At 39.7% G+C, this 120,816-nt stretch overlaps 1 protein-coding gene and 25 non-coding genes across 26 annotated transcripts; all 26 read left to right on the top strand.

The window, feature by feature from the left end:
• Positions 1-6,975: 6,975 nt before the first annotated feature.
• Positions 6,976-12,999, top strand: LOC118241852 (alpha-1-antitrypsin homolog). The gene is made up of 7 exons (XM_081723844.1): positions 6,976-7,187; positions 7,376-7,523; positions 10,137-10,448; positions 10,709-10,989; positions 11,129-11,218; positions 11,361-12,699; positions 12,872-12,999. Exons 1-3 carry the CDS (start codon positions 7,000-7,002, stop codon positions 10,149-10,151), a joined length of 351 nt encoding a protein of 116 aa, XP_081579970.1. The 5' UTR covers positions 6,976-6,999; the 3' UTR covers positions 10,152-10,448; positions 10,709-10,989; positions 11,129-11,218; positions 11,361-12,699; positions 12,872-12,999.
• Positions 13,000-18,477: 5,478 nt separating this feature from the next.
• Positions 18,478-18,550, top strand: trnav-aac (transfer RNA valine (anticodon AAC)). The gene has a single exon. It is a non-coding gene; the product is annotated as a tRNA-Val (tRNA).
• A 1,884-nt stretch (positions 18,551-20,434) lies between these two features.
• On the top strand, positions 20,435-20,507 carry trnav-cac (transfer RNA valine (anticodon CAC)). The gene has a single exon. It is a non-coding gene; the product is annotated as a tRNA-Val (tRNA).
• Positions 20,508-25,576: 5,069 nt separating this feature from the next.
• Positions 25,577-25,649, top strand: trnav-cac (transfer RNA valine (anticodon CAC)). The gene has a single exon. It is a non-coding gene; the product is annotated as a tRNA-Val (tRNA).
• A 2,500-nt stretch (positions 25,650-28,149) lies between these two features.
• trnav-cac (transfer RNA valine (anticodon CAC)) lies at positions 28,150-28,222 on the top strand. The gene has a single exon. It is a non-coding gene; the product is annotated as a tRNA-Val (tRNA).
• Positions 28,223-30,722: 2,500 nt separating this feature from the next.
• On the top strand, positions 30,723-30,795 carry trnav-cac (transfer RNA valine (anticodon CAC)). Its single transcript has one exon. It is a non-coding gene; the product is annotated as a tRNA-Val (tRNA).
• Positions 30,796-33,293: 2,498 nt separating this feature from the next.
• trnav-cac (transfer RNA valine (anticodon CAC)) lies at positions 33,294-33,366 on the top strand. Its single transcript has one exon. It is a non-coding gene; the product is annotated as a tRNA-Val (tRNA).
• Positions 33,367-35,865: 2,499 nt separating this feature from the next.
• trnav-cac (transfer RNA valine (anticodon CAC)) lies at positions 35,866-35,938 on the top strand. The gene has a single exon. It is a non-coding gene; the product is annotated as a tRNA-Val (tRNA).
• Positions 35,939-41,004: 5,066 nt separating this feature from the next.
• Positions 41,005-41,077, top strand: trnav-cac (transfer RNA valine (anticodon CAC)). Its single transcript has one exon. It is a non-coding gene; the product is annotated as a tRNA-Val (tRNA).
• Positions 41,078-43,573: 2,496 nt separating this feature from the next.
• Positions 43,574-43,646, top strand: trnav-cac (transfer RNA valine (anticodon CAC)). The gene has a single exon. It is a non-coding gene; the product is annotated as a tRNA-Val (tRNA).
• A 7,961-nt stretch (positions 43,647-51,607) lies between these two features.
• trnav-aac (transfer RNA valine (anticodon AAC)) lies at positions 51,608-51,680 on the top strand. The gene has a single exon. It is a non-coding gene; the product is annotated as a tRNA-Val (tRNA).
• A 2,195-nt stretch (positions 51,681-53,875) lies between these two features.
• On the top strand, positions 53,876-53,948 carry trnav-aac (transfer RNA valine (anticodon AAC)). Its single transcript has one exon. It is a non-coding gene; the product is annotated as a tRNA-Val (tRNA).
• Positions 53,949-56,141: 2,193 nt separating this feature from the next.
• Positions 56,142-56,214, top strand: trnav-aac (transfer RNA valine (anticodon AAC)). Its single transcript has one exon. It is a non-coding gene; the product is annotated as a tRNA-Val (tRNA).
• Positions 56,215-58,407: 2,193 nt separating this feature from the next.
• On the top strand, positions 58,408-58,480 carry trnav-aac (transfer RNA valine (anticodon AAC)). The gene has a single exon. It is a non-coding gene; the product is annotated as a tRNA-Val (tRNA).
• Positions 58,481-60,673: 2,193 nt separating this feature from the next.
• On the top strand, positions 60,674-60,746 carry trnav-aac (transfer RNA valine (anticodon AAC)). Its single transcript has one exon. It is a non-coding gene; the product is annotated as a tRNA-Val (tRNA).
• Positions 60,747-62,948: 2,202 nt separating this feature from the next.
• Positions 62,949-63,021, top strand: trnav-aac (transfer RNA valine (anticodon AAC)). Its single transcript has one exon. It is a non-coding gene; the product is annotated as a tRNA-Val (tRNA).
• Positions 63,022-67,182: 4,161 nt separating this feature from the next.
• On the top strand, positions 67,183-67,255 carry trnav-uac (transfer RNA valine (anticodon UAC)). Its single transcript has one exon. It is a non-coding gene; the product is annotated as a tRNA-Val (tRNA).
• Positions 67,256-72,030: 4,775 nt separating this feature from the next.
• trnav-uac (transfer RNA valine (anticodon UAC)) lies at positions 72,031-72,103 on the top strand. Its single transcript has one exon. It is a non-coding gene; the product is annotated as a tRNA-Val (tRNA).
• Positions 72,104-77,493: 5,390 nt separating this feature from the next.
• On the top strand, positions 77,494-77,566 carry trnav-aac (transfer RNA valine (anticodon AAC)). Its single transcript has one exon. It is a non-coding gene; the product is annotated as a tRNA-Val (tRNA).
• A 2,204-nt stretch (positions 77,567-79,770) lies between these two features.
• On the top strand, positions 79,771-79,843 carry trnav-aac (transfer RNA valine (anticodon AAC)). Its single transcript has one exon. It is a non-coding gene; the product is annotated as a tRNA-Val (tRNA).
• Positions 79,844-84,006: 4,163 nt separating this feature from the next.
• On the top strand, positions 84,007-84,079 carry trnav-uac (transfer RNA valine (anticodon UAC)). The gene has a single exon. It is a non-coding gene; the product is annotated as a tRNA-Val (tRNA).
• Positions 84,080-86,577: 2,498 nt separating this feature from the next.
• trnav-uac (transfer RNA valine (anticodon UAC)) lies at positions 86,578-86,650 on the top strand. Its single transcript has one exon. It is a non-coding gene; the product is annotated as a tRNA-Val (tRNA).
• A 7,669-nt stretch (positions 86,651-94,319) lies between these two features.
• Positions 94,320-94,392, top strand: trnav-aac (transfer RNA valine (anticodon AAC)). Its single transcript has one exon. It is a non-coding gene; the product is annotated as a tRNA-Val (tRNA).
• Positions 94,393-96,596: 2,204 nt separating this feature from the next.
• trnav-aac (transfer RNA valine (anticodon AAC)) lies at positions 96,597-96,669 on the top strand. Its single transcript has one exon. It is a non-coding gene; the product is annotated as a tRNA-Val (tRNA).
• Positions 96,670-98,873: 2,204 nt separating this feature from the next.
• trnav-aac (transfer RNA valine (anticodon AAC)) lies at positions 98,874-98,946 on the top strand. Its single transcript has one exon. It is a non-coding gene; the product is annotated as a tRNA-Val (tRNA).
• Positions 98,947-103,427: 4,481 nt separating this feature from the next.
• trnav-aac (transfer RNA valine (anticodon AAC)) lies at positions 103,428-103,500 on the top strand. The gene has a single exon. It is a non-coding gene; the product is annotated as a tRNA-Val (tRNA).
• The last annotated feature ends 17,316 nt before the right edge of the window (positions 103,501-120,816 follow it).

Below are 120,816 nucleotides of genomic sequence, written 5' to 3' on the forward strand. Positions count from 1 at the left end.
CACACAGGTCTGCAGTGCATGTGTATATTTGCCTTGAGTACCCCCACACACACTCATCTGTTGTACGTGTGTGTATGTCGTGTGCTGTCCTCCTCTATCCTCTTTAGTGCTGATCTGTGACTGTCTTACTGTACGTGTGATGTCCCTGCAGCAGGAGTGAGACATCACTGACTACATGAAGAACTATCTGAGTGCTCCTCAACAAAGCCTGTCATACCTACACACACTGTTTTTAGGACTGTGGCGTGAGTGAGTGAGTGAACACATGAGAACTGAAACCGAGACAAACACTTCAGCTCACACACACTTCCCTCTTCCTACTTTCACTTGTTCAAATTTGTCCTCCCTCCCTCCTTTGGTCTGTGGTATTCTGACTTGTTCAAGCATGCAGTTTGTCACCAGGCTGAATATTCAAGTTCACAGGAGCAAATAAGCACTATGAATTCATGCAAAATCTAAACAGTGAGTTTTACATTTATGTGACACTTTTATCTAAAGCAACTTATACTTATGACTGAGTACAACTTGAGCAAATGAGGGCTAAGGGTCTTGCTGAAGTGCCCAACAATGGCAACTTGGCAGTAGTGGAGACTGAACGCAGGATCTTCTGACACACACACACACACACACACAGAGTGAAGAGTCAGAGCTAGAGCGGTATGTAACACAAATATGAAAACAGTGTCAGCAGAACAGAATCTGAGGCCACATGTGTCAGGCCTCTGCTACCAGGCCAGGGTTGAGAGGTCATCACTGGCACCCCCAATGGAATGAAATAAATAAATATATTTAATACGGCCATGTGTTACTTATAAAGTAGCTACTGAGTAGATATTTGATCATCTACAGAATTAGAGAGAAAGTCACACTCACCATCAGCAGCATGGAGCACAAGAAGCAGATAAATACACACCTGCATTCTTACTGAGTTCCAAACACACTAAATACAGCTACAGCAGGACTTCTGATATACACCATACACACACTCTTCAATACAGTCTACTGAATGATCTGACAACTAGACTTACAGTGGAGAGGAAGTGTATTCAAATGAAGTTCTGACGAACTAACCTCAACACAACACACACACCAAATATAGAGATGCGGGAGGTTTTGTAAGTTGTCGTGTGGTATGTCCTCTTTCTTCTTTATCATTCCGTGATCTAGCAGATATTCTCAAATTGTCAGTGAGGACGGTCTCATTCTTAGTTAAGTGGCTCCGTCCTTTGTCATAGAGACACGATGTAGAAGCTCAGGGGGTGAGATCCAACATAACCTCCCTCACTACTGTTTGGTCAGTTCATTTCACTATGGCGCCCAAAGTACTTCAAATGATTATTAATGAAAATAGCAGGTGGAATTACAGCAGCCACAGAACTGGCTACCTGAGACGTTAAAAAAAGTGTGAACAGTTGTTTAAAGGAGCATTTAATTTCAGAGCATTATTTTTTACCCACAATGCAGTGCATGAAACATAAGTCAGGGTGAATTTTAATTGCACATTTTCAGCTTGAGTAGTGTGTTTCCATTTCAAATTTGATGGGTAATTAGTTTGCAGGAGAGATGTGTTTGCTGGTCAAAAGATGGTCTTCACTCTATAAGAATGTCGCTCCACCACTAGAGATGTGAACTCTGCTCACACCACAAATGTACTGTTGCGTTCAACTTCTGCATATCAAAAGCCTTTTCTTGGTCCATGTAATAATGCTGAGGTTAAAGGTGTGAATTATGTAAATAAAAAAAATACATTCGTCTTGTAGAAGGAAAATTTGACATTTTTCTTTCTATAAATCAGTCTTAATAAGAACTTTGTCATTTTTATAGTCCTAGTGTTGCCATATGATTTATGTAAAATTTGTAGCATGGGTCCACCTAGTGGTAAAATATTAAATTGCAGTTTTTACTGGATTGTAACTTAATTGTTGGTTTGAATTTTTTCTACATGTAAACTCATAAGAAGTCTGTTGATTCTCCTACATTCTGACTCTATTGTCTTAATTATGAGTAGGGGTGAATAAATGCAGTGACTAATCCCCCTACAAAGGCATAATGATCCATTACACTAATGAAAATTGCACTGTACTGTTACCACCAAGATTTATTTGGTTAAAGTAACATTTACTCTGTCACCACGTAATGATTACTTACTCTGATTATTTGATTATTTGTCTTAGTGCATAGATATCTGTGATATATATATATATATATATATATATATATATATATATATATATATATATATATATATATAATTAGATATAACTGTAAAATCCGCCTGATAAAAATAACTACCAGAATTATGGAATTTATCAACTTTTACAATACGTTTTCAGATCATATCTAATACTACAGCATGGATTATAAATAACACACATACTTTTATATACTCACAACCCACTTTACTAGAAACAGAAAGACGACCTGGGGCACAGGGTCTGTGAGTTTGTAGACAAAAACAAATGCATTTATTTAATGTTTTATATATGGATCCAAAGGGAATTGTAAAATAAAATTAATATCATAACTCTTAATTGGTAAACAGTACAACACCTGATCATGTCTTACATGTTACCTGACTCTTAAATATGTACAGGTATCAATTGGACTAGTGAAATTTTATTAGCACTTGAAACAAACTGATGTTATATAGACTGTCGTCTAAACATCTACAGCAAAAGACTGGACTGTCCAATTAAAGTGAAAGCTAAAATGACCTAAAATGTCTATAGACTATTAACTAAATGTCTATAATCATGGAATAAATTTTCCAAATAAAGTGAAAGCTGCACTATGTAGAATATATGTTGTCCACTATACTATCTGACAGAAAACTTGGCCTCACCAGGAGAAACAGTGTCATCTTGAGGACTCACTGTGCCCTGGGCCTACATGGCACTGTATTTCTCTTTGTTTGCTTTGTCTGACTCTTCAGACAGAAAATGACGCTTCCTCCCTTTTTCGTACATTCTTCACCTGTGAAAGAACGCATGTATCTGTATTCATTGATGTGGTGCAACTATGGAAATCAATCACAGCTCAGGCAGAAGATAATATTTCAATGCGTTATTTAACTCCACTGTGTCCACTGTTGACACAGCACAAACCTGTTCTCAATTTCCTGAACCCTTTATCCATCTGTCTGAGTTTTATAATTGCTAAACTTTGGTGTGTCTCTTGCTCTGAGAGGACAGAACACAAGAGCTGAATAACAGGAACCATATGCGTGATTACAGCTGTCAAATGTGATGGAAAGAGTGAGTTGGCTGTCGTCCAGGAAAGGAGCACTTGAGGAACAGCGGGGGGGGGGGGGGGGGGGGTCAGGGAAACCACAAGGGTGTAGAAGAACTAAAGAAAGTGTGTGTGACCATGCGCTCACTCAGAGGGCTCACTCTCCTTACAGTTACTCTGTAAGAGAGACTGAGTCCCTTATGCACAAAGGTATTATTAAGTAAAGCAAAGCACTTCTGAGAGAGTTCTGAAGTCCTCGACAGCCTGCCTGCTGCCCATAGTGCTGAAATTACAGACACAAACAGGGCCATTTAGTAAATCTTAGTTCTTTTTTTGTTGTTGAGTTTGCTGTTCAGTTTCCAGTTTTGTATGAAGGATTTACTAAAGATTGTGTGCTAAACATATATTCAGTGCTAACATTCCTCTCAAGGTATCTTTCTCAACATCTCAAAAAGTTTAAGTCAATGCTACACAATCAACACAACTCAGAGTTCTTATTCTATATGTTACATTCTACATAAAATTCACCAGGTTGCCTTTACATTATGTGATGATGTCATTAGTCTGATGTTACATTATCAGTTATGATGTGTATGATGTCATATCCTGAGTTATCATTATTTTGATTCATATGGTTCCTCTTGCTAAAAAGGACACTCTGGGAGTAACATTAGCTAATGTTACCTTAACCAAAAATCAAGAGAATGCCAGATTGATCCTTCCCCAAAAAACTGTTGAAGCTAAAATTGTCCTGGGGAAATATTCCTGTGGATTGTGGCTGTGAATTAGAAAAAAAGACAAACAGTTCACAGTGTGATTAATCTCCTTAGTACCTTCAGGAAGGAAAATAAAATTATTCCTACTTATTGCTTAGTGTCATCAAGGAATGTTTTACAATGTAAGTAGATTTTCCGACAGTTAACTAAAAGGTTAAGTGTGTGACAGGAAGTTAATGTTTATAATTTCTCTTATATTATCTTAGGGGGAAATATAAACATGCTGTGACACTGTGTGTGTGCTTCAATAAAGTAGTATTAAGGCACACCTCAAATCCACCATGTGCAGCTCAGGTGGACCTCTACCAGGCAGACCTCATCTTCACCAGGTACACCATAACTCCACCAGGCAGAATTTAACTCCACCAGGTACACATCAGCTCCATCAGGCACTCCTCAGCTCCACTGGGAGGTCTGTAATAGGTAAATTAGAGTCACATCTAACATTAGCATTCCTGCTCGAATTCTTATCATTTCATAAACATGTATCACTGAATCCTGTGGAACTGGAAAATGTACAAAACAGAAATGTCAAGAAGACAAATGTAATGACACAAGCTTCCAGTTTGTTTGCTCTTCATGTATGCTGGCTGATCATGAAGGACTTTCCACAGAAGTTGGTACCAACTCTCAGACCTCTTATTCTATCAGAGTTCACAAAACAGTTTATTCAGCTCATGTCCTGAACTTGTGCCAAACCAAATGTACTAAGTCATTAAAAAATCTCACAAGCTTAAGTCTGCTTGCCTTATCTTGTTAGAATAGCAAAAAAAGTACAAATACTCTTCAGCTAACTTTGGGATCAAATGAACACTGGACACAACATTTGAACATTTGGCTCTTTGTATGTAGGTTAGCTAAGAACATGATCATAAGAAATCTCAGTAATACTGTCATGCCAGGCACTGCAGAGACAAGCTTCATACCCTTACCAATAGAATCATGTGCTAAATAAAACATATAAGGGGTTTAATTCCATGTGAGCTGGAACTGAACTTAAAATCAAAATTCACTGCGTGCACAATGCTGTTCTCCCTTTTAGAATAAAATTAACAATATACTTCAACAGCTCCACATCTAGATTGCTTTCTTTGAGGGGCAGTAAAACATAATGGGTTGGCATATCATGCTCATGGACAGGAGCGCCGCCCGTTTCCATGGCTACCTAACCACTTCCTTGTTTTCCCACCATCCCCTCCCTCTCTCTCTCTCTCTCTCTCTCTCTCTCTCTCTCTCTCTCTCTGTTTTATTCTGTTCCCTCGTCCATTGTACTTTCTCACTGTTCTCTCGTCTACGTTGCTTTCTCTTTTCGCGTCAGGTGTTCTCACGTTGCTTCGTTTCTGTTTAGGTTTCTTTACCATTTTCATATACGATAGTGTTGTGTGCTTTTCCTTTTAGTTCTGTTACCTGTGTTTGTCTCTTATCTTTAGTCTCGCTAAAGTAGCCGGTTCTGTGTGCTCCCCTTCCTTGTTTCTTCTTCCCTCGCTTGTCTTAGTTTTATGTTTCATTGTTTTCCCGTTTGTCTTTCCTTAAATATTTATTTCCCTAATTTACGTAGTGTTCATCCTCACCCTGATTAGCCTGTTCTTCTTTTGTTTGTTCCTTGGTTTTGTCCTGTATTGTGTTCACCTGGTGTTTATTAAACTTGTTCCTTTTCACTGTTCTGTCTATAGTTTGTTTTCTCCTGTTTTTGATTCCGCTCACTCGCATGTCAGAGACGATGGTACTACGGACGTGTGTTCGCCCTCCACCTTCCACGAGTTACACACGTTTAGTCATATTTTAAAATCCAGAACTGTATTAAGGGCTTGATTAGAGGAGGGATGTGAGGAGATGCAGTAAAAAAAAATACATGTGGACAACCAACCCTTTGTAAAACATATCTCTCTTTCCACGCCATTTGGATTAATATTAATGTGATGTCATTTAAGATGTCTGACTATTGTCACTCTAACCTTATGTGTGATTGACACGCTAAGTTACGTTGGGCATAGCAGGAATTCCTCAAGTCAAACGAGGTGGATCCGTAGAGTCTCGATCTTTCTCTTTACATTGGTGACTCAGTGGAGGGTTTGGTGAGTCATGCATCTGCCTTGCATGATTCTAGAAATGCAACAAGATCTATGCACTTTATTCAAGAAGGAAAAACTATAACCAGCATTAACCAGTGAAAGATGTTTGGAGTTAATAAAACAGAAAATCTTGTCTTAATTATCTTAATATATAATTATATGTGTTTTTTCTTTGTAAAGGCAAATAAATGTTACACCATCAGGTCATGCTACAGTACTGCTGTGCATTTAAACCACATAAAGGCTCAGAGAGAGTTTGCAGCTGATCCCGATGACAAATGATGACAGCAGAGCTAATGATACAGGCTTAAATTGAAATATGAGGTAAATAACTAAAATATAAATGCATACACCTGAGACTGAAATGTGCTTTGTGGCCAAATGTGTGCTTTCAAAAAGCTTTCAAAACTTGCTGCGATGGCGAGGAATCGTTCAAGCCATGTGAAGGTTCTCAGAGAGGTCAGTGGCACTGACATACAAAGAGCTCGGAAAGTAGATCTCTGTTGGAGATAGGAGGAGCTGCAGCTGTACAAAAAGGCTTCAATCCTGAAGACAAGTTTCTGAAAGACATCCAGCATTTCTACAAAGGTGAAGCCATCAGTGTGGACTTTTCCATACCTGAAGTCGCTGTGCAAGAAATCAACAAGTTAATTGCCAAAAAGACCAAGGACATGATCACTGATATGGTCAAGAGTCTGGATGCTGCCACTGTGATGATGCTCATCAACTATATGTATTTCAAAGGTAAGAGTAGACAAGTAGAACCCACTAGAGATTAAAATAATTTTTCATGTATTTCACCTGAACTGCAGTAACCAGTCTTGGATTTCATTCTCTCAGGTAAATGGGAAGAGGCTTTTAAAGTGGAGGACACCAGCAAAGGTGACTTTAATGTGGATGAGAACACCACAGTGTCTGTGGATATGATGAACAGAAATGGTGAATATGACTTCTACTATGACCAGGGCAACTTTACGTCTGTTATCATGCTGTCATATAATGGAAATGTCTCCATGATGATCGTCCTGCCTGACCAGGGAAAAATGGAGGAGGTGGAGAAACACATCAGCAAGGATCACCTCAAGTACTGGAAGGACAAAGCCCACAAAACGTAATGTATCATGAAATTCATTATTTTCTTTTTATATAATTTCACTTATGAATGTGAAATATTACCCACAATAGAACCTTTAATCCATGACAAGGTTACCAACTTCAAAAATATTTTAAATAAATGATTTTGCTTATGCTATTCCATGTAAGAGTGCATTTGCCTATCTGATCATCTCTGTTTTCCAGCACTTTGGACTTGTTTATGCCCAAGTTCTCTGTCTCTGCCTCCTCCGGCCTTGGGGACACTCTGAAGGAAATGGGAATAGTTGATGCATTCTCAGACAGCACAGACTTCTCTGGAATCAGTAAGGGGGCCAAAGTGGCTGTTTCTAAGGTATGTGGAGAAACTTTAAGTGATACGCTGTGATTTCTAGAGTCTCACATTACGAGTGTGGAAAATAATGTTTAAAGCCATCTCATTAGATGTCTGAGGGATCTTTGGGGCAAAAACCTAATGGTTTTCTGATGTCTTTTTGTTTTGGTAAGAACACTAAAGCAATCATTCTGTTATGGGATCAATCTGTTTTGGGAAACTTGGTGGGATCTCGGCAGAGACTGCCCATCTTAAATATCTTGTTCATGGGAAAGATAACTGACCCCACTGCATAGTGTCAGACGTCTCCCCCATTGTCTAGTCAGCAGTACGATGGGAGTGCTACTGAATTATCTCTCATATCAATTAGCAACAGATATATAGTCACATCTCTGTATTATCTCAGAGCAATCAAAGGCTAAAGGTCGTGCTAGTTTAGTCAGTAACAGGCATACAGAAGGGACTTTGTTTAGCTATAAACAAACTAAAAATAAAATGCTGCTTTCAGACTTAGTCCAGTCCCCTTACACCAGATATGAGAAAAAGAAAACAGACTGTTGGATTATTTCTGACATCACAGTGATCACAGATGTACACAAACTCAGGCATCTGAATGGTAATAAAGGCTTTGAGTGAGACTTGAATGGGTTTTCATTTGATTTGACAAATCAGTCATAGCAGTTTCGAACACACAAATCAGGGAAAGTTATAATATTAGGGATGTTGGTGATATTTGTCAGTGTTTTATACACATATTACTTAAGTGGAACAATGTAATTCTTAAACAGATGTGGCAATGTGACAATACACATATTACTTAAGTGGAACAATGTAATTCTTAAACAGATGTGGCAATGTGACAAACGTACATTAAGCTCTCTGACTGACCTGTGACTAATTTATACATAAGTTCTTTCCCAATGTGGAGTTCTTTCCCAGTGTGTTGTCTTGTATGTTGATTCACTATGATGATCTGATCACAGCAGTTAGTGAAACATCCTGGCCCCTCTGAGTCTGTCAGGGTTCAAAATCATACTTATCGCCTCACTAACACTAACACTGCTTCTAAACCAGTACCTGGAGGTTCCATATTTGTAAAAATATGTATACGGTTGTGGTTTGACCATTTGAGCGGTAACTGAGTCAGAAATCAGACTTCAAAATGCTGTTCTCCAAATAAAGAATGTACAGTATATGGTAGCTAGGTCTGACAATGAGGATTTTAGAGGGGATCTAAATTTTTTTAAGCTGTTTCTTTCTAGAGACAGAATTTTAGGTGATTTTTCAAGTATATTTGATCTTGTATGATTTATTGTCTGCACTGGACCTGAAAACACACTTGACCTGTAACAGATTTCTAAACCTTATTACATATCTCTAGGATTAGGTAAAAGATAGGCATATTTAAAACCATGCATATTAAAAGTAGTATGTTTTTAAACCATTATATGATTAGATTTAAATCTTAGTAGTGGGTGTAGTGGGTGAAATCTTCCCCCTCGCTTCTGCATCCATTCTGTTAATGATTCACAAGGGATTCTGAGAAATTTCTCCTAACGCTCAATTTGGAGTGTGACTCTAAAAACCCTCTGTTTAGAGGGACCTGAAACCCTAACAGTGCACCCTAGCCCTCTATCAGATACACTACCCCTGCTCACGAGCACTGCATATGGAGGGGCAGGGCTAAGTGGTAGGGTCAAGGGGTGAAATGTGATTGGGACATAGTGAAGGTGTATGAGGCACAGGAACATGAGAAATAATGATGTTGCTGGGGGCCACAATGACTGGATTTAAACCTCTGTGCTAGCTGACCTGTTCTTAAAAAGAAACACCTGGTCTGTGTGAGCTGTTAGTCATGGTTTCAGTCCTTGTGGTTTTAACCAGCAGTTTTAAGTATTATGTGTATATGTTATGGCTACACTATAAGTAGCATATGCAGATCGTGTCCATCAGTAGATTGGCTGTGTTACATGGCTGCTTTAACATAGTTAGTTATGGCTTGTAGTCAACAAGGAGGTCTTCTCAGCCTTCAGGTGAAAGCCTCCTCTTTCTTCCCCCATAGACACCCCCACACTGAAACCACAACATGTAAGTCTGGTTAACAGAGGCACCAGGGGCCCTGTGGGCTCTGTGAAACTACACAATGAAAAAACAGACCTCAGGTGTTCTCAGGACTCACAAGACACTCAATTACTGTGGGGGACGTAGTGAAGTCTTTGTGGACTTCAGTGAAGTGCTGCTAAGAGAGTTCTGGACTGAATTCTGGAGTCAGTGTGTGTCCACAGTGGTAGTAGAGTTCTGGGTGTAGAGTTGTCAGTGTACTGGGAGGTCAGTGATGTTTCCATAGTGACAATGCTGCTGAGTTTGTGTCTTCTCTTCACTTCATCCCACTGAAGGTGAGTGTGAAATTCTTTCTTAATGCTCAGTGACATGAAACTGTACATTTATATGAAACTTTACATTTATGTGTGAGTCACTGAGTCTTCTCTTTTATCTTGTCAGAATTTGATTCATTGTTTGCTTCACAAATAATCATTGGTCACTCCTGCATTTTGTGACTTCGTTTTAAATACACAATAAAGCTTCAAAAGGATTATCCTGATTATCTTAATTTACTGTTATGTGTTTCTGCAGGCTGCACTCTGGTAAAGAGTAGAAGAACATTAAATATCCAAGCACATGTAGGAGACTCAGCACTGCTGCCCTGTTCCTGCACTGACCGACACAGCAGACTTGAGAGTTTCACCTGCTATCAATTTGAAAAGTCCAGATACACAGGGATCTCCAGTGAGAGTGAACAGTACAGAAACAGAGTTCAGCTGGGTACTGCTCACTCTCCAGGAAATCTCTCTCTACTCATGTCACACCTGACTGAAGAGGATGAGGGACACTACAGGTGTTATATTAATCGGACTGAATACACAGACATGCAACTCACTGTTAGAGGTAAAACAATTTAGATCTGTATTTTTACTGACTTAACAAAACTCATTTTACCCTAACCTGTATGTTGCTTTTTTTAAATATACATGACAAATGTCTTTGCCATCTCCTTGTAGGTCAACACTATTAACATTCTAAAGATCACCATAGAGTTGTACTTCTTAATCACATGATTGTTATGATTACATGACAGTTTATTTGAGCTATGTGTCTATAATGATCTACTTTGGTTCCTGTGTGATCCACTGACTGCACGTCCACAGCTGGACAGATGAATCTACAGGGTCATGTGAGAGAGTCTGTTCTATTGCCCTGCTCCAGGACTGGACTACACACCAAACCACACACTCTTAAATGGACCTTCAGAGACAAAGAAATCTACCCCACTGACCAGACTCAGCATTACACAGGCAGAGTTCAGTGGCTCAGTTATTCTCAGGAAATATCTCTCTACGCAAATCACAGCTGACTGAGGAGGATCAAGAAGTGTATGTATGTGTTATCAGCAGTAAGCCCTTCAGGAGCGTACTACTTGACATCACAGGTATAAGACTTTGGCAGTTTTTACTTAGTTTGCATGCTGTTTTAAGATATACAGAAATTTCTCTCTCTCTCTCTCTCTCTCTCTCTCTCTCTCTCTCTCTCTCTCTCTCTCTCTACTTTTCCTACAAACTCTACTCCAGTGACCAAAGTCCAGACTAGATCAGTACCTTTAACCACAGCATCATATCAAAGATCTATAGGGACACACAGCACAGAGACCCCAAATAAAGGTAAGAGGTCATAGTTCTGATGTGTTTAGTTAAGATGTAAAGACATTACAGGTAATTTAACTATCTTCAGTTTTAATTTAGTTCACAAGCAGTTTTGAGCTGTCCTGAGATTGTAATCAGATCTCTCTCTCTTCACCTACAGGTATAACAACTGTCACGAACTGCTCCTCTTTCCACTTGTCTTCTGTGTTTCACAATAAACATCTATTACCTTTGAGGGAGTCTGAACGTCCTGCTCCTTGCCCTGTGGCACTCGGGCCGTTACAGAATGACTGACTGCCACAGGATGCCTACTCTCTCGACGGCAAACTGACTTCCTAGAGGGAAGTGCTTAGGCACGTACCAAGCTGCTGTCGGGATCCCTGGATCTTGGGGAGAGTACTGCAACCGGCGTTTGCGGCCACTCTGAAGAAGGAGTGGAACGCCCCTTGGAATTTCTTGGGGGGGCCTGGGCTACCGAGCCAGGATCAAGGAGAGCAGAGGGGCTCCACAGGGACCGCGGTGACGGCGGTATGGTGGAGTCGGCTAGGTCCCTGGCAAGTGAAGAAAAAGCCCAAGTTCTTCCTCTTCCCGTGGACATGCCAGGAATACTGGATGGGTCTGCCCAAATCCCAGGGGATGGACTGCCTCTGGGGCGCTCCTAGGGTGGCTGGCAAAAGAAGGACCATTAAAGGGAGTAGCACATTTGGAGCCTGGACGGACGTGCACCTCTGCGTGTCCAGTGGGGCCAAGGACACGCCACCAGAGCCTGCACTGCCAGCGCGTGCTGCATTACAGCGCCTTATGTGTGTGTCTATAGGTGCATCTGTTTGTGAATATCTGTGCCTTTTGTGTGTTTATAGGTGCATCCTCATTATATGGAGCTTAGTGGACTGCCCTGAGAGAGGCATGGACTCTGCCTTTCTCCCTCCTTCTGAGAGCTCTCCCTTGTTGGCAGTTCCTAGCCTGCCTTGTGTTGGGTGGCCACCAGGCTTTGCCGTTTCACGTAGTTCGGCCCCTCTCGTGCAGTAGGAATTTACTGTAATTGTTTTGTTTGTAGCCACACCCCTGGTGTCAGCACACACCTGCAGATGGTTTAGTGTATATTATCTGTGTGTATTTAAAGCGATGTTGGTGTGCGCTGTGTTGTCGTTAAACCTAAACATACGTGTATCGTTGCTTGTTAGTGTTAATGTTCGTGTTTCATGATGTTTTATGTACTACATTTACACCGTTTGTGTGACTGCCCTTGTGTTCTGTGTTTCACAATAAACGTCTATTACTGTCGAGGGAGTCTGAACGACCTGCTCCTTGCTCTGCGCCACTCAGACCGTTACAACAACCTTTGTTTTAAAAGCTTTGTTTTAAAAGCTTTGTTTTAAACAATATGTCAATATTATATTTCCTTTTTCTTACTCATCATATCTTGTATGTAGGATGTTCTAACTGAACTGAGGGACATTTCCTGAAGGAATACTTCACACAGTGAGAATGCTGTGCAGGTTTGTTGCAAAATCCTGTAGGAAATGTATTTTGAGTTTATGTGTACAGTATCCAATCTGTAAAGACTTAGTGAGCATTACAGCATGAACCAAACTAAACCAAACCAAAGACTGTCCTGTAGTAAGAAATGCAGAATTCTCATCACAGGTCAGAAATCTTCTCTCTTTCCAGAGGTTCCAATTAAAACTACAAAATCTACTCCAGTGATCACTGGCCAGACGAGACCAGCGACTACATCCACTCAAAAGCCTACCGGCAGACACAGTGAGCACAGCACAGGGGCCCCTGCTGAAGGTAAGAATACTGTTATGTTTTCTTATTAACAAAATAAACCACATGGGCTAAAACACCAAACAAAGACACACACACACACACACACACACACACACACACACACACAGTGCATGGTACCATCAGACACAGGATGCAGTCCTCTCTCTCTCTCACTCTTTCTCTTCTCTCGCTCATGCAAACACACAAAGACACAACTGAGTTGTACATCTATCTTGTATTACTATCCTCTCCATTGATGTGTGTATTATTATTGTAATTAAATAATGTCTTTACCTACACAGATTCAAAACAGACATAAATATATAAACATGTAAAAAAAACAATTATTGGTTTGTTTACACACAGAAGTGTCCACTCATTCATTCCTGACTTACATCACCATTCCTGTTCTGCTGCTACTGTAAGAACCAGAGGAATCATTTACTATTTTTAACATTACTGACATTTTGTCGAATTGGTTAAAGAGAAAAGGGTTGTATGGCATCTATCCCACCTCAGTGTAAATCTCATTTTTTACATATTTTACAAATTTTACAAATTGTTCTCTTGTATTGTCTTTATTGCTTTGATAAGCTTAATTGCAATTTTTCAGGTAACTAAATAAGTAATTATAAATAAAGACTCATGAAAATGCATTGAGTACTCTTGTGTTTTATTACCAATACTTTTTAAGAACATAGTGATTTTACATCATCAACCTTTAAAAAGAAGTTTAATAATACATTAAGGACAGACGGTAGCTTGTAAGGCCGATAGAAGAGAGAGGTGCCATTTGTGGTCTGGGTGTTTGTCGTGGCTTTAGTTGTCATGGTTTCACACAGTGAGCAACAAAGGTCTAAGGCCTGCTGTTGGAAACATGCACTAAAGTTAGGTGAAGGCTACATGGTGTTTTCAATGGCAAATCCACACTCACTCTATAATGTGTATAAGAACAGGCATGATGTATGTCTGAGTTGATACTGATGGATGAGAGAATGGCTTATGTTAACAGTAGTGGTTCACTGAGAGAGATGTTATCACTGGTGGGATGAGTTTGGTCAGTTCTGATATAAGGGGTCTTGGCAGGATCTAAAGGACACATTTACAATGTTAGGAAAAGTTCTTCTGTTTCTCATGTCACCTCTGTCATGTCACTCCCGTCACATTATGCATGTGGCTCTTGTAAAAGGTTTCACAGATGCAGCACCTGAGAAGCGATGCTGTACAGGAGAAGAAACAGAAAGAGTTCTCAGGGCTCAGAGAACAACAAGGCACTGGCTGTGGGTTTGCACATGTCAAAACAGCTGCTGATAAATGTTAAATATAGAGGAGCTCTGACCAAGCTGATGTGAACTCGTCTCCTCTGTAATGGGGCGACACTGTGGGTGTTTCCAGTGAAGCTGTGCACAGAGTGTTCTGTAGTCAGTGGTAGTGGGTCTCAGTGAAGAGCTGTCAGTGTTTCTTACTGAGAATGCTTGTGAGATTTAATTTTCTCTCCACTTTGTTTCATTCACAAAAGGTGACTTTGCAAAAAATGTTTTTGGTCACACACACACACACACACACACACACACACACACACACACACACACACACACACACACACACACATGTTAATATATAATTAATGAGGTTCTGACTGGGTCATCACTTCTTGTTTAATCTAATTTAATGAGCAATGAGAGACTGGTGGAGAGCAAACCAACACACATGAAAGCTGTGGTTGAAAATCAGGGTCATCCCACTAAATATTGATTTTGGAATTATTATTATTATTATTATTATTATTATTTATTTTATTTTTTTTTTATTAGTGTTGTTTAAAAATTAATGTAAACTTGTTTTCTTTGCATTTTTGAGGTCTGTAAACATTGCATCGATTTTGTTATTTTGACCAGATGTTATGTTCTGCAAATGACAATATTTGTATTTAGAAATTTGGGAAAAATGTGTGAACCCCTAGCAAATCATGTTTATGGATTACCAGCGAAAGCCTGTGTGTGCTTTCTAGTCTCTGTCAGTCTAAGCAGAGAAAACACAGTGAGAGTAGGAAACAGGTTTGTGCAGGAAACAGCTCCATCCTGTGGCCACACCATGCATGTGCATTTCACAGGGACAGCAGCTGGGTTAGGGTGGGTGTATGCGCTGTGAAGTGAAGTTATAACAGAGTAACAGCAAGTCTTCTAGGACCCATGTGGCACTGGGTTTAGTTTTGTGAGACTAAAAAAAACTGCTCATGAGAGCATTAAAGAACGTAAGAGCTCTGGCCAACCTTATTTGTTCTCAGTTCCTCTCTGCTGGGTGGACATTAGGGTCTGATGTTTTATTAAGTTTCAAGTTTCAAGTTTGGTTTATTTGTCACATACATAGTCATACACAGTATAACTCGCAGTGAAATGGTTGAGAGTGCTCTGTCCAAACAGGAAAGAAAACAGGGGTGCATAGAGAAATATAGATATTCTATATATGTGAAATATATATATATGCAAAGAGAAATATATATATTCTATGTATGTACAAAATATATTAACAATGTATGTACAATATATGTATATTATGATTATATACACAATGTACAAGGTATATGGTTGTGTATATATGTACACAATGTACAGAATGTACAGACCCGTTTTGTGGAATAACATAACATATGTACAGTTGTGTTACAAGGTAATTGAATATATATATATATATATATATATATGTACAATTATACAGTTATGTTACATGGTGGTGGTGGTCCCCACAGTTTATCAGTTTCCCTGATTCAGGGCCCGAATGGCCTGTGGGAAGAAGCTCCTCTTCAGTCTCTCTATCTTGGTCTTCAGGGAAAGAAAGCGCCTCTCTGACCTCAACAGAGAGAAGAGTCTATTGTTGGGATGGGTGGGGTCCTTCACAATCCTCCTGGCCTTGGTCTGGCACCGCTTGTAGTAGATGGTCTGCAGGACAGGAAGTTCCGTGTGAGTGATGCGCTCTGCTGAACGCACTACCCTTTGGAGTGCTTGTCTGTTCTGCTTGGTGCTATTCCCAAACCAGACTGTGATGTTCCCCGTGAGGATGCTCTCAATAGTGCAGGTGTAGAAGTTCCGCAGTACCTTGGAGGGCAGTCTGAAGTCTCTTAGGCGTCTGAGGTGGTAAAGACGCTGACGAGCCTTCTTTCCCAGGGAGTTGGTATGGCGGGACCAGGACAGGTCCTGCGAGATGTGAACACCAAGGTACCTGAAACTATCTACTCTCTCCACCGTGGTTCCACTTATCCTCACAGGTTGGTAGTGCCGCTCCTGCTTCTTGCTGCAATCCACGATCAGCTCCTTTGTCTTACTGATGTTTAGGAGGAGATTATTTTCCTGGCACCAGTTTTCCAGGTGTTTAATCTCCTCCAGGTAGGCCCTCTCGTCGTTGTCCGAGATCAGACCCATGACAACGGTGTCGTCAGCAAACTTGCCAATGATGGTGGAGCTGGAAGTGGCTGTGCAGTCGTGGGTGTACAGTGAGTAGAGCAGGGGGCTTAGGACACAACCCTGAGGAGCTCCAGTGCTGAGGGTCAGGGTGGATGAGGTGCAGTTGCCCACCCGTACTGATTGTGGCCTGTCTGTTAGGAAGTTGGAGATCCAGTTGCACAGGGATGTATGCACTCCTAGATCCCCCAACTTAGTAGTGAGTAGGGAGGGGATGACAGTGTTAAATGCTGAACTGTAGTCGACAAACAGCATTTTAACATAATTTCCCCTCCCTTCGTCCAGGTGAGTCAGTGTAGTGTGGAGCAGATGTGCAATTGCATCGTCAGTGGAGCGGTTGTGGCGGTATGCAAACTGCAGTGGGTCCATGGAGGCTGGCAGTGAAGATGTGATGAAGTCTCTGACTAGCTTTTCAAAGCACTTCATCACGACTGATGTGATGGCAACAGGGCGGTAGTCATTGAGGTCAGAGGGTCGAGGTTTCTTCGGGACGGGGACGATGGTGGATCACTTGAAGCTGGACGGGACAAAAAATGATGGACTGAAGTACTGCTGAGAGAGTTCTGGCATTAGTGTGTGTCCACAATGGTAGTGAAGTTCTGGGTGTAGAGTTGTCAGTGTCTGCTGGGAGGTCAGTGGTGTTTCCATAGTGACAATGTTTCTCAGTTTGTGTATTCTCTTCATTGTACTTCATCTAATTGAAGGTGAGTGTGAAATTCTCTTTTAATGCTGAGTGACATGAAACTGTACATTTATGTTTTTTTATCTACAAATGTTATTAAAGTGAGCTGAACCATTCTAGATTTATTTGGGCAAATTAGAACCATAACTTGGCTACTCTTAACCTGCCTCCTTATCTGTCTTTGCAACCTCCAGCTGTAAGGCCCACACCCTCAGTAACTGTCTCATGTTCCTGCCTCCTGATTTCCAGCTCGATTTCCTTTAGCTTCAGATCCAGCATCTGGTCACCACCAGGAAACTGGATGACGTGAGGCTCTATGTGTGAGCCGACTACAGTGTCATCTCTGGTTTCCACCATTGACATGCCCTGTGTCAGGTTCACCACAACACCAACAGGACCACCTCGTTCTGGCAAAATTCCCTCTTGTCCTGAGCAGGCCTCCAAGACTTCCATGATTTCCCATTTTGTGGGAAACCCACACCCAAACAAAATGGCAGCCACTCCCTACCACCAGTGTGTAACTATATACGGGACAATATATATATAAGACACAAGAAACATATATTATCCAGAAATCAAACAAGGGGCAAATCCAAAGTCATAAAGTCCCCCAAACATAACCTCAAAATCTAACAAGTCAAAACCAACAACAGCACACTCTTCTCCAATGAAATCTAAGCCAAGCGCTTTGTCTCTTCCTTTTATGTTGTCCTCTGCTCACTGGAAAACCTGGTGTGGTTTGGAATAGAGGCAGAGGCAAAACCTGGAAAACAGAATGTAGAAATACAGGCAGACATAAGAGGTGTATAATTATTGATTGATATAGATGTTGAAATCTCTTGAACTCTTCCTAGAGAGTAACATTCTGTCTCTCAAAGGAAATGAAACAAGTAAACAATGGTTGGTGGGCTTGAACTTTGCATCCTAATGGGGAGAAGACAATTCAAGCCAGTTTTTCCAAATATTACAAAAGGAAGCATAAACTGTGGTGAGTGTGTTCTAATTTTGTTTCCTAACAGAGGTTATGCTAATTAGCTGAATTTCAAAAGTTAATTTCATCAATTCTATGGCAAAGAAAAAATGCTTGCAAGGCAATGTCAAGCATACAGAATTTGCGCAATAGGTTATGCTCTATATGCCAATGAGAGAACTACAGAGATAAAGTAAAACTCTTCATATTATGCCTAGTTAGCAACAGTCTGTTCCTCAAATGGTAAGAAACAAGAGAACTTTGGTGGGGTTGTGAGAATTTTCATCCTAATGATTGAGAAGTCAGACTCCTTAGCCAGATTTAAAGCTATGATTTTCAAGTGCCAAAAATGAGCAAAAGCTGGAGAGTGAGCCCAAAAAATCTGTTAACAGTGGTTTCTGTAGTGTCGTGGTCATCACATTCGCCTGACATGCGAAAGGTCCTCAGTTTGAAACTGGGCAGAAACATCCCTCTTGAAAGCACACTAGTGGGGCAATTGTTGTTTGTAAACAGTGTATGAAGTGGGTGTCTCTTTTTGCAGTTTGCCCTTTAGGTCCTGAGACTGAGACACCAAGCTCCTTGTCTAATCGCAGCATCATTTTGTCATAAATCCCGTTAACTACCAGACCTTTGGGGGGATAATTATTGAATGATATAGATGTTGAACTCTCTTGATTTTTCTCGAGTAGTGGTAAATGCATTTGCTTTCCAGGTCACAGGTCCCAGCTTATATACTGTGCAGAAGCATTTCTCATCCATTTTTGCTGTTTGAAATAGTTGGAACAAAGGGAAGCATGGGCAGGCGAGGCTAAAGAACTGCACAGGGAAAGCAACTTAAACTCACCATCATGGAACTGCAGCTGAGCTGCTTTTTAACTGTATTCAAAACGTTAAAAGAAGGCAATACTGTTCATGACTTCAAAGTACAATTGAGAGGAGTGAGGTTCTGAGGACAACTATTGGGACTGCAAAGAAAGAGATCTTTGGGTTTTATAGCCTTAAGCAGTGAAGATCTCACATGGCCCTGCTGCATAAGTTTAGAAAGCCAGAACAGAACCTACCATTTTCCAGGACCACCAGTTTGGACTGAAGTGTCGCTCGGACTAGAGGGTTCCCTGTCAGCTAAACAATATTTTTTCTGCAAGTTTGAATCAGATATTTCTGAAAAATTAGAATTGTGATCCATTTGAATTTTAGGTACATCTGCTCATTATTAGCATTTTAGGCCATCCAACATACCCACTAAATTTGCCTAAAATGGCAGCTATTTGTGAACTTGCAAATATGAAAGGTTTTGGCATAAATGATATTCATTCTTTTACTCAATAACTTGCACTCATTATCAATTTTGGGGATGAGTTGGTGAAAAGATTGTTCTGAAAGTGCAGTGATACCATACTGCATCAAGGCATTTTTGCATGGTGTCTGTAGTGAATTGGTCATCACGTTTGCATTATGTGTGAAAGGACCTTGAATTGAAGCTGAGCAGAAACATTAGCTGGTTCTTTGGTTTCTGTGTCTTCTATTTGAAGTAGACACCAGGGAATCGAATGGCCTTCTTGCAGCAGAGGGAAATGATTTTCTGAACTCCCTAGTTACTTCAATTGAGTTCTCCAAGTCCTGTACTCCAAACTCCGGCACTATAACGCATGTGAAATCCCTAACCTCTTCATCTGCAACTTGGTTCTACATTGTGCAAAATGGAAATTTCAAGATCAGAAGATTACTAGCATCTTAGTATGGACATAAAGAGTAGCTTCTCTGTTGGAAAAAAATATCCCATCACTGTCTCCATTTGCAAACCGAGAAAGTCAATATATGCAGCAGGCTTGTCCTCCGGTGATGCAAGGACTGTGCTTTAGGAGCTGTGTTTAAGGCTGATTTCAATTGTCACAGGGATGATGTAAAACTCACTGTAGCATGATGGGTGTGCTAATCCATGTATTTCAAACAAAATTAAACAAAACAGAAACTCCACGAGTGCATCTGTACTTGATCTACTAACAGAGATAAGTTATGCTACTTAGCGAATTCTTAAAAGTAAATTCTTTCTAGTCTCCTGACAATTAAAATCTATGCAAAGCAATATTAATGATGCAGAATTTGTGCACTAGGGACTGCTTTCCATGCCGATGAATAAGCCTACAGTGATCCGGTAAAGCTCTTCATATTATTCCTAGGGAGTAACATTCTGTCTCTCAAAAGCAATGAAACAAGAAAACATTGCTTGGTGGGATTGAATTTTGCGTCCTAACGGGGAGAAGACAATTCAAGCCAGTTTTTAAACTATGCCTTGCAGGCACCAAAAAGGAGGAAATGCTGGGCTGATCCTGAACGGCCAGTGCTGTAGGGTTTCTGTAGTGTAGTGGTTATCACGTTCGCCTCACACGCGAAAGGTCCCTGGCTCGATACCAGGCAGAAACACAACTCTTGGTAGATGTGTAACTGCTGTCCTTTTAATTGAATGGAGAGCCGTTCTTCACAGAGAAAAGTCAGGCTCCTTAATTAATAGCCAAGCTGATTAATTAAAACTCTTAGCATAATGGCTATTCTAATTCAAGTCTTTCAAGCATAAACTTTAGTGAGTGTGTTCTCATTTTGTTTCCTAACAGAGGTTATGCTAATTAGCTGAAATTTAAAAGTTACTTTCATCAAGTCTATGGCAAAGAACAAATCCTTGCAAGGCAATATCAAGCATACACAATTTGTGCAATAGGTTATGCTCTAAATGCCAATGAGAGAACTACAGAGATAAAGTAAAACTCTTCATATTATGCCTAGTTAGCAACAGTCTGTTTCTCGAAGGGTAGGAAACAAGAGAACTTTGGTGGGGTTGTCTGAATTTTCATCCTAATGCTTGAGAAGTCATACTGCTTAGCTAGATTTAAAGCTATGATTTTCAAGCCCCAAAAATGAGCAAAAGCTGGAGAGGCAAAGAAGCATTTTAAAGTGGTTTCTGTAGTGTAGTGCTCAGCATGTTCGCCTGACACGAGAAAGGTCCTCTGTTCCATACCTGGCAGAAACATCCCTCTTGATAGCACAGTAGTTGGGCACGTGCTTTTTGTAAGCAGTGTATCAAGTGGGAGACTCTTTGTGCGGTTTGCCCTTTAGGTCCTCAGACTGAGGCACCAAGCTCCTTGTCTAATCGCAACATCATTTTGTCATAAATCCTGTTGACTAAAAGACCTTTTTGGGGGATCATTATTGATTGATATAGATCTTGAACTCTCTTGATTTGTCTAGAGTAGTGGTCATTGCATTTGCTTTCCAGGTCACATGTCCCAGCTTCCATACTGTGCAGAAGCATTTCTCTTTCATCCATTTTTGGTGTTTACTGTATAAAATGGTTGGAACAAAGGGAAGCATGGGCAGGCGAGGCTAAAGAACTGCACAGGGAAATCAACTTAAACTCAGCATCATGGAACTGCAGCTGAGCTGCTTTTTAACTGCACTCAAAATGGTAAAAGAAGGCAATACTGTTCATGACTTCAAGGTAGAATTGAGAGGAGTGAGGTTCTGAGGACAACTATTGGGACTGCAATGAAAGAGATCTTCGGTTTTTATGGCCTTAAGCAGTGAAGAGCTCACACGGCCCTGCTACATAGGTTTAGAAAGCAAGAACAGAACCTACAATTTTCCAGGACCACCAGTTTGGACTGATGTGTAGGTCGGACTAGAGGGTTCCCTTTCAGCTAAACAGCATTTTTTTTCTGACAGTTTGAATCAGATATTTCTGAAAATTACAATTGTGAACCATTTGAATTTTAGGTACGTCTGCTCATGAAACGCATTTTAGGCCATCCGACATACCCACGAAATTTGCATAAAATGGCAGCTATTTGTGAACTTCCAAATATGAAAGGTTTTGGCATAAATGATGTTCATTCTTTCTCCTAAATAATTTGCACACATTTTCAGTTTTGGGGATGAGCTGGTGAAAAAATTGATCTGAAATTGCAGTGATACCATACTGCATCAAGGCATTTTTGCATGGTGTCTGTAGTGAATTGGTCATCACGTTTGCATTATGTGTGAAAGGACCTTGAATTGAAGCTGAGCAGAAACATTAGCTGGTTCTTTGGTTTCTGTGTCTTCTATTTGAAGTAGACACCAGGGAATCGAATGGCCTTCTTGCAGCAGAGGGAAATGATTTTCTGAACTCCCTAGTTACTTCAATTGAGTTCTCCAAGTCCTGTACTCCAAACTCCGGCACTATAACGCATGTGAAATCCGTAACCTCTTCGTCTGCAACTTGGTTCTACATTGTGCAAAATGGAAATTTCAAGATCAGAAGATTACTAGCATCTTAGTATGGACATAAAGAGTAGCTTCTCTGTTGGAAAAAAATATCCCATCACTGTCTCCATTTGCAAACCGAGAAAGTCAATATATGCAGCAGGCTTGTCCTCCGGTGATGCAAGGACTGTGCTTTAGGAGCTGTGTTTAAGGCTGATTTCAATTGTCACAGGGATGATGTAAAACTCATTGTAGCATGATGGGTGTGCTAATCCATGTATTTCAAACAAAATTAAACAAAACAGAAACTCCACGAGTGCATCTGTATTTGATCTCCTAACAGAGATAAGTTATGCTACTTAGCTAATTCTTAAAAGTAACATCCTTATAGTCTCCTGACAATTAAAATCTATGCAAAGCAATGTTAATGATGCAGAATTTGTGCACTAGGGACTGCTTTCCATGCCGATGAATAAGCCTACAGTGATCCGGTAAAGCTCTTCATATTATTCCTAGGGAGTAACATTCTGTCTCTCAAAGGCAATGAAACAAGAAAACATTGCTTGGTGGGATTGAATTTTGCGTCCTAACGGGGAGAAGACAATTCAAGCCAGTTTTTAAACTATGCCTTGCAGGCACCAAAAAGGAGGAAATGCTGGGCTGATCCTGAACGGCCAGTGCTGTAGGGTTTCTGTAATGTAGTGGTTATCACGTTCGCCTCACACGCGAAAGGTCCCTGGCTCGATACCAGGCAGAAACACAACTCTTGGTAGATGTGTAACTGCTGTCCTTTCAATTGAATGGAGAGCCGTTCTTCACAGAGAAAAGTCAGGCTCCTTAATTAATAGCCAAGCTGATTAATTAAAACTCTTAGCATAATGGCTATTCTAATTCAAGTCTTTCAAGCATAAACTTTAGTGAGTGTGTTCTCATTTTGTTTCCTAACAGAGGTTATGCTAATTAGCTGAAATTTAAAAGTTACTTTCATCAAGTCTATGGCAAAGAACAAATCCTTGCAAGGCAATATCAAGCATACACAATTTGTGCAATAGGTTATGCTCTAAATGCCAATGAGAGAACTACAGAGATAAAGTAAAACTTCATATTATGCCTAGTTAGCAACAGTCTGTTTCTTGAAGGGTAGGAAACAAGAGAACTTTGGTGGGGTTGTCTGAATTTTCATCCTAATGCTTGAGAAGTCATACTGCTTAGCTAGATTTAAAGCTATGATTTTCAAGCCCCAAAAATGAGCAAAAGCTGGAGAGGCAAAGAAGCATTTTAAAGTGGTTTCTGTAGTGTAGTGCTCAGCATGTTCGCCTGACACGAGAAAGGTCCTCTGTTCCATACCTGGCAGAAACATCCCTCTTGATAGCACAGTAGTTGGGCACGTGCTTTTTGTAAGCAGTGTATCAAGTGGGAGACTCTTTGTGCGGTTTGCCCTTTAGGTCCTCAGACTGAGGCACCAAGCTCCTTGTCTAATCGCAACATCATTTTGTCATAAATCCTGTTGACTAAAAGACCTTTTTGGGGGATCATTATTGATTGATATAGATCTTGAACTCTCTTGATTTGTCTAGAGTAGTGGTCATTGCATTTGCTTTCCAGGTCACATGTCCCAGCTTCCATACTGTGCAGAAGCATTTCTCTTTCATCCATTTTTGGTGTTTACTGTATAAAATGGTTGGAACAAAGGGAAGCATGGGCAGGCGAGGCTAAAGAACTGCACAGGGAAATCAACTTAAACTCAGCATCATGGAACTGCAGCTGAGCTGCTTTTTAACTGCACTCAAAATGGTAAAAGAAGGCAATACTGTTCATGACTTCAAGGTAGAATTGAGAGGAGTGAGGTTCTGAGGACAACTATTGGGACTGCAATGAAAGAGATCTTCGGTTTTTATGGCCTTAAGCAGTGAAGAGCTCACACGGCCCTGCTACATAGGTTTAGAAAGCAAGAACAGAACCTACAATTTTCCAGGACCACCAGTTTGGACTGATGTGTAGGTCGGACTAGAAGGTTCCCTTTCAGCTAAACAGCATTTTTTTTCTGACAGTTTGAATCAGATATTTCTGAAAATTACAATTGTGAACCATTTGAATTTTAGGTACGTCTGCTCATGAAACGCATTTTAGGCCATCCAACATACCCACGAAATTTGCATAAAATGGCAGCTATTTGTGAACTTCCAAATATGAAAGGTTTTGGCATAAATGATGTTCATTCTTTCTCCTAAATAATTTGCACACATTTTCAGTTTTGGGGATGAGCTGGTGAAAAAATTGATCTGAAATTGCAGTGATACCATACTGCATCAAGGCATTTTTGCATGGTGTCTGTAGTGAATTGGTCATCACGTTTGCATTATGTGTGAAAGGACCTTGAATTGAAGCTGAGCAGAAACATTAGCTGGTTCTTTGGTTTCTGTGTCTTCTATTTGAAGTAGACACCAGGGAATCGAATGGCCTTCTTGCAGCAGAGGGAAATGATTTTCTGAACTCCCTAGTTACTTCAATTGAGTTCTCCAAGTCCTGTACTCCAAACTCCGGCACTATAACGCATGTGAAATCCCTAACCTCTTCGTCTGCAACTTGGTTCTACATTGTGCAAAATGGAAATTTCAAGATCAGAAGATTACTAGCATCTTAGTATGGACATAAAGAGTAGCTTCTCTGTTGGAAAAAAATATCCCATCACTGTCTCCATTTGCAAACCGAGAAAGTCAATATATGCAGCAGGCTTGTCCTCCGGTGATGCAAGGACTGTGCTTTAGGAGCTGTGTTTAAGGCTGATTTCAATTGTCACAGGGATGATGTAAAACTCATTGTAGCATGATGGGTGTGCTAATCCATGTATTTCAAACAAAATTAAACAAAACAGAAACTCCACGAGTGCATCTGTATTTGATCTCCTAACAGAGATAAGTTATGCTACTTAGCTAATTCTTAAAAGTAACATCCTTATAGTCTCCTGACAATTAAAATCTATGCAAAGCAATGTTAATGATGCAGAATTTGTGCACTAGGGACTGCTTTCCATGCCGATGAATAAGCCTACAGTGATCCAGTAAAGCTCTTCATATTATTCCTAGGGAGTAACATTCTGTCTCTCAAAGGCAATGAAACAAGAAAACATTGCTTGGTGGGATTGAATTTTGCGTCCTAACGGGGAGAAGACAATTCAAGCCAGTTTTTAAACTATGCCTTGCAGGCACCAAAAAGGAGGAAATGCTGGGCTGATCCTGAACGGCTAGTGCTGTAGGGTTTCTGTAGTGTAGTGGTTATCACGTTCGCCTCACACGCGAAAGGTCCCTGGCTCGATACCAGGCAGAAACACAACTCTTGGTAGATGTGTAACTGCTGTCCTTTTAATTGAATGGAGTGTCGTTCTTCACAGAGAAAAGTCAGGCTCCTTAATTAATAGCCAAGCTGATTAATTAAAACTCTTAGCATAATGGCTATTCTAATTCAAGTCTTTCAAGCATAAACTTTAGTGAGTGTGTTCTCATTTTGTTTCCTAACAGAGGTTATGCTAATTAGCTGAAATTTAAAAGTTACTTTCATCAAGTCTATGGCAAAGAACAAATCCTTGCAAGGCAATATCAAGCATACACAATTTGTGCAATAGGTTATGCTCTAAATGCCAATGAGAGAACTACAGAGATAAAGTAAAACTCTTCATATTATGCCTAGTTAGCAACAGTCTGTTTCTCGAAGGGTAGGAAACAAGAGAACTTTGGTGGGGTTGTCTGAATTTTCATCCTAATGCTTGAGAAGTCATACTGCTTAGCTAGATTTAAAGCTATGATTTTCAAGCCCCAAAAATGAGCAAAAGCTGGAGAGGCAAAGAAGCATTTTAAAGTGGTTTCTGTAGTGTAGTGCTCAGCATGTTCGCCTGACACGAGAAAGGTCCTCTGTTCCATACCTGGCAGAAACATCCCTCTTGATAGCACAGTAGTTGGGCACGTGCTTTTTGTAAGCAGTGTATCAAGTGGGAGACTCTTTGTGCGGTTTGCCCTTTAGGTCCTCAGACTGAGGCACCAAGCTCCTTGTCTAATCGCAACATCATTTTGTCATAAATCCTGTTGACTAAAAGACCTTGTTGGGGGATCATTATTGATTGATATAGATCTTGAACTCTCTTGATTTGTCTAGAGTAGTGGTCATTGCATTTGCTTTCCAGGTCACATGTCCCAGCTTCCATACTGTGCAGAAGCATTTCTCTTTCATCCATTTTTGGTGTTTACTGTATAAAATGGTTGGAACAAAGGGAAGCATGGGCAGGCGAGGCTAAAGAACTGCACAGGGAAATCAACTTAAACTCAGCATCATGGAACTGCAGCTGAGCTGCTTTTTAACTGCACTCAAAATGGTAAAAGAAGGCAATACTGTTCATGACTTCAAGGTAGAATTGAGAGGAGTGAGGTTCTGAGGACAACTATTGGGACTGCAATGAAAGAGATCTTCGGTTTTTATGGCCTTAAGCAGTGAAGAGCTCACACGGCCCTGCTACATAGGTTTAGAAAGCAAGAACAGAACCTACAATTTTCCAGGACCACCAGTTTGGACTGATGTGTAGGTCGGACTAGAGGGTTCCCTTTCAGCTAAACAGCATTTTTTTTTCTGACAGTTTGAATCAGATATTTCTGAAAATTACAATTGTGAACCATTTGAATTTTAGGTACGTCTGCTCATGAAACGCATTTTAGGCCATCCGACATACCCACGAAATTTGCATAAAATGGCAGCTATTTGTGAACTTCCAAATATGAAAGGTTTTGGCATAAATGATGTTCATTCTTTCTCCTAAATAATTTGCACACATTTTCAGTTTTGGGGATGAGCTGGTGAAAAAATTGATCTGAAATTGCAGTGATACCATACTGCATCAAGGCATTTTTGCATGGTGTCTGTAGTGAATTGGTCATCACGTTTGCATTATGTGTGAAAGGACCTTGAATTGAAGCTGAGCAGAAACATTAGCTGGTTCTTTGGTTTCTGTGTCTTCTATTTGAAGTAGACACCAGGGAATCGAATGGCCTTCTTGCAGCAGAGGGAAATGATTTTCTGAACTCCCTAGTTACTTCAATTGAGTTCTCCAAGTCCTGTACTCCAAACTCCGGCACTATAACGCATGTGAAATCCCTAACCTCTTCGTCTGCAACTTGGTTCTACATTGTGCAAAATGGAAATTTCAAGATCAGAAGATTACTAGCATCTTAGTATGGACATAAAGAGTAGCTTCTCTGTTGGAAAAAAATATCCCATCACTGTCTCCATTTGCAAACCGAGAAAGTCAATATATGCAGCAGGCTTGTCCTCCGGTGATGCAAGGACTGTGCTTTAGGAGCTGTGTTTAAGGCTGATTTCAATTGTCACAGGGATGATGTAAAACTCATTGTAGCATGATGGGTGTGCTAATCCATGTATTTCAAACAAAATTAAACAAAACAGAAACTCCACGAGTGCATCTGTATTTGATCTCCTAACAGAGATAAGTTATGCTACTTAGCTAATTCTTAAAAGTAACATCCTTATAGTCTCCTGACAATTAAAATCTATGCAAAGCAATGTTAATGATGCAGAATTTGTGCACTAGGGACTGCTTTCCATGCCGATGAATAAGCCTACAGTGATCCGGTAAAGCTCTTCATATTATTCCTAGGGAGTAACATTCTGTCTCTCAAAGGCAATGAAACAAGAAAACATTGCTTGGTGGGATTGAATTTTGCATCCTAACGGGGAGAAGACAATTCAAGCCAGTTTTTAAACTATGCCTTGCAGGCACCAAAAAGGAGGAAATGCTGGGCTGATCCTGAACGGCTAGTGCTGTAGGGTTTCTGTAGTGTAGTGGTTATCACGTTCGCCTCACACGCGAAAGGTCCCTGGCTCGATACCAGGCAGAAACACAACTCTTGGTAGATGTGTAACTGCTGTCCTTTTAATTGAATGGAGTGTCGTTCTTCACAGAGAAAAGTCAGGCTCCTTAATTAATAGCCAAGCTGATTAATTAAAACTCTTAGCATAATGGCTATTCTAATTCAAGTCTTTCAAGCATAAACTTTAGTGAGTGTGTTCTCATTTTGTTTCCTAACAGAGGTTATGCTAATTAGCTGAAATTTAAAAGTTACTTTCATCAAGTCTATGGCAAAGAACAAATCCTTGCAAGGCAATATCAAGCATACACAATTTGTGCAATAGGTTATGCTCTAAATGCCAATGAGAGAACTACAGAGATAAAGTAAAACTCTTCATATTATGCCTAGTTAGCAACAGTCTGTTTCTCGAAGGGTAGGAAACAAGAGAACTTTGGTGGGGTTGTCTGAATTTTCATCCTAATGCTTGAGAAGTCATACTGCTTAGCTAGATTTAAAGCTATGATTTTCAAGCCCCAAAAATGAGCAAAAGCTGGAGAGGCAAAGAAGCATTTTAAAGTGGTTTCTGTAGTGTAGTGCTCAGCATGTTCGCCTGACACGAGAAAGGTCCTCTGTTCCATACCTGGCAGAAACATCCCTCTTGATAGCACAGTAGTTGGGCACGTGCTTTTTGTAAGCAGTGTATCAAGTGGGAGACTCTTTGTGCGGTTTGCCCTTTAGGTCCTCAGACTGAGGCACCAAGCTCCTTGTCTAATCACAACATCATTTTGTCATAAATCCTGTTGACTAAAAGACCTTTTTGGGGGATCATTATTGATTGATATAGATCTTGAACTCTCTTGATTTGTCTAGAGTAGTGGTCATTGCATTTGCTTTCCAGGTCACATGTCCCAGCTTCCATACTGTGCAGAAGCATTTCTCTTTCATCCATTTTTGGTGTTTACTGTATAAAATGGTTGGAACAAAGGGAAGCATGGGCAGGCGAGGCTAAAGAACTGCACAGGGAAATCAACTTAAACTCAGCATCATGGAACTGCAGCTGAGCTGCTTTTTAACTGCACTCAAAATGGTAAAAGAAGGCAATACTGTTCATGACTTCAAGGTAGAATTGAGAGGAGTGAGGTTCTGAGGACAACTATTGGGACTGCAATGAAAGAGATCTTCGGTTTTTATGGCCTTAAGCAGTGAAGAGCTCACACGGCCCTGCTACATAGGTTTAGAAAGCAAGAACAGAACCTACAATTTTCCAGGACCACCAGTTTGGACTGATGTGTAGGTCGGACTAGAGGGTTCCCTTTCAGCTAAACAGCATTTTTTTTTCTGACAGTTTGAATCAGATATTTCTGAAAATTACAATTGTGAACCATTTGAATTTTAGGTACGTCTGCTCATGAAACGCATTTTAGGCCATCCGACATACCCACGAAATTTGCATAAAATGGCAGCTATTTGTGAACTTCCAAATATGAAAGGTTTTGGCATAAATGATGTTCATTCTTTCTCCTAAATAATTTGCACACATTTTCAGTTTTGGGGATGAGCTGGTGAAAAAATTGATCTGAAATTGCAGTGATACCATACTGCATCAAGGCATTTTTGCATGGTGTCTGTAGTGAATTGGTCATCACGTTTGCATTATGTGTGAAAGGACCTTGAATTGAAGCTGAGCAGAAACATTAGCTGGTTCTTTGGTTTCTGTGTCTTCTATTTGAAGTAGACACCAGGGAATCGAATGGCCTTCTTGCAGCAGAGGGAAATGATTTTCTGAACTCCCTAGTTACTTCAATTGAGTTCTCCAAGTCCTGTACTCCAAACTCCGGCACTATAACGCATGTGAAATCCCTAACCTCTTCGTCTGCAACTTGGTTCTACATTGTGCAAAATGGAAATTTCAAGATCAGAAGATTACTAGCATCTTAGTATGGACATAAAGAGTAGCTTCTCTGTTGGAAAAAAATATCCCATCACTGTCTCCATTTGCAAACCGAGAAAGTCAATATATGCAGCAGGCTTGTCCTCCGGTGATGCAAGGACTGTGCTTTAGGAGCTGTGTTTAAGGCTGATTTCAATTGTCACAGGGATGATGTAAAACTCATTGTAGCATGATGGGTGTGCTAATCCATGTATTTCAAACAAAATTAAACAAAACAGAAACTCCACGAGTGCATCTGTATTTGATCTCCTAACAGAGATAAGTTATGCTACTTAGCTAATTCTTAAAAGTAACATCCTTATAGTCTCCTGACAATTAAAATCTATGCAAAGCAATGTTAATGATGCAGAATTTGTGCACTAGGGACTGCTTTCCATGCCGATGAATAAGCCTACAGTGATCCGGTAAAGCTCTTCATATTATTCCTAGGGAGTAACATTCTGTCTCTCAAAGGCAATGAAACAAGAAAACATTGCTTGGTGGGATTGAATTTTGCATCCTAACGGGGAGAAGACAATTCAAGCCAGTTTTTAAACTATGCCTTGCAGGCACCAAAAAGGAGGAAATGCTGGGCTGATCCTGAACGGCTAGTGCTGTAGGGTTTCTGTAGTGTAGTGGTTATCACGTTCGCCTCACACGCGAAAGGTCCCTGGCTCGATACCAGGCAGAAACACAACTCTTGGTAGATGTGTAACTGCTGTCCTTTTAATTGAATGGAGTGTCGTTCTTCACAGAGAAAAGTCAGGCTCCTTAATTAATAGCCAAGCTGATTAATTAAAACTCTTAGCATAATGGCTATTCTAATTCAAGTCTTTCAAGCATAAACTTTAGTGAGTGTGTTCTCATTTTGTTTCCTAACAGAGGTTATGCTAATTAGCTGAAATTTAAAAGTTACTTTCATCAAGTCTATGGCAAAGAACAAATCCTTGCAAGGCAATATCAAGCATACACAATTTGTGCAATAGGTTATGCTCTAAATGCCAATGAGAGAACTACAGAGATAAAGTAAAACTCTTCATATTATGCCTAGTTAGCAACAGTCTGTTTCTCGAAGGGTAGGAAACAAGAGAACTTTGGTGGGGTTGTCTGAATTTTCATCCTAATGCTTGAGAAGTCATACTGCTTAGCTAGATTTAAAGCTATGATTTTCAAGCCCCAAAAATGAGCAAAAGCTGGAGAGGCAAAGAAGCATTTTAAAGTGGTTTCTGTAGTGTAGTGCTCAGCATGTTCGCCTGACACGAGAAAGGTCCTCTGTTCCATACCTGGCAGAAACATCCCTCTTGATAGCACAGTAGTTGGGCACGTGCTTTTTGTAAGCAGTGTATCAAGTGGGAGACTCTTTGTGCGGTTTGCCCTTTAGGTCCTCAGACTGAGGCACCAAGCTCCTTGTCTAATCACAACATCATTTTGTCATAAATCCTGTTGACTAAAAGACCTTTTTGGGGGATCATTATTGATTGATATAGATCTTGAACTCTCTTGATTTGTCTAGAGTAGTGGTCATTGCATTTGCTTTCCAGGTCACATGTCCCAGCTTCCATACTGTGCAGAAGCATTTCTCTTTCATCCATTTTTGGTGTTTACTGTATAAAATGGTTGGAACAAAGGGAAGCATGGGCAGGCGAGGCTAAAGAACTGCACAGGGAAATCAACTTAAACTCAGCATCATGGAACTGCAGCTGAGCTGCTTTTTAACTGCACTCAAAATGGTAAAAGAAGGCAATACTGTTCATGACTTCAAGGTAGAATTGAGAGGAGTGAGGTTCTGAGGACAACTATTGGGACTGCAATGAAAGAGATCTTCGGTTTTTATGGCCTTAAGCAGTGAAGAGCTCACACGGCCCTGCTACATAGGTTTAGAAAGCAAGAACAGAACCTACAATTTTCCAGGACCACCAGTTTGGACTGATGTGTAGGTCGGACTAGAGGGTTCCCTTTCAGCTAAACAGCATTTTTTTCTGACAGTTTGAATCAGATATTTCTGAAAATTACAATTGTGAACCATTTGAATTTTAGGTACGTCTGCTCATGAAACGCATTTTAGGCCATCCAACATACCCACGAAATTTGCATAAAATGGCAGCTATTTGTGAACTTCCACATATGAAAGGTTTTGGCATAAATGATGTTCATTCTTTCTCCTAAATAATTTGCACACATTTTCAGTTTTGGGGATGAGCTGGTGAAAAAATTGTTCTGAAATTGCAGTGATACCATACTGCATCAAGGCATTTTTGCATGGTGTCTGTAGTGAATTGGTCATCACGTTTGCATTATGTGTGAAAGGACCTTGAATTGAATCTGAGCAGAAACATTAGCTGGTTCTTTGGTTTCTGTGTCTTCTATTTGAAGTAGACACCAGGGAATCGAATGGCCTTCTTGCAGCAGAGGGAAATGATTTTCTGAACTCCCTAGTTACTTCAATTGAGTTCTCCAAGTCCTGTACTCCAAACTCCGGCACTATAACGCATGTGAAATCCCTAACCTCTTCGTCTGCAACTTGGTTCTACATTGTGCAAAATGGAAATTTCAAGATCAGAAGATTACTAGCATCTTAGTATGGACATAAAGAGTAGCTTCTCTGTTGGAAAAAAATATCCCATCACTGTCTCCATTTGCAAACCGAGAAAGTCAATATATGCAGCAGGCTTGTCCTCCGGTGATGCAAGGACTGTGCTTTAGGAGCTGTGTTTAAGGCTGATTTCAATTGTCACAGGGATGATGTAAAACTCATTGTAGCATGATGGGTGTGCTAATCCATGTATTTCAAACAAAATTAAACAAAACAGAAACTCCACGAGTGCATCTGTATTTGATCTCCTAACCGAGATAAGTTATGCTACTTAGCTAATTCTTAAAAGTAACATCCTTATAGTCTCCTGACAATTAAAATCTATGCAAAGCAATGTTAATGATGCAGAATTTGTGCACTAGGGATTGCTTTCCATGCCGATGAATAAGCCTACAGTGATCCGGTAAAGCTCTTCATATTATTCCTAGGGAGTAACATTCTGTCTCTCAAAGGCAATGAAACAAGAAAACATTGCTTGGTGGGATTGAATTTTGCCTCCTAACGGGGAGAAGACAATTCAAGCCAGTTTTTAAACTATGCCTTGCAGGCACCAAAAAGGAGGAAATGCTGGGCTGATCCTGAACGGCTAGTGCAGTAGGGTTTCTGTAGTGTAGTGGTTATCACGTTTGCCTCACACGCGAAAGGTCCCTGGCTCGATACCAGGCAGAAACACAACTCTTGGTAGATTTGTAACTGCTGTCCTTTTAATTGAATGGAGAGTCGTTCTTCACAGAGAAAAGTCAGGCTCCTTAATTAATAGCCAAGCTGATTAATTAAAACTCTTAGCATAATGGGTATTCTAATTCAAGTCTTTCAAGCATAAACTTTAGTGAGTGTGTTCTCATTTTGTTTCCTAACAGAGGTTATGCTAATTAGCTGAAATTTAAAAGTTACTTTCATCAAGTCTATGGCAAAGAACAAATCCTTGCAAGGCAATATCAAGCATACACAATTTGTGCAATAGGTTATGCTCTAAATGCCAATGAGAGAACTACAGAGATAAAGTAAAACTCTTCATATTATGCCTAGTTAGCAACAGTCTGTTTCTCGAAGGGTAGGAAACAAGAGAACTTTGGTGGGGTTGTCTGAATTTTCATCCTAATGCTTGAGAAGTCATACTGCTTAGCTAGATTTAAAGCTATGATTTTCAAGCCCCAAAAATGAGCAAAAGCTGGAGAGGCAAAGAAGCATTTTAAAGTGGTTTCTGTAGTGTAGTGCTCAGCATGTTCGCCTGACACGAGAAAGGTCCTCTGTTCCATACCTGGCAGAAACATCCCTCTTGATAGCACAGTAGTTGGGCACGTGCTTTTTGTAAGCAGTGTATCAAGTGGGAGACTCTTTGTGCGGTTTGCCCTTTAGGTCCTCAGACTGAGGCACCAAGCTCCTTGTCTAATCGCAACATCATTTTGTCATAAATCCTGTTGACTAAAAGACCTTTTTGGGGGATCATTATTGATTGATATAGATCTTGAACTCTCTTGATTTGTCTAGAGTAGTGGTCATTGCATTTGCTTTCCAGGTCACATGTCCCAGCTTCCATACTGTGCAGAAGCATTTCTCTTTCATCCATTTTTGGTGTTTACTGTATAAAATGGTTGGAACAAAGGGAAGCATGGGCAGGCGAGGCTAAAGAACTGCACAGGGAAATCAACTTAAACTCAGCATCATGGAACTGCAGCTGAGCTGCTTTTTAACTGCACTCAAAATGGTAAAAGAAGGCAATACTGTTCATGACTTCAAGGTAGAATTGAGAGGAGTGAGGTTCTGAGGACAACTATTGGGACTGCAATGAAAGAGATCTTCGGTTTTTATGGCCTTAAGCAGTGAAGAGCTCACACGGCCCTGCTACATAGGTTTAGAAAGCAAGAACAGAACCTACAATTTTCCAGGACCACCAGTTTGGACTGATGTGTAGGTCGGACTAGAGGGTTCCCTTTCAGCTAAACAGCATTTTTTTTCTGACAGTTTGAATCAGATATTTCTGAAAATTACAATTGTGAACCATTTGAATTTTAGGTACGTCTGCTCATGAAACGCATTTTAGGCCATCCAACATACCCACGAAATTTGCATAAAATGGCAGCTATTTGTGAACTTCCAAATATGAAAGGTTTTGGCATAAATGATGTTCATTCTTTCTCCTAAATAATTTGCACACATTTTCAGTTTTGGGGATGAGCTGGTGAAAAAATTGATCTGAAATTGCAGCGATACCATACTGCATCAAGGCATTTTTGCATGGTGTCTGTAGTCAATTGGTCATCACGTTTGCATTATGTGTGAAAGGACCTTGAATTGAAGCTGAGCAGAAACATTAGCTGGTTCTTTGGTTTCTGTGTCTTCTATTTGAAGTAGACACCAGGGAATCGAATGGCCTTCTTGCAGCAGAGGGAAATGATTTTCTGAACTCCCTAGTTACTTCAATTGAGTTCTCCAAGTCCTGTACTCCAAACTCCGGCACTATAACGCATGTGAAATCCCTAACCTCTTCGTCTGCAACTTGGTTCTACATTGTGCAAAATGGAAATTTCAAGATCAGAAGATTACTAGCATCTTAGTATGGACATAAAGAGTACCTTCTCTGTTGGAAAAAAATATCCCATCACTGTCTCCATTTGCAAACCGAGAAAGTCAATATATGCAGCAGGCTTGTCCTCCGGTGATGCAAGGACTGTGCTTTAGGAGCTGTGTTTAAGGCTGATTTCAATTGTCACAGGGATGATGTAAAACTCATTGTAGCATGATGGGTGTGCTAATCCATGTATTTCAAACAAAATTAAACAAAACAGAAACTCCACGAGTGCATCTGTATTTGATCTCCTAACAGAGATAAGTTATGCTACTTAGCTAATTCTTAAAAGTAACATCCTTATAGTCTCCTGACAATTAAAATCTATGCAAAGCAATGTTAATGATGCAGAATTTGTGCACTAGGGACTGCTTTCCATGCCAATGAATAAGCCTACAGTGATCCGGTAAAGCTCTTCATATTATTCCTAGGGAGTAACATTCTGTCTCTCAAAGGCAATGAAACAAGAAAACATTGCTTGGTGGGATTGAATTTTGCGTCCTAACGGAGAGAAGACAATTCAAGCCAGTTTTTAAACTATGCCTTGCAGGCACCAAAAAGGAGGAAATGCTGGGCTGATCCTGAACGGCCAGTGCTGTAGGGTTTCTGTAGTGTAGTGGTTATCACGTTGGCCTCACACGCGAAAGGTCCCTGGCTCGATACCAGGCAGAAACACAACTCTTGGTAGATGTGTAACTGCTGTCCTTTTAATTGAATGGAGAGCCGTTCTTCACAGAGAAAAGTCAGGCTCCTTAATTAATAGCCAAGCTGATTAATTAAAACTCTTAGCATAATGGCTATTCTAATTCAAGTCTTTCAAGCATAAACTTTAGTGAGTGTGTTCTCATTTTGTTTCCTAACAGAGGTTATGCTAATTAGCTGAAATTTAAAAGTTACTTTCATCAAGTCTATGGCAAAGAACAAATCCTTGCAAGGCAATATCAAGCATACACAATTTGTGCAATAGGTTATGCTCTAAATGCCAATGAGAGAACTACAGAGATAAAGTAAAACTCTTCATATTATGCCTAGTTAGCAACAGTCTGTTTCTCGAAGGGTAGGAAACAAGAGAACTTTGGTGGGGTTGTCTGAATTTTCATCCTAATGCTTGAGAAGTCATACTGCTTAGCTAGATTTAAAGCTATGATTTTCAAGTCCCAAAAATGAGCAAAAGCTGGAGAGGCAAAGAAGCATTTTAAAGTGGTTTCTGTAGTGTAGTGCTCAGCATGTTCGCCTGACACGAGAAAGGTCCTCTGTTCCATACCTGGCAGAAACATCCCTCTTGATAGCACAGTAGTTGGGCACGTGCTTTTTGTAAGCAGTGTATCAAGTGGGAGACTCTTTGTGCGGTTTGCCCTTTAGGTCCTCAGACTGAGGCACCAAGCTCCTTGTCTAATCGCAACATCATTTTTTCATAAATCCTGTTGACTAAAAGACCTTTTTGGGGGATCATTATTGATTGATATAGATCTTGAACTCTCTTGATTTGTCTAGAGTAGTGGTCATTGCATTTGCTTTCCAGGTCACATGTCCCAGCTTCCATACTGTGCAGAAGCATTTCTCTTTCATCCATTTTTGGTGTTTACTGTATAAAATGGTTGGAACAAAGGGAAGCATGGGCAGGCGAGGCTAAAGAACTGCACAGGGAAATCAACTTAAACTCAGCATCATGGAACTGCAGCTGAGCTGCTTTTTAACTGCACTCAAAATGGTAAAAGAAGGCAATACTGTTCATGACTTCAAGGTAGAATTGAGAGGAGTGAGGTTCTGAGGACAACTATTGGGACTGCAATGAAAGAGATCTTCGGTTTTTATGGCCTTAAGCAGTGAAGAGCTCACACGGCCCTGCTACATAGGTTTAGAAAGCAAGAACAGAACCTACAATTTTCCAGGACCACCAGTTTGGACTGATGTGTAGGTCGGACTAGAGGGTTCCCTTTCAGCTAAACAGCATTTTTTTTCTGACAGTTTGAATCAGATATTTCTGAAAATTACAATTGTGAACCATTTGAATTTTAGGTACGTCTGCTCATGAAACGCATTTTAGGCCATCCAACATACCCACGAAATTTGCATAAAATGGCAGCTATTTGTGAACTTCCAAATATGAAAGGTTTTGGCATAAATGATGTTCATTCTTTCTCCTAAATAATTTGCACACATTTTCAGTTTTGGGGATGAGCTGGTGAAAAAATTGATCTGAAATTGCAGTGATACCATACTGCATCAAGGCATTTTTGCATGGTGTCTGTAGTCAATTGGTCATCACGTTTGCATTATGTGTGAAAGGACCTTGAATTGAAGCTGAGCAGAAACATTAGCTGGTTCTTTGGTTTCTGTGTCTTCTATTTGAAGTAGACACCAGGGAATCGAATGGCCTTCTTGCAGCAGAGGGAAATGATTTTCTGAACTCCCTAGTTACTTCAATTGAGTTCTCCAAGTCCTGTACTCCAAACTCCGGCACTATAACGCATGTGAAATCCCTAACCTCTTCGTCTGCAACTTGGTTCTACATTGTGCAAAATGGAAATTTCAAGATCAGCAGATTACTAGCATCTTAGTATGGACATAAAGAGTAGCTTCTCTGCTGGAAAAAAATATCCCATCACTGTCTCCATTTGCAAACCGAGAAAGTCAATATATGCAGCAGGCTTGTCCTCCGGTGATGCAAGGACTGTGCTTTAGGAGCTGTGTTTAAGGCTGATTTCAATTTTCACAGGGATGATGTAAAACTCATTGTAGCATGATGGGTGTGCTAATCCATGTATTTCAAACAAAATTAAACAAAACAGAAACTCCACGAGTGCATCTGTATTTGATCTCCTAACAGAGATAGGTTATGCTACTTAGCTAATTCTTAAAAGTAACATCCTTATAGTCACCTGACAATTAAAATCTATGCAAAGCAATGTTAATCATGCAGAATTTGTGCACTAGGGACTGCTTTCCATGCCGATGAATAAGCCTACAGTGATCCGGTAAAGCTCTTCATATTATTCCTAGGGAGTAACATTCTGTCTCTCAAAGGCAATGAAACAAGAAAACATTGCTTGGTGGAATTGAATTTTGCGTCCTAACGGGGAGAAGACAATTCAAGCCAGTTTTTAAACTATGCCTTGCAGGCACCAAAAAGGAGGAAATGCTGGGACGATCCTGAACGGCCAGTGCTGCAGGGTTTCTGTAGTGGTTATCACGTTTGCCTCACACGCGAAAGGTCCCTGGCTCGATACCAGGCAGAAACACAACTCTTGGTAGATGTGTAACTGCTGTCCTTTTAATTGAATGGAGAACCGTTCTTCACTGAGAAAAGTCAGGCTCCTTAATTAATAGCCAAGCTGATTAATTAAAACTCTTAGCATAATGGCTATTCTAATTCAAGTCTTTCAAGCATAAACTTTAGTGAGTGTGTTCTCATTTTGTTTCCTAACAGAGGTTATGCTAATTAGCTGAAATTTAAAAGTTACTTTCATCAAGTCTATGGCAAAGAACAAATCCTTGCAAGGCAATATCAAGCATACACAATTTGTGCAATAGGTTATGCTCTAAATGCCAATGAGAGAACTACAGAGATAAAGTAAAACTCTTCATATTATGCCTAGTTAGCAACAGTCTGTTTCTCGAAGGGTAGGAAACAAGAGAACTTTGGTGGGGTTGTCTGAATTTTCATCCTAATGCTTGAGAAGTCATACTGCTTAGCTAGATTTAAAGCTATGATTTTCAAGCCCCAAAAATGAGCAAAAGCTGGAGAGGCAAAGAAGCATTTTAAAGTGGTTTCTGTAGTGTAGTGCTCAGCATGTTCGCCTGACACGAGAAAGGTCCTCTGTTCCATACCTGGCAGAAACATCCCTCTTGATAGCACAGTAGTTGGGCACGTGCTTTTTGCAAGCAGTGTATCAAGTGGGAGACTCTTTGTGCGGTTTGCCCGTTAGGTCCTCAGACTGAGGCACCAAGCTCCTTGTCTAATCGCAACATCATTTTGTCATAAATCCTGTTGACTAAAAGACCTTTTTGGGGGATCATTATTGATTGATATAGATCTTGAACTCTCTTGATTTGTCTAGAGTAGTGGTCATTGCATTTGCTTTCCAGGTCACATGTCCCAGCTTCCATACTGTGCAGAAGCATTTCTCTTTCATCCATTTTTGGTGTTTACTGTATAAAATGGTTGGAACAAAGGGAAGCATGGGCAGGCGAGGCTAAAGAACTGCACAGGGAAATCAACTTAAACTCAGCATCATGGAACTGCAGCTGAGCTGCTTTTTAACTGCACTCAAAATGGTAAAAGAAGGCAATACTGTTCATGACTTCAAGGTAGAATTGAGAGGAGTGAGGTTCTGAGGACAACTATTGGGACTGCAATGAAAGAGATCTTCGGTTTTTATGGCCTTAAGCAGTGAAGAGCTCACACGGCCCTGCTACATAGGTTTAGAAAGCAAGAACAGAAACTACAATTTTCCAGGACCACCAGTTTGGACTGATGTGTAGGTCGGACTAGAGGGTTCCCTTTCAGCTAAACAGCATTTTTTTTCTGACAGTTTGAATCATATATTTCTGAAAATTACAATTGTGAACCATTTGAATTTTAGGTACGTCTGCTCATGAAACGCATTTTAGGCCATCCAACATACCCACGAAATTTGCATAAAATGGCAGCTATTTGTGAACTTCCAAATATGAAAGGTTTTGGCATAAATGATGTTCATTTTTTCTCCTAAATAATTTGCACACATTTTCAGTTTTGGGGATGAGTTGGTGAAAAAATTGTTCTGAAATTGCAGTGATACCATACTGCATCAAGGCATTTTTGCATGGTGTCTGTAGTCAATTGGTCATCACGTTTGCATTATGTGTGAAAGGACCTTGAATTGAAGCTGAGCAGAAACATTAGCTGGTTCTTTGGTTTCTGTGTCTTCTATTTGAAGTAGACACCAGGGAATCGAATGGCCTTCTTGCAGCAGAGGGAAATGATTTTCTGAACTCCCTAGTTACTCCAATTGAGTTCTCCAAGTCCTGTACTCCAAACTCCGGCACTATAACGCATGTGAAATCCCTAACCTCTTCGTCTGCAACTTGGTTCTACATTGTGCAAAATGGAAATTTCAAGATAAGAAGATTACTAGCATCTTAGTATGGACATAAAGAGTAGCTTCTCTGCTGGAAAAAAATATCCCATCACTGTCTCCATTTGCAAACCGAGAAAGTCAATATATGCAGCAGGCTTGTCCTCCGGTGATGCAAGGACTGTGCTTTAGGAGCTGTGTTTAAGGCTGATTTCAATTGTCACAGGGATGATGTAAAACTCATTGTAGCATGATGGGTGTGCTAATCCATGTATTTCAAACAAAATTAAACAAAACAGAAACTCCACGAGTGCATCTGTATTTGATCTCCTAACAGAGATAGGTTATGCTACTTAGCTAATTCTTAAAAGTAACATCCTTATAGTCTCCTGACAATTAAAATCTATGCAAAGCAATGTTAATGATGCAGAATTTGTGCACTAGGGACTGCTTTCCATGCCGATGAATAAGCCTACAGTGATCCGGTAAAGCTCTTCATATTATTCCTAGGGAGTAACATTCTGTCTCTCAAAGGCAATGAAACAAGAAAACATTGCTTGGTGGGATTGAATTTTGCCTCCTAATGGGGAGAAGACAATTCAAGCCAGTTTTTAAACTATGCCTTGCAGGCACCAAAAAGGAGGAAATGCTGGGCTGATCCTGAACGGCCAGTGCTGTAGGGTTTCTGTAGTGTAGTGGTTATCACGTTTGCCTCACATGCGAAAGGTCCCTGGCTCAATACCAGGCAGAAACACAACTCTTGGTAGATGTGTAACTGCTGTCCTTTCAATTGAACGGAGAGCCGTTCTTCACAGAGAAAAGTCAGGCTCCTTAATTAATGGCCAAGTTGATTAATTAAAATTCTTAGCATAATGGCTATTCTAATTCAAGTCTTTCAAGCATAAACTTTAGTGACTGTGTTCTCATTTTGTTTCCTATCAGAGGTTATGCTAATTAGCTGAAATTTAAAAGTTACTTTCATCAAGTCTATGGCAAAGAACAAATCCTTGCAAGGCAATATCAAGCCTACACAATTTGTGCAATAGGTTATGCTCTAAATGCCAATGAGAGAACTAGAGAGATAAAGTAAAACTCTTCATATTATGCCTAGTTAGCAACAGTCTGTTTCTCGAAGTTTAGGAAACAAGAGAACTTTGGTGGGGTTGTCTGAATTTTCATCCTAATGCTTGAGAAGTCATACTGCTTAGCCAGATTTAAAGCTATGATTTTCAAGCCCCAAAAATGAGCAAAAGCTGGAGAGGCAAAGAAGCATTTTAAATTGGTTTCTGTAGTGTAGTGCTCAGCATGTTCGCCTGACACGAGAAAGGTCCTCTGTTCCATACCTGGCAGAAACATCCCTCTTGATAGCACAGTAGTTGGGCACGTGCTTTTTGTAAGCAGTGTATCAAGTGGGAGACTCTTTGTGCGGTTTGCCCTTTAGGTCCTCAGACTGAGGCACCAAGCTCCTTGTCTAATCGCAACATGATTTTGGCATAAATCCTGTTGACTAAAAGACCTTTTTGGGGGATCATTATTGATTGTTATAGATCTTGAACTCTCTTGATTTGTCTAGAGTAGTGGTCATTGCATTTGCTTTCCAGGTCACATGTCCCAGCTTCCATACTGTGCAGAAGCATTTCTCTTTCATCCATTTTTGGTGTTTACTGTATAAAATGGTTGGAACAAAGGGAAGCATGGGCAGGCGAGGCTAAAGAACTGCACAGGGAAATCAACTTAAACTCAGCATCATGGAACTGCAGCTGAGCTGCTTTTTAACTGCACTCAAAATGGTAAAAGAAGGAAATACTGTTCATGACTTCAAGGTAGAATTGAGAGGAGTGAGGTTCTGAGGACAACTATTGGGACTGCAATGAAAAAGATCTTTGGTTTTTATGGCCTTAAGCAGTGAAGAGCTCACACGGCCCTGCTACATAGGTTTAGAAAGCAAGAACAGAACCTACAATTTTCCAGGACCACCAGTTTGGACTGATGTGTAGGTCGGACTAGAGAGTTCCCTTTCAGATAAACAGCATTTTTTTCTGACAGTGAATCAGATATTTCTGAAAATTACAATTGTGAACCATTTGAATTTTAGGTACGTCTGCTCATGAAACGCATTTTAGGCCATCCAACATACCCACGAAATTTGCATAAAATGGCAGCTATTTGTGAACTTCCAAATATGAAAGGTTTTGGCATAAATGATGTTCATTTTTTCTCCTAAATAATTTGCACACATTTTCAGTTTTGGGGATGAGTTGGTGAAAAAATTGTTCTGAAATTGCAGTGATACCATACTGCATCAAGGCATTTTTGCATGGTGTCTGTAGTCAATTGGTCATCACGTTTGCATTATGTGTGAAAGGACCTTGAATTGAAGCTGAGCAGAAACATTAGCTGGTTCTTTGGTTTCTGTGTCTTCTATTTGAAGTAGACACCAGGGAATCGAATGGCCTTCTTGCAGCAGAGGGAAATGATTTTCTGAACTCCCTAGTTACTCCAATTGAGTTCTCCAAGTCCTGTACTCCAAACTCCGGCACTATAACGCATGTGAAATCCCTAACCTCTTCGTCTGCAACTTGGTTCTACATTGTGCAAAATGGAAATTTCAAGATAAGAAGATTACTAGCATCTTAGTATGGACATGAAGAGTAGCTTCTCTGCTGGAAAAAAATATCCCATCACTGTCTCCATTTGCAAACCGAGAAAGTCAATATATGCAGCAGGCTTGTCCTCCGGTGATGCAAGGACTGTGCTTTAGGAGCTGTGTTTAAGGCTGATTTCAATTGTCACAGGGATGATGTAAAACTCATTGTAGCATGATGGGTGTGCTAATCCATGTATTTCAAACAAAATTAAACAAAACAGAAACTCCACGAGTGCATCTGTATTTGATCTCCTAACAGAGATAGGTTATGCTACTTAGCTAATTCTTAAAAGTAACATCCTTATAGTCTCCTGACAATTAAAATCTATGCAAAGCAATGTTAATGATGCAGAATTTGTGCACTAGGGACTGCTTTCCATGCCGATGAATAAGCCTACAGTGATCCGGTAAAGCTCTTCATATTATTCCTAGGGAGTAACATTCTGTCTCTCAAAGGCAATGAAACAAGAAAACATTGCTTGGTGGGATTGAATTTTGCCTCCTAATGGGGAGAAGACAATTCAAGCCAGTTTTTAAACTATGCCTTGCAGGCACCAAAAAGGAGGAAATGCTGGGCTGATCCTGAACGGCCAGTGCTGTAGGGTTTCTGTAGTGTAGTGGTTATCACGTTTGCCTCACATGCGAAAGGTCCCTGGCTCAATACCAGGCAGAAACACAACTCTTGGTAGATGTGTAACTGCTGTCCTTTCAATTGAATGGAGAGCCGTTCTTCACAGAGAAAAGTCAGGCTCCTTAATTAATGGCCAAGTTGATTAATTAAAATTCTTAGCATAATGGCTATTCTAATTCAAGCATAAACTTTAGTGAGTGTGTTCTCATTTTGTTTCCTATCAGAGGTTATGCTAATTAGCTGAAATTTAAAAGTTACTTTCATCAAGTCTATGGCAAAGAACAAATCCTTGCAAGGCAATATCAAGCCTACACAATTTGTGCAATAGGTTATGCTCTAAATGCCAATGAGAGAACTAGAGAGATAAAGTAAAACTCTTCATATTATGCCTAGTTAGCAACAGTCTGTTTCTCGAAGTTTAGGAAACAAGAGAACTTTGGTGGGGTTGTCTGAATTTTCATCCTAATGCTTGAGAAGTCATACTGCTTAGCCAGATTTAAAGCTATGATTTTCAAGCCCCAAAAATGAGCAAAAGCTGGAGAGGCAAAGAAGCATTTTAAAGTGGTTTCTGTAGTGTAGTGCTCAGCATGTTCGCCTGACACGAGAAAGGTCCTCTGTTCCATACCTGGCAGAAACATCCCTCTTGATAGCACAGTAGTTGGGCACGTGCTTTTTGTAAGCAGTGTATCAAGTGGGAGACTCTTTGTGAGGTTTGCCCTTTAGGTCCTCAGACTGAGGCACCAAGCTCCTTGTCTAATCGCAACATCATTTTGGCATAAATCCTGTTGACTAAAAGACCTTTTTGGGGGATCATTATTGATTGATATAGATCTTGAACTCTCTTGATTTGTCTAGAGTAGTGGTCATTGCATTTGCTTTCCAGGTCACATGTCCCAGCTTCCATACTGTGCAGAAGCATTTCTCTTTCATCCATTTTTGGTGTTTACTGTATAAAATGGTTGGAACAAAGGGAAGCATGGGCAGGCGAGGCTAAAGAACTGCACAGGGAAATCAACTTAAACTCAGCATCATGGAACTGCAGCTGAGCTGCTTTTTAACTGCACTCAAAATGCTAAAAGAAGGAAATACTGTTCATGACTTCAAGGTAGAATTGAGAGGAGTGAGGTTCTGAGGACAACTATTGGGACTGCAATGAAAAAGATCTTTGGTTTTTATGGCCTTAAGCAGTGAAGAGCTCACACGGCCCTGCTACATAGGTTTAGAAAGCAAGAACAGAACCTACAATTTTCCAGGACCACCAGTTTGGACTGATGTGTAGGTCAGACTAGAGGGTTCCCTTTCAGCTAAACAGCATTTTTTTCTGACAGTTTGAATCAGATATTTCTGAAATTTACAATTGTGAACCATTTGAATTTTAGGTACGTCTGCTCATGAAATGCATTTTAGGCCATCCAACATACCCACGAAATTTGCATAAGATGGCAGCTATTTGTGAACTTCCAAATATGAAAGGTTTTGGCATAAATGATGTTCATTTTTTCTCCTAAATAATTTGCACACATTTTCAGTTTTGGGGATGAGTTGGTGAAAAAATTGTTCTGAAATTGCAGTGATACCATACTGCATCAAGGCATTTTTGCATGGTGTCTGTAGTCAATTGGTCATCACGTTTGCATTATGTGTGAAAGGACCTTGAATTGAAGCTGAGCAGAAACATTAGCTGGTTCTTTGGTTTCTGTGTCTTCTATTTGAAGTAGACACCAGGGAATCGAATGGCCTTCTTGCAGCAGAGGGAAATGATTTTCTGAACTCCCTAGTTACTCCAATTGAGTTCTCCAAGTCCTGTACTCCAAACTCCGGCACTATAACGCATGTGAAATCCCTAACCTCTTCGTCTGCAACTTGGTTCTACATTGTGCAAAATGGAAATTTCAAGATAAGAAGATTACTAGCATCTTAGTATGGACATAAAGAGTAGCTTCTCTGCTGGAAAAAAATATCCCATCACTGTCTCCATTTGCAAACCGAGAAAGTCAATATATGCAGCAGGCTTGTCCTCCGGTGATGCAAGGACTGTGCTTTAGGAGCTGTGTTTAAGGCTGATTTCAATTGTCACAGGGATGATGTAAAACTCATTGTAGCATGATGGGTGTGCTAATCCATGTATTTCAAACAAAATTAAACAAAACAGAAACTCCACGAGTGCATCTGTATTTGATCTCCTAACAGAGATAGGTTATGCTACTTAGCTAATTCTTAAAAGTAACATCCTTATAGTCTCCTGACAATTAAAATCTATGCAAAGCAATGTTAATGATGCAGAATTTGTGCACTAGGGACTGCTTTCCATGCCGATGAATAAGCCTACAGTGATCCGGTAAAGCTCTTCATATTATTCCTAGGGAGTAACATTCTGTCTCTCAAAGGCAATGAAACAAGAAAACATTGCTTGGTGGGATTGAATTTTGCGTCCTAACGGGGAGAAGACAATTCAAGCCAGTTTTTAAACTATGCCTTGCAGGCACCAAAAAGGAGGAAATGCTGGGACGATCCTGAACGGCCAGTGCTGCAGGGTTTCTGTAGTGGTTATCACGTTTGCCTCACACGCGAAAGGTCCCTGGCTCAATACCAGGCAGAAACACAACTCTTGGTAGATGTGTAACTGCTGTCCTTTCAATTGAATGGAGAGCCGTTCTTCACAGAGAAAAGTCAGGCTCCTTAATTAATGGCCAAGCTGATTAATTAAAATTCTTAGCATAATGGCTATTCTAATTCAAGTCTTTCAAGCATAAACTTTAGTGAGTGTGTTCTCATTTTGTTTCCTAACAGAGGTTATGCTAATTAGCTGAAATTTAAAAGTTACTTTCATCAAGTCTATGGCAAAGAACAAATCCTTGCAAGGCAATATCAAGCCTACACAATTTGTGCAATAGGTTATGCTCTAAATGCCAATGAGAGAACTAGAGAGATAAAGTAAAACTCTTCATATTATGCCTAGTTAGCAACAGTCTGTTTCTCGAAGTTTAGGAAACAAGAGAACTTTGGTGGGGTTGTCTGAATTTTCATCCTAATGCTTGAGAAGTCATACTGCTTAGCCAGATTTAAAGCTATGATTTTCAAGTCCCAAAAATGAGCAAAAGCTGGAGAGGCAAAGAAGCATTTTAAAGTGGTTTCTGTAGTGTAGTGCTCAGCATGTTCGCCTGACACGAGAAAGGTCCTCTGTTCCATACCTGGCAGAAACATCCCTCTTGATAGCACAGTAGTTGGGCACGTGCTTTTTGTAAGCAGTGTATCAAGTGGGAGACTCTTTGTGCGGTTTGCCCTTTAGGTCCTCAGACTGAGGCACCAAGCTCCTTGTCTAATCGCAACATCATTTTGGCATAAATCCTGTTGACTAAAAGACCTTTTTGGGGGATCATTATTGATTGTTATAGATCTTGAACTCTCTTGATTTGTCTAGAGTAGTGGTCATTGCATTTGCTTTCCAGGTCACATGTCCCAGCTTCCATACTGTGCAGAAGCATTTCTCTTTCATCCATTTTTGGTGTTTACTGTATAAAATGGTTGGAACAAAGGGAAGCATGGGCAGGCGAGGCTAAAGAACTGCACAGGGAAATCAACTTAAACTCAGCATCATGGAACTGCAGCTGAGCTGCTTTTTAACTGCACTCAAAATGGTAAAAGAAGGAAATACTGTTCATGACTTCAAGGTAGAATTGAGAGGAGTGAGGTTCTGAGGACAACTATTGGGACTGCAATGAAAAAGATCTTTGGTTTTTATGGCCTTAAGCAGTGAAGAGCTCACACGGCCCTGCTACATAGGTTTAGAAAGCAAGAACAGAACCTACAATTTTCCAGGACCACCAGTTTGGACTGATGTGTAGGTCGGAATAGAGGGTTCCCTTTCAGATAAACAGCATTTTTTTCTGACAGTGAATCAGATATTTCTGAAAATTACAATTGTGAACCATTTGAATTTTAGGTACGTCTGCTCATGAAACGCATTTTAGGCCATCCAACATACCCACGAAATTTGCATAAAATGGCAGCTATTTGTGAACTTCCAAATATGAAAGGTTTTGGCATAAATGATGTTCATTTTTTCTCCTAAATAATTTGCACACATTTTCAGTTTTGGGGATGAGTTGGTGAAAAAATTGTTCTGAAATTGCAGTGATACCATACTGCATCAAGGCATTTTTGCATGGTGTCTGTAGTCAATTGGTCATCACGTTTGCATTATGTGTGAAAGGACCTTGAATTGAAGCTGAGCAGAAACATTAGCTGGTTCTTTGGTTTCTGTGTCTTCTATTTGAAGTAGACACCAGGGAATCGAATGGCCTTCTTGCAGCAGAGGGAAATGATTTTCTGAACTCCCTAGTTACTCCAATTGAGTTCTCCAAGTCCTGTACTCCAAACTCCGGCACTATAACGCATGTGAAATCCCTAACCTCTTCGTCTGCAACTTGGTTCTACATTGTGCAAAATGGAAATTTCAAGATAAGAAGATTACTAGCATCTTAGTATGGACATAAAGAGTAGCTTCTCTGTTGGAAAAAAATATCCCATCACTGTCTCCATTTGCAAACCGAGAAAGTCAATATATGCAGCAGGCTTGTCCTCCGGTGATGCAAGGACTGTGCTTTAGGAGCTGTGTTTAAGGCTGATTTCAATTGTCACAGGGATGATGTAAAACTCATTGTAGCATGATGGGTGTGCTAATCCATGTATTTCAAACAAAATTAAACAAAACAGAAACTCCACGAGTGCATCTGTATTTGATCTCCTAACAGAGATAAGTTATGCTACTTAGCTAATTCTTAAAAGTAACATCCTTATAGTCTCCTGACAATTAAAATCTATGCAAAGCAATGTTAATGATGCAGAATTTGTGCACTAGGGACTGCTTTCCATGCCAATGAATAAGCCTACAGTGATCCGGTAAAGCTCTTCATATTATTCCTAGGGAGTAACATTCTGTCTCTCAAAGGCAATGAAACAAGAAAGCATTGCTTGGTGGGATTGAATTTTGCGTCCTAACGGGGAGAAGACAATTCAAGCCAGTTTTTAAACTATGCCATGCAGGCACCAAAAAGGAGGAAATGCTGGGCTGATCCTGAACAGCGAGTGCTGTAGGGTTTCTGTAGTGTAGTGGTTATCACGTTTGCCTCACACGAGAAAGGTCCCTGGCTCGATACCAGGCAGAAACAAGACTCTTGGTAGATGTGTAACTGCTGTCCTTTCAATTGAATGGAGAGCTGTTCTTCACTGAGAAAAGTCAGGCTCCTTAATTAATGGCCAAGCTGATTAATTAAAATTCTTAGCATAATGGCTATGCTAATTCAAGTCTTTCAAGCATAAACTTCAGTGAGTGTGTTCTCATTTTGTTTCCTAACAGAGGTTATGCTAATTAGCTGAAATTTAAAAGTTACTTTCATCAAGTCTATGGCAAAGAACAAATCCTTGCAAGGCAATATCAAGCATAAACAATTTGTGCAATAGGTTATGCTCTAAATGCCAATGAGAGAACTACAGAGATAAAGTAAAACTCTTCATATTATGCATAGTTAGCAACAGTCTGTTTCTCGAAGGGTAGGAAACAAGAGAAGTTTGGTGGTGTTGTCTGAATTTTCATCCTAATGCTTGAGAAGTCATACTGCTTAGCCAGATTTAAAGCTATGATTTTCAAGCCCCAAAAATGAGCAAAAGCTGGAGAGGCAAAGAAGCATTTTAAAGTGGTTTCTGTAGTGTAGTGCTCAGCATGTTCGCCTGACACGAGAAAGGTCCTCTGTTCCATACCTGGCAGAAACATCCCTCTTGATAGCACAGTAGTTGGGCACGTGCTTTTTGTAAGCAGTGTATCAAGTGGGAGACTCTTTGTGCGGTTTGCCCTTTAGGTCCTCAGACTGAGGCACCAAGCTCCTTGTCTAATCGCAACATCATTTTGTCATAAATCCTGTTGACTAAAAGACCTTTTAGGGGGATCATTATTGATTGATATAGATCTTGAACTCTCTTGATTTGTCTAGAGTAGTGGTCATTGCATTTGCTTTCCAGGTCACATGTCCCAGCTTCCATACTGTGCAGAAGCATTTCTCTTTCATCCATTTTTGGTGTTTACTGTATAAAATGGTTGGAACAAAGGGAAGCATGGGCAGGCGAGGCTAAAGAACTGCACAGGGAAATCAACTTAAACTCAGCATCATGGAACTGCAGCTGAGCTGCTTTTTAACTGCACTCAAAATGGTAAAAGAAGGCAATACTGTTCATGACTTCAAGGTAGAATTGAGAGGAGTGAGGTTCTGAGGACAACTATTGGGACTGCAATGAAAGAGATCTTCGGTTTTTATGGCCTTAAGAAGTGAAGAGCTCACACGGCCCTGCTACATAGGTTTAGAAAGCAAGAACAGAACCTACAATTTTCCAGGACCACCAGTTTGGACTGATGTTTAGGTTGGACTAGAGGGTTCCCTTTCAGCTACACAGCATTTCTTTCTGTCAGTTTGAATCAGATATTTCTGAAAATTACAATTGTGAACCATTTGAATTTTAGGTACGTCTGCTCATGAAACGCATTTTAGGCCATCCAACATACCCACGAAATTTGCATAAAATGGCAGCTATTTGTGAACTTCCAAATATGAAAGGTTTTGGCATAAATGATGTTCATTCTTTCTCCTAAATAATTTGCACACATTTTCAGTTTTGGGGATGAGCTGGTGAAAAATTGTTCTGAAATTGCAGTGATACCATACTGCATCAAGGCATTTTTGCATGGTGTCTGTAGTGAATTGGTCATCACGTTTGCATTGTGTGTGAAAGGACCTTGAAGTGAAGCTGAGCAGAAACATTAGCTGGTTCTTTGGTTTCTGTGTCTTCTATTTGAAGTAGACACCAGGGAATCGAATGGCCTTCTTGCAGCAGAGGGAAATGATTTTCTGAACTCCCTAGTTACTCCAATTGAGTTCTCCAAGTCCTGTACTCCAAACTCCGGCACTATAACGCATGTGAAATCCCTAACCTCTTTGTCTGCAACTTGGTTCTACATTGTGCAAAATGGAAATTTCAAGATCAGAAGATTACTAGCATCTTAGTATGGACATAAAGAGTAGCTTCTCTGTTGGAAAAAAATATCCCATCACTGTCTCCATTTGCAAACCGAGAAAGTCAATATATGCAGCATACTTTTGCTCCGGTGATGCAAGGACTGTGCTTTAGGAGCTGTGCTTAAGGCTGATTTCAATTGTCACAGGCATGATGTAAAACTCATTGTAGCATGATGGGTGTGCTAATCCATGTATTTCAAACAAAAGTAAACAAAACAGAAACACCACGAGTGCATCTGTATTTGATCTACTAACAGAGATAAGTTATGCTACTTAGCTAATTCTCAAAAGTAAATTCCTTCTAGTCTCCTGACAATTAAAATCCATGCAAAGCAATGTTTATGATGCAGAATCTGTGCACTAGGGATTGCTTTCCATGCCAATGAAACAGCTTCCAGTGATCAGGTAAAGTTCTTCATATTATTCCTAGAGAGTAACATTCTGTCTCTCAAAGGCAATGAAACAAGTAAACATTGGTTGCTGGGATTGAATTTTGCGTCTTAATGGGGTGAAGACAATTCAAGCCAGTTTCTTAAACATTACTACAGGAAGCATAAACTTTGGTGAGTGTGTTCTCATTTTGTTTCCTAACAGAGGTTATGCTAATTAGCTGAATTTCAAAAGTTAATTTCATCAATTCTATGGCAAAGAAAAAATCCTTGCAAGGCAATGTCAAGCATACAGAATTTGCACAATAGGTTATGCTCTATATGCCAATGAGAGAACTACAGAGATAAAGTAAAACTCTTCATATTATGCCTAGTTAGCTACAGTCTGTTCCTCAAATGGTAAGAAACAAGAGAACTTTGGTGGGGTTGTGAGAATTTTCATCCTAATGATTGAGAAGTCAGACTCTTTAGCCAGATTTAAAGCTATGATTTTCAAGTGCCAAAAATGAGCAAAAGCTGGAGAGTGAGCCCAAAGAATCTTTTAATGGTGGCTTCTGTAGTGTAGCGGTCATCACATTGGCCTAACATGCGAAAGGTCCTCAGTTCGAAACTGGGCAGAAACATCCCTCTTGATAGCACACTAGTGGGGCAATTGTTGTGTGTATGAAGTGGGTGTCTCTTTTTGCAGTTTGCCCTTTAGGTCCTGAGACTGAGACACCAAGCTCCTTCTCTAATCGCAGCATCATTTTGTCATAAATCCTGTTAACAACCAGACCTTTTGGGGGTATAATTATTGATTGATATAGATGTTGAACACTCTTGATTTTTCTAGAGTAGTGGTCAATGCATTTGCTTTCCAGGTCACAGGTCCCAGTTTATATACTGTGCAGAAGCATTTCTCATCCATTTTTGCTGTTTGAAATAGTTGGAACAAAGGGAAGCATGGGCAGGTGAGGCTAAAGAACTGCACAGGGAAATCAACTTAAACTCAGCATCATGGAACTGCAGCTGAGCTGCTTTTTAACTGTATTCAAAACGTTAAAAGAAGGCAATACTGTTCATGACTTCAAAGTACAATTGAGATGAGTGAGGTTCTGAGCACAACTATTGGGACTGCAAAGAAAAAGATCTTCGGGTTTTATGGCCTTAAGCAGTGAAGATCTCACATGGCCCTGCTGCATAAGTTTAGAAAGCCAGAACAGAACCTACCATTTTCCAGGACCACCAGTTTGGACTGAAGTGTCGCTCGGACTAGAGGGTTTCCTGTCAGCTATCCAATATTTTTTCTGCAAGTTTGAATCAGATATTTCTGAAAAATTGGAATTGTGAACCATTTGAATTTTAGGTACATCTGCTCATTATTAGCATTTTAGGCCATCCAACATACCCACTAAATTTGCGTAAAATGGCAGCTATTTGTGAACTTGCTAATATGAAAGGTTTTGGCATAAAAGATATTCATTCTTTTACTCAATAACTTGCACTCATTATCAGTTTTGGGTATGAGTTGGTGAAAAGATTGTTCTGAAAGTGCATTGATACCATACTGCATCAAGCTGTCTTTGCATGATTTCTGTAGTGAAGTGGTCATCACCTTTGCATTATACGTAAAAGGTCCTTGAATTGAAGCTGAGCAGAAACAGTAGTTGGTTCTTGGGTTTCTGTCTCTTGTATTTGAAGTAGACATCAGGGAATCGAATGGCCTTCTTGCAGCAGAGTGAAAAGATTTTTTGAACTCCCTACTTACTCCGATTGAGTTCTCCAATTCCTGTACTCCAAAATCTGGCACTATAACTCATGTGAAATCCCCAACGTCTTCTTCTGCAACTTGGTTCCACATTGTGCAAAATTAAAATTTCAAGATCAGAAGATTACTATCATCTTAGTATGGACATAAAGAGTAGTTTCTCTGTTGGGGCTCTATTTGCAAACTGAGAAAGTCAATATATGCAGCACACTTTTGCTCCGGTGATGCAAGGACTGTGCTTTAGGAGCTGTGCTTAAGGCTGATTTCAATTGTCACAGGCATGATGTAAAACTCATTGTAGCTTGATGGGTGTGATAACCCATGTATTTCAAACAAAAGTAAACAAAACAGAAACACCATGAGTGCATCTGTATTTGATCTACTAACAGAGATAAGTTATGCTACTTAGCTAATTCTTAAAAGTAAATTCCTTCTAGTCTCCTGACAATTAAAATCCATGCAAAGCAATGTTTATGATGCAGAATCTGTGCACTAGGGATTGCTTTCCATGCCAATGAAACAGCTTCCAGTGATCAGGTAAAGTTCTTCATATTATTCCTAGAGAGTAACATTCTGTCTCTCAAAGGCAATGAAACAAGTAAACATTGGTTGCTGGGTTTGAATTTTGCGTCCTAATGGGGTGAAGACAATTCAAGCCAGTTTCTTAAACATTACTACAGGAAGCATAAACTTTGGTGAGTGTGTTCTCATTTTGTTTCCCAACAGAGGTTATGCTAATTAGCTGAATTTCAAAAGTTAATTTCATCAATTCTATGGCAAAGAAAAAATCCTTGCAAGGCAATGTCAAGCATACAGAATTTGCGCAATAGGTTATGCTATATATGCCAATGAGGGAACTACAGAGATAAAGTAAAACTCTTCATAATATGCCTAGTTAGCAACAGTCTGTTCCTCAAATGGTAAGAAACAAGAGAACTTTGGTGGGGTTGTGAGAATTTCCATCCTAATGATTGAAAAGTCAGACTCCTTAGCCAGATTTAAAGCTATGATTTTCAAGTGCCAAAAATGAGCAAAAGCTGGAGAGTGAGCCCAAAGAACCTTTTAACAGTGGTTTCTGTAGTGTAGTGGTCATCACATTCGCCTAACACGCGAAAGGTCCTCAGTTCGAAACTGGGCAGAAACATCCCTCTTGATAGCACACTAGTGGGGCAATTGTTGTGTGTATGAAGTGGTTCTCTTTTTGCAGTTTGCCCTTTAGGTCCTGAGACTGAGACGCCAAGCTCCTTGTCTAATTGCGGCATCATTTTGTCATAAATCCTGTTAACAACCAGACCTTTTGGGGGTATAATTATTGATTGATATAGATGTTGAACACTCTTGATTTTTCTAGAGTAGTGGTCAATGCATTTGCTTTCCAGGTCACAGGTCCCAGTTTATATACTGTGCAGAAGCATTTCTCATCCATTTTTGCAGTTTGAAATAGTTGGAACAAAGGGAAGCATGGGCAGGTGAGGCTAAAGAACTGCACAGGGAAATCAACTTAAACTCAGCATCATGGAACTGCAGCTGAGCTGCTTTTTAACTGTATTCAAAACGTTAAAAGAAGGCAATACTGTTCATGACTTCAAAGTACAATTGAGATGAGTGAGGTTCTGAGCACAACTATTGGGACTGCAAAGAAAAAGATCTTCGGGTTTTATGGCCTTAAGCAGTGAAGATCTCACATGGCCCTGCTGCATAAGTTTAGAAAGCCAGAACAGAACCTACCATTTTCCAGGACCACCAGTTTGGACTGAAGTGTCGCTCGGACTAGAGGGTTTCCTGTCAGCTATCCAATATTTTTTCTGCAAGTTTGAATCAGATATTTCTGAAAAATTGGAATTGTGAACCAATTGAATTTTAGGTACATCTGCTCATTATTAGCATTTTAGGCCATCCAACATACCCACTAAATTTGCGTAAAATGGCAGCTATTTGTGAACTTGCTAATATGAAAGGTTTTGGCATAAATGATATTCATTCTTTTACTCAATAACTTGCACTCATTATCAGTTTTGGGTATGAGTTGGTGAAAAGATTGTTCTGAAAGTGCATTGATACCATACTGCATCAAGCTGTCTTTGCATGATTTCTGTAGTGAAGTGGTCATCACCTTTGCATTATACGTAAAAGGTCCTTGAATTGAAGCTGAGCAGAAACAGTAGTTGGTTCTTGGGTTTCTGACTCTTGTATTTGAAGTAGACATCAGGGAATCGAATGGCCTTCTTGCAGCAGAGTGAAAAGATTTTTTGAACTCCCTACTTACTCCGATTGAGTTCTCCAATTCCTGTACTCCAAAATCTGGCACTATAACTCATGTGAAATCCCCAACGTCTTCTTCTGCAACTTGGTTCCACATTGTGCAAAATTAAAATTTCAAGATCAGAAGATTACTATCATCTTAGTATGGACATAAAGAGTAGTTTCTCTGTTGGGGCTCTATTTGCAAACTGAGAAAGTCAATATATGCAGCACACTTTTGCTCCGGTGATGCAAGGACTGTGCTTTAGGAGCTGTGCTTAAGGCTGATTTCAATTGTCACAGGCATGATGTAAAACTCATTGTAGCATGATGGGTGTGCTAATCCATGTATTTCAAACAAAAGTAAACAAAACAGAAACACCACGAGTGCATCTGTATTTGATCTACTAACAGAGATAAGTTATGCTACTTAGCTAATTCTTAAAAGTAAATTCCTTCTAGTCTCCTGACAATTAAAATCCATGCAAAGCAATGTTTATGATGCAGAATCTGTGCACTAGGGATTGCTTTCCATGCCAGTGAAACAGCTTCCAGTGATCAGGTAAAGTTCTTCATATTATTCCTAGAGAGTAACATTCTTTCTCTCAAAGGCAATGAAACAAGTAAACATTGGTTGCTGGGTTTGAATTTTGCGTCCTAATGGGGTGAAGACAATTCAAGCCAGTTTCTTAAACATTACTACAGGAAGCATAAACTTTGGTGAGTGTGTTCTCATTTTGTTTCCCAACAGAGGTTATGCTAATTAGCTGAATTTCAAAAGTTAATTTCATCAATTCTATGGCAAAGAAAAAATCCTTGCAAGGCAATGTCAAGCATACAGAATTTGCGCAATAGGTTATGCTCTATATGCCAATGAGGGAACTACAGAGATAAAGTAAAACTCTTCATAATATGCCTAGTTAGCAACAGTCTGTTCCTCAAATGGTAAGAAACAAGAGAACTTTGGTGGGGTTGTGAGAATTTCCATCCTAATGATTGAGAAGTCAGACTCCTTAGCCAGATTTAAAGCTATGATTTTCAAGTGCCAAAAATGAGCAAAAGCTGGAGAGTGAGCCCAAAGAACCTTTTAACATTGGTTTCTGTAGTGTAGTGGTCATCACATTCGCCTAACACGCGAAAGGTCCTCAGTTCGAAACTGGGCAGAAACATCCCTCTTGATAGCACACTAGTGGGGCAATTGTTGTGTGTATGAAGTGGTTCTCTTTTTGCAGTTTGCCCTTTAGGTCCTGAGACTGAGACGCCAAGCTCCTTGTCTAATCGCGGCATCATTTTGTCATAAATCCTGTTAACAACCAGACCTTTTGGGGGTATAATTATTGATTGATATAGATGTTGAACACTCTTGATTTTTCTAGAGTAGTGGTCAATGCATTTGCTTTCCAGGTCACAGATCCCAGTTTATATACTGTGCAGAAGCATTTCTCATCCATTTTTGCTGTTTGAAATAGTTGGAACAAAGGGAAGCATGGGCAGGTGAGGCTAAAGAACTGTACAGGGAAATCAACTTAAACTCAGCATCATGGAACTGCAGCTGAGCTGCTTTTTAACTGTATTCAAAACGTTAAAAGAAGGCAATACTGTTCATGACTTCAAAGTACAATTGAGATGAGTGAGGTTCTGAGCACAACTATTGGGACTGCAAAGAAAAAGATCTTCGGGTTTTATGGCCTTAAGCAGTGAAGATCTCACATGGCCCTGCTGCATAAGTTTAGAAAGCCAGAACAGAACCTACCATTTTCCAGGACCACCAGTTTGGACTGAAGTGTCGCTCGGACTAGAGGGTTTCCTGTCAGCTATCCAATATTTTTTCTGCAAGTTTGAATCAGATATTTCTGAAAAATTGGAATTGTGAACCAATTGAATTTTAGGTACATCTGCTCATTATTAGCATTTTAGGCCATCCAACATACCCACTAAATTTGCGTAAAATGGCAGCTATTTGTGAACTTGCTAATATGAAAGGTTTTGGCATAAATGATATTCATTCTTTTACTCAATAACTTGCACTCATTATCAGTTTTGGGTATGAGTTGGTGAAAAGATTGTTCTGAAAGTGCATTGATACCATACTGCATCAAGCTGTCTTTGCATGATTTCTGTAGTGAAGTGGTCATCACCTTTGCATTATACGTAAAAGGTCCTTGAATTGAAGCTGAGCAGAAACAGTAGTTGGTTCTTGGGTTTCTGACTCTTGTATTTGAAGTAGACATCAGGGAATCGAATGGCCTTCTTGCAGCAGAGTGAAAAGATTTTTTGAACTCCCTACTTACTCCGATTGAGTTCTCCAATTCCTGTACTCCAAAATCTGGCACTATAACTCATGTGAAATCCCCAACGTCTTCTTCTGCAACTTGGTTCCACATTGTGCAAAATTAAAATTTCAAGATCAGAAGATTACTATCATCTTAGTATGGACATAAAGAGTAGTTTCTCTGTTGGGGCTCTATTTGCAAACTGAGAAAGTCAATATATGCAGCACACTTTTGCTCCGGTGATGCAAGGACTGTGCTTTAGGAGCTGTGCTTAAGGCTGATTTCAATTGTCACAGGCATGATGTAAAACTCATTGTAGCATGATGGGTGTGCTAATCCATGTATTTCAAACAAAAGTAAACAAAACAGAAACACCACGAGTGCATCTGTATTTGATCTACTAACAGAGATAAGTTATGCTACTTAGCTAATTCTTAAAAGTAAATTCCTTCTAGTCTCCTGACAATTAAAATCCATGCAAAGCAATGTTTATGATGCAGAATCTGTGCACTAGGGATTGCTTTCCATGCCAGTGAAACAGCTTCCAGTGATCAGGTAAAGTTCTTCATATTATTCCTAGAGAGTAACATTCTTTCTCTCAAAGGCAATGAAACAAGTAAACATTGGTTGCTGGGTTTGAATTTTGCGTCCTAATGGGGTGAAGACAATTCAAGCCAGTTTCTTAAACATTACTACAGGAAGCATAAACTTTGGTGAGTGTGTTCTCATTTTGTTTCCCAACAGAGGTTATGCTAATTAGCTGAATTTCAAAAGTTAATTTCATCAATTCTATGGCAAAGAAAAAATCCTTGCAAGGCAATGTCAAGCATACAGAATTTGCGCAATAGGTTATGCTCTATATGCCAATGAGGGAACTACAGAGATAAAGTAAAACTCTTCATAATATGCCTAGTTAGCAACAGTCTGTTCCTCAAATGGTAAGAAACAAGAGAACTTTGGTGGGGTTGTGAGAATTTCCATCCTAATGATTGAGAAGTCAGACTCCTTAGCCAGATTTAAAGCTATGATTTTCAAGTGCCAAAAATGAGCAAAAGCTGGAGAGTGAGCCCAAAGAACCTTTTAACATTGGTTTCTGTAGTGTAGTGGTCATCACATTCGCCTAACACGCGAAAGGTCCTCAGTTCGAAACTGGGCAGAAACATCCCTCTTGATAGCACACTAGTGGGGCAATTGTTGTGTGTATGAAGTGGTTCTCTTTTTGCAGTTTGCCCTTTAGGTCCTGAGACTGAGACGCCAAGCTCCTTGTCTAATCGCGGCATCATTTTGTCATAAATCCTGTTAACAACCAGACCTTTTGGGGGTATAATTATTGATTGATATAGATGTTGAACACTCTTGATTTTTCTAGAGTAGTGGTCAATGCATTTGCTTTCCAGGTCACAGATCCCAGTTTATATACTGTGCAGAAGCATTTCTCATCCATTTTTGCTGTTTGAAATAGTTGGAACAAAGGGAAGCATGGGCAGGTGAGGCTAAAGAACTGCACAGGGAAATCAACTTAAACTCAGCATCATGGAACTGCAGCTGAGCTGCTTTTTAACTGTATTCAAAACGTTAAAAGAAGGCAATACTGTTCATGACTTCAAAGTACAATTGAGATGAGTGAGGTTCTGAGCACAACTATTGGGACTGCAAAGAAAAAGATCTTCGGGTTTTATGGCCTTAAGCAGTGAAGATCTCACATGGCCCTGCTGCATAAGTTTAGAAAGCCAGAACAGAACCTACCATTTTCCAGGACCACCAGTTTGGACTGAAGTGTCGCTCGGACTAGAGGGTTTCCTGTCAGCTATCCAATATTTTTTCTGCAAGTTTGAATCAGATATTTCTGAAAAATTGGAATTGTGAACCAATTGAATTTTAGGTACATCTGCTCATTATTAGCATTTTAGGCCATCCAACATACCCACTAAATTTGCGTAAAATGGCAGCTATTTGTGAACTTGCTAATATGAAAGGTTTTGGCATAAATGATATTCATTCTTTTACTCAATAACTTGCACTCATTATCAGTTTTGGGTATGAGTTGGTGAAAAGATTGTTCTGAAAGTGCATTGATACCATACTGCATCAAGCTGTCTTTGCATGATTTCTGTAGTGAAGTGGTCATCACCTTTGCATTATACGTAAAAGGTCCTTGAATTGAAGCTGAGCAGAAACAGTAGTTGGTTCTTGGGTTTCTGACTCTTGTATTTGAAGTAGACATCAGGGAATCGAATGGCCTTCTTGCAGCAGAGTGAAAAGATTTTTTGAACTCCCTACTTACTCCGATTGAGTTCTCCAATTCCTGTACTCCAAACTCTGGCACTATAACTCATGTGAAATCCCCAACGTCTTCTTCTGCAACTTGGTTCCACATTGTGCAAAATTAAAATTTCAAGATCAGAAGATTACTATCATCTTAGTATGGACATAAAGAATAGTTTCTCTGTTGGGGCTCTATTTGCAAACCGAGAAAGTCAATATATGCAGCAGGCTTGTCCTCCGGTGATGCAAGGACTGTGCTTTAGGAGCTGTGTTTAAGGCTGATTTCAATTGTCACAGGGATGATGTAAAACTCATTGTAGCATGATGGGTGTGCTAATCCATGTATTTCAAACAAAAGTAAACAAAACAGAAACACCACGAGTGCATCTGTATTTGATCTACTAACAGAGATAAGTTATGCTACTTAGCTAATTCTTAAAAGTAAATTCCTTCTAGTCTCCTGACAATTAAAATCCATGCAAAGCAATGTTTATGATGCAGAATCTGTGCACTAGGGATTGCTTTCCATGCCAATGAAACAGCTTCCAGTGATCAGGTAAAGTTCTTCATATTATTCCTAGAGAGTAACATTCTGTCTCTCAAAGGCAATGAAACAAGTAAACATTGGTTGCTGGGTTTGAATTTTGCGTCCTAATGGGGTGAAGACAATTCAAGCCAGTTTCTTAAACATTACTACAGGAAGCATAAACTTTGGTGAGTGTGTTCTCATTTTGTTTCCCAACAGAGGTTATGCTAATTAGCTGAATTTCAAAAGTTAATTTCATCAATTCTATGGCAAAGAAAAAATGCTTGCAAGGCAATGTCAAGCATACAGAATTTGCGCAATAGGTTATGCTCTATATGCCAATGAGGGAACTACAGAGATAAAGTAAAACTCTTCATAATATGCCTAGTTAGCAACAGTCTGTTCCTCAAATGGTAAGAAACAAGAGAACTTTGGTGGGGTTGTGAGAATTTCCATCCTAATGATTGAGAAGTCAGACTCCTTAGCCAGATTTAAAGCTATGATTTTCAAGTGCCAAAAATGAGCAAAAGCTGGAGAGTGAGCCCAAAGAATCTTTTAACAGTGGTTTCTGTAGTGTAGTGGTCATCACATTCGCCTAACATGCGAAAGGTCCTCAGTTCGAAACTGGGCAGAAACATCCATCTTGATAGCACACTAGTGGGGCAATTGTTGTTTGTAAACAGTGTATGAAGTGGTTCTCTTTTTGCAGTTTGCCCTTTAGGTCCTGAGACTGAGACGCCAAGCTCCTTGTCTAATTGCAGCATCATTTTGTTATAAATCCTGTTAACAACCAGACCTTTTGGGGGTATAATTATTGATTGATATAGATGTTGAACACTCTTGATTTTTCTAGAGTAGTGGTCAATGCATTTGCTTTCCAGGTTACAGGTCCCAGCTTATATACTGTGCAGAAGCATTTCTCATCCATTTTTGCTGTTTGAAATAGTTGGAACAAAGGGAAGCATGGGCAGGCGAGGCTAAAGAACTGCACAGGGAAATCAACTTAAACTCACCATCATTGAACTGCAGCTGAGCTGCTTTTTAACTATATTCAAAATGTTAAAAGAAGGCAATACTGCTCATGACTTCAAAGTACAATTGAGAGGAGTGAGGTTCTGAGCCCAACTATTGGGACTGCAAAGAAAGAGATCTTCGGGTTTTATGGCCTTAAGCAGTGAAGATCTCACATGGCCCTGCTGCATAAGTTTAGAAAGCCAGAACAGAACCTACCATTTTCCAGGACCAGCAGTTTGGACTGAAGTGTCGCTCGGACTAGAGGGTTTCCTGTCAGCTAACCAATATTTTTTCTGCAAGTTTGAATCAGATATTTCTGAAAAATTGGACTTGTGAACCATTTGAATTTTAGGTAAATCTGCTCATTATTAGCATTTTAGGCCATCCAACATACCCACTAAATTTGCGTAAAATGGCAGCTATTTGTGAACTTGCAAATATGAAAGGTTTTGGCATAAATTATATTCATTCTTTTACTCAATAACTTGCACTCATTATCAGTTTTGGGTATGAGTTGGTGAAAAGATTGTTCTGAAAGTGCATTGATACCATACTGCATCAAGGAGTCTTTGCATGATTTCTGTAGTCAAGTGGTCATCACCTTTGCATTATACGTAAAAGGTCCTTGAATTGAAGCTGAGCAGAAACAGTAGTTGGTTCTTGGGTTTCTGACTCTTGTATTTGAAGTAGACATCAGGGAATCGAATGGCCTTCTTGCAGCAGAGTGAAAAGATTTTTTGAACTCCCTACTTACTCCGATTGAGTTCTCCAATTCCTGTACTCCAAAATCTGGCACTATAACTCATGTGAAATCCCCAACGTCTTCTTCTGCAACTTGGTTCCACATTGTGCAAAATTAAAATTTCAAGATCAGAAGATGACTATCATCTTAGTATGGACATAAAGAATAGTTTCTCTGTTGGGGCTCTATTTGCAAACCGAGAAAGTCAATATATGCAGCAGGCTTGTCCTCCGGTGATGCAAGGACTGTGCTTTAGGAGCTGTGTTTAAGGCTGATTTCAATTGTCACAGGGATGATGTAAAACTCATTGTAGCATGATGGGTGTGCTAATCCATGTATTTCAAACAAAAGTAAACAAAACAGAAACACCACGAGTGCATCTGTATTTGATCTACTAACAGAGATAAGTTATGCTACTTAGCTAATTCTTAAAAGTAAATTCCTTCTAGTCTCCTGACAATTAAAATCCATGCAAAGCAATGTTTATGATGCAGAATCTGTGCACTAGGGATTGCTTTCCATGCCAATGAAACAGCTTCCAGTGATCAGGTAAAGTTCTTCATATTATTCCTAGAGAGTAACATTCTGTCTCTCAAAGGCAATGAAACAAGTAAACATTGGTTGCTGGGTTTGAATTTTGCGTCCTAATGGGGTGAAGACAATTCAAGCCAGTTTCTTAAACATTACTACAGGAAGCATAAACTTTGGTGAGTGTGTTCTCATTTTGTTTCCCAACAGAGGTTATGCTAATTAGCTGAATTTCAAAAGTTAATTTCATCAATTCTATGGCAAAGAAAAAATGCTTGCAAGGCAATGTCAAGCATACAGAATTTGCGCAATAGGTTATGCTCTATATGCCAATGAGGGAACTACAGAGATAAAGTAAAACTCTTCATAATATGCCTAGTTAGCAACAGTCTGTTCCTCAAATGGTAAGAAACAAGAGAACTTTGGTGGGGTTGTGAGAATTTCCATCCTAATGATTGAGAAGTCAGACTCCTTAGCCAGATTTAAAGCTATGATTTTCAAGTGCCAAAAATGAGCAAAAGCTGGAGAGTGAGCCCAAAGAATCTTTTAACAGTGGTTTCTGTAGTGTAGTGGTCATCACATTCGCCTAACACGCGAAAGGTCCTCAGTTCGAAACTGGGCAGAAACATCCATCTTGATAGCACACTAGTGGGGCAATTGTTGTTTGTAAACAGTGTATGAAGTGGTTCTCTTTTTGCAGTTTGCCCTTTAGGTCCTGAGACTGAGACGTCAAGCTCCTTGTCTAATTGCAGCATCATTTTGTTATAAATCCTGTTAACAACCAGACCTTTTGGGGGTATAATTATTGATTGATATAGATGTTGAACACTCTTGATTTTTCTAGAGTAGTGGTCAATGCATTTGCTTTCCAGGTTACAGGTCCCAGCTTATATACTGTGCAGAAGCATTTCTCATCCATTTTTGCTGTTTGAAATAGTTGGAACAAAGGGAAGCATGGGCAGGCGAGGCTAAAGAACTGCACAGGGAAATCAACTTAAACTCACCATCATTGAACTGCAGCTGAGCTGCTTTTTAACTATATTCAAAATGTTAAAAGAAGGCAATACTGCTCATGACTTCAAAGTACAATTGAGAGGAGTGAGGTTCTGAGCACAACTATTGGGACTGCAAAGAAAGAGATCTTCGGGTTTTATGGCCTTAAGCAGTGAAGATCTCACATGGCCCTGCTGCATAAGTTTAGAAAGCCAGAACAGAACCTACCATTTTCCAGGACCAGCAGTTTGGACTGAAGTGTCGCTCGGACTAGAGGGTTTCCTGTCAGCTAACCAATATTTTTTCTGCAAGTTTGAATCAGATATTTTTGAAAAATTGGACTTGTGAACCATTTGAATTTTAGGTACATCTGCTCATTATTAGCATTTTAGGCCATCCAACATACCCACTAAATTTGCGTAAAATGGCAGCTATTTGTGAACTTGCAAATATGAAAGGTTTTGGCATAAATTATATTCATTCTTTTACTCAATAACTTGCACTCATTATCAGTTTTGGGTATGAGTTGGTGAAAAGATTGTTCTGAAAGTGCATTGATACCATACTGCATCAAGGAGTCTTTGCATGATTTCTGTAGTGAAGTGGTCATCACCTTTGCAGTATACGTAAAAAGTCCTTGAATTGAAGCTGAGCAGAAACAGTAGTTGGTTCTTGGGTTTCTGACTCTTGTATTTGAAGTAGACATCAGGGAATCGAATGGCCTTCTTGCAGCAGAGTGAAAAGATTTTTTGAACTCCCTACTTACTCCGATTGAGTTCTCCAATTCCTGTACTCCAAAATCTGGCACTATAACTCATGTGAAATCCCCAACGTCTTCTTCTGCAACTTGGTTCCACATTGTGCAAAATTAAAATTTCAAGATCAGAAGATTACTATCATCTTAGTATGGACATAAAGAGTAGTTTCTCTGTTGGGTCTCTATTTGCAAACTGAGAAAGTCAATATATGCAGCACACTTGTGCTCCGGTGATGCAAGGACTGTGCTTTAGGAGCTGTGCTTAAGGCTGATTTCAATTGTCACAGGCATGATGTAAAACTCATTGTAGCATGATGGGTGTGCTAATCCATGTATTTCAAACAAAAGTAAACAAAACAGAAACACCACGAGTGCATCTGTATTTGATCTACTAACAGAGATAAGTTATGCTACTTAGCTAATTCTTAAAAGTAAATTACTTCTAGTCTCCTGACAATTAAAATCCATGCAAAGCAATGATTATGATGCAGAATCTGTGCACTAGGGACTGCTTTCCATGCCAATGAAACAGCTTCCAGTGATCAGGTAAAGTTCTTCATATTATTCCTAGAGAGTAACATTCTGTCTCTCAAAGGCAATGAAACAAGTAAACATTGGTTGCTGGGATTGAATTTTGCATCCTAATGGGGTGAAGACAATTCAAGCCAGTTTCTTAAACATTACTACAGGAAGCATAAACTTTGGTGAGTGTGTTCTCATTTTGTTTCCTAACAGAGGTTATGCTAATTAGCTGAATTTCAAAAGTTAATTTCATCAATTCTATGGCAAAGAAAAAATCCTTGCAAGGCAATGTCAAGCATAAAGAATTTGCGCAATAGGTTATGCTCTATATGCCAATGAGAGAACTACAGAGATAAAGTAAAACTCTTCATATTATGCCTAGTTAGCAACAGTCTGTTCCTCAAATGGTAAGAAACAAGAGAACTTTGGTGGGGTTGTGAGAATTTTCATCCTAATGATTGAGAAGTCAGACTCCTTAGCCAGATTTAAAGCTATGATTTTCAAGTGCCAAAAATGAGCAAAAGCTGGAGAGTGAGCCCAAAGAATCTTTTTGCAGTGGTTTCTGTAGTGTAGTGGTCATCACATTTGCCTAACATGCGAAAGGTCTTCAGTTTGAAACTGGGCAGAAACATCCCTCTTGATAGCACACTAGTGGGGCAAGTGTTTTTTGTAAACAGTGTATGAAGTGGGTGTCTCTTTTTGCAGTTTGCTCTTTAGGTCCTGAGACTGAGACACCAAGCTCCTTGTCTAATCGCAGCATCATTTTATCATAAATCCTGTTAACTACCAGACCTTTTGGGGGGATAATTATTGATTGATATAGATGTTGAACTCTCTTGATTTTTCTAGAGTAGTGGTCAATGCATTTGCTTTCCAGTTCACAGGTCCCAGCTTATATACTGTGCAGAAACATTTCTCATCCAGTTTTGCTGTTTGAAATAGTTGGAACAAAGGGAAGCATGGGCAGGCGAGGCTAAAGAACTGCACAGGGAAATCAACTTAAACTCACCATCATGGAACTGCAGCTGAGCTGCTTTTTAACTGTATTCAAAACGTTAAAAGAAGGCAATACTGTTCATGACTTCAAAGTACAATTGAGAGGAGTGAGGTTCTGAGGACAACTATTGGGACAGCAAAGAAAGAGATCTTTGGGTTTTATGGCCTTAAGCAGTGAAGATCTCACATGGCCCTGCTGCATAAGTTTAGAAAGCCAGAACAGAACCTACCACTTTCCAGGACCACCAGTTTGGACTGAAGTGTCGCTCAGACTAGAGGGTTCCCTGTCAGCTAAACAATATTTTTTCTGCAAGTTTGAATCAGATATTTCTGAAAAATTAGAATTGTGAACCATTTGAATTTTAGGTACATCTGCTCATTATTTGCATTTTAGGCCATCCAACATACCAACTAAATTTGCGTAAAATGGCAGCTATTTGTGAACTTCCAAATATGAAAGGTTTTGGCATAAATGATGTTCATTCTTTCTCCTAAATAATTTGCACACATTTTCAGTTTTGGGGATGAGCTGGTGAAAAAATTGTTCTGAAATTGCAGTGATACCATACTGCATCAAGGCATTTTTGCATGGTGTCTGTAGTGAATTGGTCATCACGTTTGCATTATGTGTGAAAGGACCTTGAATTGAAGCTGAGCAGAAACATTAGCTGGTTCTTTGGTTTCTGTGTCTTCTATTTGAAGTAGACACCAGGGAATCGAATGGCCTTCTTGCAGCAGAGGGAAATGATTTTCTGAACTCCCCAGTTACTCCAATTGAGTTCTCCAAGTCCTGTACTCCAAACTCCGGCACTATAACGCATGTGAAATCCCTAACCTCTTCGTCTGCAACTTGGTTCTACATTGTACAAAATGGAAATTTCAAGATCAGAAGATTACTAGCATCTTAGTATGGACATAAAGAGTAGCTTCTCTGTTGGAAAAAAATATCCCATCACTGTCTCCATTTGCAAACCGAGAAAGTCAATATATGCAGCAGGCTTGTCCTCCGGTGATGCAAGGACTGTGCTTTAGGAGCTGTGTTTAAGGCTGATTTCAATTGTCACAGGGATGATTTAAAACTCATTGTAGCATGATGGGTGTGCTAATCCATGTATTTCAAACAAAATTAAACAAAACAGAAACTCCACGAGTGCATCTGTATTTGATCTCCTAACAGAGATAAGTTATGCTACTTAGCTAATTCTTAAAAGTAACATCCTTATAGTCTCCTGACAATTAAAATCTATGCAAAGCAATGTTAATGATGCAGAATTTGTGCACTAGGGACTGCTTTCCATGCCGATGAATAAGCCTACAGTGATCCGGTAAAGCTCTTCATATTATTCCTAGGGAGTAACATTCTGTCTCTCAAAGGCAATGAAACAAGAAAACATTGCTTGGTGGGATTGAATTTTGCGTCCTAACGGGGAGAAGACAATTCAAGCCAGTTTTTAAACTATGCCTTGCAGGCACCAAATAGGAGGAAATGCTGGGCTGATCCTGAACGGCCAGTGCTGTAGGGTTTCTGTAGTGTAGTGGTTATCACGTTCGCCTTACACGCGAAAGGTCCCTGGCTCGATACCAGGCAGAAACACCACTCTTGGTAGATGTTTAACTGCTGTCCTTTCTATTGAATGGAGAGCTATTCTTCACAGAGAAAAGTCAGGCTCCTTAATTAATGGCCAACCTGATTAGTTAAAACTCTTAGCATAATGGCTATGCTAATTCAAGTCTTTCAAGCATAAACTTCAGTGAGTGTGTTCTCATTTTGTTTCCTAACAGAGGTTATGCTAATTAGCTGAAATTTAAAAGTTACTTTCATCAAGTCTATGGCAAAGAACAAATCCTTGCAAGGCAATATCAAGCATAAACAATTTGTGCAATAGGTTATGCTCTAAATGCCAATGAGAGAACTACAGAGATAAAGTAAAACTCTTCATATTATGCCTAGTTAGCAACAGTCTGTTTCTCGAAGGGTAGGAAACAAGAGAAGTTTGGTGGGGTTGTCTGAATTTTCATCCTAATGCTTGAGAAGTCATACTGCTTATCCAGATTTAAAGTTATGATTTTCAAGCCCCAAAAATGAGCAAAAGCTGGAGAGGCAAAGAAGCATTTTAAAGTGGTTTCTGTAGTGTAGTGCTCAGCATGTTCGCCTGACACGGGAAAGGTCCTCTGTTCCATACCTGGCAGAAACATCCCTCTTGATAGCACATTAGTTGGGCACGTGCTTTTTGTAAGCAGTGTATCAAGTGGGAGACTCTTTGTGCGGTTTGCCCTTTAGGTCCTCAGACTGAGGCACCAAGCTCCTTGTCTAATCGCAACATCATTTTGTCATAAATCCTGTTGACTAAAAGACCTTTTTGGGGGATCATTATTGATTGATATAGATCTTGAACTCTCTTGATTGTCTAGAGTAGTGGTCATTGCATTTGCTTTCCAGGTCACATGTCCCAGCTTCCATACTGTGCAGAAGCATTTCTCTTTCATCCATTTTTGGTCTTTACTGTATAAAATGGTTGGAACAAAGGGAAGCATGGACAGGCGAGGCTAAAGTACTGCACAGGGAAATCAACTTAAACTCAGCATCATGGAACTGCAGCTGAGCTGCTTTTTAACTGCAATCAAAATGGTAAAAGAAGGCAATACTGTTCATGACTTCAAGGTAGAATTGAGAGGAGTGAGGTTCTGAGGACAACTATTGGGACTGCAATGAAAGAGATCTTCGGTTTTTATGGCCTTAAGCAGTGAAGAGCTCACACGGCCCTGCTACATATGTTTAGAAAGCAAGAACAGAACCTACAATTTTCCAGGACCACCAGTTTCGACTGATGTGTAGGTCGGACTAGAGGGTTCCCTTTCAGCTAAACAGCATTTTTTTCTGACAGTTTGAATCAGATATTTCTGAAAATTACAACTGTGAACCATTTGAATTTTAGGTACGTCTGCTCATGAAACGCATTTTAGGCCATCCAACATACCCACGAAATTTGCATAAAATGGCAGCTATTTGTGAACTTCCAAATATGAAAGGTTTTGGCATAAATGATGTTCATTCTTTCTCCTAAATAATTTGCACACATTTTCAGTTTTGGGGATGAGTTGGTGAAAAAATTATTCTGAAATTGCAGTGATACCATACTGCATCAAGGCATTTTTGCATGGTGTCTGTAGTGAATTGGTCATCACGTTTGCATTATGTGTGAAAGGACCTTGAATTGAAGCTGAGCAGAAACATTAGCTGGTTCTTTGGTTTCTGTGTCTTCTATTTGAAGTAGACACCAGGGAATCGAATGGCCTTCTTGCAGCAGAGGGAAAAGATTTTTTGAACTCCCTACTGACTCCGATTGAGTTCTCCAATTCCTGTACTCCAAAATCTGGCACTATAACTCATGTGAAATCCCCAACGTCTTCTTCTGCAACTTGGTTCCACATTGTGCAAAATTAAAATTTCAAGATCAGAAGATTACTATCATCTTAGTATGGACATAAAGAGTAGTTTCTCTGTTGGGTCTCTATTTGCAAACTGAGAAAGTCAATATATGCAGCACACTTGTGCTCCGGTGATGCAAGGACTGTGCTTTAGGAGCTGTGCTTAAGGCTGATTTCAATTGTCACAGGCATGATGTAAAACTCATTGTAGCATGATGGGTGTGCTAATCCATGTATTTCAAACAAAAGTAAACAAAACAGAAACACCACGAGTGCATCTGTATTTGATCTACTAACAGAGATAAGTTATGCTACTTAGCTAATTCTTAAAAGTAAATTACTTCTAGTCTCCTGACAATTAAAATCCATGCAAAGCAATGATTATGATGCAGAATCTGTGCACTAGGGACTGCTTTCCATGCCAATGAAACAGCTTCCAGTGATCAGGTAAAGTTCTTCATATTATTCCTAGAGAGTAACATTCTGTCTCTCAAAGGCAATGAAACAAGTAAACATTGGTTGCTGGGATTGAATTTTGCATCCTAATGGGGTGAAGACAATTCAAGCCAGTTTCTTAAACATTACTACAGGAAGCATAAACTTTGGTGAGTGTGTTCTCATTTTGTTTCCTAACAGAGGTTATGCTAATTAGCTGAATTTCAAAAGTTAATTTCATCAATTCTATGGCAAAGAAAAAATCCTTGCAAGGCAATGTCAAGCATAAAGAATTTGCGCAATAGGTTATGCTCTATATGCCAATGAGAGAACTACAGAGATAAAGTAAAACTCTTCATATTATGCCTAGTTAGCAACAGTCTGTTCCTCAAATGGTAAGAAACAAGAGAACTTTGGTGGGGTTGTGAGAATTTTCATCCTAATGATTGAGAAGTCAGACTCCTTAGCCAGATTTAAAGCTATGATTTTCAAGTGCCAAAAATGAGCAAAAGCTGGAGAGTGAGCCCAAAGAATCTTTTTGCAGTGGTTTCTGTAGTGTAGTGGTCATCACATTTGCCTAACATGCGAAAGGTCTTCAGTTTGAAACTGGGCAGAAACATCCCTCTTGATAGCACACTAGTGGGGCAAGTGTTTTTTGTAAACAGTGTATGAAGTGGGTGTCTCTTTTTGCAGTTTGCTCTTTAGGTCCTGAGACTGAGACACCAAGCTCCTTGTCTAATCGCAGCATCATTTTATCATAAATCCTGTTAACTACTAGACCTTTTGGGGGGATAATTATTGATTGATATAGATGTTGAACTCTCTTGATTTTTCTAGAGTAGTGGTCAATGCATTTGCTTTCCAGTTCACAGGTCCCAGCTTATATACTGTGCAGAAACATTTCTCATCCAGTTTTGCTGTTTGAAATAGTTGGAACAAAGGGAAGCATGGGCAGGCGAGGCTAAAGAACTGCACAGGGAAATCAACTTAAACTCACCATCATGGAACTGCAGCTGAGCTGCTTTTTAACTGTATTCAAAACGTTAAAAGAAGGCAATACTGTTCATGACTTCAAAGTACAATTGAGAGGAGTGAGGTTCTGAGGACAACTATTGGGACAGCAAAGAAAGAGATCTTTGGGTTTTATGGCCTTAAGCAGTGAAGATCTCACATGGCCCTGCTGCATAAGTTTAGAAAGCCAGAACAGAACCTACCACTTTCCAGGACCACCAGTTTGGACTGAAGTGTCGCTCAGACTAGAGGGTTCCCTGTCAGCTAAACAATATTTTTTCTACAAGTTTGAATCAGATATTTCTGAAAAATTAGAATTGTGAACCATTTGAATTTTAGGTACATCTGCTCATTATTTGCATTTTAGGCCATCCAACATACCAACTAAATTTGCGTAAAATGGCAGCTATTTGTGAACTTCCAAATATGAAAGGTTTTGGCATAAATGATGTTCATTCTTTCTCCTAAATAATTTGCACACATTTTCAGTTTTGGGGATGAGCTGGTGAAAAAATTGTTCTGAAATTGCAGTGATACCATACTGCATCAAGGCATTTTTGCATGGTGTCTGTAGTGAATTGGTCATCACGTTTGCATTATGTGTGAAAGGACCTTGAATTGAAGCTGAGCAGAAACATTAGCTGGTTCTTTGGTTTCTGTGTCTTCTATTTGAAGTAGACACCAGGGAATCGAATGGCCTTCTTGCAGCAGAGGGAAATGATTTTCTGAACTCCCCAGTTACTCCAATTGAGTTCTCCAAGTCCTGTACTCCAAACTCCGGCACTATAACGCATGTGAAATCCCTAACCTCTTCGTCTGCAACTTGGTTCTACATTGTACAAAATGGAAATTTCAAGATCAGAAGATTACTAGCATCTTAGTATGGACATAAAGAGTAGCTTCTCTGTTGGAAAAAAATATCCCATCACTGTCTCCATTTGCAAACCGAGAAAGTCAATATATGCAGCAGGCTTGTCCTCCGGTGATGCAAGGACTGTGCTTTAGGAGCTGTGTTTAAGGCTGATTTCAATTGTCACAGGGATGATTTAAAACTCATTGTAGCATGATGGGTGTGCTAATCCATGTATTTCAAACAAAATTAAACAAAACAGAAACTCCACGAGTGCATCTGTATTTGATCTCCTAACAGAGATAAGTTATGCTACTTAGCTAATTCTTAAAAGTAACATCCTTATAGTCTCCTGACAATTAAAATCTATGCAAAGCAATGTTAATGATGCAGAATTTGTGCACTAGGGACTGCTTTCCATGCCAATGAATAAGCCTACAGTGATCCGGTAAAGCTCTTCATATTATTCCTAGGGAGTAACATTCTGTCTCTCAAAGGCAATGAAACAAGAAAACATTGCTTGGTGGGATTGAATTTTGCGTCCTAACGGGGAGAAGACAATTCAAGCCAGTTTTTAAACTATGCCTTGCAGGCACCAAATAGGAGGAAATGCTGGGCTGATCCTGAACGGCCAGTGCTGTAGGGTTTCTGTAGTGTAGTGGTTATCACGTTCGCCTTACACGCGAAAGGTCCCTGGCTCGATACCAGGCAGAAACACCACTCTTGGTAGATGTTTAACTGCTGTCCTTTCTATTGAATGGAGAGCTATTCTTCACAGAGAAAAGTCAGGCTCCTTAATTAATGGCCAACCTGATTAGTTAAAACTCTTAGCATAATGGCTATGCTAATTCAAGTCTTTCAAGCATAAACTTCAGTGAGTGTGTTCTCATTTTGTTTCCTAACAGAGGTTATGCTAATTAGCTGAAATTTAAAAGTTACTTTCATCAAGTCTATGGCAAAGAACAAATCCTTGCAAGGCAATATCAAGCATAAACAATTTGTGCAATAGGTTATGCTCTAAATGCCAAAGAGAGAACTACAGAGATAAAGTAAAACTCTTCATATTATGCCTAGTTAGCAACAGTCTGTTTCTCGAAGGGTAGGAAACAAGAGAAGTTTGGTGGGGTTGTCTGAATTTTCATCCTAATGCTTGAGAAGTCATACTGCTTATCCAGATTTAAAGTTATGATTTTCAAGCCCCAAAAATGAGCAAAAGCTGGAGAGGCAAAGAAGCATTTTAAAGTGGTTTCTGTAGTGTAGTGCTCAGCATGTTCACCTGACACTGGAAAGGTCCTCTGTTCCATACCTGGCAGAAACATCCCTCTTGATAGCACATTAGTTGGGCACGTGCTTTTTGTAAGCAGTGTATCAAGTGGGAGACTCTTTGTGCGGTTTGCCCTTTAGGTCCTCAGACTGAGGCACCAAGCTCCTTGTCTAATCGCAACATCATTTTGTCATAAATCCTGTTGACTAAAAGACCTTTTTGGGGGATCATTATTGATTGATATAGATCTTGAACTCTCTTGATTGTCTAAAGTAGTGGTCATTGCATTTGCTTTCCAGGTCACATGTCCCAGCTTCCATACTGTGCAGAAGCATTTCTCTTTCATCCATTTTTGGTCTTTACTGTATAAAATGGTTGGAACAAAGGGAAGCATGGACAGGCGAGGCTAAAGAACTGCACAGGGAAATCAACTTAAACTCAGCATCATGGAACTGCAGCTGAGCTGCTTTTTAACTGCAATCAAAATGGTAAAAGAAGGCAATACTGTTCATGACTTCAAGGTAGAATTGAGAGGAGTGAGGTTCTGAGGACAACTATTGGGACTGCAATGAAAGAGATCTTCGGTTTTTATGGCCTTAAGCAGTGAAGAGCTCACACGGCCCTGCTACATAGGTTTAGAAAGCAAGAACAGAACCTACAATTTTCCAGGACCACCAGTTTCGACTGATGTGTAGGTCGGACTAGAGGGTTCCCTTTCAGCTAAACAGCATTTTTTTCTGACAGTTTGAATCAGATATTTCTGAAAATTACAACTGTGAACCATTTGAATTTTAGGTACGTCTGCTCATGAAATGCATTTTAGGCCATCCAACATACCCACGAAATTTGCATAAAATGGCAGCTATTTGTGAACTTCCAAATATGAAAGGTTTTGGCATAAATGATGTTCATTCTTTCTCCTAAATAATTTGCACACATTTTCAGTTTTGGGGATGAGTTGGTGAAAAAATTATTCTGAAATTGCAGTGATACCATACTGCATCAAGGCATTTTTGCATGGTGTCTGTAGTGAATTGGTCATCACGTTTGCATTATGTGTGAAAGGACCTTGAATTGAAGCTGAGCAGAAACATTAGCTGGTTCTTTGGTTTCTGTGTCTTCTATTTGAAGTAGACACCAGGGAATCGAATGGCCTTCTTGCAGCAGAGGGAAATGGTTTTCTGAACTCCCTAGTTACTCCAATTGAGTTCTCCAAGTCCTGTACTCCAAACTCCGGCACTATAACGCATTTGAAATCCCTAACCTCTTCGTCTGCAACTTGGTTCTACATTGTGCAAAATGGAAATTTCAAGATCAGAAGATTACTAGCATCTTAGTATGGACATAAAGAGTAGCTTCTCTGTTGGAAAAAAATATCCCATCACTGTCTCCATTTGCAAACCGAGAAAGTCAATATATGCAGCAGGCTTGTCCTCCGGTGATGCAAGGACTGTGCTTTAGGAGCTGTGTTTAAGGCTGATTTCAATTGTCACAGGGATGATGTAAAACTCATTGTAGCATGATGGGTGTGCTAATCCATGTATTTCAAACAAAATTAAACAAAACAGAAACTCCACGAGTGCATCTGTATTTGATCTCCTAACAGAGATAAGTTATGCTACTTAGCTAATTCTTAAAAGTAACATCCTTATAGTCTCCTGACAATTAAAATCTATGCAAAGCAATGTTAATGAAGCAGAATTGGTGCACTAGGGACTGCTTTCCATGCCGATGAATAAGCCTACAGTTATCCGGTAAAGCTCTTCATATTATTCCTAGGGAGTAACATTCTGTCTCTCAAAGGCAATGAAACAAGAAAACATTGCTTGGTGGGATTGAATTTTGCGTCCTTACGGGGAGAAGACAATTCAGCCAGTTTTTAAACTATGCCTTGCAGGCACCAAAAAGGAGGAAATGCTGGGATGATCCTGAACAGCCAGTGCTGTAGGGTTTCTGTAGTGTAGTGGTTATTACTTTCGCCTCACACGCGAAAGGTCCCTGGCTCGATACCAGGCAGAAACACGACTCTTGGTAGATGTGTAACTGCTGTCCTTTTAATTGAATGGAGAGCCATTCTTCACTGAGAAAAGTCAGGCTCCTTAATTAATAGCCAAGCTGATTAATTAAAACTCTTAGCATAATGGCTATTCTAATTCAAGTCTTTCAAGCATAAACTTTAGTGAGTGTGTTCTCATTTTGTTTCCTAACAGAGGTTATGCTAATTAGCTGAAATTTAAAAGTTACTTTCATCAAGTCTATGGCAAAGAACAAATCCTTGCAAGGCAATATCAAGCCTACACAATTTGTGCAATAGGTTATGCTCTAAATGCCAATGAGAGAACTACAGAGATAAAGTAAAACTCTTCATATTATGCCTAGTTAGCAACAGTCTGTTTCTCGAAGTTTAGGAAACAAGAGAACTTTGGTGGAGTTGTCTGAATTTTCATCCTAATGCTTGAGATGTCATACTGCTTATCCAGATTTAAAGCTATGATTTTCAAGCCCCAAAAATGAGCAAAAGCTGGAGAGGCAAAGAAGCATTTTAAAGTGGTTTCTGTAGTGTAGTGCTCAGCATGTTCGCCTAACACGAGAAAGGTCCTCTGTTCCATACCTGGCAGAAACATCCCTCTTGATAGCACAGTAGTTGGGCACGTGCTTTTTGTAAGCAGTGTATCAAGTGGGAGACTCTTTGTGCGGGTGTCTCTTTTTGCAGTTTGCTCTTTAGGTCCTGAGACTGAGACACCAAGCTCCTTGTCTAATCGCAGCATCATTTTGTCATAAATCCTGTTAACTACCAGACCTTTTGGGGGGATAATTATTGTTTGATATAGATGTTGAACTCTCTTGATTTTTCTAGAGTAGTGGTCAATGCATTTGCTTTCCAGTTCACAGGTCCCAGCTTATATACTGTGCAGAAGCATTTCTCATCCATTTTTGCTGTTTGAAATAGTTGGAACAAAGGGAAGCATGGGCAGGCGAGGCTAAAGAACTGCACAGGGAAATCAACTTAAACTCACCATCATGGAACTGCAGCTGAGCTGCTTTTTAACTGTATTCAAAACGTTAAAAGAAGGCAATACTGTTCATGACTTCAAAGTACAATTGAGAGGAGTGAGGTTCTGAGGACAACTATTGGGACAGCAAAGAAAGAGATCTTTGGGTTTTATGGCCTTAAGCAGTGAAGATCTCACATGGCCCTGCTGCATAAGTTTAGAAAGCCAGAACAGAACCTACCACTTTCCAGGACCACCAGTTTGGACTGAAGTGTCGCTCAGACTAGAGGGTTCCCTGTCAGCTAAACAATATTTTTTCTGCAAGTTTGAATCAGATATTTCTGAAAAATTAGAATTGTGAACCATTTGAATTTTAGGTACATCTGCTCATTATTTGCATTTTAGGCCATCCAACATACCAACTAAATTTGCGTAAAATGGCAGCTATTTGTGAACTTCCAAATATGAAAGGTTTTGGCATAAATGATGTTCATTCTTTTACTCAATAACTTGCACTCATTATCAGTTTTGGGGATGAGTTGGTGAAAAGATTGTTCTGAAAGTGCAGTGATACCATACTGCATCAAGGAGTCTTTGCATGATTTCTGTAGTGAAGTGGTCATCACGTTTGCATTATATGTAAAAGGTCCTTGAATTGAAGCTGAGCAGAAACAGTAGTTGGTTCTTTGGTTTCTGTCTCTTGTATTTGAAGTAGACATCAGGGAATCGAATGGCCTTCTTGCAGCAGAGTGAAAAGATTTTTTGAACTCCCTAGTTACTCCGATTGAGTTCTCCAATTCCTGTACTCCAAACTCTGGCACTATAACTCATTTGAAATCCCCAACGTCTTCTTCTGCAACTTGGTTCCACATTGTGCAAAATTAAAATTTCAAGATCAGAAGATTACTATCATCTTAGTATGGACATAAAGAGTAGTTTCTCTGTTGGGTCTCTATTTGCAAACTGAGAAAGTCAATATATGCAGCACACTTGTGCTCCGGTGATGCAAGGACTGTGCTTTAGGAGCTGTGCTTAAGGCTGATTTCAATTGTCACAGGCATGATGTAAAACTCATTGTAGCATGATGGGTGTGCTAATCCATGTATTTCAAACAAAAGTAAACAAAACAGAAACACCACGAGTGCATCTGTATTTGATCTACTAACAGAGATAAGTTATGCTACTTAGCTAATTCTTAAAAGTAAATTACTTCTAGTCTCCTGACAATTAAAATCCATGCAAAGCAATGATTATGATGCAGAATCTGTGCACTAGGGACTGCTTTCCATGCCAATGAAACAGCTTCCAGTGATCAGGTAAAGTTCTTCATATTATTCCTAGAGAGTAACATTCTGTCTCTCAAAGGCAATGAAACAAGTAAACATTGGTTGCTGGGATTGAATTTTGCATCCTAATGGGGTGAAGACAATTCAAGCCAGTTTCTTAAACATTACTACAGGAAGCATAAACTTTGGTGAGTGTGTTCTCATTTTGTTTCCTAACAGAGGTTATGCTAATTATCTGAATTTCAAACATTAATTTCATCAATTCTATGGCAAAGAAAAAATGCTTGCAAGGCAATGTCAAGCATACAGAATTTGCGCAATAGGTTATGCTCTATATGCCAATGAGAGAACTACAGAGATAAAGTAAAACTCTTCATATTATGCCTAGTTAGCAACAGTCTGTTCCTCAAATGGTAAGAAACAAGAGAACTTTGGTGGGGTTGTGAGAATTTTCATCCTAATGATTGAGAAGTCAGACTCCTTAGCCAGATTTAAAGCTATGATTTTCAAGTGCCAAAAATGAGCAAAAGCTGGAGAGTGAGCCCAAAGAATCTTTTAGCAGTGGTTTCTGTAGTGTAGTGGTCACCACATTCGCCTAACAAGCGAAAGGTCCTCAGTTCGAAACTGGGCAGAAACATCCCTCTTGATAGCACACTAGTGGGGCAATTGTTTTTTGTAAACAGTGTATGAAGTGGGTGTCTCTTTTTGCAGTTTGCTCTTTAGGTCCTGAGACTGAGACACCAAGCTCCTTGTCTAATCGCAGCATCATTTTGTCATAAATCCTGTTAACTACCAGACCTTTTGGGGGGATAATTATTGTTTGATATAGATGTTGAACTCTCTTGATTTTTCTAGAGTAGTGGTCAATGCATTTGCTTTCCAGTTCACAGGTCCCAGCTTATATACTGTGCAGAAGCATTTCTCATCCATTTTTGCTGTTTGAAATAGTTGGAACAAAGGGAAGCATGGGCAGGCGAGGCTAAAGAACTGCACAGGGAAATCAACTTAAACTCACCATCATGGAACTGCAGCTGAGCTGCTTTTTAACTGTATTCAAAACGTTAAAAGAAGGCAATACTGTTCATGACTTCAAAGTACAATTGAGAGGAGTGAGGTTCTGAGGACAACTATTGGGACAGCAAAGAAAGAGATCTTTGGGTTTTATGGCCTTAAGCAGTGAAGATCTCACATGGCCCTGCTGCATAAGTTTAGAAAGCCAGAACAGAACCTACCACTTTCCAGGACCACCAGTTTGGACTGAAGTGTCGCTCAGACTAGAGGGTTCCCTGTCAGCTAAACAATATTTTTTCTGCAAGTTTGAATCAGATATTTCTGAAAAATTAGAATTGTGAACCATTTGAATTTTAGGTACATCTGCTCATTATTTGCATTTTAGGCCATCCAACATACCAACTAAATTTGCGTAAAATGGCAGCTATTTGTGAACTTGCTAATATGAAAGGTTTTGGCATAAATTATATTCATTCTTTTACTCAATAACTTGCACTCATTATCAGTTTTGGGGATGAGTTGGTGAAAAGATTGTTCTAAAAGTGCAGTGATACCATACTGCATCAAGGAGTCTTTGCATGATTTCTGTAGTGAAGTGGTCATCACGTTTGCATTATATGTAAAAGGTCCTTGAATTGAAGCTGAGCAGAAACAGTAGTTGGTTCTTTGGTTTCTGTCTCTTGTATTTGAAGTAGACATCAGGGAATCGAATGGCCTTCTTGCAGCAGAGTGAAAAGATTTTTTGAACTCCCTAGTTACTCCGATTGAGTTCTCCAATTCCTGTACTCCAAACTCTGGCACTATAACTCATTTGAAATCCCCAACGTCTTCTTCTGCAACTTGGTTCCACATTGTGCAAAATTAAAATTTCAAGATCAGAAGATTACTATCATCTTAGTATGGACATAAAGAGTAGTTTCTCTGTTGGGTCTCTATTTGCAAACTGAGAAAGTCAATATATGCAGCACACTTGTGCTCCGGTGATGCAAGGACTGTGCTTTAGGAGCTGTGCTTAAGGCTGATTTCAATTGTCACAGGCATGATGTAAAACTCATTGTAGCATGATGGGTGTGCTAATCCATGTATTTCAAACAAAAGTAAACAAAACAGAAACACCACGAGTGCATCTGTATTTGATCTACTAACAGAGATAAGTTATGCTACTTAGCTAATTCTTAAAAGTAAATTACTTCTAGTCTCCTGACAATTAAAATCCATGCAAAGCAATGATTATGATGCAGAATCTGTGCACTAGGGACTGCTTTCCATGCCAATGAAACAGCTTCCAGTGATCAGGTAAAGTTCTTCATATTATTCCTAGAGAGTAACATTCTGTCTCTCAAAGGCAAGGAAACAAGTAAACATTGGTTGCTGGGATTGAATTTTGCATCCTAATAGGGTGAAGACAATTCAAGCCAGTTTCTTAAACATTAATACAGGAAGCATAAACTTTGGTGAGTGTGTTCTCATTTTGTTTCCTAACAGAGGTTATGCTAATTAGCTGAATTTCAAAAATTAATTTCATCAATTCTATGGCAAAGAAAAAATGCTTGCAAGGCAATGTCAAGCATACAGAATTTGCGCAATAGGTTATGCTCTATATGCCAATGAGAGAACTACAGAGATAAAGTAAAACTCTTCATATTATGCCTAGTTAGCAACAGTCTGTTCCTCAAATGGTAAGAAACAAGAGAACTTTGGTGGGGTTGTGAGAATTTTCATCCTAATGATTGAGAAGTCAGACTCCTTAGCCAGATTTAAAGCTATGATTTTCAAGTGCCAAAAATGAGCAAAAGCTGGAGAGTGAGCCCAAAGAATCTTTTAGCAGTGGTTTCTGTAGTGTAGTGGTCATCACATTCGCTTAACACGCGAAAGGTCCTCAGTTCGAAACTGGGCAGAAACATCCCTCTTGATAGCACACTAGTGGGGCAATTGTTTTTTGTAAACAGTGTATGAAGTGGGTGTCTCTTTTTGCAGTTTGCTCTTTAGGTCCTGAGACTGAGACACCAAGCTCCTTGTCTAATCGCAGCATCATTTTGTCATAAATCCTGTTAACCACCAGACCTTTTGGGGGGATAATTATTGTTTGATATAGATGTTGAACTCTCTTGATTTTTCTAGAGTAGTGGTCAATGCATTTGCTTTCCAGTTCACAGGTCCCAGCTTATATACTGTGCAGAAGCATTTCTCATCCATTTTTGCTGTTTGAAATAGTTGGAACAAAGGGAAGCATGGGCAGGCGAGGCTAAAGAACTGCAAAGGGAAATCAACTTAAACTCACCATCATGGAACTGCAGCTGAGCTGCTTTTTAACTGTATTCAAAACGTTAAAAGAAGGCAATACTGTTCATGACTTCAAAGTACAATTGAGAGGAGTGAGGTTCTGAGGACAACTATTGGGACAGCAAAGAAAGAGATCTTTGGGTTTTATGGCCTTAAGCAGTGAAGATCTCACATGGCCCTGCTGCATAAGTTTAGAAAGCCAGAACAGAACCTACCACTTTCCAGGACCACCAGTTTGGACTGAAGTGTCGCTCAGACTAGAGGGTTCCCTGTCAGCTAAACAATATTTTTTCTGCAAGTTTGAATCAGATATTTCTGAAAAATTAGAATTGTGAACCATTTGAATTTTAGGTACATCTGCTCATTATTTGCATTTTAGGCCATCCAACATACCAACTAAATTTGCGTAAAATGGCAGCTATTTGTGAACTTGCTAATATGAAAGGTTTTGGCATAAATTATATTCATTCTTTTACTCAATAACTTGCACTCATTATCAGTTTTGGGGATGAGTTGGTGAAAAGATTGTTCTGAAAGTGCAGTGATACCATACTGCATCAAGGAGTCTTTGCATGATTTCTGTAGTGAAGTGGTCATCACGTTTGCATTATATGTAAAAGGTCCTTGAATTGAAGCTGAGCAGAAACAGTAGTTGGTTCTTTGGTTTCTGTCTCTTGTATTTGAAGTAGACATCAGGGAATCGAATGGCCTTCTTGCAGCAGAGTGAAAAGATTTTTTGAACTCCCTAGTTACTCCGATTGAGTTCTCCAATTCCTGTACTCCAAACTCTGGCACTATAACTCATTTGAAATTCCCAACGTCTTCTTCTGCAACTTGGTTCCACATTGTGCAAAATTAAAATTTCAAGATCAGAAGATTACTATCATCTTAGTATGGACATAAAGAGTAGTTTCTCTGTTGGGTCTCTATTTGCAAACTGAGAAAGTCAATATATGCAGCACACTTGTGCTCCGGTGATGCAAGGACTGTGCTTTAGGAGCTGTGCTTAAGGCTGATTTCAATTGTCACAGGCATGATGTAAAACTCATTGTAGCATGATGGGTGTGCTAATCCATGTATTTCAAACAAAAGTAAACAAAACAGAAACACCACGAGTGCATCTGTATTTGATCTACTAACAGAGATAAGTTATGCTACTTAGCTAATTCTTAAAAGTAAATTACTTCTAGTCTCCTGACAATTAAAATCCATGCAAAGCAATGATTATGATGCAGAATCTGTGCACTAGGGACTGCTTTCCATGCCAATGAAACAGCTTCCAGTGATCAGGTAAAGTTCTTCATATTATTCCTAGAGAGTAACATTCTGTCTCTCAAAGGCAATGAAACAAGTAAACATTGGTTGCTGGGATTGAATTTTGCATCCTAATGGGGTGAAGACAATTCAAGCCAGTTTCTTAAACATTACTACAGGAAGCATAAACTTTGGTGAGTGTGTTCTCATTTTGTTTCCTAACAGAGGTTATGCTAATTAGCTGAATTTCAAAAGTTAATTTCATCAATTCTATGGCAAAGAAAAAATCCTTGCAAGGCAATGTCAAGCATAAAGAATTTGCGCAATAGGTTATGCTCTATATGCCAATGAGAGAACTACAGAGATAAAGTAAAACTCTTCATATTATGCCTAGTTAGCAACAGTCTGTTCCTCAAATGGTAAGAAACAAGAGAACTTTGGTGGGGTTGTGAGAATTTTCATCCTAATGATTGAGAAGTCAGACTCCTTAGCCAGATTTAAAGCTATGATTTTCAAGTGCCAAAAATGAGCAAAAGCTGGAGAGTGAGCCCAAAGAATCTTTTTGCAGTGGTTTCTGTAGTGTAGTGGTCATCACATTTGCCTAACATGCGAAAGGTCCTCAGTTTGAAACTGGGCAGAAACATCCCTCTTGATAGCACACTAGTGGGGCAAGTGTTTTTTGTAAACAGTGTATGAAGTGGGTGTCTCTTTTTGCAGTTTGCTCTTTAGGTCCTGAGACTGAGACACCAAGCTCCTTGTCTAATCGCAGCATCATTTTATCATAAATCCTGTTAACTACCAGACCTTTTGGGGGGATAATTATTGATTGATATAGATGTTGAACTCTCTTGATTTTTCTAGAGTAGTGGTCAATGCATTTGCTTTCCAGTTCACAGGTCCCAGCTTATATACTGTGCAGAAACATTTCTCATCCAGTTTTGCTGTTTGAAATAGTTGGAACAAAGGGAAGCATGGGCAGGCGAGGCTAAAGAACTGCACAGGGAAATCAACTTAAACTCACCATCATGGAACTGCAGCTGAGCTGCTTTTTAACTGTATTCAAAACGTTAAAAGAAGGCAATACTGTTCATGACTTCAAAGTACAATTGAGAGGAGTGAGGTTCTGAGGACAACTATTGGGACAGCAAAGAAAGAGATCTTTGGGTTTTATGGCCTTAAGCAGTGAAGATCTCACATGGCCCTGCTGCATAAGTTTAGAAAGCCAGAACAGAACCTACCACTTTCCAGGACCACCAGTTTGGACTGAAGTGTCGCTCAGACTAGAGGGTTCCCTGTCAGCTAAACAATATTTTTTCTGCAAGTTTGAATCAGATATTTCTGAAAAATTAGAATTGTGAACCATTTGAATTTTAGGTACATCTGCTCATTATTTGCATTTTAGGCCATCCAACATACCAACTAAATTTGCGTAAAATGGCAGCTATTTGTGAACTTCCAAATATGAAAGGTTTTGGCATAAATGATGTTCATTCTTTCTCCTAAATAATTTGCACACATTTTCAGTTTTGGGGATGAGCTGGTGAAAAAATTGTTCTGAAATTGCAGTGATACCATACTGCATCAAGGCATTTTTGCATGGTGTCTGTAGTGAATTGGTCATCACGTTTGCATTATGTGTGAAAGGACCTTGAATTGAAGCTGAGCAGAAACATTAGCTGGTTCTTTGGTTTCTGTGTCTTCTATTTGAAGTAGACACCAGGGAATCGAATGGCCTTCTTGCAGCAGAGGGAAATGATTTTCTGAACTCCCCAGTTACTCCAATTGAGTTCTCCAAGTCCTGTACTCCAAACTCCGGCACTATAACGCATGTGAAATCCCTAACCTCTTCGTCTGCAACTTGGTTCTACATTGTACAAAATGGAAATTTCAAGATCAGAAGATTACTAGCATCTTAGTATGGACATAAAGAGTAGCTTCTCTGTTGGAAAAAAATATCCCATCACTGTCTCCATTTGCAAACCGAGAAAGTCAATATATGCAGCAGGCTTGTCCTCCGGTGATGCAAGGACTGTGCTTTAGGAGCTGTGTTTAAGGCTGATTTCAATTGTCACAGGGATGATGTAAAACTCATTGTAGCATGATGGGTGTGCTAATCCATGTATTTCAAACAAAATTAAACAAAACAGAAACTCCACGAGTGCATCTGTATTTGATCTCCTAACAGAGATAAGTTATGCTACTTAGCTAATTCTTAAAAGTAACATCCTTATAGTCTCCTGACAATTAAAATCTATGCAAAGCAATGTTAATGATGCAGAATTTGTGCACTAGGGACTGCTTTCCATGCCAATGAATAAGCCTACAGTGATCCGGTAAAGCTCTTCATATTATTCCTAGGGAGTAACATTCTGTCTCTCAAAGGCAATGAAACAAGAAAACATTGCTTGGTGGGATTGAATTTTGCGTCCTAACGGGGAGAAGACAATTCAAGCCAGTTTTTAAACTATGCCTTGCAGGCACCAAATAGGAGGAAATGCTGGGCTGATCCTGAACGGCCAGTGCTGTAGGGTTTCTGTAGTGTAGTGGTTATCACGTTCGCCTTACACGCGAAAGGTCCCTGGCTCGATACCAGGCAGAAACACCACTCTTGGTAGATGTTTAACTGCTGTCCTTTCTATTGAATGGAGAGCTATTCTTCACAGAGAAAAGTCAGGCTCCTTAATTAATGGCCAACCTGATTAGTTAAAACTCTTAGCATAATGGCTATGCTAATTCAAGTCTTTCAAGCATAAACTTCAGTGAGTGTGTTCTCATTTTGTTTCCTAACAGAGGTTATGCTAATTAGCTGAAATTTAAAAGTTACTTTCATCAAGTCTATGGCAAAGAACAAATCCTTGCAAGGCAATATCAAGCATAAACAATTTGTGCAATAGGTTATGCTCTAAATGCCAATGAGAGAACTACAGAGATAAAGTAAAACTCTTCATATTATGCCTAGTTAGCAACAGTCTGTTTCTCGAAGGGTAGGAAACAAGAGAAGTTTGGTGGGGTTGTCTGAATTTTCATCCTAATGCTTGAGAAGTCATACTGCTTATCCAGATTTAAAGTTATGATTTTCAAGCCCCAAAAATGAGCAAAAGCTGGAGAGGCAAAGAAGCATTTTAAAGTGGTTTCTGTAGTGTAGTGCTCAGCATGTTCGCCTGACACGGGAAAGGTCCTCTGTTCCATACCTGGCAGAAACATCCCTCTTGATAGCACATTAGTTGGGCACGTGCTTTTTGTAAGCAGTGTATCAAGTGGGAGACTCTTTGTGCGGTTTGCCCTTTAGGTCCTCAGACTGAGGCACCAAGCTCCTTGTCTAATCGCAACATCATTTTGTCATAAATCCTGTTGACTAAAAGACCTTTTTGGGGGATCATTATTGATTGATATAGATCTTGAACTCTCTTGATTTGTCTAGAGTAGTGGTCATTGCATTTGCTTTCCAGGTCACATGTCCCAGCTTCCATACTGTGCAGAAGCATTTCTCTTTCATCCATTTTTGGTGTTTACTGTATAAAATGGTTGGAACAAAGGGAAGCATGGACAGGCGAGGCTAAAGAACTGCACAGGGAAATCAACTTAAACTCAGCATCATGGAACTGCAGCTGAGCTGCTTTTTAACTGCACTCAAAATGGTAAAAGAAGGCAATACTGTTCATGACTTCAAGGTAGAATTGAGAGGAGTGAGGTTCTGAGGACAACTATTGGGACTGCAATGAAAGAGATCTTCGGTTTTTATGGCCTTAAGCAGTGAAGAGCTCACACGGCCCTGCTACATAGGTTTAGAAAGCAAGAACAGAACCTACAATTTTCCAGGACCAACAGTTTGGACTGATGTGTAGGTCGGACTAGAGGGTTCCCTTTCAGCTAAACAGCATTTTTTTCTGACAGTTTGAATCAGATATTTCTGAAAATTACAATTGTGAACCATTTGAATTTTAGTTACGTCTGCTCATGAAACGCATTTTAGGCCATCCAACATACCCACGAAATTTGCATAAAATGGCAGCTATTTGTGAACTTCCAAATATGAAAGGTTTTGGCATAAATGATGTTCATTCTTTCTCCTAAATAATTTGCACACATTTTCAGTTTTGGGGATGAGCTGGTGAAAAAATTGTTCTGAAATTGCAGTGATACCATACTGCATCAAGGCATTTTTGCATGGTGTCTGTAGTGAATTGGTCATCACGTTTGCATTATGTGTGAAAGGACCTTGAATTGAAGCTGAGCAGAAACATTAGCTGGTTCTTTGGTTTCTGTGTCTTCTATTTGAAGTAGACACCAGGGAATCGAATGGCCTTCTTGCAGCAGAGGGAAATGATTTTCTGAACTCCCTAGTTACTCCAATTGAGTTCTCCAAGTCCTGTACTCCAAACTCCGGCACTATAAGGCATGTGAAATCCCTAACCTCTTCGTCTGCAACTTGGTTCTACATTGTGCAAAATGGAAATTTCAAGATCAGAAGATTACTAGCATCTTAGTATGGACATAAAGAGTAGCTTCTCTGTTGGAAAAAAATATCCCATCACTGTCTCCATTTGCAAACCGAGAAAGTCAATATATGCAGCAGGCTTGTCCTCCGGTGATGCAAGGACTGTGCTTTAGGAGCTGTGTTTAAGGCTGATTTCAATTGTCACAGGGATGATGTAAAACTCATTGTAGCATGATGGGTGTGCTAATCCATGTATTTCAAACAAAATTAAACAAAACAGAAACTCCACGAGTGCATCTGTATTTGATCTCCTAACAGAGATAAGTTATGCTACTTAGCTAATTCTTAAAAGTAACATCCTTATAGTCTCCTGACAATTAAAATCTATGCAAAGCAATGTTAATGATGCAGAATTTGTGCACTAGGGACTGCTTTCCATGCCAATGAATAAGCCTACAGTGATCCGGTAAAGCTCTTCATATTATTCCTAGGGAGTAACATTCTGTCTCTCAAAGGCAATGAAACAAGAAAACATTGCTTGGTGGGATTGAATTTTGCGTCCTAACGGGGAGAAGACAATTCAAGCCAGTTTTTAAACTATGCCTTGCAGGCACCAAATAGGAGGAAATGCTGGGCTGATCCTGAACGGCCAGTGCTGTAGGGTTTCTGTAGTGTAGTGGTTATCACGTTCGCCTTACACGCGAAAGGTCCCTGGCTCGATACCAGGCAGAAACACCACTCTTGGTAGATGTTTAACTGCTGTCCTTTCTATTGAATGGAGAGCTATTCTTCACAGAGAAAAGTCAGGCTCCTTAATTAATGGCCAACCTGATTAGTTAAAACTCTTAGCATAATGGCTATGCTAATTCAAGTCTTTCAAGCATAAACTTCAGTGAGTGTGTTCTCATTTTGTTTCCTAACAGAGGTTATGCTAATTAGCTGAAATTTAAAAGTTACTTTCATCAAGTCTATGGCAAAGAACAAATCCTTGCAAGGCAATATCAAGCATAAACAATTTGTGCAATAGGTTATGCTCTAAATGCCAATGAGAGAACTACAGAGATAAAGTAAAACTCTTCATATTATGCCTAGTTAGCAACAGTCTGTTTCTCGAAGGGTAGGAAACAAGAGAAGTTTGGTGGGGTTGTCTGAATTTTCATCCTAATGCTTGAGAAGTCATACTGCTTATCCAGATTTAAAGTTATGATTTTCAAGCCCCAAAAATGAGCAAAAGCTGGAGAGGCAAAGAAGCATTTTAAAGTGGTTTCTGTAGTGTAGTGCTCAGCATGTTCGCCTGACACGGGAAAGGTCCTCTGTTCCATACCTGGCAGAAACATCCCTCTTGATAGCACATTAGTTGGGCACGTGCTTTTTGTAAGCAGTGTATCAAGTGGGAGACTCTTTGTGCGGTTTGCCCTTTAGGTCCTCAGACTGAGGCACCAAGCTCCTTGTCTAATCGCAACATCATTTTGTCATAAATCCTGTTGACTAAAAGACCTTTTTGGGGGATCATTATTGATTGATATAGATCTTGAACTCTCTTGATTGTCTAGAGTAGTGGTCATTGCATTTGCTTTCCAGGTCACATGTCCCAGCTTCCATACTGTGCAGAAGCATTTCTCTTTCATCCATTTTTGGTCTTTACTGTATAAAATGGTTGGAACAAAGGGAAGCATGGACAGGCGAGGCTAAAGTACTGCACAGGGAAATCAACTTAAACTCAGCATCATGGAACTGCAGCTGAGCTGCTTTTTAACTGCAATCAAAATGGTAAAAGAAGGCAATACTGTTCATGACTTCAAGGTAGAATTGAGAGGAGTGAGGTTCTGAGGACAACTATTGGGACTGCAATGAAAGAGATCTTCGGTTTTTATGGCCTTAAGCAGTGAAGAGCTCACACGGCCCTGCTACATATGTTTAGAAAGCAAGAACAGAACCTACAATTTTCCAGGACCACCAGTTTCGACTGATGTGTAGGTCGGACTAGAGGGTTCCCTTTCAGCTAAACAGCATTTTTTTCTGACAGTTTGAATCAGATATTTCTGAAAATTACAACTGTGAACCATTTGAATTTTAGGTACGTCTGCTCATGAAACGCATTTTAGGCCATCCAACATACCCACGAAATTTGCATAAAATGGCAGCTATTTGTGAACTTCCAAATATGAAAGGTTTTGGCATAAATGATGTTCATTCTTTCTCCTAAATAATTTGCACACATTTTCAGTTTTGGGGATGAGTTGGTGAAAAAATTATTCTGAAATTGCAGTGATACCATACTGCATCAAGGCATTTTTGCATGGTGTCTGTAGTGAATTGGTCATCACGTTTGCATTATGTGTGAAAGGACCTTGAATTGAAGCTGAGCAGAAACATTAGCTGGTTCTTTGGTTTCTGTGTCTTCTATTTGAAGTAGACACCAGGGAATCGAATGGCCTTCTTGCAGCAGAGGGAAATGGTTTTCTGAACTCCCTAGTTACTCCAATTGAGTTCTCCAAGTCCTGTACTCCAAACTCCGGCACTATAACGCATTTGAAATCCCTAACCTCTTCGTCTGCAACTTGGTTCTACATTGTGCAAAATGGAAATTTCAAGATCAGAAGATTACTAGCATCTTAGTATGGACATAGAGTAGCTTCTCTGTTGGAAAAAAATATCCCATCACTGTCTCCATTTGCAAACCGAGAAAGTCAATATATGCAGCAGGCTTGTCCTCCGGTGATGCAAGGACTGTGCTTTAGGAGCTGTGTTTAAGGCTGATTTCAATTGTCACAGGGATGATGTAAAACTCATTGTAGCATGATGGGTGTGCTAATCCATGTATTTCAAACAAAATTAAACAAAACAGAAACTCCACGAGTGCATCTGTATTTGATCTCCTAACAGAGATAAGTTATGCTACTTAGCTAATTCTTAAAAGTAACATCCTTATAGTCTCCTGACAATTAAAATCTATGCAAAGCAATGTTAATGAAGCAGAATTTGTGCACTAGGGACTGCTTTCCATGCCGATGAATAAGCCTACAGTTATCCGGTAAAGCTCTTCATATTATTCCTAGGGAGTAACATTCTGTCTCTCAAAGGCAATGAAACAAGAAAACATTGCTTGGTGGGATTGAATTTTGCGTCCTTACGGGGAGAAGACAATTCAGCCAGTTTTTAAACTATGCCTTGCAGGCACCAAAAAGGAGGAAATGCTGGGATGATCCTGAACAGCTAGTGCTGTAGGGTTTCTGTAGTGTAGTGGTTATTACTTTTGCCTCACACGCGAAAGGTCCCTGGCTCGATACCAGGCAGAAACACGACTCTTGGTAGATGTGTAACTGCTGTCCTTTTAATTGAATGGAGAGCCATTCTTCACTGAGAAAAGTCAGGCTCCTTAATTAATAGCCAAGCTGATTAATTAAAACTCTTAGCATAATGGCTATTCTAATTCAAGTCTTTCAAGCATAAACTTTAGTGAGTGTGTTCTCATTTTGTTTCCTAACAGAGGTTATGCTAATTAGCTGAAATTTAAAAGTTACTTTCATCAAGTCTATGGCAAAGAACAAATCCTTGCAAGGCAATATCAAGCCTACACAATTTGTGCAATAGGTTATGCTCTAAATGCCAATGAGAGAACTACAGAGATAAAGTAAAACTCTTCATATTATGCCTAGTTAGCAACAGTCTGTTTCTCGAAGTTTAGGAAACAAGAGAACTTTGGTGGAGTTGTCTGAATTTTCATCCTAATGCTTGAGATGTCATACTGCTTATCCAGATTTAAAGCTATGATTTTCAAGCCCCAAAAATGAGCAAAAGCTGGAGAGGCAAAGAAGCATTTTAAAGTGGTTTCTGTAGTGTAGTGCTCAGCATGTTCGCCTAACACGAGAAAGGTCCTCTGTTCCATACCTGGCAGAAACATCCCTCTTGATAGCACAGTAGTTGGGCACGTGCTTTTTGTAAGCAGTGTATCAAGTGGGAGACTCTTTGTACTGTTTGCCCTTTAGGTCCTCAGACTGAGGCACCAAGCTCCTTGTCTAATCGCAACATCATTTTGTCATAAATCCTGTTGACTAAAAGACCTTTTTGGGGGATCATTATTGATTGATATAGATCTTGAACTCTCTTGATTTGTCTAGAGTAGTGGTCATTGCATTTGCTTTCCAGGTCACATGTCCCAGCTTCCATACTGTGCAGAAGCATTTCTCTTTCATCCATTTTTGGTGTTTACTGTATAAAATGGTTGGAACAAAGGGAAGCATGGGCAGGCGAGGCTAAAGAACTGCACAGGGAAATCAACTTAAACTCACCATCATGGAACTGCAGCTGAGCTGCTTTTGAACAGTATTCAAAACGTTAAAAGAAGGCAATACTGTTCATGACTTCAAAGTACAATTGAGAGGAGTGAGGTTCTGAGGACAACTATGGGGACTGCAAAGAAAGAGATCTTTGGGTTTTATGGCCTTAAGCAGTGAAGATCTCACATGTCCCTGTTGCATAAGTTTAGAAAGCCAGAACAGAACCTACCATTTTCCAGGACCACCAGTTTGGACTGAAGTGTCGCTTGGACTAGAGGGTTCCCAGTCAGCTAAACAATATTTTTTCTGCAAGTTTGAATCAGATATTTCTGAACAATTAGAATTGTGAACCATTTGAATTTTAGGTACATCTGCTCATTATTAGCATTTTAGGCCATCCAACATACCAACTAAATTTGCGTAAAATGGCAGCTATTTGTGAACTTGCAAATATGAAAGGTTTTGGCATAAATGATATTCATTCTTTTACTCAATAAATTGCACTCATTATCAGTTTTGGGGATGAGTTGGTGAAAAGATTGTTCTGAAAGTGCAGTGATACCATACTGCATCAAGGAGTCTTTGCATGATTTCTGTAGTGAAGTGATCATTACGTTTGCATTATACGTAAAAGGTCCTTGAATTGAAGCTGAGCAGAAACAGTAGTTGGTTCTTGGGTTTCTGACTCTTGTATTTGAAGTAGACATCAGGGAATCGAATGGCCTTCTTGCAGCAGAGTGAAAAGATTTTTTGAACTCCCTACTTACTCCGATTGAGTTCTCCAATTCCTGTACTCCAAAATCTGGCACTATAAGTCATGTGAAATCCCCAACGTCTTCTTCTGCAACTTGGTTCCACATTGTTCAAAATTAAAATTTCAAGATCAGAAGATTACTATCATCTTAGTATGGACATAAAGAGTAGTTTCTCTGTTGGGTCTCTATTTGCAAACTGAGAAAGTCAATATATGCAGCACACTTGTGCTCCGGTGATGCAAGGACTGTGCTTTAGGAGCTGTGCTTAAGGCTGATTTCAATTGTCACAGGCATGATGTAAAACTCATTGTAGCATGATGGGTGTGCTAATCCATGTATTTCAAACAAAAGTAAACAAAACAGAAACACCACGAGTGCATCTGTATTTGATCTACTAACAGAGATAAGTTATGCTACTTAGCTAATTCTTAAAAGTAAATTACTTCTAGTCTCCTGACAATTAAAATCCATGCAAAGCAATGATTATGATGCAGAATCTGTGCACTAGGGACTGCTTTCCATGCCAATGAAACAGCTTCCAGTGATCAGGTAAAGTTCTTCATATTATTCCTAGAGAGTAACATTCTGTCTCTCAAAGGCAATGAAACAAGTAAACATTGGTTGCTGGGATTGAATTTTGCGTCCTAATGGGGTGAAGACAATTCAAGCCAGTTTCTTAAACATTACTACAGGAAGCATAAACTTTGGTGAGTGTGTTCTCATTTTGTTTCCTAACAGAGGTTATGCTAATTAGCTGAATTTCAAAAGTTAATTTCATCAATTCTATGGCAAAGAAAAAATGCTTGCAAGGCAATGTCAAGCATACAGAATTTGCGCAATAGGTTATGCTCTATATGCCAATGAGAGAACTACAGAGATAAAGTAAAACTCTTCATATTATGCCTAATTAGCAACAGTCTGTTCCTCAAATGGTAAGAAACAAGAGAACTTTGGTGGGGTTGTGAGAATTTTCATCCTAATGATTGAGAAGTCAGACTCCTTAGCCAGATTTAAAGTTATGATTTTCAAGCCCCAAAAATGAGCAAAAGCTGGAGAGGCAAAGAAGCATTTTAAAGTGGTTTCTGTAGTGTAGTGCTCAGCATGTTCGCCTGACACGAGAAAGGTCCTCTGTTCCATACCTGGCAGAAACATCCCTCTTGATAGCACAGTAGTTGGGCACGTGCTTTTTGTAAGCAGTGTATCAAGTGGGAGACTCTTTGTGCGGGTGTCTCTTTGCAGTTTGCTCTTTAGGTCCTGAGACTGAGACACCAAGCTCCTTGTCTAATCGCAGCATCATTTTGTCATAAATCCTGTTAACTACTAGACCTTTTGGGGGGATAATTATTGTTTGATATAGATGTTGAACTCTCTTGATTTTTCTAGAGTAGTGGTCAATGCATTTGCTTTCCAGTTCACAGGTCCCAGCTTATATACTGTGCAGAAGCATTTCTCATCCATTTTTGCTGTTTGAAATAGTTGGAACAAAGGGAAGCATGGGCAGGCGAGGCTAAAGAACTGCACAGGGAAATCAACTTAAACTCACCATCATGGAACTGCAGCTGAGCTGCTTTTTAACTGTATTCAAAACGTTAAAAGAAGGCAATACTGTTCATGACTTCAAAGTACAATTGAGAGGAGTGAGGTTCTGAGGACAACTATTGGGACAGCAAAGAAAGAGATCTTTGGGTTTTATGGCCTTAAGCAGTGAAGATCTCACATGGCCCTGCTGCATAAGTTTAGAAAGCCAGAACAGAACCTACCACTTTCCAGGACCACCAGTTTGGACTGAAGTGTCGCTCAGACTAGAGGGTTCCCTGTCAGCTAAACAATATTTTTTCTGCAAGTTTGAATCAGATATTTCTGAAAAATTAGAATTGTGAACCATTTGAATTTTAGGTACATCTGCTCATTATTTGCATTTTAGGCCATCCAACATACCAACTAAATTTGCGTAAAATGGCAGCTATTTGTGAACTTGCTAATATGAAAGGTTTTGGCATAAATTATATTCATTCTTTTACTCAATAACTTGCACTCATTATCAGTTTTGGGGATGAGTTGGTGAAAAGATTGTTCTAAAAGTGCAGTGATACCATACTGCATCAAGGAGTCTTTGCATGATTTCTGTAGTGAAGTGGTCATCACGTTTGCATTATATGTAAAAGGTCCTTGAATTGAAGCTGAGCAGAAACAGTAGTTGGTTCTTTGGTTTCTGTCTCTTGTATTTGAAGTAGACATCAGGGAATCGAATGGCCTTCTTGCAGCAGAGTGAAAAGATTTTTTGAACTCCCTAGTTACTCCGATTGAGTTCTCCAATTCCTGTACTCCAAACTCTGGCACTATAACTCATTTGAAATCCCCAACGTCTTCTTCTGCAACTTGGTTCCACATTGTGCAAAATTAAAATTTCAAGATCAGAAGATTACTATCATCTTAGTATGGACATAAAGAGTAGTTTCTCTGTTGGGTCTCTATTTGCAAACTGAGAAAGTCAATATATGCAGCACACTTGTGCTCCGGTGATGCAAGGACTGTGCTTTAGGAGCTGTGCTTAAGGCTGATTTCAATTGTCACAGGCATGATGTAAAACTCATTGTAGCATGATGGGTGTGCTAATCCATGTATTTCAAACAAAAGTAAACAAAACAGAAACACCACGAGTGCATCTGTATTTGATCTACTAACAGAGATAAGTTATGCTACTTAGCTAATTCTTAAAAGTAAATTACTTCTAGTCTCCTGACAATTAAAATCCATGCAAAGCAATGATTATGATGCAGAATCTGTGCACTAGGGACTGCTTTCCATGCCAATGAAACAGCTTCCAGTGATCAGGTAAAGTTCTTCATATTATTCCTAGAGAGTAACATTCTGTCTCTCAAAGGCAAGGAAACAAGTAAACATTGGTTGCTGGGATTGAATTTTGCATCCTAATAGGGTGAAGACAATTCAAGCCAGTTTCTTAAACATTAATACAGGAAGCATAAACTTTGGTGAGTGTGTTCTCATTTTGTTTCCTAACAGAGGTTATGCTAATTAGCTGAATTTCAAAAATTAATTTCATCAATTCTATGGCAAAGAAAAAATGCTTGCAAGGCAATGTCAAGCATACAGAATTTGCGCAATAGGTTATGCTCTATATGCCAATGAGAGAACTACAGAGATAAAGTAAAACTCTTCATATTATGCCTAGTTAGCAACAGTCTGTTCCTCAAATGGTAAGAAACAAGAGAACTTTGGTGGGGTTGTGAGAATTTTCATCCTAATGATTGAGAAGTCAGACTCCTTAGCCAGATTTAAAGCTATGATTTTCAAGTGCCAAAAATGAGCAAAAGCTGGAGAGTGAGCCCAAAGAATCTTTTAGCAGTGGTTTCTGTAGTGTAGTGGTCATCACATTCGCTTAACACGCGAAAGGTCCTCAGTTCGAAACTGGGCAGAAACATCCCTCTTGATAGCACACTAGTGGGGCAATTGTTTTTTGTAAACAGTGTATGAAGTGGGTGTCTCTTTTTGCAGTTTGCTCTTTAGGTCCTGAGACTGAGACACCAAGCTCCTTGTCTAATCGCAGCATCATTTTGTCATAAATCCTGTTAACTACTAGACCTTTTGGGGGGATAATTATTGTTTGATATAGATGTTGAACTCTCTTGATTTTTCTAGAGTAGTGGTCAATGCATTTGCTTTCCAGTTCACAGGTCCCAGCTTATATACTGTGCAGAAGCATTTCTCATCCATTTTTGCTGTTTGAAATAGTTGGAACAAAGGGAAGCATGGGCAGGCGAGGCTAAAGAACTGCACAGGGAAATCAACTTAAACTCACCATCATGGAACTGCAGCTGAGCTGCTTTTTAACTGTATTCAAAACGTTAAAAGAAGGCAATACTGTTCATGACTTCAAAGTACAATTGAGAGGAGTGAGGTTCTGAGGACAACTATTGGGACAGCAAAGAAAGAGATCTTTGGGTTTTATGGCCTTAAGCAGTGAAGATCTCACATGGCCCTGCTGCATAAGTTTAGAAAGCCAGAACAGAACCTACCACTTTCCAGGACCACCAGTTTGGACTGAAGTGTCGCTCAGACTAGAGGGTTCCCTGTCAGCTAAACAATATTTTTTCTGCAAGTTTGAATCAGATATTTCTGAAAAATTAGAATTGTGAACCATTTGAATTTTAGGTACATCTGCTCATTATTTGCATTTTAGGCCATCCAACATACCAACTAAATTTGCGTAAAATGGCAGCTATTTGTGAACTTGCTAATATGAAAGGTTTTGGCATAAATTATATTCATTCTTTTACTCAATAACTTGCACTCATTATCAGTTTTGGGGATGAGTTGGTGAAAAGATTGTTCTAAAAGTGCAGTGATACCATACTGCATCAAGGAGTCTTTGCATGATTTCTGTAGTGAAGTGGTCATCACGTTTGCATTATATGTAAAAGGTCCTTGAATTGAAGCTGAGCAGAAACAGTAGTTGGTTCTTTGGTTTCTGTCTCTTGTATTTGAAGTAGACATCAGGGAATCGAATGGCCTTCTTGCAGCAGAGTGAAAAGATTTTTTGAACTCCCTAGTTACTCCGATTGAGTTCTCCAATTCCTGTACTCCAAACTCTGGCACTATAACTCATTTGAAATCCCCAACGTCTTCTTCTGCAACTTGGTTCCACATTGTGCAAAATTAAAATTTCAAGATCAGAAGATTACTATCATCTTAGTATGGACATAAAGAGTAGTTTCTCTGTTGGGTCTCTATTTGCAAACTGAGAAAGTCAATATATGCAGCACACTTGTGCTCCGGTGATGCAAGGACTGTGCTTTAGGAGCTGTGCTTAAGGCTGATTTCAATTGTCACAGGCATGATGTAAAACTCATTGTAGCATGATGGGTGTGCTAATCCATGTATTTCAAACAAAAGTAAACAAAACAGAAACACCACGAGTGCATCTGTATTTGATCTACTAACAGAGATAAGTTATGCTACTTAGCTAATTCTTAAAAGTAAATTACTTCTAGTCTCCTGACAATTAAAATCCATGCAAAGCAATGATTATGATGCAGAATCTGTGCACTAGGGACTGCTTTCCATGCCAATGAAACAGCTTCCAGTGATCAGGTAAAGTTCTTCATATTATTCCTAGAGAGTAACATTCTGTCTCTCAAAGGCAATGAAACAAGTAAACATTGGTTGCTGGGATTGAATTTTGCATACTAATGGGGTGAAGACAATTCAAGCCAGTTTCTTAAACATTACTACAGGAAGCATAAACTTTGTTGAGTGTGTTCTCATTTTGTTTCCTAACAGAGGTTATGCTAATTAGCTGAATTTCAAAAGTTAATTTCATCAATTCTATGGCAAAGAAAAAATGCTTGCAAGGCAATGTCAAGCATACAGAATTTGCGCAATAGGTTATGCTCTATATGCCAATGAGAGAACTACAGAGATAAAGTAAAACTCTTCATATTATGCCTAGTTAGCAACAGTCTGTTCCTCAAATGGTAAGAAACAAGAGAACTTTGGTGGGGTTGTGAGAATTTTCATCCTAATGATTGAGAAGTCAGACTCCTTAGCCAGATTTAAAGCTATGATTTTCAAGTGCCAAAAATGAGCAAAAGCTGGAGAGTGAGCCCAAAGAATCTTTTAGCAGTGGTTTCTGTAGTGTAGTGGTCATCACGTTTGCCTAACACGCGAAAGGTCCTCAGTTTGAAACTGGGCAGAAACATCCCTCTTGATAGCACACTAGTGGGGCAAGTGTTTTTTGTAAACAGTGTATGAAGTGGGTGTCTCTTTTTGCAGTTTGCTCTTTAGGTCCTGAGACTGAGACACCAAGCTCCTTGTCTAATCGCAGCATCATTTTATCATAAATCCTGTTAACTACCAGACCTTTTGGGGGGATAATTATTGATTGATTTAGATGTTGAACTCTCTTGATTTTTCTAGAGTAGTGGTCAATGCATTTGCTTTCCAGTTCACAGGTCCCAGCTTATATACTGTGCAGAAGCATTTCTCATCCAGTTTTGCTGTTTGAAATAGTTGGAACAAAGGGAAGCATGGGCAGGCGAGGCTAAAGAACTGCACAGGGAAATCAACTTAAACTCACCATCATGGAACTGCAGCTGAGCTGCTTTTTAACTGTATTCAAAACGTTAAAAGAAGGCAATACTGTTCATGACTTCAAAGTACAATTGAGAGGAGTGAGGTTCTGAGGACAACTATTGGGACAGCAAAGAAAGTGATCTTTGGGTTTTATGGCCTTAAGCAGTGAAGATCTCACATGGCCCTGCTGCATAAGTTTAGAAAGCCAGAACAGAACCTACCACTTTCCAGGACCACCAGTTTGGACTGAAGTGTCGCTCAGACTAGAGGGTTCCCTGTCAGCTAAACAATATTTTTTCTGCAAGTTTGAATCAGATATTTCTGAAAAATTAGAATTGTGAACCATTTGAATTTTAGGTACATCTGCTCATTATTTGCATTTTAGGCCATCCAACATACCAACTAAATTTGCGTAAAATGGCAGATATTTGTGAACTTGCTAATATGAAAGGTTTTGGCATAAATTATATTCATTCTTTTACTCAATAACTTGCACTCATTATCAGTTTTGGGGATGAGTTGGTGAAAAGATTGTTCTGAAAGTGCAGTGATACCATACTGCATCAAGGAGTCTTTGCATGATTTCTGTAGTGAAGTGGTCATCACGTTTCCATTATATGTAAAAGGTCCTTGAATTGAAGCTGAGCAGAAACAGTAGTTGGTTCTTTGGTTTCTGTCTCTTGTATTTGAAGTAGACATCAGGGAATCGAATGGCCTTCTTGCAGCAGAGTGAAAAGATTTTTTGAACTCCCTAGTTACTCCGATTGAGTTCTTCAATTCCTGTACTCCAAACTCTGGCACTATAACTCATTTGAAATCCCCAACGTCTTCTTCTGCAACTTGGTTCCACATTGTGCAAAATTAAAATTTCAAGATCAGAAGATTACTATCATCTTAGTATGGACATAAAGAGTAGTTTCTCTGTTGGGTCTCTATTTGCAAACTGAGAAAGTCAATATATGCAGCACACTTGTGCTCCGGTGATGCAAGGACTGTGCTTTAGGAGCTGTGCTTAAGGCTGATTTCAATTGTCACAGGCATGATGTAAAACTCATTGTAGCATGATGGGTGTGCTAATCCATGTATTTCAAACAAAATTAAACAAAACAGAAACACCACGAGTGCATCTGTATTTGATCTACTAACAGAGATAAGTTATGCTACTTAGCTAATTCTTAAAAGTAAATTCTTTCTAGTCTCCTGACAATTAAAATCCATGCAAAGCAATGTTTATGATGCAGAATCTGTGCAATAGGGACTGCTTTCCATGCCAATGAAACAGCTTCCAGTGATCAGGTAAAGTTCTTCATATTATTCCTAGAGAGTAACATTCTGTCTCTCAAAGGCAAGGAAACAAGTAAACATTGGTTGCTGGGATTGAATTTTGCATCCTAATAGGGTGAAGACAATTCAAGCCAGTTTCTTAAACATTACTACAGGAAGCATAAACTTTGTTGAGTGTGTTCTCATTTTGTTTCCTAACAGAGGTTATGCTAATTAGCTGAATTTCAAAAGTTAATTTCATCAATTCTATGGCAAAGAAAAAATGCTTGCAAGGCAATGTCAAGCATACAGAATTTGCGCAATAGGTTATGCTCTATATGCCAATGAGAGAACTACAGAGATAAAGTAAAACACTTCATATTATGCCTAGTTAGCAACAGTCTGTTCCTCAAATGGTAAGAAACAAGAGAACTTTGGTGGGGTTGTGAGAATTTTCATCCTAATGATTGAGAAGTCAGACTCCTTAGCCAGATTTAAAGCTATGATTTTCAAGTGCCAAAAATGAGCAAAAGCTGGAGAGTGAGCCCAAAGAATCTTTTAGCAGTGGTTTCTGTAGTGTAGTGGTCATCACATTTGCCTAACACGCGAAAGGTCCTCAGTTCGAAACTGGGCAGAAACATCCCTCTTGATAGCACACTAGTGGGGCAAGTGTTTTTTGTAAACAGTGTATGAAGTGGGTGTCTCTTTTTGCAGTTTACTCTTTAGGTCCTGAGACTGAGACACCAAGCTCCTTGTCTAATCGCAGCATCATTTTATCATAAATCCTGTTAACTACCAGACCTTTTGGGGGGATAATTATTGATTGATTTAGATGTTGAACTCTCTTGATTTTTCTAGAGTAGTGGTCAATGCATTTGCTTTCCAGTTCACAGGTCCCAGCTTATATACTGTGCAGAAGCATTTCTCATCCAGTTTTGCTGTTTGAAATAGTTGGAACAAAGGGAAGCATGGGCAGGCGAGGCTAAAGAACTGCACAGGGAAATCAACTTAAACTCACCATCATGGAACTGCAGCTGAGCTGCTTTTTAACTGTATTCAAAACGTTAAAAGAAGGCAATACTGTTCATGACTTCAAAGTACAATTGAGAGGAGTGAGGTTCTGAGGACAACTATTGGGACAGCAAAGAAAGTGATCTTTGGGTTTTATGGCCTTAAGCAGTGAAGATCTCACATGGCCCTGCTGCATAAGTTTAGAAAGCCAGAACAGAACCTACCACTTTCCAGGACCACCAGTTTGGACTGAAGTGTCGCTCAGACTAGAGGGTTCCCTGTCAGCTAAACAATATTTTTTCTGCAAGTTTGAATCAGATATTTCTGAAAAATTAGAATTGTGAACCATTTGAATTTTAGGTACATCTGCTCATTATTTGCATTTTAGGCCATCCAACATACCAACTAAATTTGCGTAAAATGGCAGCTATTTGTGAACTTGCTAATATGAAAGGTTTTGGCATAAATTATATTCATTCTTTTACTCAATAACTTGCACTCATTATCAGTTTTGGGGATGAGTTGGTGAAAAGATTGTTCTGAAAGTGCAGTGATACCATACTGCATCAAGGAGTCTTTGCATGATTTCTGTAGTGAAGTGGTCATCACGTTTGCATTATATGTAAAAGGTCCTTGAATTGAAGCTGAGCAGAAACAGTAGTTGGTTCTTTGGTTTCTGTCTCTTGTATTTGAAGTAGACATCAGGGAATCGAATGGCCTTCTTGCAGCAGAGTGAAAAGATTTTTTGAACTCCCTAGTTACTCCGATTGAGTTCTTCAATTCCTGTACTCCAAACTCTGGCACTATAACTCATTTGAAATCCCCAACGTCTTCTTCTGCAACTTGGTTCCACATTGTGCAAAATTAAAATTTCAAGATCAGAAGATTACTATCATCTTAGTATGGACATAAAGAGTAGTTTCTCTGTTGGGTCTCTATTTGCAAACTGAGAAAGTCAATATATGCAGCACACTTGTGCTCCGGTGATGCAAGGACTGTGCTTTAGGAGCTGTGCTTAAGGCTGATTTCAATTGTCACAGGCATGATGTAAAACTCATTGTAGCATGATGGGTGTGCTAATCCATGTATTTCAAACAAAAGTAAACAAAACAGAAACACCACGAGTGCATCTGTATTTGATCTACTAACAGAGATAAGTTATGCTACTTAGCTAATTCTTAAAAGTAAATTCTTTCTAGTCTCCTGACAATTAAAATCCATGCAAAGCAATGTTTATGATGCAGAATCTGTGCAATAGGGACTGCTTTCCATGCCAATGAAACAGCTTCCAGTGATCAGGTAAAGTTCTTCATATTATTCCTAGAGAGTAACATTCTGTCTCTCAAAGGCAAGGAAACAAGTAAACATTGGTTGCTGGGATTGAATTTTGCATCCTAATAGGGTGAAGACAATTCAAGCCAGTTTCTTAAACATTACTACAGGAAGCATAAACTTTGGTGAGTGTGTTCTCATTTTGTTTCCTAACAGAGGTTATGCTAATTAGCTGAATTTCAAAAGTTAATTTCATCAATTCTATGGCAAAGAAAAAATGCTTGCAAGGCAATGTCAAGCATACAGAATTTGCGCAATAGGTTATGCTCTATATGCCAATGAGAGAACTACAGAGATAAAGTAAAACACTTCATATTATGCCTAGGTAGCAACAGTCTGTTCCTCAAATGGTAAGAAACAAGAGAACTTTGGTGGGGTTGTGAGAATTTTCATCCTAATGATTGAGAAGTCAGACTCCTTAGCCAGATTTAAAGCTATGATTTTCAAGTGCCAAAAATGAGCAAAAGCTGGAGAGTGAGCCCAAAGAATCTTTTAGCAGTGGTTTCTGTAGTGTAGTGGTCATCACATTCGCCTAACCAGCGAAAGGTCTTCAGTTCGAAACTGGGCAGAAACATCCCTCTTGATAACACACTAGTGGGGCAATTGTTGTTTGTGAACAGTGTATGAAGTGGGTGTCTCTTTTTGCAGTTTGCTCTTTAGGTCCTGAGACTGAGACACCAAGCTCCTTGTCTAATCGCAGCATCATTTTATCATAAATCCTGTTAACTACCAGACCTTTTGGGGGGATAATTATTGATTGATTTAGATGTTGAACTCTCTTGATTTTTCTAGAGTAGTGGTCAATGCATTTGCTTTCCAGTTCACAGGTCCCAGCTTATATACTGTGCAGAAGCATTTCTCATCCAGTTTTGCTGTTTGAAATAGTTGGAACAAAGGGAAGCATGGGCAGGCGAGGCTAAAGAACTGCACAGGGAAATCAACTTAAACTCACCATCATGGAACTGCAGCTGAGCTGCTTTTTAACTGTATTCAAAACGTTAAAAGAAGGCAATACTGTTCATGACTTCAAAGTACAATTGAGAGGAGTGAGGTTCTGAGGACAACTATTGGGACAGCAAAGAAAGAGATCTTTGGGTTTTATGGCCTTAAGCAGTGAAGATCTCACATGGCCCTGCTGCATAAGTTTAGAAAGCCAGAACAGAACCTACCACTTTCCAGGACCACCAGTTTGGACTGAAGTGTCGCTCAGACTAGAGGGTTCCCTGTCAGCTAAACAATATTTTTTCTGCAAGTTTGAATCAGATATTTCTGAAAAATTAGAATTGTGAACCATTTGAATTTTAGGTACATCTGCTCATTATTTGCATTTTAGGCCATCCAACATACCAACTAAATTTGCGTAAAATGGCAGCTATTTGTGAACTTGCTAATATGAAAGGTTTTGGCATAAATTATATTCATTCTTTTACTCAATAACTTGCACTCATTATCAGTTTTGGGGATGAGTTGGTGAAAAGATTGTTCTAAAAGTGCAGTGATACCATACTGCATCAAGGAGTCTTTGCATGATTTCTGTAGTGAAGTGGTCATCACGTTTGCATTATATGTAAAAGGTCCTTGAATTGAAGCTGAGCAGAAACAGTAGTTGGTTCTTTGGTTTCTGTCTCTTGTATTTGAAGTAGACATCAGGGAATCGAATGGCCTTCTTGCAGCAGAGTGAAAAGATTTTTTGAACTCCCTAGTTACTCCGATTGAGTTCTCCAATTCCTGTACTCCAAACTCTGGCACTATAACTCATTTGAAATCCCCAACGTCTTCTTCTGCAACTTGGTTCCACATTGTGCAAAATTAAAATTTCAAGATCAGAAGATTACTATCATCTTAGTATGGACATAAAGAGTAGTTTCTCTGTTGGGTCTCTATTTGCAAACTGAGAAAGTCAATATATGCAGCACACTTGTGCTCCGGTGATGCAAGGACTGTGCTTTAGGAGCTGTGCTTAAGGCTGATTTCAATTGTCACAGGCATGATGTAAAACTCATTGTAGCATGATGGGTGTGCTAATCCATGTATTTCAAACAAAAGTAAACAAAACAGAAACACCACGAGTGCATCTGTATTTGATCTACTAACAAAGATAAGTTATGCTACTTAGCTAATTCTTAAAAGTAAATTACTTCTAGTCTCCTGACAATTAAAATCCATGCAAAGCAATGATTATGATGCAGAATCTGTGCACTAGGGATTGCTTTCCATGCCAATGAAACAGCTTCCAGTGATCAGGTAAAGTTCTTCATATTATTCCTAGAGAGTAACATTCTGTCTCTCAAAGGCAATGAAACAAGTAAACATTGGTTGCTGGGATTGAATTTTGCATCCTAATGGGGTGAAGACAATTCAAGCCAGTTTCTTAAACATTACTACAGGAAGCATAAACTTTGGTGAGTGTGTTCTCATTTTGTTTCCTAACAGAGGTTATGCTAATTAGCTGAATTTCAAAAGTTAATTTCATCAATTCTATGGCAAAGAAAAAATCCTTGCAAGGCAATGTCAAGCATACAGAATTTGCGCAATAGGTTATGCTCTATATGCCAATGAGAGAACTACAGAGATAAAGTAAAACTCTTCATATTATGCCTAGTTAGCAACAGTCTGTTCCTCAAATGGTAAGAAACAAGAGAACTTTGGTGGGGTTGTGAGAATTTTCATCCTAATGATTGAGAAGTCAGACTCCTTAGCCAGATTTAAAGCTATGATTTTCAAGTGCCAAAAATGAGCAAAAGCTGGAGAGTGAGCCCAAAGAATCTTTTAGCAGTGGTTTCTGTAGTGTAGTGGTCATCACATTCGCTTAACACGCGAAAGGTCCTCAGTTCGAAACTGGGCAGAAACATCCCTCTTGATAGCACACTAGTGGGGCAATTGTTTTTTGTAAACAGTGTATGAAGTGGGTGTCTCTTTTTGCAGTTTGCTCTTTAGGTCCTGAGACTGAGACACCAAGCTCCTTGTCTAATCGCAGCATCATTTTGTCATAAATCCTGTTAACTACTAGACCTTTTGGGGGGATAATTATTGTTTGATATAGATGTTGAACTCTCTTGATTTTTCTAGAGTAGTGGTCAATGCATTTGCTTTCCAGTTCACAGGTCCCAGCTTATATACTGTGCAGAAGCATTTCTCATCCATTTTTGCTGTTTGAAATAGTTGGAACAAAGGGAAGCATGGGCAGGCGAGGCTAAAGAACTGCACAGGGAAATCAACTTAAACTCACCATCATGGAACTGCAGCTGAGCTGCTTTTTAACTGTATTCAAAACGTTAAAAGAAGGCAATACTGTTCATGACTTCAAAGTACAATTGAGAGGAGTGAGGTTCTGAGGACAACTATTGGGACAGCAAAGAAAGAGATCTTTGGGTTTTATGGCCTTAAGCAGTGAAGATCTCACATGGCCCTGCTGCATAAGTTTAGAAAGCCAGAACAGAACCTACCACTTTCCAGGACCACCAGTTTGGACTGAAGTGTCGCTCAGACTAGAGGGTTCCCTGTCAGCTAAACAATATTTTTTCTGCAAGTTTGAATCAGATATTTCTGAAAAATTAGAATTGTGAACCATTTGAATTTTAGGTACATCTGCTCATTATTTGCATTTTAGGCCATCCAACATACCAACTAAATTTGCGTAAAATGGCAGCTATTTGTGAACTTGCTAATATGAAAGGTTTTGGCATAAATTATATTCATTCTTTTACTCAATAACTTGCACTCATTATCAGTTTTGGGGATGAGTTGGTGAAAAGATTGTTCTAAAAGTGCAGTGATACCATACTGCATCAAGGAGTCTTTGCATGATTTCTGTAGTGAAGTGGTCATCACGTTTGCATTATATGTAAAAGGTCCTTGAATTGAAGCTGAGCAGAAACAGTAGTTGGTTCTTTGGTTTCTGTCTCTTGTATTTGAAGTAGACATCAGGGAATCGAATGGCCTTCTTGCAGCAGAGTGAAAAGATTTTTTGAACTCCCTAGTTACTCCGATTGAGTTCTCCAATTCCTGTACTCCAAACTCTGGCACTATAACTCATTTGAAATCCCCAACGTCTTCTTCTGCAACTTGGTTCCACATTGTGCAAAATTAAAATTTCAAGATCAGAAGATTACTATCATCTTAGTATGGACATAAAGAGTAGTTTCTCTGTTGGGTCTCTATTTGCAAACTGAGAAAGTCAATATATGCAGCACACTTGTGCTCCGGTGATGCAAGGACTGTGCTTTAGGAGCTGTGCTTAAGGCTGATTTCAATTGTCACAGGCATGATGTAAAACTCATTGTAGCATGATGGGTGTGCTAATCCATGTATTTCAAACAAAAGTAAACAAAACAGAAACACCACGAGTGCATCTGTATTTGATCTACTAACAGAGATAAGTTATGCTACTTAGCTAATTCTTAAAAGTAAATTACTTCTAGTCTCCTGACAATTAAAATCCATGCAAAGCAATGATTATGATGCAGAATCTGTGCACTAGGGACTGCTTTCCATGCCAATGAAACAGCTTCCAGTGATCAGGTAAAGTTCTTCATATTATTCCTAGAGAGTAACATTCTGTCTCTCAAAGGCAATGAAACAAGTAAACATTGGTTGCTGGGATTGAATTTTGCATACTAATGGGGTGAAGACAATTCAAGCCAGTTTCTTAAACATTACTACAGGAAGCATAAACTTTGTTGAGTGTGTTCTCATTTTGTTTCCTAACAGAGGTTATGCTAATTAGCTGAATTTCAAAAGTTAATTTCATCAATTCTATGGCAAAGAAAAAATGCTTGCAAGGCAATGTCAAGCATACAGAATTTGCGCAATAGGTTATGCTCTATATGCCAATGAGAGAACTACAGAGATAAAGTAAAACTCTTCATATTATGCCTAGTTAGCAACAGTCTGTTCCTCAAATGGTAAGAAACAAGAGAACTTTGGTGGGGTTGTGAGAATTTTCATCCTAATGATTGAGAAGTCAGACTCCTTAGCCAGATTTAAAGCTATGATTTTCAAGTGCCAAAAATGAGCAAAAGCTGGAGAGTGAGCCCAAAGAATCTTTTAGCAGTGGTTTCTGTAGTGTAGTGGTCATCACATTTGCCTAACACGCGAAAGGTCCTCAGTTTGAAACTGGGCAGAAACATCCCTCTTGATAGCACACTAGTGGGGCAAGTGTTTTTTGTAAACAGTGTATGAAGTGGGTGTCTCTTTTTGCAGTTTGCTCTTTAGGTCCTGAGACTGAGACACCAAGCTCCTTGTCTAATCGCAGCATCATTTTATCATAAATCCTGTTAACTACCAGACCTTTTGGGGGGATAATTATTGATTGATTTAGATGTTGAACTCTCTTGATTTTTCTAGAGTAGTGGTCAATGCATTTGCTTTCCAGTTCACAGGTCCCAGCTTATATACTGTGCAGAAGCATTTCTCATCCAGTTTTGCTGTTTGAAATAGTTGGAACAAAGGGAAGCATGGGCAGGCGAGGCTAAAGAACTGCACAGGGAAATCAACTTAAACTCACCATCATGGAACTGCAGCTGAGCTGCTTTTTAACTGTATTCAAAACGTTAAAAGAAGGCAATACTGTTCATGACTTCAAAGTACAATTGAGAGGAGTGAGGTTCTGAGGACAACTATTGGGACAGCAAAGAAAGTGATCTTTGGGTTTTATGGCCTTAAGCAGTGAAGATCTCACATGGCCCTGCTGCATAAGTTTAGAAAGCCAGAACAGAACCTACCACTTTCCAGGACCACCAGTTTGGACTGAAGTGTCGCTCAGACTAGAGGGTTCCCTGTCAGCTAAACAATATTTTTTCTGCAAGTTTGAATCAGATATTTCTGAAAAATTAGAATTGTGAACCATTTGAATTTTAGGTACATCTGCTCATTATTTGCATTTTAGGCCATCCAACATACCAACTAAATTTGCGTAAAATGGCAGCTATTTGTGAACTTGCTAATATGAAAGGTTTTGGCATAAATTATATTCATTCTTTTACTCAATAACTTGCACTCATTATCAGTTTTGGGGATGAGTTGGTGAAAAGATTGTTCTGAAAGTGCAGTGATACCATACTGCATCAAGGAGTCTTTGCATGATTTCTGTAGTGAAGTGGTCATCACGTTTGCATTATATGTAAAAGGTCCTTGAATTGAAGCTGAGCAGAAACAGTAGTTGGTTCTTTGGTTTCTGTCTCTTGTATTTGAAGTAGACATCAGGGAATCGAATGGCCTTCTTGCAGCAGAGTGAAAAGATTTTTTGAACTCCCTAGTTACTCCGATTGAGTTCTCCAATTCCTGTACTCCAAACTCTGGCACTATAACTCATTTGAAATCCCCAACGTCTTCTTCTGCAACTTGGTTCCACATTGTGCAAAATTAAAATTTCAAGATCAGAAGATTACTATCATCTTAGTATGGACATAAAGAGTAGTTTCTCTGTTGGGTCTCTATTTGCAAACTGAGAAAGTCAATATATGCAGCACACTTGTGCTCCGGTGATGCAAGGACTGTGCTTTAGGAGCTGTGCTTAAGGCTGATTTCAATTGTCACAGGCATGATGTAAAACTCATTGTAGCATGATGGGTGTGCTAATCCATGTATTTCAAACAAAAGTAAACAAAACAGAAACACCACGAGTGCATCTGTATTTGATCTACTAACAGAGATAAGTTATGCTACTTAGCTAATTCTTAAAAGTAAATTACTTCTAGTCTCCTGACAATTAAAATCCATGCAAAGCAATGTTTATGATGCAGAATCTGTGCAATAGGGACTGCTTTCCATGCCAATGAAACAGCTTCCAGTGATCAGGTAAAGTTCTTCATATTATTCCTAGAGAGTAACATTCTGTCTCTCAAAGGCAAGGAAACAAGTAAACATTGGTTGCTGGGATTGAATTTTGCATCCTAATAGGGTGAAGACAATTCAAGCCAGTTTCTTAAACATTACTACAGGAAGCATAAACTTTGGTGAGTGTGTTCTCATTTTGTTTCCTAACAGAGGTTATGCTAATTAGCTGAATTTCAAAAGTTAATTTCATCAATTCTATGGCAAAGAAAAAATGCTTGCAAGGCAATGTCAAGCATACAGAATTTGCGCAATAGGTTATGCTCTATATGCCAATGAGAGAACTACAGAGATAAAGTAAAACTCTTCATATTATGCCTAGTTAGCTTTGTAGTTTAACAGAGTAGTTATTTGTCTAATGTGCTGTGGCTTACCAGAGTGACTTTTGAACACATTCACTTATGAGTTTTGCAGCATGTGGTTCTATTCTAGATGTTGAGCGCTGCATCGTGTATGTGTGTGTGCGCGCGTGTGTGCTAATTTCTGCTTGTTAATGACTTTATGATCACCTGCTCTATACTTTACTCTACTGGGTCTTTTGGGGCAGATCAGTGCACTCTAACTTCTGAATCAAACAAAGTAGGAAAGAGCCAGAAAAGTTACAAGACTAGAGGTTCAGGAGAAGTGAAGTCCCACCAAATGATGGTCCTTACAGGTTCATGTGAGACGGTTTTAGCCAATCAAATTTTGTCATTTTATTAGACTAAATAAACATGCACAGAAGTAACTCAAACTTGCAGAAGTGTGTCTCTGTGACATGTACCATGTAAAATAGAGTGAACAAACAGTCTATAAAAAATCACGAGGAAGACATGAGCTCTCCTGACTGATAAATGACATATGTGACATTTTGTGGGTTTCACAAGTAGAGTTGGGTATCGTTTGGGTTTTTCAGATGCCGGTACTAAAATGATACTTTTAACAACTGTGCTGGTGCCTAAATGGTGCCTGAGTCTGTACTAGGAAAGGGAGGTCTACGACATTAAAGAATGTTTTTTTTTTTTTTTTTTTTATTTACTACCTACTAGTTACCGGTAGTCATCTGCTGGCCTTTAACTAGTGATGACCATGAGTCATGGAGTAACGCTTCTGTTACCTGTAGTGTCTGTTTCAGAGCATCAGAGGGGAAATATTTTAATAGACAGCTCAGGCATTTAAAGGAGTATTTAGTTGTGTGTGTGTGCTTGGTGATAACTTTATTATGATCACCTGCTCTATGGCAGTACCTTTTATGCCTTTTTTAGGCAGCTCACTGCACTCAGAAGTAACTCCTGAATCAACCGAAGTAGTAGAAAAGAGCCAGAAAGGTTACAAGACGAGAGGGACAGGAGATAAACGTCCTAACAGGTCATATCAGATTCATGTCAGATGGTTTTAGTTATCAAAAAGATGTAATTTTATTAGAATCCTCGAACATCATGCACTGAAGTAACTCAAACATGCAGAGACATGGCACTGTGACATATACCATAGAAAATAATGGGAAAAAACAGTCTATAAAAGTCTATAAAATGATTCACGAGGAGGACATGAAATCTGCTGACTGATAACCGGCAACAGCAACCCAATCTAACCTTTGTAAATACATGCCCACAGATGACTCTCAACCAGCTCAAACAGCATCCAGGTCTTAATAAAGGTCTCACAGACTTTTCAATGTGCAGTATGACTCACTGTGAACTAGAAAAGTGAATAAACTCGTCACCACAATCTGGATGAGGTTTGAGCAGGTTGAGAAAGGTTTGTGGACATGTAGCGAGCTAACTTATGTTTGAACACTATGTACTAAAGTTATTCTTGGGTTGCTGTTGACCTCCAGTGTCCAACATAATACAATGGCTATTGGCTGCTGTTGCTGTTGGCTTTCAAGTTTCAAGTTTGATTTATTCGTCACATACATAGCCATACACAGCAAAACTCGCAGTGAAATGGTGGAGAGTGCTCTGTCCAAACTGAGGAAAAGAAAACAGGGGTGCATAGAGAAATATAGATATTCTCTATATGTGAAATATATATATGCAAAGAGAAATATATATATTCTATGTATGTACAAAATATATTAACAATGTATGTACAATATATGTATATTATGATTATATACACAATGTATATGGTTGTGTGTATATATGTACACAATCTACAGAATGTACAGATCCATTTTGTATAATAACATATCTACAGTTGTTGTGTAACAAGGTAATTGAATATAAATATATAAATATATATATATATACACACACACACACAGATATACAGTTATGTTACATGGTGGTGGTGGTCCCCACAGTATCAGTTTCCCTGATTCAGGGCCCGAATGGCCTGTGGGAAGAAGCTCCTCTTCAGCCTCTCTGTCTTGGTCTTCAGGGAGCGAAAGCGCCTCCCTGACCTCAACAGAGAGCAGAGTCTATTGTTGGGATGGGTGGGGTCCTTCACAATTTTCCTGGCCTTGGTCTGGCACCGCTTGTAGTAGATGGTCTGCAGGACAGGAAGTTCCGTGTGAGTGATGCGCTCTGCTGAACGCACTACCCTTTGGAGTGCTTGTCTGTCCTGCTTGGTGCTATTCCCAAACCAGACTGTGATGTTCCCCGTGAGGATGCTCTCGATAGTCCAGGTGTAGAAGTTCCGCAGTACTTTGGAGGGCAGTCTGAAGTCTCTTGGGCGTCTGAGGTGGTAAAGATGCTGGTGAGCCTTCATTGCCAGGGAGTTGGTATGGCGGGACCAGGACAGGTCCTGCGAGATGTGAACACCAAGGTACCTGAAACTATCTACTCTCTCCACCGTGGTTCCACTGATCCTCACAGGTTGGTAGTGCCGCTCCTGCTTCTTGCTGCAATCCACGATCAGCTCCTTTGTCTTACTGATGTTTAGGAGGAGATTATTTTCCTGGCACCAGTTTTCCAGGTGTTTAATCTCCTCCAGGTAGGCCCTCTCGTCGTTGTCCGAGATCAGACCCATGACAACGGTGTCGTCAGCAAACTTGCCAATGATAGTGGAGCTGGAAGTGGCTGTGCAGTCGTAGGTGTACAGTGAGTAGAGCAGGGGGCTTAGGACACAACCCTGAGGAGCTCCAGTGCTGAGGGTGAGGGTGGATGAGGCGCAGTTGCCCACCCGTACTGATTGTGATCTGTCTGTTAGGAAGTTGGAGATCCATTCGCACAGGGATGTATGTAGTCCTAGATCCCCCAACTTAACACCATCATCCCCTCCCTACTCACTATTAAATGCTGAACTGTAGTCGACAAATAGCATTTTAACAATTTCCCCTCCCTTCGTCCAGGTGAGTCAGTGTAGTGTGGAGCAGATGTGCAATTGCATCGTCAGTGGAGCAGTTGTGGCGGTATGCAAACTGCAGTGGGTCCATGGAGGCTGGCAGTGAAGATGTGATGAAGTCTCTGACTAGCTTTTCAAAACACTTCATCACGACTGATGTGAGGGCGACAGGGCGGTAGTCATTGAGGTCGGAGGGTCGAGGTTTCTTCGGGATGATGGTGGACCGCTTGAAGCTGTTTCAGAGTTTGTTAGCAACATTAACAGCTTTTGTTCTAAACTAAAGGAGCAAAGCATGTCTCGGCCATCCGGGGTAAAGGAAAATAATGTAGTTTTGTTTGCCGGCCATTCCCTTTATGTAACACCGACATGAGGCAAGAAGCCTTTGGACTATATTCAAAATAGCTTACTACATACTATATGCTGCATACGGGACTCATTATATACCGTATACTGTTTACTGTTCCCTGTAGTAGTATGCATAATATCCAGTGTAAAAAACACAAACCATACTAAGGGCTCACGCGAACATATGAAATTCCACCCACTTCTGATTTACCTCCACCATTGCATGACGAGATGCAGTTCACCATAGGGACAGGCCTGGTCACGTACTGGATTATTTGGCCGGAGCAGTACGTCATTTGGGTGTCTTTCGTGTACTGGAAAAATTCATTTTGGTCAGACTAGTTTTCAAGCTCTCTTCAGTAAGCACTCATTAATTAAAGAAAAATTAATCAACACGCATTTATTATTTGTATTAAAAAGGGCAGGTGATGTATGTATGTATGTATGTATGTATGTGGTTACTCTCCTCTGCCACTCTATAAGGATCACCTTTACACTACATCCGGTTATCTTCTAGCTGCATTATATACCTGTGTGCAGTTCCACAGGCTTGTGTATAAACTGCAGACACACTGCTTTTCTTGTTACACACTCATACATGCCCTAAAGACACTACCACTGCAGAGACACTTGTTTCTTGACAGTGGTCCACCATCCAGGTTGGATCCACTCAGCAGTGCTCCAGTGGTCACCCAATAAACAGTGGTGCACACCTGTAAGATAGGTGCACATATTAAATTACAGACTGCAGTTGATTTCTTTGTCTTTATTAAAGTGGCCAGTGTGTTTAAATGTTTGTGAATGTATAAAACAGATTACACACGTGCTTGCATAAATTAAGTTATGGATTAAATGTATATTACAAGTCTCTAGTCAACACTTGTATTAATCCACACTACAGTGCGTGCATTATTCTGTACGTGTGTGTTAATATTTTGTAATTGTGATATTTTCTGCAGGATGATGTGTATTCTACTGTAGCCCATATTAACACCACTGGACCACCCACAGCAATGGATAATACAGAATACACGTGTCAAACTAAATTAACAAACCTAAACATACACATGAGCGTAAATGTATGTATGTATGTATACACAAACAAACAAACAAAAACACACACACACACACTTACACTTTTCTTGTATGGGAGCCAAAGAACTGTAGTTATGTTCTTTTGTCTTGGTTTCAGTGCTGACTTTGTATAATTTGCTGTATCTATTGGTAATTGCTAATTAACTGCTAATTAGTTACTTCAGGTGTGACTTCAGACTGGCATAAATTAGGAATTGTAGGGGGAGGACTAACAGTGACAGGGGCAGGACTAAGACTGATAACATTACAGTGTATTCACTCCAAGAACCAGAGTACTTGGGTTTTATTCCTCTTGGGTTCATTTTCCACTTGGGAAAGGAGGCTAACTGCTAAATCTAAATGTTAAATGCTGTAAATATCAATTTAAATATTCTCAGTCTACAACTATAATTGTGACTCCTACAAGCATCATTTTTGTTCTATACATTTGCAAAAACAATTAGTTTTTTTGTTACATTATGGGTTTTTTTTTTCAGCAGATTGTTTTTTCTGCATTTTATTTGTGTATCTGTTGAAGCATTTTTTTTGTACAGTATATTTAATCTTTAAATAGTAGCACGTTTTTCTGTTAATCAGGTAATTTTAGACTCAAATGCCGTTGGCTTTACGCATCACTTCCACTGTGATTCTATTGCTGTTTCATAAATAAAGAGCCAAAGCAGGACAGAGAGTTGTGGTTTCTGTTTACACCCACTGATAACCACATACATCATGAAGGTGTGTGGTGAAGTTTGACAGCAGAATGTGTGTAGAGTGCAGTTCACTGACAGCAGTTGGATGCCACTGTCTGTTTCTTTCTCTTTAGGACCTTAAAGTGGAAACCATTCTGAGCTGTGGTTTGGTTCACATGTACACATTACTGGTGTACAAATTCACCAATGCATTGGACCAGGAGTGCATTGGACCTCCTTGATCAGGAGGGTTGAACACCAAAGTAGAGCAGATGGTTCTGCAGAATTGTACACAGTGTGAAACCAGATCAGTGAATGGAAACAGTCTCACTCAGACTCAAGAAAAAACACCAAATATGAAAATCACCTTTTATCCCAAACAGGTGACTCTGGTCCAGTTCTTGGTGTGAAAGGGTTCATAGTTAGACTGGCCACAGGAGATGATGCTTAGGGCAGAAGAGCTGGCAGGGTTAGACAGTCCCCAGTTACCAAACAGGAAGAGTACAGACCAGCCTATGAGCGCTGTGCCATGTAGGGGCCCCATGAAAACAAATTTTAGAAATATTCTAGTGATGACACTAGAAAGACACTTTCATACATTTATTTTGTATGTGCGTGAGAGTCTGTATGTGAGAGAGAAAGAAGTCGAGGAAAACTTTGTTTTGCACTTGAAAACACGTCCTGTCTACTGTGTGGACATTAGAGTGGTGAATTTCAGTGTTCTACTGAGAGTTGTAGAGTTCCAGGTCATAGTTGTGTAGTGATTCTCACAGACAGACTGTAGTCTGGGCTGCAGTTTTCAGTGTTCAGTACACTGTAGTTTTGTAGAGTGTATAAGATGTGTAGCAGCATTACTGCTGTAGCTCTGTGTAGTGTGTTGTGGAACTCAGTAAGAATGCAGGTGTGTTTTTATATGCTTCTTGTGCTCCATATTACTGAAGGTGAGTGTTTAATTTTCTCTGCTATTGTAAGTACTTGGTTATATAGATACACTGCATGCATGTATACGCAGGAGTGTAGGGCACTAACATAGACTGATTTACAGCTTATTTCATTACCTTGATGTAATCCAAACTGGGTGAGTTGCTCATCAAACCTGCCCCACAACATATTCTATGGAGGTTTGTGAGATCATGTGATCTTAGAATACACATTCATCCTGAATCTGATGAGTTCTCAGGCAGACATTAGAAGTAGTGAAGGCTGGTTCATATTAAACTGACTCATCTGTTGATTTGTTGCTTTGTTGCAAAGACAGAAATGACTAAAGGCGTATATAAAAATCACTGATTACAAGACAAATATAATTTGACATAATCTATAATCAATATAATCAGACATTTAAATCTTATAACTTGATTGTCATGCATCCATCATACCAACATCGATTGGGAAATCTCTCAGTGATTTCCAGTACCATCATCAATTGGCTCAAGACAAATTCCAAATAACCATCCTGGTAGTTGACTAGACCTAGCAGTTAAGTATGTCATATATAATTGACATAATTAAGTACATGTACACGAGCAACTATGTTTAATAGCGAAAGCCTTTAAAAAGTGTGTTTCTACAGGCTGCATGCTGGTAGGGAATCAGAGGACAGACCTGATGAATCCAGCTCTATGGATTTTGTAGGTATGCTTTAGCAAACTCTTAGTTGTCTGAGTTACTTGTACTACTTGTACTTGTTCTGCTAAGTCTTATTTGTTGTTGTGCTGTCATCTGTGCACATTACCAGTAACGTTTAGTTCAGTGATGGTCAAATACTCCTTTAATTGTAACACATATCTTGTGCAGTTCAAGTAAGAATTTCTCAGGTTTTTAAAAAAACATGCACTGGAAATCGACACCTAGGCAGGTTTAATCTTATCTTTCACGATCACCTCCTCCCTGGAGGAACCCACAGCTGGTAGAAGAATGATTTACAGTCCTGAATAACAATTGATGAATAACAATATCTCTGCAAGAGACCACAGATGACCAGAGCAGTTGGGGCAGACAAGAACAAGACTTAATAGATGAGAGTTTGGCCTACACAAATGAATGTTATGATTATCTCTGTCGAAATGACATATGTCATGACAAATGACGTTGTAACTCAGTCTCTCTGTGTATACATGTCTCAGCTACCTGTATGAGGGCATTATGCAATTTGTAGTTCATGAAGCATTTATGTACAAAGTCTTTTTTTTTTTTTTTTTTTTTTGCTTAATCACGTAGCTGGTTGGGTTGAGGCTTTAAATTAGAATTTTCTGGAATGTCTATGGAAGTACTGACCAATCTGCTTGCAGAGCCAAGACTGCTGAATAAGGGTGTGGTCCCTGATCTCCCCCTGTCATATGCTACCTGCTAAAGTATCTTATTTAGGCTAAATTTAAATGCACTAACTCTGCTGTATAAAGCGTTCGTCATACCGAACACGAGTAAAATCTGCCTGGTGAAAAACCTCATTCACTTGAATGGGCAAGAATGTGAAAAATATGGAAACTTGCTTCTGGTAGTGAGTAATTTCATGTCACTGCCACTGATCTACAATATATAGATCTATATAACAGATCAGTGTTCTCTCCAAGTTCATGGAGTTTAATTTAATCCCGTCAATTAACACAGTTTGGAAGTGAGAACTAACGGGGCTGTGAACGGCACGACTGCCACAGAGCAAGCAGCAGGACACAAATATTTATTAGACACACTACGATGAACACAGTAGCACTCACGTGGAACAAGCAACGACAAACAGGAACATAACGTGCCTCACAAACAGAACCAAAGACCGACAAAGGCACACTCCAACAGGGATTTAAATACAAAATCTGCTGCCCATCCAGCACAAGACAGGCTAGGAGCTGCCAACAAGGGAGGTCTCTCAGTACATGACGGGGAAAGACAAAGTCTGTGCCTCTCCTGGGGCAGTCCGGTGATGCTCCATGGCAGGCCCATTGTTTCGTGTCCGAAAGCGCGGCTGCGGCGTTCCTCCTTGGTGGGACCCAGCCAGGGCAAACATTGCACCCACATGCACCGTGGGTGCACACAAAGACGAGTCGATGTGCCTGCAGACAAACACAAAAGGCGCCTTGACGTAGCCTGCTGGAAGGGCAGGCGCTGGAGGGGCATGTCCACCCTGAGTCCGGACGTGCTACGGCCCAAATGTCACCAGCCACCCAGGGAGAGCCCATCCTAGAGGTGGAGTCCTTGAGGCAGTCCTCTTCCTGAGCTTTGGGCAAACTAACAGGGGCTTTAAATACATACAAACATAACGACAATAAATCAGGTGCAGGTGTGTACCAACAGGAGAGTGGGTACAAATGTGGCGGGCTGTAGCACGTGAACAGTGGGAAGGGGAGCATTCCGTGACATTCTCTACACTCCAGTGTCAGTGCTAGTTCATTAGACAAATGAAGTCTAAACGTCATTTGTTATATATAAAACGCAAAATGGTATGTTTAATTTTTGTGGTTTGGACGCCCATGTTTAACAATGATCTCAAAGCATATTGTGAATGCCACAGAATAAAATGTGTCTGTTCTGGTCTGAGAGCTCAAGGTGTCTGACGTCTGTTGTGGTTTCATTTCTCAAGGTTTCTCGCAGTGGGCATCTACCAGATTAAAGCCAGAGCCCTTTTTAGACCAGAAGCAGCAACTGTTTCTGCACTGTTGGGGTGAAGCAGTGATCACACACAGTTTTTTTGTTTTGTTTCGAGTCTATTTTTTGCTAGAGATTATGATTTTACCCTTATATAGTGCCTTTCTCAGTACCCAGGAATGCTTTACAATCAACACACTGCACCATGTTTGTATATCCTGTCAACACAATCAGCAGTCAATTGTGCACAGCATACTCTCAACTGGAAATCACAGCCCCCCTGGGGGACTGCATCGTGTGCAGGAAGGGAAGAGAGAAGATAACACCCAAGACAAAGCACCATCCACCACTGAGCATGCAGTCATTAACACCTGGACAATCCAGAGTAACTTGCGTATCTTGAATATGGTTTCACAGAAGCAGTCGTTTGGTCAGTACCACAAAGCATCGTGTCACAGAACAGGAAATGATAGCAAGAGTTCTCAGCAGTCAGAGGATGACGTAGCACCATGTGTGTTTGGGGAAGTCTAAAAAGAACCGCTAATGATAAAATGAAAAGAAGAAATAAGAGCTCTGGACAAGTTCATTTGTTCCCAGTTCCTCTCTGCTGGGTGGACATTAGGGTCTGGTGGACTGAAGTACTGCTGAGAGACTGCTGGAGTCAGTGTGTGTCCACAGCGGTAGTGGGGATCTAGGTGTATAGTGGTCAGTGTATGCTGGAAGGTCAGTGGTGTTTCCATGGTGACAGTGCTGCTGAGTTTGTGTCTCCTCTTCACTGTGCTTCATGTCACTGAAGGTGAGTGTGAAATTCTCTCTTAATGCTGAGTGACATGAAACTACATTTTATATGAAACTGTACATTTATGTGTGAGTCGGTGAGTCTTTCTTGTCTTTCCTCTCAACAGAATTTGATTCATTGTTTGCTTCACAAATAATTATTGGTCACTCCTACATTTTGTGACTTAATTTTAAATACACAATAATGCTTCTAAAGGATTATCCTGATTATCTTAATTTACTGTTATGTGTTTCTGCAGGCTGCACTCTGAACAAAGAGTAGTAGAAGAACATTACATATCCAAACATATGTAGGAGACTCTGTACAGCTGCCCTGTTCCTGCACAGACCCACAAATCAGACCTGAGAGTTTCACCTGGCAGAAACAACAAAACTCCAGTTATACAGAGATCTCTAGTGAGAGTGAACAGTACAGAAACAGAGTTCAGCTGGGTACTGCTCACTCTCCAGGAAATCTCTCTCTACTCATATCACACCTGACTGAAGAGGATGAGGGAGACTACAGGTGTTTTATTAATGGCAGTGAATACACAGACATGCAACTCACTGTTACAGGTAAAAGGCATCACATCTCTATTTCTACTGACTTAACAAAACTCATTTTATACTAAACTGTATGTTGCTTTTTTAAACACGCATTGCAAATGTCTTTGACATCTCCTTGTAGGTCAACACTATTAACATTCTAAAGATCACCATGGAGTTGTATTTCTTAGTCACATGACTATTATGATTACATGATAGTTTATTTGAACTGTGTGTCTATAATGATTTGCTTTGGTTCCTGTGTGTTCCACTGACTGCACATCCACAGCTGGACAGATGAATCTACAGGGTTATGTGGGAGGGTCTGTTCTACTGCCCTGCTCCTGGACTAGACTACACACCAAAGCACACACTCTTAAATGGACCTTCAGAGACAAAGAAATCTACCCCACTGACCAGACTCAGCGTTACACAGGCAGAGTTCAGCGGCTCAGTTATTCTCCAGGAAATCTCTCTACTCATATCACAGCTGACTGAGCAGGATAAAGGAGCATTACCAAAGAAAAAGGAGTGTTGAGAGGGCGAGCAGAAAGGTGACGGTTCTCTCTCTCTCTCTCTCTCTCTCTCTCTCTCTCTCTCTCTCTCTCTCTCTCTCTCTCTCTCTCTCTCTCTCTCTCTCTCTCTCTCCACACTTTCACTACAAACTCTACTCCAGTGACCAAAGTCCACACTACACCAATACCATCAAGCACCTACTGGAACACACAACACAGAGACCCCAGATAAAGGTAAGAGGTTATAGTTCTTTTGTGTTTTGATAAGATGTGAAGATACAATGTGAAAGCTCGGCTGTGTCTTTAGTGAAATAGTAACATTTATTCCCATTTTATTTGTTACACATGCACACATTTTCTCTCTCTCTCTCTCACACACACACACGTTCCCTCCTTATTTATATTTTCCCACTTACAGATTCAGATTCTGCCAGCATGTATCACTTCATCCTCATTCCTGTTCTGCTGCTGCTTTTAGGAATTGGAGTTATCTACTGGAGATACAGAGGTACACACACACACACACGTTGTGCTTACTGTGCCTCATTCTGTCTGGTTTCATTCTGTAGTTCAGAGATGTGGGCAGAGTGAGAGCAGAGACGTGAGGACACAGGTGAGTACACACTCCCCCTTAAGACTGACAGCACGCTGTGTTCGCTCTATTCTAGCTGAACCCATATGGTTCATTAACATGCTTGCACACAAAAGCCACCTCAAAATGCAGGACACAGGCAGGGTAGCATGCTTTTCTCAGCTGTTACATCACTGAACACTGCCCCATTTTAAAGGGTCTTTTCAGCTTTCTTCCTTCATTCTGAAGGTACAAATGGTCTATTCTGTCAGACTTTCAATTTATCACACCCACAGTCCATGTTTACATGTACAGTATAAGGCAGATGTTGTTATCAATATCATCTCACATGTTTATCAGTATGACAGCATGTGTGCTCTCAATCAAACCCATGACTCTCGTGTTACCAGCACCGTGCACTACCTGTCTACCAGGTGAGCAGATAAGCAGGAGATGGATTACTGGATATTGTACAGAGAACTTCACACTGACACCTGTTATAATTGTGAACTTGTATAGAAATATATATATATGTGTGTGTGTGTGTGTGTGAGTATTAATGTTTATATTTTCTCTGCAGGATGATGTAATGTACTCCACTCTAGCGCACAGTAACACAACCAGAACAGCAAAGGTCAAAGACACTGCAGATAAAAGAGAATATACCACCATTAAACTTAACTAATACACACACACACAGTCATTAATTCTACATAGTTTTCCTTTTATATTCATTTAAATTTAAAATAAACAAATAAACAAAAGTTCTGAATTAACTCAGTGTATTTTTTGGTTACTGATAGTTTCCTGGCAATTTTCTTACACACGGCTTCAAAGTGTTTAACGACCAATCCAAGCACACGGTGTAGTTTAGCACAAGAAGAGGCTTCGCACGTGTCTATGATGATGGTGTAGGACACAGCATGGGCTGATGAAGGTAGTGGATGCAGTGTGGCGAGGTGATGTCATTGGTGGGCGGAGTTTGATAAATGCTAATGTATTATCTGCACACTGCTTATGTCTGTTTAAGATGGAGATTATGTAGGTATGGCAGGTGCTGGAGTCTCAGTTAGAAAATCCATAAGTTTATAGCTCATTTATGTACGTTTGTTTTGTGAAATTCATAGAATGGTGAATGATTAGTTTTCTTTGAGCTGTTAGTCACAGTTTCAGTTCCCACTGCTTCAACAAGTGATGGCTGCAGAGCTCCATTTTTTAAGGCCTGCTTTTGTGATGCGAGGAGGTAAAGCAGGATGTGAGGAAGAGTCATGTTACACACAACAAACATTTACTGTGATACACAAAAGACATCTAAGTGGTTAGCAGGCTAAGCGGGTTTAAACATCGACAACACTTATACTCAGACACAAGACTTATATACATGCATACTAATGACACACAATAAGGAGCAGGTGTGAAACACAGGGCGGGCATAGCCATACAGATAAACACACACACACACACACACACACACACACACACACACACACACACACACACACACACACACACACACACACACACACACACACACACACACACACACACATGTTTGGGGGGAGGGGCCATACCATCACAGCTTTCCTAACAAAGGTTCACCAACCCCAGGAAGGAGGCAGGACGCAGGAAGTGTTTATCTGTGCAAACCAAGAATTAGAGTTATAACATTAGTGTAGTTCAAATCACTTGCAGATTTACAATGAATCCACTTACACAAATATGGTAGTCAGAAAATGTAAACTGTGCACAAAAACTGTAAACTGTAAACTTGTACAGCACTTTCTTAAACCCAGTCTATAAAGAGCTTTACAGGGAATAGAATGAATAATAAAGCTTATTACATCCTGAGATCTATCATCTTATTTGCAAAAATTAAAAAGAAAAATAAATTAAAGTTGAACAATTTAAATAATACAATGCAAAATTAAATTAGGAATTAATAATTTAAAGTAAAAGGCAAT

The sequence above is a fragment of the Electrophorus electricus genome, chromosome 2 (assembly GCF_041902795.1).
Source record: "Electrophorus electricus isolate QZ-2024a chromosome 2, ASM4190279v1, whole genome shotgun sequence".
Lineage (NCBI taxonomy): Eukaryota > Metazoa > Chordata > Actinopteri > Gymnotiformes > Gymnotidae > Electrophorus > Electrophorus electricus.

What these genes read in the sequence shown, in the direction of transcription:
- LOC118241852 (XM_081723844.1), top strand. Translation starts at nt 7,000, where the DNA reads ATGATGAACAGAAATGGTGAATATGACTTCTACTATGACCAGGGCAAC. An exon ending in AAGGACAAAGCCCACAAAAC is followed by an intron (nt 7,188 to 7,375) that starts GTAATGTATCAT and finishes TCTGTTTTCCAG; the next exon opens with CACTTTGGACTTGTTTATGC.